We start from the raw sequence: 124,031 nt of genomic DNA on the forward strand, positions 1-124,031 counted from the left end.
TGCAGAGGCCTTGTTAAAAATGAAAGAAGCGATCTGATTGGTTGCCATGGGCAACTGGACAACTTTTCCTTTGCACAGGTTTTGATAAATCTCCTCCAATGTGTCCGTATATACATATAGAGGGAGATTTATCAAAACCCGTAGAGAGGAAAAGTTACTGAGTTGCCCATAGCAACCAATCAGATCGCTTCTTTCAGTTTTCATAGGCCTTGTTAAAAATGAAAGAAGCGATCTGATTGGTTGCTATGGGCAACTCAGCAACTTTTCCTCTGGACAGACTTTGATAAATCTCCCCCATAATAGTCATATACACGCCATACCGTCCAGGTCTATACAGATATATACAATGTCAAAACCTGTCCAGAGAAAAAGTTGCTGAGTTGCCCATAGCAACCAATCAGATCGCTTCTTTCATTTTTAACAAGGCCTATGAAAACTGAAAGAAGCGATCTGATTGGTTGCTATGGGTAACTCAGCAACTTTTTCTCTGGACAGGTCTATAGTTACTATAGTGCAGATATATACAATGTGTCCGTATATCAATATAGCAATATATAGGCTGCTATAGACAATAAAACTACTCAATAAAAAAAACTTCTAATACTATAAAAAAAAAAAAAGTCCTGTTGTTTCTCCTGAAAAAATCCGGCAGTTGTGGTTTCAATAATTCCAATAATTCTTTAAAAAGTATAGTAAAACAATTTTACAGCTATAAAGCTATTAACAGTAAATTTTACAGTATAAAACTATTGTAATTTTTGCCCCCCTCCCAAACAAAAAAATTGTCTAAAACTGGCAAATCCACAAATCGGCCCCTGCTAGGGTGGCCACCTTTCTTGCAAAAAAATACAGATTATGCTAATTAAATATATGTGTGACATCACAGGATACACATATGTCCTATTCTGACCCCTATAACTTTTTAATTTCTTCTTATACGGGCCTGTATGAGGGCTCATATTTTGCACCTCAATTTGTAGTTTTTAACAGTACTATTTTTGTTTTGATGTGACTTTTTGATCGCTTTTTTTTAATTAAATTTGGGAGTTGCAGTTAGTTACTAACTACAACTCCCAGCATGCCCGGATACAGCCTGTGGCTCAGCAGCTGCCCCAAACGAAAACTACAACTCCCAGCATGTTGGACTATATAGTAGTATTTAGTATAGGTCAGTGTTTCCAACCAGGGGGGCCTCCATCTGATGGAGAACTACAACTCCCAGCATTTTATATAGTAGTATATAGTATAGGTCAGTGTTTTCCAACACGGGGTGCTTCCAGGTGATACAGTACTACAACTCCCAGCATGTTGGACTATATAGTACAGGGGTCTCAAACTCAAATTATCTGGGGGCCACTGGAGGTAGCGGCTGGGTGAGACTGGGCTGCATGCGCCCCTCATATATAATGCCCCCCTCATATATAATGCCCCCATCATGCGCCCCTCATATATAATGCCCCCATCATGCGCCCCTCATATATACTGCCCCCATCATGCGCCCCTCATATATAATGCCCCCATTATGCGCCCCTCATATATAATGCCCCCATCATGCGCCCCTCACATATAATGCCCCCATCATGTGCCCATCACATATAATGCCCCCATCATGTGCCCATCACATATAATGGTCCCATCATGTGCCCCTCACATATAATGCCCCATCATGTATCCCATCACATATAATGCCCCCATCATCCACCCCTCACATATTATGCCTCCATCATGTGCCCCTCACATATAATGCCCCATCATGTGCCCATCACATATAATGCCCCCATCATGCGCCTCTCACATATTATGCCCCCATCATGCGCCCCTCACATATAATGCCCCCATCATGTGCCCATCACATATAATGCCTCCATCATGCGCACCTCACATATAATGCCCCCATCATGCGCCCCTCACATATAATGCCCCCATCATGCACCCCTCACATATAATGCCCCCATCATGCGCCCATCACATATAATGCCCCCATCATGCGCCCCTCACATATAATGCCCCCATCATGCGCCCCTCACATATAATGCCCCCATCATGCGCCCATCACATATAATGCCCCCATCATGTGCCCATCACATATAATGCCCCCATCATGCGCCCCTCACATATAATGCCCCCATCATGCCCACCTCACATATAATGCCCCCATCATGCGCCCCTCACATATAATGCCCTCATCATGCGCCCCTCACATATAATGCCCCCATCATGCCCACCTCACATATAATGCCCCCATCATGCGCACCTCACATATAATGCCCTTATCATGCGCTCCTCACATATAATGCCCCATCATGCGCACCTCACATATAATGCCCTTATCATGCGCTCCTCACATATAATGCCCCATCATGCGCACCTCACATATAATGCCCCCATCATGCGCCCCTCACATATAATGCCCCCATCATGTGCCCATCACATATAATGCCCCCATCATGCGCCCCTCACATATAATGCCCCTATCATGCGCCCATCACATATAATACCCCCATCATGCGCCCCTCACATATAATGCCCCCATCATGTGCCCCTCACATATAATGCCCCCATCATGCGCCCATCACATATAATACCCCCATCATGCGCACCTCACATATAATGCCCCCATCATGCGCCCCTCACATATAATGCCCCCATCATGCGCCCCTCACATATAATGCCCCTATCATGCGCCCATCACATATAATACCCCCATCATGCGCCCCTCACATATAATGCCCCCATCATGCGCCCATCACATATAATGCCTCCATCATGCGCCCCTCACATATAATGCCCCCATCATGCGCCCCTCACAAATAATGCCCCATCATGCGCCCCTCATATATAATGCCCCATCATGCGCCCCTCATATATAATGCCCCATCATGCGCCCCTCACAAATAATGCCCCATCATGCGCCCCTCACAAATAATGCCCCATCATGCGCCCCTCACATATAATGCCCCCATCATGCGCCCCTCACATATAATGCCCCCATCATGTGCCCCTCACATAGAATGCCCCATCATGCGCCCCTCACAAATAATGCCCCATCATGCGCCCCTCACAAATAATGCCCCATCATGCGCCCCTCACATATAATGCCCCCATCATGCGCCCCTCACATATAATGCCCCCATCATGCGCCCCTCACATATAATGCCCCCATCATGTGCCCCTCACATATAATGCCCCCATCATGCGCCTCTCATATATATAATGCCCCATCATGCGCCCCTCATATATAATGCCCCCATCATGCGCCCCTCACATATAATGCCCCCATCATGCGCCCCTCACATATAATGCCCCCATCATGCGCCCCTCACATATAATGCCCCCATCATGTGCCCATCACATATAATGCCCCCATCATGCGCCCCTCACATATAATGCCCCCATAATGCGCCCCTCACATATAATGCCCCTATCATGCGCCCATCACATATAATGCCCCATCATGTGCCCCTCACATATAATGCCCCCATCATGGGCCCCTCACATATAATGCCCCCATCATGCGCCCCTCACATATAATGCCCCCATAATGCGCCCCTCACATATAATGCCCCTATCATGTGCCCATCACATATAATGCCCCATCATGCGCCCCTCACATATAATGCCCCCATCATGTGCCCCTCACATATAATGCCCCCATCATGTGCCCATCACATATAATGCCCCCATCATGCGCCCCTCACATATAATGCCCCCATAATGCGCCCCTCACATATAATGCCCCTATCATGCGCCCATCACATATAATGCCCCATCATGCGCCCCTCACATATAATGCCCCCATCATGTGCCCCTCACATATAATGCCCCCATCATGCGCCCCTCACATATAATGCCCCCATCATGTGCCCCTCACATAGAATGCCCCATCATGCGCCCCTCACAAATAATGCCCCATCATGCGCCCCTCACAAATAATGCCCCATCATGCGCCCCTCACATATAATGCCCCCATCATGCACCCCTCACATATAATGCCCCCATCATGCGCCCCTCACATATAATGCCCCCATCATGTGCCCCTCACATATAATGCCCCCATCATGCGCCTCTCATATATATAATGCCCCATCATGCGCCCCTCACATATAATGCCCCCATCATGTGCCCCTCACATATAATGCCCCCATCATGCGCCCCTCACATATAATGCCCCCATCATGTGCCCCTCACATAGAATGCCCCATCATGCGCCCCTCACAAATAATGCCCCATCATGCGCCCCTCACAAATAATGCCCCATCATGCGCCCCTCACATATAATGCCCCCATCATGCGCCCCTCACATATAATGCCCCCATCATGCGCCCCTCACATATAATGCCCCCATCATGCGCCCCTCACATATAATGCCCCCATAATGCGCCCCTCACATATAATGCCCCTATCATGTGCCCATCACATATAATGCCCCATCATGCGCCCCTCACATATAATGCCCCCATCATGTGCCCCTCACATATAATGCCCCCATCATGTGCCCATCACATATAATGCCCCCATCATGCGCCCCTCACATATAATGCCCCCATAATGCGCCCCTCACATATAATGCCCCTATCATGCGCCCATCACATATAATGCCCCATCATGCGCCCCTCACATATAATGCCCCCATCATGTGCCCCTCACATATAATGCCCCCATCATGCGCCCCTCACATATAATGCCCCCATCATGTGCCCCTCACATAGAATGCCCCATCATGCGCCCCTCACAAATAATGCCCCATCATGCGCCCCTCACAAATAATGCCCCATCATGCGCCCCTCACATATAATGCCCCCATCATGCACCCCTCACATATAATGCCCCCATCATGCGCCCCTCACATATAATGCCCCCATCATGTGCCCCTCACATATAATGCCCCCATCATGCGCCTCTCATATATATAATGCCCCATCATGCGCCCCTCATATATAATGCCCCCATCATGCGCCCCTCACATATAATGCCCCCATCATGCGCCCCTCACATATAATGCCCCCATCATGCGCCCCTCACATATAATGCCCCCATCATGTGCCCATCACATATAATGCCCCCATCATGCGCCCCTCACATATAATGCCCCCATAATGCGCCCCTCACATATAATGCCCCTATCATGCGCCCATCACATATAATGCCCCATCATGTGCCCCTCACATATAATGCCCCCATCATTCACCCCTCATATATAATGCCCCCATCATCCACCCCTCATATATAATGCCCCCATCATGTGCCCCTCACATATAATGCCCCATCATGCACCCCTCAACATGCACCCCTCATATACAATGCCCCCATCATCCACCCCTCACATATAATGCCCCCATCATCCACCCCTCAAATATAATGCCCCCATCATGCGCCCCTCACATATAATGCCCCCATCATCCACCCCTCATATATAATGCCCCCACCATGCGCCCCTCACATATAATGCCCCCATCATGCGCCCCTCACATATAATGCCCCCATCATGTGCCCATCACATATAATGCCCCCATCATGCGCCCCTCACATATAATGCCCCATCATCCACCCCTCACATATAATGCCCCATCATGTGCCCCTCACATATAATGCCCCTATCATCCACCCCTCATATATAATGCCCCCATCATGCGCCCCTCATATATAATGCCCCATCATGTGCCCCTCACATATAATGCCCCTATCATCCACCCCTCATATATAATGCCCCCATCATGCGCCCCTCATATATAATGCCCCCATCATCCACCCCTCACATATAATGCCCCCATCATGCGCCCCTCACATATAATGCCCCCATCATGCGCCCCTCACATATAATGCCCCCATCATGTGCCCATCACATATAATGCCCCCATCATGTGCCCATCACATATAATGCCCCCATAATGCGCCCCTCACATATAATGCCCCTATCATGCGCCCATCACATATAATGCCCCATCATGTGCCCCTCACATATAATGCCCCCATCATGCACCCCTCACATATAATGCCCCCATCATCCACCCCTCATATATAATGCCCCCATCATCCACCCCTCATATATAATGCCCCCATCATGTGCCCCTCACATATAATGCCCCATCATGCACCCCTCAACATGCACCCCTCATATACAATGCCCCCATCATCCACCCCTCATATATAATGCCCCCATCATCCACCCCTCACATATAATGCCCCATCATGTGCCCCTCACATATAATGCCCCTATCATCCACCCCTCATATATAATGCCCCCATCATGCGCCCCTCATATATAATGCCCCATCATGTGCCCCTCACATATAATGCCCCTATCATCCACCCCTCATATATAATGCCCCCATCATGCGCCCCTCATATATAATGCCCCCATCATCCACCCCTCACATATAATGCCCCCATCATGCGCCCCTCACATATAATGCCCCCATCATGCGCCCCTCACATATAATGCCCCCATCATGTGCCCATCACATATAATGCCCCCATCATGTGCCCATCACATATAATGCCCCCATAATGCGCCCCTCACATATAATGCCCCTATCATGCGCCCATCACATATAATGCCCCATCATGTGCCCCTCACATATAATGCCCCCATCATGCACCCCTCACATATAATGCCCCCATCATCCACCCCTCATATATAATGCCCCCATCATCCACCCCTCACATATAATGCCCCCATCATGTGCCCATCACATATAATGCCCCCATCATGCGCCCCTCACATATAATGCCCCCATAATGCGCCCCTCACATATAATGCCCCTATCATGCGCCCATCACATATAATGCCCCATCATGCGCCCCTCACATATAATGCCCCCATCATGTGCCCCTCACATATAATGCCCCCATCATGCGCCCCTCACATATAATGCCCCCATCATGTGCCCCTCACATAGAATGCCCCATCATGCGCCCCTCACAAATAATGCCCCATCATGCGCCCCTCACAAATAATGCCCCATCATGCGCCCCTCACATATAATGCCCCCATCATGCACCCCTCACATATAATGCCCCCATCATGCGCCCCTCACATATAATGCCCCCATCATGTGCCCCTCACATATAATGCCCCCATCATGCGCCTCTCATATATATAATGCCCCATCATGCGCCCCTCATATATAATGCCCCCATCATGCGCCCCTCACATATAATGCCCCCATCATGCGCCCCTCACATATAATGCCCCCATCATGCGCCCCTCACATATAATGCCCCCATCATGTGCCCATCACATATAATGCCCCCATCATGCGCCCCTCACATATAATGCCCCCATAATGCGCCCCTCACATATAATGCCCCTATCATGCGCCCATCACATATAATGCCCCATCATGTGCCCCTCACATATAATGCCCCCATCATTCACCCCTCATATATAATGCCCCCATCATCCACCCCTCATATATAATGCCCCCATCATGTGCCCCTCACATATAATGCCCCATCATGCACCCCTCAACATGCACCCCTCATATACAATGCCCCCATCATCCACCCCTCACATATAATGCCCCCATCATCCACCCCTCAAATATAATGCCCCCATCATGCGCCCCTCACATATAATGCCCCCATCATCCACCCCTCATATATAATGCCCCCACCATGCGCCCCTCACATATAATGCCCCCATCATGCGCCCCTCACATATAATGCCCCCATCATGTGCCCATCACATATAATGCCCCCATCATGCGCCCCTCACATATAATGCCCCATCATCCACCCCTCACATATAATGCCCCATCATGTGCCCCTCACATATAATGCCCCTATCATCCACCCCTCATATATAATGCCCCCATCATGCGCCCCTCATATATAATGCCCCATCATGTGCCCCTCACATATAATGCCCCTATCATCCACCCCTCATATATAATGCCCCCATCATGCGCCCCTCATATATAATGCCCCCATCATCCACCCCTCACATATAATGCCCCCATCATGCGCCCCTCACATATAATGCCCCCATCATGCGCCCCTCACATATAATGCCCCCATCATGTGCCCATCACATATAATGCCCCCATCATGTGCCCATCACATATAATGCCCCCATAATGCGCCCCTCACATATAATGCCCCTATCATGCGCCCATCACATATAATGCCCCATCATGTGCCCCTCACATATAATGCCCCCATCATGCACCCCTCACATATAATGCCCCCATCATCCACCCCTCATATATAATGCCCCCATCATCCACCCCTCATATATAATGCCCCCATCATGTGCCCCTCACATATAATGCCCCATCATGCACCCCTCAACATGCACCCCTCATATACAATGCCCCCATCATCCACCCCTCATATATAATGCCCCCATCATCCACCCCTCATATATAATGCCCCCATCATGCGCCCCTCACATATAATGCCCCCATCATGCGCCCATCACATATAATGCCCCAATCATGCGCCCCTTATATATAATGCCCCCATCATGCGCCCATCACATATAATGCCCCCATCATGCGCCCCTCACATATAATGCCCCATCATCCACCCCTCACAAATAATGCCCCATCATCCACCCCTCATATATAATGCCCCCATCATGCGCCCCTCATATATAATGCCCCCATCATGCGCCCCTCACATATAATGCCCCCATCATCCACCCCTCACAAATAATGCCCCATCATCCACCCCTCATATATAATGCCCCCATCATGCGCCCCTCATATATAATGCCCCCATCATCCACCCCTCACATATAATGCCCCCATCATCCACCCCTCATATATAATGCCCCCATCATGCGCCCCTCATATATAATGCCCCCATCATGCGCCCATCACATATAATCCATCTTCTTAATGAATTTAGTCTCTATGGCCCCATAAAGCTGGATATTACCATCAATATTATTCCTTTGTTGGGTGACAGATCCTTGGGGGGGGGGGGGAGGCATTTGTTGATCACTTGACCTTGTCGTCCCAGATCATTAATTTTTATTTTATTTTCACATACTCACACGTGCGTCTTCCTTCGGGACAGGCCATGTGCATAGATCAGCACGGAAAGCTGAGCAGATTAGGAGTCCCGTGGACAGTGTCACTCAATGGTAGGACCGCCCACTGGACTCCTAAGCATTAAAAGATCAGATATTTCAATCAATAAGCATGATTTCATCCATTAGCATGATGCCGATGAATAAGATAGCATTTTAAAGGAGTACTCCTGTGGAAAACTATTTTTTTCTTCAAATCAACTGGTGCCAGAAATTTTTGTAAATTACTTCTATTTATTTAAAATTCTTGATCCTTCCAGTACTTATCAGCTGCTGTATGCTCCACAGTTTTCTTTTTGAATTTCTTTTCTTTCTGACCACAGTGCTCACTGCTGACACATCTGTCCATTTCAGGAACTGTCCAGAGTAGGAGCAAATCCCCATAGAAAACCTCTCCTGCTCCAGACAGTTCCTGACATGGACAGAGGTGTCAGCAGAGAGCACTGTGGTCAGACTGGAAAGAACTACACAACTTAATCTGGAGCATACAGCAGCTGATAAGTACTGGAAGGAATAAGATTTTTAAATAGAAGTAATTCACAATTCTGTTAAAATTTCTGGCACCAGTTGATTTGAAAATTTTTTTTTTCCACTGGAGTACCCCTTCAAGGCAAAGAGGTTCCCTTTAAGTGACAGTAATGCTAAAAAAGCGGTTACCCCGGAATCGTTTATAATGTGCGCACATAGAAAAGTAATTTGCTTTATATACATAGGCTATACATACACCGTGTTTTAAACAGGACAATCCAGTTTACTTTAGTTTTGTTTTTTATTTAATGTCTTTTTTTTTTTTTTTTATTAAACAAAACAGGACAAAATTGACATTTCTGGGACTTTTGTGGTGCACCAGCCGCTGGTCATTGTTCTAAGGCTAGGTTTCCACACAGGTTTTTTTCTGACATTTTTTTTGGAGACCTGCCACTGCAATTTCAGAGCCATAGCCAGAAGTGTATTCAAAAGGAAGGAATTACACTTCTTTTTACTGGATCCACTTCTGCCTTTGGCACAAAAACTGCAGTGGCAGTTTTTTAAAAAATGCTAGAAAAATCCTGTGTGGAAACCTAGCCTTAAAGTGGCAGCTGGTGCCGATACCTGTGACGAGTGACACCCCTGACGTTGTGTCCCGAGGAGCGGAGCAGAGAAGGAGGATAACACAAAGCTGGACCATGGTGTGGACCCTGGAGCGTGAGGACAGTATCTAAACTAACGCCTGCATTAGCTTCAGTACTTCACAGCTACTACTGCCTGGGGATTTACTACTATGGCCCAGCCCTATAAGTAGATCCCGACCCCAGACCGGGAAAGTATTGGAGCACTAAAAGCAGACTACAATATGTCTGTGGAGACCACCTACCTACTACTATATATGGGGGCGAAGAGGAGAAGGGGGTCTACAATCATAGGGGGCCACAGATGAGACCTATTACTAAATATTAGGGAAACATGGGGGACTACAACTATAGGGGGACAGTATAGGGGCCTACAACTATGTATGGGGGCAGTATAGGGGCCTACAACTATATATGGGGGCCTACAACTATATATGGGGGCCTACAACTATATATGGGGCAATATAGGGGCCTATAACTATATATGGGGGCAGTATAGGGGCCTACAACTATATATGGGGCAGTATAGAGGCCTACAATTATATATGGGGGCAGTATAGGGGCCTACAACTATATATGGGAGCAGTATAGGAGCCTACAACTATATATGGGGGCAGTATGGGGGACTGTATATGTGGGATGTATGGTGGTCTACAACTATATATGGGGCAGTATAGGGGCCTACAACTATATATGGGGGCAATATACAGTGGGGATCAAAAGTTTGGGCACCCCAGGTAAAAATTGGTATTAATGTGCATAATGAAGCCAAGGAAAGATGGAAAAAATCTCCAAAAGGCATCAAATTACAGATTAGACATTCTTATAATATGTCACCAAAAGTTAGATTTTATTTCCATCATTTACACTTTCAAAATAACAGAAAACTAAAAAATTGCATCTGCAAAAGTTTGGGCACCCTGCAGAGTTAATATCTTGTACTGCCCCCTTTGCCAAGTATCACAGCTTGTAAACGCTTTTTGTAGCCAGCCAAGAATCTTTCAATTCTTGTTTGAGGTATCTTTGCCCATTCTTCCTTACAAAAGTCTTCCAGTTCTTTGAGATTTCTGGGCTGTCTGTCACGCACTGCTCTTTTAAGGTCTATCTATAGATTTTCAATTATGTTGAGGTTAGGAGATTGTGAAGGCCATGGCAAAACCTTCAGTTTACGCCTCTTGATTTAATCCCCTGTGGATTTCGAGGTGTGTTTAGGATCATTATCCATTTGTAGAAGCCATCCTCTCTTTAACTTCAGCTTTTTCACAGATGGCATCAAGTTAGCATCCACAATTTGCTGACATTTTATTGAATCAATTTTTCCTTCTACTCGTGAGATGTTCCCTGTGCCACTGGCTGCAATACAACCCCAAAGCATGATTGATCCACCCCCATGCTTAACAGTTGGACAGAGGTTCTTTTCATTAAATTCTGTACCCCTTCTTCTCCAAACGTACCTTTGCTCATTCCTGCCAAAAAGTAAAATTTTAACCTCATCGGTCCACAGAACTTGTTTCCAAAATGCATCAGGCTTGTCTATATGTTCATTTGCAAACTTCAAACGCTGATTTTTGTGGTGAGGACGTAGAAGAGGGTTTCTTCTGATGACTTTTCCATGAAGACCATATTTGTACAAGTATCTCTTTATAGTGGAATAGTGTACCACAACTCCAGTGTCTGCCAGATCTTTCTGAAGAGATTGTGCAGTCAAACGTGGGTTTTGAGTTGTTTTTCTCACAATCCTGCGAGCTGTTCTGTCTGATATTTTTCTTGGTCTTCCAGATCTTGATTTAACTTCCACTGTTCCTGATGACTGCCATTTTTTAATTACATTCCAAACAGAGGATATTGACATCTGAAAACGTTTTGCTATCTTCTTATAGCCTTCTCCAGCTTTGTGAGCATCAACTATTTTCAGTTTAACATTTCTAGACAACTGCTTAGAACACGGGTGTCAAACACAAGGCCCGCGGGCCGAATCTGGCCCACCAGACCTCGTCATGTGGCCCGCATAGCCACCGCCGGCCGCCAGCCTTCACCAACGTCTGCCCTCTAGCGATCCTCCTTAGGTCCTCCTGGTCCTCCGCCTCTATGGTTGTACGCACGGGACGTCGTCAGTGACGTCCCGTGCGTACAACCATAGAGACGCGGGAGGACCAGGAGGACGGCAGGATCATCGCAGGAGGACGCTCTCCGGCCGGGGCCTGGTAAGTGACCGGCGGCGTGTTATCTTCTTCTCTTCAGCGTTCCAGTCACCGCTCGACTGGTCCTGGCACCTACTGCTATGGTCCATAGGCCATAGCAGTAGATTGTGACCCCGGGCCGGAGGAGCAGTGACTGGATCACAGTGGGGGCAGCACACAGACATACAGCCTCCAGCCATACACTGTATATGGCTGGAGGCTGTATGTCTGTGGGGAGGGAGGGAGGGGGGGGGTGCTGCCAACCTAATGTGGGGGGAACTATACTGCCAACTAATGTGGGGGAACATGCTGCCAACTAATGTGGGGGAACATGCTGCCTACCTAATGTGGAGGGAACTATACTGCCTACCTAATGTGGGGGGAACTATACTGCCTACCTAATGTGGGGGGAACTATACTGCCAACCTAATGTGGGGGAACATGCTGTCTACTAATGTGGGGGAACATGCTGCCTACCTAATGTGAGGGGAACTATACTGCCGACCTAATGTGGGGGAACATGCTGCCAACTAATGTGGGGGAACATGCTGCCTACCTAATGTGGGGGAAACTATACTGCCTACCAAATGTGGGGGGAACTATACTGCCAACCTAATGTGGGGGAACATGCTGCCTACTAATGTGGGGGAACATGCTGCCTACCTAATGTGAGGGGAACTACAAGGTACTGTACATTGCGGTAGGAGGGGTAGTCTTATATGGCGAGTATATCCCAAACTCTACATTTTAACTGTAAAAGTTGGGGGTCGTCTTATACACCCAATCGTCTTATACGCCGGCATATACGGTATGTGGGGGGAGGGTTCCTACAGATACAACCAGCCCTTTGAGGGTGAGCAAACTGCTGATGCGGCCCCCGATGAATTTGAGTTTGACACCCCTGACTTAGAAGAACCCATGGTGCTGATTGTTGGGGCAAGGTCAGATGAGTCTGGGCATTTAAAACCTTTGAGATTGACATCACCTCGTCTTCCCAGATGAATGAGAACAATCCATGACACTGGCAGGTCTCAGCTTTGCAAATGGGGCAGTGCATGCTATAAATTCTGCAAGGTGCCCAAACTTTTGCAGACAACATTTTTTTTTGTTTTCTGTTATTTTGAAAGTGTAAATGATGGAAATAAAATCTAACTTTTGTTGACATATTATAAGAATGTCTAATCTGTAATTTGATGCCTTTTGGAGATTTTTCCATCTTTCCTTGGCTTCTTTATGCACATTAATACACATTTTTACCTGGGGTGCCCAAACTTTTGATCCCCACTGTAGGGGCCTACAGCTATATATGGGGGCAATATAGAGGCCTATAACTATATATGGGGGCAGTATGTGGGCCTAAAACTATATATGGCGACATTAAAGGGGCTACAACTAAATAAAGGGGGCAGGATAGAGGGCTAAACAACTATAAATGGGGCAGTATAGGGGCCTACAGCTATATATGAGGCAGTATGGGGGGGCTTCAAATATATATGGGGCAGTATGGGGGCCTACAAATATATATATGGGGCAATATGGGGGCCTGCAACTATATAAGGGGCAGTATATAACCTTCAATTATATATGGGTGCAGAATTGGGGCCTACAAGTATAAATGGGACCGTTTTTGTCTCAAAGTAATATGGTCAGTTTATGTATATGTATTTTATATATATATGTATTATGTTATTTACTTTGCATTTAATATACATCTCTATGATCTTCCAATAATCCAGAACATTTTATAGTCCGATACCAATGACATATAAGACCGACAGTAACTGTATAGTAATGTTCTTTAACTTGGACCGGATATAGGACAGTGTTTCCCCACCAGGGTGCCTCCAGCTGTTGCAAAACTACAACTCCCAGCATGCCCAGACAGCCATTGGCTGTCTGGGCATGCCGGGAGTTGTAGTTTTGCAACAGCTGGTGGCGCGCAAGTTGGGAAACACTGTCCTATATCCGGTCCAAGTTAAAGAACATTACTATACAGTTACTGTCGGTCTTATATGCATGCAGCTGGCTGCACATTATAAGAGCTATCAGTCGCTCACTGTCAGGGAACCGGCCAACACCAGGTTCACTTATCATGCTATCAAGATGAAGAAAGGGAAGGAGGGAGAGCAGACCCCCAGGAGCCTGGAGCATAAAGGTTTATGACCTGGACCTAAGTCTTGTTGAGCCGACTGCTGAGAACTGGTTCTTCTCATTCCTCCGTATCTACAGAACATCATCCCCATTATCCAAGTTCAGAGTAAAAATGTCTTGAAACTGGAGTGCCATGTATGCAGTTGTGGCTGTTCCTGGTACTGCAGCTCTACGAACTGCAACTCCCATCATGCCCTGAAAGCTGGACAGCCCTCTTTTTCTTTGTCTAAACCCAACAGCTCCTACAGTCATGGCCGTAAATGTTGGCACCCCTGAAATTTTTCTAGAGAATTGAGTATTTTTCACAGAAAAGGATTGCAGTAACATGTTTTGCTATACACATGTTTATTCCCTTTGTGTGTATTGGAACTAAACAAAAAAAAAAGAGGAAAAAAAGCAAATTGGACATAATGTCACCAAACTCCAAACATGGGCTGGACAAAATTATTGGCACCCTTTTAAAATTGTGGATAAATAAGATTGTTTCAAGCATGTGATGCTGCTTTAAACTCACCTGGGGCAAGTAACAGGTGTGGGAAATATAAAAATCACATCTGAAAGCAGATGAAAAGGAGAGAAGTTCACTTAGTGTTAGCATTGTGTAAACATGGACATCAGAAAGAGGAGAAGAGAACTGTCTGAGGACTTGAGAACCAAAATTGGGGAAAAATATCAACAATCTCAAGGTTACAAGTCCATCTCCAGAGATCTAGCTTTGTCTTTGTCCACAGTGCGCAACATTATCAAGAAGTTTACAACCCATGGCACTGTAGATAATCTCCCTGGGCGTGGACGGAAGAGAAAAATTGATGAAAGGTTTCAATGCAGGATAGTCTGTATGGTGGATATGCAACCCCAAACAAGTTCCAAAGATATTTAAGTTGTCCTGCAGGCTCAGGGATCATCAGTGTCAGCGCAAACTATCCATCGACATTTTAAATGAAATGAAACGCTATGGCAGGAGACCCAGGAGGACCCCACTATGGAGGAGACCCAGGAGGACCCCACTATGGAGGAGACCCAGGACGACCCCACTATGGAGGAGACCCAGGAGGACCCCACTGCTGACACAGAGACATAAAAAAGCAAGACTACAGTTTGCCAAAATGAACTTGAGTAAGCCAAAATCTTTCTGGGAAAATGTCTTGTGGACAGATGAGGCCAAGATAGAGCTTTTTGGTAAAGCACATGATTCTACTGTTTACCGGAAATGGAATGAGGCCTACAAAGAAAAGAACACAGAACCTACAGTGAAATATGGTGGAGGTCAATGATGTTTTGGGGGTTGTTTGCTGCCTCTGGCACTGGGGGCCTTGAATGTGTACAAGACATCATGAAATCTGAGGATTACCAATGGATTTTGGGTCACACTGTACAGCCCAGTGTCAGAAAGCTGGGTTTGCGTCCGAGATCTTGGGTCTTCCAGCAGGACAATGACCCCAAACATACGTCAAAAAGCCCCCAGAAATGGATGGCAACAAAGCACTGGAGAGTTCTGAAGTGACAGCAATGAGTCCAGATCTAAATCCCATTGATCACCTGTGGAGAGATCCTAAAATTGCTGTTGGGAAAAGGCGCCTTCCAATAAGAGACCTGAAGCAGTTTGTAAAGGAAGAGTGGTCCAACATTCCGGCTGAGAGGTGTAAGAAGCTTATTGATGGTTATAGGAAGCGACTGATTTCAGTTATTTTTCCAAAGGGTGTGTAACCAAATATTAAGTTAAGGGTGCCAATAATTTTGTCCAGACCATTTTTGGAGTTTGGTGACATTATGTCCAATTTGCTCTTTTTCCTCCCTTTTTTGGTTTAGTTCCAATACACACAAAGGGAATAAACATGTGTATAGCAGAACATGTGTTACTGCAATCCTTTTCTGTGAGAAATACTTCATTTTCTAGAAGAATTTCAGGGGTGCCAACAATTATGTCAATGACTGTGTATGTCCCAATGGTAACAGACTACAAACAAACCCTGTGTAGTCTGAACCTGCGGTTATGTAACATTTCAGATAACCATCGGTCATTCTATCCCTTCTGATCTCCCCCATAAGCATGCATGCCCAGCTCAGCCAGGCGTGCCTGTGCTTTCTATACAAAAGATGATACAAAAAGGTCACTGCCAGACACCTACAATCAGGCAAGTGAAACTCAACGTAGCCGACCTTTCTCTCCCCCAACATCTGCTATGGGGGCAGAGTTGGGAGGCCTCGGTAAACATTAGGTGGTCAAATTTGTCCAAATTTAGTCTAATGTGCATGGCCACGTTTATTCTATTCCCTCTAACTACTGAATGTAGGATCAGATTACATGCAGTTTGTTTGTAGTCTGTAACCATGGGACACATAGTTCTGCATAAGAGCTGTATACACAAAACAGAAGGGGATTTTTAATTTAGACAATTTGCAAAGGTTAAAGGTTTTTGAAAAAGTCTACCTACCCTATTACAGTGGTCTACAAACTGTGGACCTTCAGCTGTTGCAAACTACAACTACTGGTTGTAGTTTTGCAACAGCTGAAGGTCCACAGTTTGGAGACCTAGACCCTATGAGGAAAGCTTAACCTTTCCTGAAGTGGAGGGTATTTGTCAAACTTATAAAATCTAATATTTTTTCCCAGCCAAGTGTCCTGGAGGCGGAGCTGAGCTGCTCTAGTGTCACAGCCTGGAACAGCCTGTTAGCCCCTCCTTAACTGATTTACAGAGCACTGAATGTGAATCAAATAGGGCCTAATAGATGAGAGCGAGCCAGGAGGCGTGCCATGTGGTGGCACTTGAGCAGCTCAGCCCCACCTCCAGGACACCCGGCTATGAAATAAAACGGTAATTTTACGAGTTAGGCCACCACCATTAGCTCCAGTAAAGGGTCTGTTTACTTTTATACCCTAAAAGCCATCCAACGCGTCTATAGATTCCCCTTACAGTGGTACTCCGGTGAAAAAGAAAAAAAATCAGCTGGTGCCAGAAAATTATACAGATTTGTAAATGACTTCTAGATGAAAATCTTAATCCTTCCAGTACTTACCAGCTGCTGTATGCTCCAGATGAAGTTGTGTAGTTCTTTCCAGTGTAGTTTTTTTCTACTCTGGACAGTTCCTGATATGGACAGAGGTGTCAGCAGAAAGTACTGTGGTCAGACTGGAAAGATCTACACAACTTCCTCCGGAGCATACAGCAGCTGGTAAGTACTGGAAGGATTAAGATTTTTAAACAAAACTAATTTACATATCTGTTTAACTTTCTGGCACCAGTTGATGTGAAAACATTTGTTTTCCACCGGAGTACCCCTTTAAGGAACATTCAACGTTAATCGTCCAATCAAATTTTTACTGTTTGTTACATAAATTTTTATTATGAAAATTTTACCCAAACCTCTCACCTGTCCACCTCACAAAGATTCCCCCTCCCTCTGACCTGCCCCCTACTGTACAGTCTGATAAGAACGAGAACAAGTTATGTTCCTAAAAAAAAGCCCCTGAGCACGAGTTAAAGAGTTATAGATATATTAAGCCAAGTCAATGATTACAACCCAGATATAATATTTTATAAACAGGGATTTTTTTCCCGTTCCGCTCCAGCTGCTGGTTATAGAGAAGTGCAAAGCTGTAAAAACACATAATTTTAGGTGACTGGCCTAACAGAACACTACCTCCAGAAAAATAGGTCAGCAAGTCTGCCGGAGGGGCGTCAGCAGGTAAGTGGCAAATACGATGGGAAAAGGGGCTTGTTACTCATGTCGCTGCCGATACGAAAACGAATCCAGACTCAACCTCATCTACATTATATCATTCCTCTCTGTTTCATTTCGTTGTCTTAATATTTCTATGGAAAAAAAACATGTTTGGCTTATAGATATTTGGGGGCTGAACAAGGTTATTCTGGTCTATAGAGACGCATGGGGCCACAACTGCTTATTGGGCCACTAGATCTGAAGTCATTGAATATGTAGGTATAGTCAGGAAGGTGAGATCTACACTCACTGGTCCCTTTATTAGGTACACCTTCATAGTCCCTGGTCGGGCAACCTTTTTCTTACATTCTTGGTGGTATACTTTCTACAAGGTGCTGGAAACATTCCTCAGAGATTTCCCTCCATGGACATGATGACATCACACAGTTCCTCTATATAGACATGATGACATCACACAGTTCCTCCATATAGACATGATGACATCACACAGTTCCTCAATATGGACATGATGACATCACACAGTTCCTCCATATGGACATGATGACATCACACAGTTCCTCTATATAGACATGATGACATCACACAGTTCCTCCATATAGACATGATGACATCACACAGTTCCTCCATATAGACATGATGACATCACACAGTTCCTCCATATGGACATGATGACATCACACAGTTCCTCCATATGGACATGATGACATCACACAGTCCCTCCATATGGACATGATGACATCACACAGTTCCTTCATATGGACATGATGACATCACACAGTTCCTCTATATAGACATGATGACATCACACAGTTCCTCCATATGGACATGATGACATCACACAGTTCCTCCATATGGACATGATGACATCACACAGTTCCTCCATATAGACATGATGACATCACACAGTTCCCCCATATGGACATGATGACATCACACAGTTCCTCCATATAGACATGATGACATCACACAGTTCCTCCATATGGACATAATGACATCACACAGTTCCTCCATATGGACATGATGACATCACACAGTTCCTCCATATGGACATGATGACATCACACAGTTCCTCCATATGGACATGATGACATCACACAGTTCCTCTATATAGACATGATGACATCACACAGTTCCTGGAACAAACAAATGCAGATGATCCAGCACATCAAAAAATGCAGCTTTAATTCAGGTTAGCAGCACACGTACAGGTAGACGTCAGACATGTTTCGAGCGCATGCGCTCTTCCTCGGTGATGTGAGGGTCGCATCACAGAGGAAGAGTGCATGCGCTCGAAACATGTCTGACGTCTACCTGTACGTGTGCTGTTAACCTGAATTAACGCTGCATTTTTTGATGTGCTGGATCATCTGCATTTGTTTGTTCCATGGAGTGTGCCTGACTGGGCACGGGTCCGAGCACCGAATTGGGAGAGGTGAGCTGAATCCTGCTTTTTTCACACAGTTCCTCCATATGGACATGATGACATCACACAGTTCCTCCATATGGACATGATGACATCACACAGTTCCTCCATATGGACATGATGACATCACACAGTTCCTCCATATGGACATGATGACATCACACAGTTGCTCTACATTTGTCGGATCCATGAGGAGAATCTCCGGTTCCCCCACATCCCAGCGGTGATCTATAGGATGAGATCTGGTGACTGTGGAGGCCATTGGAGTCATGTGACCTCATTGTCCTGTATGAGATGATGTCACGTGACCTCATTGTCCTGTATGAGATGATGTCATGTGACATGGGGCATTATCCTGCTGGAAGTATCATCAGAAGATGGGACCACTGTGGTCATAAAGGGATGGACAGGGTCAGTAACAATACTCAGGTAGGCTGTGGTGTTTATACCAGGATCAATTGGTACTAAGGGGTCCAAAGTGCCCAGAAAATGTCCCCCGCACCATTACACCCCCACCAGCCTGAACCTGATACAAGGCAGGAGGGATCCACGCTTTATGTTGTTTACACCAAATTCTGACCCTGTCATCTGATGTCACAGCTGGAATGGAGACTCATCTAACCAGACCTCGTTCTTCCTTCTTACATTGTTCAGTTTTGGGTCCTATGTGAATTGTAGCCTCAGTTTTCTGTTCTTAGCTGACAGGAGTGGCCCCCGATGTGGTCTTCTGCTGCTGTAGCCCATCTGCTTCACGGTTGGACATGTTGTGCGATCAGAGATGGCATTCTGCAGACTTTGGTTGTAACCAGTGGTTATTTGAGTTACATTTTTCTCCACACAACCTCCGCTCACTGGACATTTTCTCTTTTTAGGACCGTTCTCTGTAAACCCTAGAAATGGTTGTGTGTAAAAAATCACAGTGGATCAGCAGTTTCTGAAATCCTCAGACTAGCCCGTCTGGCCCCAACAACCTTGCCCTGCTCAGAGTCACTAAAATCCTCTTTCTTCCCTATTCTGATGCTAGATTGAACTTCATCAAATTGTCTTGACCACATCTACGTGCCTAAATGCTGCCATGTGATTGGCTGCCAGTCGAACAGGTAGGTGTACCTAAGGCTGTACCACGACTAATTACAGCATGCATTTTTTTTTTTGCCGCAATAAATACAAAAATTGAGCATTTTACACTGATTTACGTCATTTTTACAGCAATTTCGGCCATTCGTGGCGAAAACACGCTCTGTCAGTTGTTGCGGCGCGGCAATGTGTGAACGCGGCCTTAGGTTCAGGTTTTTAATTTCAATTATTGAATACAAAGATAGGAATGGATCCGAAAACAAGGGAATTCTCAGGGGGAGATGAGGAAGAGTGAAGCAGTTGCCCATAGCAACCACTCAGATCGTTGCTTTCATTTTTAACAAGGCCTCTGCAAAATGAAAGTAGCGACCTGATTGGTTGCTATGGGCAGCTGCCATTTTCTTCCTCTACACAGGTTTTAATGACTCTCCCCCTCAGTCTTTACTGTATACGTGTCCTCCATTTAGGATCTGTTCCTCAATTAAAAACCTGAACGTGTGAACACGGCCTTAATAAGGCGGCCATTAAGTGAATGCTGCTCTGATTATGCGCTTGCGTGACGTAGATGGGGGTAATAGTACTGGCTCCATCGTATGGGGTTGAAAGGCCTTTGCAAAACTACAACTCCCAGCATGCCCGGACAGCCAAAGGCTGTCCGGGCATGCTGGGAGTTGTAGTTTTGCAACAGCTGGAGGCACACTGGTTGGAAAACATTGGAAATCCGTATTGAGAAGTTCCTATTGTCAGTGCTGTAGTATATAGGGGGTGAAGAGCCGCCTCTTATAGGTAGAGAGTAGGGTCGGATTTGGCCAACCAGCAGCACAGAGGGAGGCTCCACACCGTCCGCACATACATTCCTACATGGAGAAAACAGCACATTTTTTCTAAGGGAGAGGAGCAGGGGAAGGTCTGCAACAGTGGACGCTGCCAGCACTGTAAGTACTTACTATATCGCCTTCTCCAGTCTTGGGAAATCGTAATATTAGTCGTATTAATATAGATCCGGAAAAATGTATATAAATCGATAAAGCAAAGTATGCGCATTATTCCGGAAGTATCACAGGTAGGGTATAGGGGGTGACAGAGGTAATATTGCTAAGTTTTATATTATTTGATAGCAGAATGTTCCGACTTTCCATGGAAATGTATCAACCTGTGACAGGAGTTCAGGCTTTATTGTGTATATGGACCAAATAGGTGAAGACATAAGGATGGTTAGAAATACAGTATTGCCTAAAAGTGAAACTAGATTAGACGTGAGATTAGAAAAAAAGATTACGGTGAAATAGAGAAAGATAAGAGTAATATACCAGAGAGAAAAAAAATAATAAAACTAATGAAAGAAAGAGAAATGTAATAGGAAAAGGAAAGAAAAAGAAAGAAGGAAGAAATTAGATAGATATGACGTGAGATTAGACAGAGGGATGGAGGTAACATTTATATACGAGATAGAAAAAACTAAAAATAATGAAAGAAAGAGAAAAGTAATAGGATAGGAAAGAAAGAAAGAAAGAAAGGAAGAAAGAAAGAAGGAAAAAAAAGAAAAGAGGAAGAAACTAGATAGAAAGGGGAAGAGAAATAAAGTAGGAATTTAAAAATTAAAAAAAGAAAGAGAAAAAGAAAAAGAAAGAAAGTTAATAAGATACTAGTTAGATAGATAGTTTACATAGATAGATGATAGCTAGATAGATAGATAGATAGATAGATAGATAGATAGATATACATGAGATTAGACAGAAAGATCAAGGTAAAATAGATAAAGATAAAAGTAATATACCAGAGAGAAAAAAACAAAAACTAATGAAAGAGAAAAGTAATAGGATAAGAAAGAAAGAAAGGAAGAAAGAAGGATGAAACTAGATAGATAGATACAACATGATACATAAATAAATAAATAGATAAATACATAGATAGATATGAGATAGATAGATACAAATAAGATAGATATGAGATAGATAGATATGAGATAGATAGATAGATAGATAGATAGATAGATAGATATGAGATAGATAGATATGAGGTAGATATGAGATAGATAGATACAAATGAGATAGATAGATAGATATGAGATAGATAGATAGATAGATATAAGATAGATAGATATGAGATAGATAGATATGAGATAGATATGAGATAGATAGATATAAGATAGATAGATATGAGATAGATAGATAGATAGATATGAGATAGATATGAGATAGGTAGATATGAGATAGATAGATAGATAGATAGATAGGTAGATATGAGATAGATAGATAGATAGATAGATAGATATGAGATAGATAGGTATGAGATAGATAGATAGATATGAGATAGATAGGTATGAGATAGATAGATAGATAGATAGATATGAGATAGATAGGTATGAGATAGATAGATAGATAGATAGATATGAGATAGATAGATATGAGATAGATAGATATGAGATAGATATGAGATAGATAGATAGATAGATAGATAGATAGATATGAGATAGATAGATAGATAGATAGATAGATAGATATGAGATAGATATATATAAGATAGATAGATATGAGATAGATATGAGATAGATAGATATAAGATAGATAGATATGAGATAGATAGGTAGATATGAGATAGATAGATATGAGATAGATAGATAGATAGATATAAGATAGATAGATATAAGATAGATAGATATGAGATAGATATGAGATAGATAGATAGATATAAGATAGATAGATATGAGATAGATAGATAGATAGATAGATAGATATGGGATAGATAGATAGATAGATATGAGATAGATAGATAGATAGATAGATAGATATGAGATAGATAGATAGATATGAGATAGATATGAGATAGATAGATAGATATGGGATAGATAGATAGATATGAGATAGATAGATAGATATGAGATAGATAGATAGATATGAGATAGATAGATAGATAGATAGATATGAGATAGATAGATATGAGATAGATAGATAGATATGAGATAGATATGAGATAGATAGATAGATATGGGATAGATAGATAGATAGATATGAGATAGATAGATAGATAGATAGATAGATATGAGATAGATAGATAGATATGAGATAGATAGATAGATAGATATGAGATAGATAGATAGATAGATAGATAGATAGATATGAATAGGAAACAATGAAAGAAAGTTGTATTTTTCCCCAATCTTTTGAAAACATTTCCTCCGCTCCTGTATCACGAATAAGATGAAGAATTTTGGGTCCACACATAGAATTACTGTCAGTATTTTATCGTAAACCAGAAGTGGGTCCAAAACACAGAAAAAGGAGGAAAATGTTTCCATGACTTTTTCTCTGTGCAGATTCCACTCCTGGTTTTGATAACATAGAGATGTACATACTATGTGTGACCCCAGCCTAAATGATGGTGGAGGCTGCGCTCCATCCCACAGGACGAGCCGTCGTCTTTATTTTCAGATTGGGATTCGCCATCTTATATATTGAAATATCAGTTAGTCAGACAAGAAGACTGCATGGCAGAAAGGGTTAACATCAGAAGAATGGGTTAATGTAGCTTATGGATATTGTATGACTCTTCTTATTGATGTTATTGGTGATCGGTCTCCACACACCCCACAAATCAGATTGGACAACCACATTGTACATGGAGGGTCATGGCTGCTGAGGGTTATAGATCAGAACCATCCTAGGAAATGCACTACAATAACCAGGAAACATCTCCTTCCTTAGTGGTCTGATCAATCATCATCTCACACTAAAGGATAAACAGTTGATGATCAGGAATGAAATAGTCAAATACGAATACTAGATATGAGAGTGATAGATAGAATGTTGGACTGATAAAGAGATTGATAATGGATGGATAGGAAAGAAAGAAAGAAAGAAAGAAAGAGAAAGAAAGAAAGATAGTTGGTAAATATAAGTTAGATAAAGGATCATTGGATGGATAGATCTTATGGAGATAGATAGATATATATGAGATAGATAGATAGATAGATAGATATGAGATAGATAGATATGAGAAATAGATATGAGATAGATAGATAGATATGAGATATATATATATATATATATATATGAGATAGATAGATATGAGATAGATAGATATATATATGAGATAGATAGATATGAGATAGATGATAAATATGAGATAGATATGAGATATATAGATAGATATGAGATAGATATGAGATAGATAGATATGAGATAGATAAATATGAGATAGATAGATAGATAGATATGAGATAGATATGAGATAGATAGATATGAGATAGATAGATAGATAGATAGATAGATATGAGATAGATAGATAGATAGATAGATAGATATGAGAGACAGATATGAGATAGATAGATAGATATGAGATAGATAGATATATATGAGATAGATATGAGATAGATATGAGATAGATAGATATGAGATAGATATGATATAGATATGAGATAGATAGATAGATAGATAGATATAGATATGAGATAGATATGAGATAGATAGATAGATATAGATATGAGATAGATATGATATAGATATGAGATAGATAGATAGATATAGATATGAGATAGATATGAGATAGATAGATAGATATGAGATAGATAGATATGAAATGGATAGATAGATAGATACTGTATGTGACATTAGATAAATAGGAGATGAACAGATAGATAATGTATGGTTAGATGAATAGATAGATATGATATAGATAGATATGAGATAGATATGAGATAGATAGATAGATAGATAGATATGAGATAGATAGATATGAGATAGATAGATATGAGATAGATAGATATGAGATAGATCGATAGATATGAGATAGATAGATAGATAAATATGAGATAGATATGAGATAGATAGATAGATAGATATGAGAAATAGATATGAGATAGATAGATATGAGATAGATAGATATGAGATAGATGATAAATATGAGATAGATATGAGATAGATAGATAGATATGAGATAGATAGATATGAGATAGATAGATAGATATGAGATAGATAGATATGAGATAGATAGATAGATATGAGATAGATAGATAGATATGAGATAGATAGATAGATAGATAGATATGAGATAGATAGATATGAGATAGATAGATAGATAGATAGATAGATAGATATGAGATAGATATGAGATAGATAGATATGAGATAGATATGATATAGATATGAGATAGATAGATATGAGATAGATAGATAGATATGAGATAGATAGATAGATAGATAGATATAGATATGAGATAGATAGATGTGAGATAGATAGATAGATATGAGATAGATAGATATGAAATGGATAGATAGATAGATATGAGATAGATAGATATGAGATAGATAGATAGATATGAGATAGATAGATATGAAATGGATAGATAGATAGATAGATACTGTATGTGACATTAGATAAATAGGAGATGAACAGATAGATAATGTATGGTTAGATGAATAGATAGATATGATATAGATAGATATGAGATAGATATGAGATAGATAGATAGATAGATATGAGATAGATAGATATGAGATAGATAGATATGAGATAGATAGATATGAGATAGATAGATAGATACTGTATGTGACATTAGATAAATAGGAGATTAACAGATAGATAATGTATGGTTAGATGAATAGATAGATATGATATAGATAGAAAAATAGCAAACAACAATGTGGCACTCCAATATGCAGAATGGTAGCAGCAATGTTTCCGTCCCACAATGGAACCATTTCCATATCTCTGCATATTGGAGTGTCGCATTGTTGTTCTGTTATATGGACTTTGGTCAGGTCTGGAGTGCTGGCACCAAACATTAGTGATGAGCGGCAGGGGCCATATTCAAATTCGCAATATTTCGCAAATATATGGATGAATATTTGTCCTATGTTTGCGAAATTCACATATTCGTTATGTTCATTCATTTTTTTTCCATGCGAAAATCATAATGAAATTCGTATAGTGCGCCTGCGCGATTATATCTCTAAACTAACTAACACTAAACCCAACACTAGAACCGATCTGCTACTAACCTACCCTATCTAAAGCCAAAAGGAGGGATCAGTGTCCTCTGGACATATACGAAATATATTCGCGCTCCACACCGACACAGTAAATAATATTGGAGCCTTCTTATAGCCCTAAATATTCACGAAGTGACGATATTTGCGGTAAAAACTCGCATTTCGTTTATTCACGCTCAACACTACCAAACATTGATATTGAAGTAGTGCTGCAAATATTTTTTGTAATATAGATAGATAAATAGATAGATAGATAGATAGATATGAGATAGATAGATATGAGATAGATAGATATGAGATAGATAGATATGAGATAGATGATAGATATGCGATAGATGGATAGATAGATATGAGATAGATAGATAGATAGATAGATATGAGATAGATAGATATGAGATAGATAGATATGAGATAGATAGATAGATAGATATGAGATAGATAGATATGAGATAGATAGATAGATAGATAGATATGAGAGAGATAGATAGATAGATAGATAGATAGATATGAGATAGATAGATAGATATAAGATAGATAGATAGCTATGAGATAGATGTGACCTAGATAGATAGATATGAGATAGATAGATATGAGATAGATAGATATGAGATAGATAGATAGAGAAATAGATATGAGATAGATAGATATGAGATAGATAGATATGAGATAGATAGATAGATAGATACAAACAAACAAATAATAAGTTGGCCAGCACTATTGATTCCAAACTATCATATGGACCTGGCTTACAGGTGCAGGCTGCTGGGCTAAATAGAAAGATAGATATGAGATAGATAGATAGATAGATAGATAGATAGATAGATAGATAGCTATCAGATAGATATGAGATAGAGAGATATGAGATAGATAGATAGATAGATAGATATGAGATAGATAGATATGAGATAGATATGAGATAGATAGATATGAGATAGATAGATAGATATGAGATAGATAGATATGAGATAGATATGAGATAGATAGATAGATATGAGATAGATAGATAGATATGAGATAGATAGATAGATAGATAGATATGAGATAGATAGATAGATAGATATGAGATAGATAGATAGATAGATATGAGATAGATAGATAGATAGATAGATAGATATGAGATAGATATTAGATAGATATAAGATATATATGAGATAGATAGATATGAGATAGATAGATAGATAGATAGATAGATAGATATGAGCCTTTAGAATTTGGTATATTGTAAGCTTCTGGGATCCGGACCCTCCCTCTTGTTTATGAGGAGACGTAATGTGTTATTCTGTAATGTCCCCTTCATATCTGTACGGCGGCTCCATATACATTATTTTCTTTACTCTCTTGTTTAATCTCACAAAAGAGATAAAGATAATAAAGTCCATTTCTCTCCCCCAGAATTATCTTTTGGCTGGGGATGAGGGTATGGCAGGGGTCGCTCTGTGGTTTAGCGGGGGTCCGCCATGTGGGCAGTAACTGGATCCCATTCATGTGACATGAAGTTGCACTGACCCTATGGAATTGATCATTTCCAATGTTTTATTAGTAACTGAGTAGATGCCATAGACTCCAGTGTAGAATGTTCTTGGAGCGTCTCTGGATATGAGGATCAGTAATTCCCGGCAGGGAGAGGGTTAGCAATGTTCTCCATTGGTGCTCAAGATGTAACCAGCAGTCTGTGCTCCCTCAGGGGTCTCTGTCTGGCCCTCAGGGGTCCCATACACAGGAGGCTGCACCATTTGGTTGTTGTTGGGAGCCGCCCGTAGCATTAAACTGTGGAATATGAAAAATGGGTCTGTACCAGGCTCTCTCACCAGCAGCTGCTGCGGGAAATGGGCATGTCCTCCCCCACCAACATGCGTGCCATCCCCCGGGGGGCAATCTGTGTGTACCAACACAACCAGGCTGCTCCCAGACTCCCTGCACCCACAACCCTTTCCTTCTAGTTCATACTCATCTACCTGTTTACTAGTCTCTGGCATTTACAAGTGTATCCAGGAGGTCCTATGTGGACACCTCATCTGGATCAGTCATCTGTTGTTAATCTTATGTGTATGGCCACCGCAGATCTCACCAAATACAGACAGATCTGCCAATGGTTTGTAGAGGAATGTCTGATGAGATGGGTCTAGAACAGTGGTCTTCAACCTGTGGACCTCCAGATGTTGCAAAACTACAACTCCCAGCATGCCCGGACAGCCTTCGGCTGTCCGGGCATGCTGGGAGTTGTAGTTTTGCATCATCTGGAGGTCCACAGGTTGGATTCCACTGGTCTACAATCTGACCCTTGAAATCTTGAAGAAGACAACGTGAGATGCAGAAGACATCAGCAACCGTGTTCTTCTAAGCTGCCCATCAGGGCGCGACTCCAACTATAGGCAAAATAGGCAGCCGCCTAGAGCATCCTCTTAATAGGGGCGCCATTCTGCCCTCCGCAAGAGAGTTATTTCTCCAGATCCTGACAGCCGCTAAGCTCTCACCCCAGTAGTAAGGAGATTACATGTGGAGGAGGTTTGTTACAGTGTGTCACCCCAGTAGTAAAGAGATTACATGAGGAGGAGGTATGTTACAGTGTGTCACCCCAGTAGTAAGGAGATTACATGTGGAGGAGGTTTGTTACAGTGTGTCACCCCAGTAGTAAAGAGATTACATGAGGAGGAGGTATGTTACAGTGTGTCACCCCAGTAGTAATGAGATTACATGAGGAAGAGATGTGTTACAGTGTGTCACCCCAGTAGTAAGGAGATTACACAAGGAGGAGATTTGTTACAGTGTGTCACCCCAGTAGTAAGGTAATTACATGAGGAGGAGGTTTGTTACAGTGTGTCACCCCAGTAGTAAGGAGATTACATGAGGAGGAGGTTTGTTACAGTGTGTCACCCCAGTAGTAAGGAGATTACACGAGGAGGAGGTTTGTTACAGTGTGTCACCCCATTAGTAAGGAGATTACACGAGGAGGAGGTTTGTTACAGTGTGTCACCCCAGTACTAAGGTGATTACATGAGGAGGAGGTTTGTTACAGTGTGTCACCCCAGTAGTACGGAGATTACATGAGGAGGAGGTTTGTTACTGTGTGTCACCCCAGTAGTAAGGAGATTACATGAGGAGGAGGTTTGTTACTGTGTGTCACCCCAGTAGTAAGGTGATTACATGAGGAGGAGGTCTGTTACAGTGTATCACCCCAGTATTAAGGAGATTACATGAGGAGGGGGTTTGTTACAGTGTATCACCCCAGTAGTAAGGAGATTACATGAGGAGGGGGTTTGTTACAGTGTATCACCCCAGTAGTAAGGAGATTACATGAAGAGGAGGTTTGTTACAGTGTGTCACCCCAGTAGTAAGGAGATTACATGAGGAGGAGGTTTGTTACAGTGTGTCACCCCAGTAGTAAGGAGATTAGATGAGGAGGAGGTTTGTTACAGTGTGTCACCCCAGTAGTAAGGAGATTAGATGATGAGGAGGTTTGTTACAGTGTGTCACCCCAGTAGTAAGGAGATTACATGAGGAGGAGGTTTGTTACAGTGTGTCACCCTAGTAGTAAGGTGATTAAATGAGGAGGAGGTTTGTTACAGTGTGTCACACCAGTAGTAAGGTGATTAAATAAGGAGGAGGTTTGTTACAGTGTGTCACACCAGTAGTAAGGTGGAGGGTGTCAATGGGAGGAGTCAAGGGGGCGGTAAAATTAGCTTTTGCCTAGGGTGGCAAAAATCCTTGCACCTGTCCTGTTGGCCATACACCTGAGGTCTATCTGTTAGCCAAATGTTTGATCCCTTTTATATACATGGATGCTCATTCATATGTTAAGAATGGGGAGAGGGACGGCTCATCTTTCCCAGATCTTTCCGAGAACAAAAGAATCGGGCAACATATGCGATCTTCTATCCTCCCAACATCTGCTATCAGGTGAGAGTCTGGAGGCCTCTATGTACACTAGATCACTGGTCACCTAACTGTGGCCATCCAGATGTTGCATGCTTGGAGTTGTAGCTTTGCAACATCTGGAGGAGCACATTTTGGAGACCACTAAGTTAGATGGTTGGCGAGTCCTCCCAGAAATCTGCAGACTTGGCGTACAAAGGTCTAATGTGTATGGCCACCTTAAGGTTTTCTGGATTAAGGGATCGGATAGGGAAAGTACGAACTTCAATTATGCTGATCCATATCTAAAATTGTCCTATTACTAGGATAGGATAGAATAGGGATAGGATAAGGATAGGTATAGAATAGGGATAGGATAGGTATATGATAGGGATAGGATAGGGATAGGTATAGGATAGGTATAGAATAGGTATAGGATAGGTATAGGATAGGTATAGAATAGGGATAGGATAGGTATAGGATAGGGATAGGATAGGGATAGGATAGGGATAGGATAGGGATAGGATAGGGATAGGATAGGGATAGGATAGGGATAGGATAGGTATAGAATAGGTATAAGATAAGAATAGGTATAGGATAGGTATAGGATAGGTATAGAATAGGGATAGGATAGTTATAGGGTAGGGATAGGATAGGGATAAGTATAGGATAGGTATAGAATAGGTATAGAATAGGGATAGGATAGGGATAGGAAAGGTATAGAATAGGGATAGGATAGGTATAGGATAGGGATAGAATAGGGATAGGATTGGTATAAGATAGGAATAGGTATAGGATAGGTATAGAATAGGGATAGGATAGGTATAAGATAGGAATAGGTATAGGATAGGTATAGAATAGGGATAGGATAGGTATAGAATAGGGATAGGATAGGTATAGGGTAGGGATAGGATAGGGATAGGTATAGGATAGGTATAGGATAGGGATAGGATAGGTAGGATAGGGATAGGATAGGTATAGAATAGGGATAGGATAGGTAGGATAGGGATAGGATAGGTATAGAATAGGTATAGGATAGGGATAGGATAGGTATAGAATAGGTATAGGATAGGGATAGGTATAGGATAGGGATAGGAGAGGGACAGCAAGAACTTCAAAAATGTAACCATATCCTTCTACACCAAACTAAATCTAAACTTGACCTTGTAGTCTTCCACCCTCAAGGAGATCAGCACCAACGTGTCCGTATTCTACAACCATAAGCGTCTTCCATGTATTTCCCCTGTGATTCTGACCTTTTTGGTTTCATCACATCTCCACCATGATTCCTTTACACCTCGTCCTATCTATTCCCGTAACTTTCTTTTGCGCCTCTCCACCTCTTCCAGCCTCTTCTGTCTCTCCTCTTTCCCATCACTCCACTCCATTTCTCCTCTCGCCTGTCTCTCCCCCCGGCTGGTTAGAGGCTGCCCTCAGTGTGAGACTGTGCAGTGATACAGTAATTCCCATGCACAGGTGCAGGGTCCCTGATGCTGTGTTACCCTCAGGCACGTCCCCCCGTGCCCTGCCTGACAGACCAGTGGAAGTAATGTCTTGTGGCAGGTAGAGGAATCCAACAGACCAAGAAGATATGTTAAGAAGTGTTTTCAGAAACCGCAGCTCAAACACCTGTCTCTTCTTCCCCTCCGTCTTTCATGTCTTCACTGTAGAGCTCCATCGGGTATATTCAAAGAAGTCGCACTATTGAAGAGTTTCATTCTTCCATGCAAAAGATTAAACTACATGGCCCCTTCCCTGACATTCATGACCTAAATCAGTGTCTGGAGTGACATAGTTGACTGCATAGACCCATGCAAAATTTCGAGCAAAATCCCATCAATCTCAATGGAATTCTGCTGCTTGGTGCCCACTACGGAAGTTCCATAGGAGAACTTGAATGGGCACTGTAGTTAAAACTAATTTTTGTTATTGCACTCCTTATGGCAAATAAGAAATCTTTCTAATGTACTTTAATAAAAAAAATAATTAAGTTTTCTAAGTCTTATTTGTGTTTAAAAAAGCTGCCACTAGGTGTCTCCCTACTTGTCCAGAGCACATTTCTTCCCATCTCTTTGGACTCCTGCTGGCCTGGCAGCAGTGCAAAATGAGGAAATGCAGTCTGGAGTGCTGAAGGGGGGGGGTGAAGCCTTAGCCAATCATAGCTCATCTCACATAGAAACTGCTCTGGGCTGTGTGCAGCAGAGTGAGGGAGGAAGTTCTCCCTGTATGGCTTCAGATGATGTCACGCCTGCTGGGGAACGCCCCTTCCTGGTCTGTGAATCTGACTGAGACTGAGCAGAAAATACAGAGCAATATCAATGTAGAAAACTGAAAAATAATAAAAATTAAGGCGGCGGGGGGGGGGGGGGGGGGGGGTATCATGATGGAGGCAGTGAACTGGGAGGATTATAAAATTTAACAAGATCATGAGAGGTACTCTTTAAGATACAGATACCATGTTAGTCAATGGGATTCTGCTGCTCGGTGTACACTATGGAAGTTCCACAGCAGAACTTAAAGGGGTATTCCGGACCTAAGACATCTTGTCCCCTATCCAAAGGCTAGGGGATAAGATGTCTGATCGCGGGGGTCCCACCGTCACGCCCCCTCCCATAGACTTGCATTGCAGGGGCGGGGCTTGACGTCACACGGGGGGCAGAGTCGTCATGATACTCCGACCCCTTAATCGTGACCCAGCAGACTTCGAGGCTGCAGCGCTGCGTGCAGCTCCCAGAGGTGGGTGCTGCATGCGAGATAGCGGGATTCCCCAGCGGCGGGACCCCCGCGATCAGACATCTTATCCCCTATCCTTTGGGGATTAAATGTCTTAGAGGCGGAGTACCCCTTTAAGATATGGATCCAGATGAACATGTTAGTCAATGGGACTTTTCTTTCCGACGGTAATATTGTATACTGAAAAGACGCAGGTTTTCGGGCAGCGTGGATCGGCTGAAGAAATCCCAGGCTGAATTTCCAGTGTGCATGGACCCTTAAGACATCTTATGGAAGTAAATGGTGACATGACGTTTCATTTCATTCAAGGGGGAAAGAGTTGTATGATTCCAATGGGATGTTTGTTCCTTCGACCATACCCAAGGCTGGAAATTTTACATTGTCCGACAGCCGGGGTTTTACAGAAATGATCAGATTTACAAAAACTCATTTCTATTAGGAAATTCTGAGTTCATAGAGGGAGGTCCATCATCTCTTGGCTACAGTGGAGAGAGGTTACAAAGAGTGTTTCTCTATCTGGAGGACCCATCCTGTCCGGCATTACATGGACAATTCATTCATTTCTATGGGCATTGGGTAATGCTTCATTTCTCCTGTGGTGGCGCTGTAGGGTAATCAAACACTGACTGCCAGGGTTCCTGTAAAGGATAGCTGGAGATCCCCACTGGGTTCTCACCTTATTGTTGAAGGGCCCTTCTAACTTAAAAGTGATGCACCTATTTAAGGCTTCATTTTTTATGGTCTTTTCTGTGATCCCTATTCACATCCATAGTTACATAGGGGGAGAATTATCAAAACCTGTCTAGAGGAAGAATGGGGCAGTTGCCCATGGCAGCCAATCAGATCGCTTCTTTCATTTTTAAAGAGACCTGTGAAAAATGTAAAAAGCAATCTGATTGGCTGTCATGGGCAACTGCAGCACTCTTCCTCTACAGTACAGCTCCCCCATAGTACGGCTGAAAAAAAGACATGTCCATGAAGTTCAACCAGTGGTTGTTTCTTTGTTTATACTGCTTACTTACTTTTTTTTTTTTTTTTTTAAACAGCATCACTCTTGTCCACAGGCCAGGTGTAGTACTGCAGCTCAGTCCCATCTACTTCCATAGAGCCAAGCTGCAATACCAGACACAACCTGTGGACAGGAGTGCTGCTGTTTTTGCAAGAAAGAAGCAGCATTTTTCTGAGCCTGGACAACCCCTTTAACACGCATTTCTCCATCTTTGTCTTCAAATCTACAATATATGGCCTAATTTACTAAGAGTGGAGTGTAGTTTTCTTTGTGGGTTTTTGTTTCCGACAGGTAGTTTTCCATGGTATTTACTATTGTATCTTAAATTTGCCAATTTTTCCTACACACATGCGCTGAGCAGGTTTTTTTTTTTTTTTTTTTTTTTTTTTAGACACGCCCCTTTTCTCTTATGACAACACCCCTTTGTAGGGTTGTACAGTAAAGTAGAGAGTTAGTAGGGTTTTTTGGATTTTTGGGGGGGAAATTCTTGCAATAAAATAGTAAATGAGGCCCATAGTCTCCATCTATCTCATTTTTACTTTTTTGTATCCTACATGGCCAGAATCTTATCTTCCATCCATTGTCTCTTGTGTGTTCTTGTCCATATAGGCCTACAATGCCGAAACATTGATAAATGTCCCTTCAGTTTTGGGTAAAATGGCTTAAAATGTGTCTACTTTCTCACTGCAGGTTGGTTTTAACTGGACCACCACAAAAAAAAACTTAATTTTGGTAAAGAAACTTGTGATTCATACTGTGATAGGTGACACTATCAGAAGCAATGTCGAAAGACGAAGAAGCAGGATGTAAATTGAACGCTACATGTAAACATAAAGAACGGAAGCCCAAAAAACCTCACTATATCCCAAGACCATGGGGGAAGCCGTATAACTACAAGTGCTTCCAGTGCCCCTTTACCTGTATGGAGAAATCCCACTTGTACAACCACATGAAATATAGTCTTTGTAAGAACTCCCTGTCGCTCCTCATAGAGTCTGACTGGCCCTACAAAAAGAACAGTTTCCTTGTCCCCGAAATGAACCTACAAGAAACACATACAGAAGGAAACCAAGACAAACAAGAAGCATGTGATTCTACTGGAGTACCAACCAAGGCTAGACAAGCTGGTGAGAAGACGAGTTCTGAAATTCAGAGATTCCTAGAAGAGGATGATGAAAGACCAGAAGAAGAAGAGGAGGAAGCGATGGGCCAAAGTCGGAAGGAGAAAAGCAAGAGCATCCCATCTTCACACACCACCAAAACTGAAAGTGGACTAAAGAGCAAAAGGGAGTGTGTGAACAAAGATGGAGAACCAGAGTTCATCATCACTGATGTGTTCTCCTTAGATGGACACTGTGAGAAGGAACGAGACGAACAAAGATTTGTCAAGGCTTCTCGAAAAACTTCAAGCAACCTTGGAGGAGCTCGGGTGGATCAGTGGAAGCTACTGACCAGCACACTTAAAAAAGCCGGAGCAGACACGCCAGTTGGGTGCAATGGAAACAACATAATTCCTTGTTACCCACCACCGACTTATTCAGATTACCAGGAACATCAGGGTCTCTCACTATTGGGCCTTAACTACCCACTAAACACCAACCTGTTCTCATATCTCAACCCCTCCATGACAAGTGGTACGGCCCAGCTTCCTTTCCTAGCTTCCACAGCTCAACTTATGCACACTCCACACTCCACTCACTTCCAGACTTTACAAAACACAGAAAGAACATCATTCCTTCCTCGCTTCTACTATCCCTTGTTGTTTGAGCATGCGTTTAACACGGATGCCAAAATACCAGAAAGCAAGCCAATGAACCAAGGTCAGTCAGCAAACACATTTATTGGTACCCCAAAACCAAAGACACCTGTGGACCCATTAAAGACCTGCTTGCTCAAATCTGAAGAAGGTAACACCACCATCGCTTGGGCCCCTGGAGACAAGTTGCAAAATCAAACGGTGGATCATAATAAACCAGAAGGAGAAGGAAAATGGGTTCCCCAGATGGTAAGAGACATCATTCGACAGCAGAAGGACATTTTAGGATCTTATGGGGTACAAACCTCCAGAAATAACGAAGTATCTGCACAAAAAAGTAATGTTGAGGTGTCTCCCTGGGAAAAAGGAAGTCCTTCAAGATGTGCGAAGAGGAAACCTTGGTTGGATAGAGATGCACCCAATGTAGCAAGTGAACAGACATCAACTTTGATGGAAGGAGAACGGAATCTTCATAATAGGTAAGATTTTATGACATATACAACATTATATTAGTTCACTTAGTACGCTCTTGTTTCACCAGGTCCAAGATGATGTTATTACATTTGCATCCTTAAAATATCCAATTTTTTGGTTCTCCTAAAAGTTTATAATTTGTTTCCCCAAAGCACCAGTTCTCCCATTACGTCTCCCGATATCTGGAGTGAGAAGAGGGCGATTTTAGAAGTGACTGCCTGCAAGAGGAGAAGACCATCTGAGGTTTCCAGTGAAAAGCCAGAACCTGTGGTTGTCAATGCATCTCTACTCATTGGGGACCTCTCAAGAACCCTGGAGGAATATGGAAAAGTGGAGAGGAAGTTGGCAAATCTAACGTCCGATGACAGTAGTCGACAAAAGACTCTGGGAGAGCAACTTGGTAAGATACGACTAGAACTCCTTCATATTCACCAGGCTCTTGAAAAGGCTTCAAGCACACACGATGGGCCCTTAGACCTCTCTATAAAGAGGGCTGATGATATGGATAAAGAAGATCGAGAAAAGATTCCACTGAGAGAAGATCCCCAAACACCTCCACTCACTGAATGCTCACCCAAAGAAGTGGTGAAAGTGGAACTGTTGCCCCCAGAGTTGGTGACTTGTTATGCCCGTCCCACCAAGTGTGAAGCAGACTCAAGTGTCCTTCTGTGCCCAGATGGAAGAGTAGGGAGCACTGGGATTGCCCAGACACACATAGCTCTTTAAGAGGAGGGGGGAGGTGTTGGGTTTGGAAGAAGCCGCCTGCAAATAGAGAACATTTGAAGTCAACAAATCTTCTATGGTCACCTTCACACTTACACCATGAAGCTTTCCCCCTATAGACTCGGCAGAGCCAGTTCTGCATGAATAAAGCGTTCAGCAGCCACCTCACTGTGACAGATTTGCAGAACACTGTGTCATTACTTGGCAAGCGTTCTGGAGATGATTCCTGTTTCCTAATGATAGTACCAGCCTCTAAAGACAAAAGGGCACATACACCAGTAGTGGCCTCTGCGGCTGCTATGGGCCTGATATGATGGAGGCCCAACCTCAGGTTAGCAACATCCCAATATCCCCATGGGCAAAGTGAACTTATGCAAGAATTTTCCACTTGGCCAATGGTCATGTTGCCATACATTCTTACAAGGGAGGGGACAAATAAACAGTTATTTTAGGAGGTGTGGTGGCATGACCCAACATCAGAAGAAAGGGCCCTATTTTTGTGTATGGAGCTGTTCGGAAAGTTTTGCAACCTTCTAGGGGCCTCCTCAGACTAACACATTTACAGAGTAATGTCCTCAATGACTGACATGGACACTTCACATCTTAAGGACACAAGAAGGACATTGAGGTCCATGAATGGTGAAGATCTTGCCAGTATTGTCTATTGATAACAGTGGGAATGTGAGGTCTTAATGCCACGAGTGTAAAAAGATATTTATGATAAGTTGTTCACAACTGAAAAGTACTTTGTTAATACTGATATTTAATATTTGTTAGTGATCTGATCTATTAAAGCAGTGACTGTGAAGGAGTCTCATTTATTCCAGTGACAAGTGACCACAGTGTATAGATAATCAGGAAGGAGAAAAGGAAGTTCCGGCTCCCAAGGCTTGGTAAAAAATCCAAATTTTATTTCTTCATGTTAAAATCCAGTGCATGAGCAAGAATAAAAGCATGGAAAAGGTAACACAAAACAAAACGCTCCGACGCGTTTCGACTTAACGCTAAGTCTTAATCATGGGCCATGATTAAGACTTAGCGTTAAGTCGAAACGCGTCGGTGCGTTTTGTTACCTTTTCGATGCTTTTATTCTTGCTCATGCACTGGATTTTAACATGAAGAAATAAAATTTGGATTTTTTACCAAGCCTTGGGAGCCGGAACTTCCTTTTCTCCTTCCTGATTGCCTCACCTGAGGACTTGGCCTCAGAGATTATTCGAAGCTCCCGCTGGTCTAGGTGTATTGTGCCACGTTCCATATACCTTGGAGATAACCGGGTGAGCTGATAAACTTTTTCTTTCCATTGTTATCAGTGTATAGATAAGGCTGCTTTCACACTATAAAATTCATCCGTTTTAAAGATCCGTTTGATGTTCCATTATGAAAACCCTGAAAATCGGCCATTAAACGGCCGTTACAAAATCCCATACGTCCGTTAGAAAATCCAATTATAGTCTATGGGATTTTTACATTATCCGTTTTCATCCGTTATAGTCCGTTATTAATAATGGACGTTATTTTGTGACGGGAGAATGAACGGAAGAAATAGTGCATGTAAAAATCCCATAGACTATAATTGGATTTTCTAACGGACGTATGGGATTTTGTAACAGCCGTTTAATGGCCGATTTCCAGGGTTTTCATAACGGAACATCGAACGGATCTTTAAAATGGATGAATTTTAAAGTGCAAAAGCAGCCTAACAGAGGAGCACACAGCAGCTATTGCTCACCGTGAATGAGACAGCTCCTGTCTATTGTTGTCTATGTCCATGAGGCTTGCCATATAGCTTATTACTAAATGCTGGTAAAAACAACTCAAGACAAGATGGCTGCCCCAGAATAATGGATGAAAAATTGAAATTAAAAAGAAGACAATTCAAAAGAAGAAAAACTACATTCTACATTAAAAGACAACATTCTACATTAACCCCTTAATGACTCAGCCCATTTTGGCCTTAAGGACACAGACAATTTAATTTTTACGTTTTAATTTTTTCCTCCTCGCCTTCTAAAAATCATAACTCTTTTATATTTTCATCCACAGACTAGTATGAGGGCTTGTTTTTTGCACGACCAGTTGTCCTTTGTAATGACATCACTCATTATATCATAAAATGTATAGCGCAACCAAAAAACACTATTTTTGTGGGGAAATTAAAACGAAAAACGCAATTTTGCTAATTTTGGAAGGTTTTGTTTTCACGCTGTACAATTTATGGTAAAAATGACGTGTGTTCTTTATTCTGAGGGTCAATACGATTAAAATGATACCCATTATTACGTACTTTTCTATTATTGTTGCGCTTAAAAAAAATCACAAACTTTTTAACCAAATTAGTACGTTTATAATCCCTTTATTTTGATGACCTATAACTTTTTTATTTTTCCGTATAAGTGGCGGTATGGGGGCTCATTTTTTGCGCCATGATCTGTACTTTTTTTGGATACCACATTTGCATATAAAAAACTTTTAATACATTTTTTATAAATTTTTTTTAATAAAATGGATTAAAAAAGTATGAATTTTGGAAATTTTTTTTTTTTCGTTCACGCCGTTCACCGTAGGGGATCATTAACATTTTATTTTAATAGTTCAGACATTTACACACGCGGCGATACCAAATATGTCTATAAAAAAAAATTTTTACGCTTTTTGGGGGTAAAATAGGAAAAAATGGACGTTTTACTTTTTTATTGCGGGAGGGGATTTTTCACTTTTTTTTTACTTTTACTTTTAAATTTTTTACATTTTTTTTTACACTTGAATAGTCCCCATAGGGGACTATTCATAGCAATACCATGATTGCTAATACTGATCTGTTCTATGTATAGGACATAGAACAGATCAGTATTATCGGTCATCTCCTGCTCTGGTCTGCTCGATCACAGACCAGAGCAGGAGACGCCGGGAGCCGGACGGAGGAAGGAGAGGGGACCTCCGTGCAGCGTTATGAATGATCGGATCCCCGCAGCAGCGATGCGGGCGATCCGATGATTCATTCAAATCGCGCACTGCCACAGATGCAGGGATCTGTATTGATCCCGGCACCTGAGGGGTTAATGGCGGACGCCCACGAGATCGCGGGCGTCGGCCATTGCCGGCGGGTCCCTGGCTGCGATCAGCAGCCGGGATCAGCCGCGCATGACACGGGCATCGCTCCAATGCCCGCGGTTATGCTTAGGACGTAAATGTACGTCCTGGTGCGTTAAGTACCACCGCACCAGGACGTACATTTACGTCCTGCGTCCTTAAGGGGTTAAAGGGGAATAGTTTCTGCAGTAATATCAGGAAGTATTACTTTACTGAGAGAGTAGTGGATGCATGGAATAGCCTTCCTGCAGAAGTGGTAGCTGCAAATATGGTGAAGGAGTTTTAGCATGCATGGGATAGGCATAAGGCTATCCTTCATATAAGATAGGGATAGGCATAAGGCTATCCTTCATATAAGATAGGGATAGGTATAAGGCTATCCTTCATATAAGATAGGGATAGACATAAGGATATTCTTCATCTAGAGATAGGCATAAGGCTATCCTTCATATAAGATAGGGATAGACATAAGGCTATCCTTCATATAAGATAGAGATAGGCATAAGAATATCCTTTATATAAGATAGAGATAGGTATAAGGTTATCCTTCATATAAGATAGAGATAGGCATAAGGATATCCTTTATATAAGATAGAGATATGTATAAGGCTATCCTTCATATAAGATAGGGAGAGGCATAAGACTATCCTTCATATAAGATAGGGATAGACATAAGGCTATCCTTTATATAAAGATAGAGATAGCATAACGCTATCCTTCATATAAGATAGAGATAGGCATAAGGCTATCCTTTATATAAAGATAGAGATAGGCATAACGCTATCCTTCATATAAGATAGAGATAGGCATAAGGCTATCCTTCATATAAGATAGAGATAGGTATAAGGCTATCCTTCATATAAGATAGAGATAGGCATAAGGCATCCTTTATATAAGATAGAGATAGGCATAAGGTTATCCTTCATATAAGATAGGGGTAGGTATAAGGCTATCCTTCATATAAGATAGAGAGAGAGAAAGGGATAAGGTTATCCTTCATATCAGATAGAAATAGATATAAGGCTATCCTTCATATCAGATAGAAATAGATATAAGGTTATCCTTCATATAAGATAGGGATAGGTATAAGGCTATCCTTCATATAACAAACGGCTAGGGACTATTGATAGTATTCACAATATTGGGTAGACTAGATAGGCTAAATGGTTCTTATCTGCCAACACAGTCTAACTTTTAGAAATAGTGCCAATGGTTGTATCTGGTATTGCAGCTTATCTCCACTTAAGCTGAGCAGCAATACCATACCCAGACAGGTGTGGCGCTGTTTTTGAAACAACACTTATTTTTCTAATTATATACAACAGAACTAATTGAATTTGGCGCTCCGATCCTCAGTTACCTCATTCTGCCTCTCTTTGGAAACAGTGGTATCTAAGGGTAAAATAAACTGCTTTGTATAAAGAATTGTCAGGGGCAAGAAGGCAGATTTATTTTTCAGAACAGTTTTAATACAGAAGTCCCAATGAGTTAAATACATGTCTGGCAGCATATTATTCTTCTCTACCCACTGACATAAGCATGCACATTCAGCAGAGTTGAGCGTGCATGTATATGGGACTATGTCTACAAGTTTAGGCAATAAGAGGACCGCTAACTTCTACAGCTGCTATCCAGCCAGTGGTAAAAGGGCCCCATCTCAGATTAGCCCCAAAGAGCCCCTAATACCAGTGGTCTTCAACCTGCGGACCTCCAGATGTTGCAAAACTACAACTCCCAGCATGACCGGACAGCCAACGGCTGTCCGGGCATGCTGGGAATTGTAGTTTTGCAACATCTGGAGGTCCGCAGGTTAGAGACCACTGCCCTAGACAGATACATTATGACTGTCCTGTTACAACATATAAATATATAAGCAGAAATTCAAAGATATATAAAAAAAAATAGTAGGTGATGATGTATTTAAAAAGTTTTTTTGTTTTATTTTTTACTGTTTTGAGCAGGTTTTTAGCCCTGGACAATTCCTTTAAAAAAAAAAATTTTTTTTAATTTTTGAAATTTTTTAAATAAAGATAATTAGGAATCAAAAATGTCTTAGGCTATGGACAGGAAACCCATTAAAGGGGTACTCCGATGGAAAACTTTTTTTTTTTTTTTTTTAAATGAACTGGGTCCAGAAGGTTAAACAGATTTGTAAATGACTTCTATTAAAAAAAAAAACTTAATCCCTTCAGTAATTATTAGCAGCTGTATATGCTTCAGAGGAAATTCTATTATTTTTGAATTTAGTTTTTGTCTTGTCCACAGTGCTCTCTGCTGACACCTCTGTCCGTGTCAGGAACTGTCCAGAGCAGCATAGGTTTGCTATGGGGATTTTCTCCTGCTCTGGGCAATTCCTGATACAGGCATCAGGTGTCAGCAGAGAGCACCGTGGACAAGATAAAAAGAGAAATAAAAAAAAAAAGAATTTCCTCTGTAGCATACAGCTGCTAATAAGTACTGAAAGGATAAAGATTTTTTAATAGAAGTAATTTACAAATCTGTTTAAAATTTCTGGCACCAGTTGATTAAAAAAAAAAAAAATGTTTTCCACCGGAGTACCCCTTTAAGGTCATACTCCCAATGTTAGCAACCAAGGGTGGGTGGGGGTAAACCACCTATATGAATTGTCCAGGATTATAAAAACATGGCTGCTTTCTTTTAAGAGCAGCACCACACTTGTCCAGGGGTTGTGTCTGGAATTGCATCTTGGTTCTATTTACCTGCATAGGTCTGGGCTATAATACCACACACAACAGTGTTTTTGTAATCTGGTACAACATCTTTAAAAGGGGTTAACCGGCCAAAGAGCAGCACCCGAATTCCATTCCCAAGTCTCGGAAAGCTCTTTGTTTCCGGGACTGGGGACGTGACCTCACGCCACGCCCCCTCCATTCATGTCTATGGAAGGGGGTGTGACAGCGGTCACACCCCCTTCCATGGACATGAATGGAGGGGGCGGGGCATGACATAACAAGGGGGGCATGGCGTGGCATTAGGTCACGTCCCCAATCCCGGAAACAAAGAGCTTTCTGAGACTGGAGACGCAGTCCCACATAGAATGCGGGTGCGGCATGGAGATGGCAGTGGGGTACCAGCAGCGGGCCCCCCGCGATCAGACATCTTATCCCCTATCCTTTGAATAGAGGATACGATGTCTATGGCCAGAATACCCCTCTAAGGGTCCTGTTTCCTAGACATGAGTTGCGGGTAGAATTAGCCCCATTGGAAGAGCAATATGAGGCCACCTCTATAATACCCTCAGGCAGCTTTGTACCAAATCTGGGCCCCTTTCTTAGGCTGGGTTCACACCACGTTTTGTTAAATATGGTTCCCGTATATGGCTGGGAGGAGGGGGGCGGGGCTTAATCGCGGCGCCCGCACTCAGCCGTATTCGGGAACCGCGACCGTGGTCGACTGCGTTTTTGCCTGCGGTCGGGAAACCACATACGGCCAAAAACGAAGCCGACCGGAGGCTGCGGTTCACTCCGGTCGACTCATAGACATACATTAAATACGGTTCCCGAATACGGCTGAGTGCGGGCGCCGTGATTAAGCCCCGCCCCCCTCCTCCCAGCCATATACGGGAACCGTATTTAACAAAACGTGGTGTGAACCCAACCTTACAAGGGTCTATGGTATATGTTTCCATTTTTAAGCCGTCATGTTCCAATACATATATTTTCAAGTGGTTGTTGAGCATTTAAAACAAAACAAAACATGGCAGCTCAATTTAAAAATGGTGACACACTTGTCCGCTGGTTGCGTGTGGTATTGCAGCTCAGCCCACTGAAACGAATGGAGTGGAGCTGCAAAACCACGCACAGCCTTTGTACACCGTTGGCGCTGTTTTAGGTAACAAGCATGTACAAGTTGATCCCTAATTTCCCCCGTTAGCCAGTTTTACCCTCCACGTGCTGATCAGAATCGTCTTAGCCCGGTTGTGCTCTCCGATTGTCTGCATTGTGAACCCCCTCCGGATCACCATGTTATCTGGAGAGATCCTGCCTCCCAGTAGGATGTGTGCTTACAGTGCTAGTCGTGGCAGAGCCTCGCACCAGCGGGCACCGCTGCCAGCCCATGCAGATGAGTAAATAAGTAAGCCAGCAGAGTTCACATAACCCTGGGGACAGCCATAGGACACTGTCACCACAGATCAGCGTCACTGTCACTGGACCTCACTGCTGCCCCATTAAACACAGCTCCGGGCTCATGTAATTGGCTCAGACTGAGGGTTACCCTTAAACACGAGAGCATGGCTACCAGCACTCATTTACAGCAAGTCCTAGACTCTTAACCCCCTTCATGCCAGTTGGTCTACAGCAGTACCCGGCTGGATCTGATAATACAGGGATAATGTCTAAGAAGGCTGATCACCCTGAACACAGATTAGACCTGCTCAGGGCCGGGCATAAACCATTACATCGATATGGGCATATGGACGGCATAAGAGGATGGAGCCCTCGCTCTGGTGGACCTGGTTCATTGCATTACATTAGGATAGACACATGTAATACTACACATCTCCTGTAGAGGTGCTGCAGGAAAAATTAGCAGTAATTGTCAACTTTTATAAAGGTAGCTCACATATGAGACATCCCCTCCTGGGCTTGTGTTTGTTAAGAATTGACAGCAAAAGGCTATTCCCTGCGTCCACTACTCTCTCAGTAAAGTAATACTTCCTGATATCGCTGCAGAAATCTTTCCCCTCTCATATAACACTGGGTCTTCTCGTGCTAGTTTTTCTTCTTATAAATCTCCTCTCCTCCTTTATCATATCCCCTCTGTCTTGTCTTTCTTCTATACATGTTAAGGACTGTTAACCTTTCCTGATAAGCTTTATCCTGCATTCCATAGAGTTACAGTCTACAGTACTGCGCAAAATACTGAGGTCTCACCAATGCTCTGTACAGCAGCATGAGCACTTCACTCCCTTACTGATAATACCTCTCCCTATACACCCATAAGCACTTATCTCTCTACTGATAATACCTCTCCCTATACACCCATAAGCACTTATCTCTCTACTGATAATACCTCTCCCTATACACCCATAAGCACTTATCTCTCTACTGCTAATACCTCTCCCTATACACCCATAAGCACTTATCTCTACTGCTAATACCTCTCTCCCTATACACCCATAAGCACTTATCTCTCTACTGCTAATACCTCTCCCTATACACCCATAAGCACTTATCTCTCTACTGCTAATACCTCTCTCCCTATACACCCAAGCATTATTCTAGCATTTCCTGCTGCCCTATTATACTGTCCACCTACATTCAAGTCCTCAAAAATTATTTTCCGAAATCCCTTTCTACATATAGATAATATACAGTATACAGTATTTGCATACATTTAGTACCAGTTGCAATCATGTGAAATGATGGCTAGTCTTCATCATTTAATTGTATATATGATATAGATGAGAGATTGATAGATATGAGATAGATAGATATTATTGAGATAGATAGATATGAGATAGATAAAAGATAGATAGATATATAGATAGATAGATATGAATAGATATGAGATAGATATGATTGAGATAATATGAGATAGATATGATTGAGATAGATATGAGATAGATAGACATGAAATAGATAGACATGAGATAGATAGATATGAGATAGATAGATATGAGATAGATAGATATGAGATAGATAGATATGAGATAGATAGATAGATATGAGATAGATAGATATGAGATAGATAGATATGAGATAGATAGACATGAGATAGACATGAGATAGATAGATATGAGATAGATAGATATGAGATAGATAGATATGAGACAGACATATAATAGATATGAGATAGATAGATAAATAGATATGAGATAGATAGATAAATAGATATGAGATGGATATTAGATAGATAGATAACCTATACAATGAAGAAGACTTTTCAGACTTTTTCCAGAACTTTTTTGCGCCCCCTTATATTTTCCAAGCTGGTATAACTCCAAAGACTTGTTATAATACGGACATATGGTGATGTGGGGGTCCTCTGGAGCCCTATAATTATCCCTTCTTCTCTTCCCCGTCCTCCTCACCTCTCTTTCTCCCTCCCGCTTTCTCTCGCCCTTTCCTTTAGCTGGATGGATTGGTTGTGTCAGACTCAAACAGCCGTGTCCCTTCATCCCCCCCAGCTTGGTGCTATCATTTATCCCGATCACAGGAGAGAGGGGACCTGTCAGATAGGGCTTCATGTCTTTCTCTGCAGGGCTGCACTGAGCGGCGGTGACAGAGCTGTGAGTGTGTGTTATTATGTACAATGTGCGTCAGTATGTCTACAAATTGCTCACCGCCTGACATCAAACCTAATGGAGCCGCTCTTATATACCTGCCGTGGACTCTCTGGGGTAGGGTCATGCCAGGATTGCGGGTGCCCAGGATACCAGGCTCAGAAAAGGAATAAAGGACTTTCTGGGCTCACGTGGGATTTTATTTTGTTTTTTTTCAGCATTTTTGCCGGAATTCAAACTTTGAAATTTCTGACGTTAATATTTTTTAATAATGCATCATATAAAAAGGTGAGATTGACCCCTTTTCCAACTGAGGCTCCTTCAGCTGTTGCGCAACTACAACTCCCAGTAAGGGATGGGAACAACAAGAGGTCCCACAAAATCCTCAATAGAAATCCTACAATGTAGCTTTTAAACTGTTGCAAACCTACAACTTCCATCAAGCATGATACAGAGGCCCAAGTGCTCTACTGAACACCATAAAGAGGCCAGAGTGCTCTACTGGACACCATAAAGAGGCCCGAGTGCTCTACTGGACACCATAAAGAGGCCCGAGTGCTCTACTACACCATAAAGAGGCCTGAGTGCTCTACTGGACACCTTAAAGAGGCCTGAGCACTCTACTGGACACCTTAAAGAGGCCAGAGCACTCTACTGAACACCATAAAGAGGCCTGAGTGCTCTACTGAACACCATAAAGAGGCCTGAGCACTCTACTGGACACCATAAAGAGGCCTGAGCACTCAACTTGACACCATAAATAGGCCAGAGTGCTCTACTGGACACCATAAAGAGGCCCGAGCACTCTACTGGACACCATAAAGAGGCTCGAGCACTCTACTGGACACCATAAAGAAGCCCGAGCACACTACTGGACACCATAAAGAGGCCTGAGCACTCTACTTGACACCATAAAGAGGCCAGAGTGCTCTACTGGACACCATAAAGAGGCCCAAGTGCTCTATTGGACACCATAAAGAGGCCCAAGCACTCTACTGGACACCATAAAGAGGCCTGAGCACTCTACTGGACACCATAAAGATGCCTGAGCACTCTACTTGACACCATAAAGAGGCCCAAGTGCTCTATTGGACACCATAAAGAGGCCTGAGTGCTCTACTGGACACCATAAAGAGGCCCAAGCACTCTACTGAACAACATAAAGAGACCTGAGTGCTCTACTGAACACCATAAAGAGGACCAAGCACTCTACTGGACACAATACAGAAGCCAGAGTGCTCTACTAAGCACTATACAGAGGCCAGAGCACTCTACTAAGCACTATACAGAGGCCAGAGCACTCTACTAAGCACTATACAGAGGCCAGAGCACTCTACTAAGCACTATACAGAAGCCAGAGCACTCTACTTTGCACTATACAGAGGCCAGAGCACTCTATTAAGCACTATACAGAGTCCAGAGCACTCTACTTTGCACTATACTGAGGCCAGAGCACTCTACTTTGCACTATACAATGGAGGGAGAGCTCTACTGTGCAACATACAGAGGCCAAAGCGCTCTACTACACACCATACATAGGCCCGACCGCCCTTCTGAGCACTATACGGGAGGGGGGCTGAGTGCTCTTCTTAACAATATACAGAGGCCTGAGTTCTCTTTTGAACACCAGAGGCCTGCGTGCTCTTCCGAGGCCCACACAACAGCGCAAGCACACTGCCGTGTACCATATAAAGGCCTGAATATTCTTTTGACCACCCGACAAAGGTCATGCTCATTGAAGCACCAAACAAAGATCAAAGCACTCTTCTGAGAGCCACAAAAAGCTCCTTTGAGCACCATTCAGGGGCACAAACACTCCTCTGAAAAAAAACATACAAAACGGCCCTATTTACTTATAATAGGGTATATTGGAGTTTCGGTGGTATCCATTATATTAACAAGAAAAATAGCACAGCATTATTTTTTCCCATTAAATAAAATGGAATCTGCTACACTACAGAACCTCCAAATAAAGAGCACGAAATCTCCATATCTTCCATAGAGATATATGGAGGGGGCATGTCAGCCTCTACTTCATGTGGGGGTCGACACGCTCCATTACCCGGGAGAACAGGGGTCCAGTGTAGGAGATCGCAGGGGGCCCAGCGGTCAGACCCATGCTATTTAAAACTGAGGAATTGAAAATTGTCCTCTATCCACATGATAGGGTAAAACTAGATGATTGGTGGGGGGGGGGGGGGGGTCTGACAACTGGGATCACTTCAATTACAGGAATGGGGGCCAAGAGCACCCAAAGGAATGGAGCAGCACTGCACTTGCTCAAACACTTTATTCTCTATGGGGCTTCCAAACACTGCTAAGAGCTGAAGTTGGCAATACTCGGAAGTCCTATAGACAGTAAATGAAGCAGGGGCTGAGCATGCACTCTGGTGACAGGGGACATTGGGACCTCCTGTTCTCGTGGTCGGAGGGGGTTGCAGTGGTCAGGGGGATAACTTAATTTTTTATAACATCTTTAATTGGGTATTTGTACGCACCATTTAGCTCAGTCCGAGTCCTCAGCTCTCTTGTTTACTGTCCACACAGCAGCTGCTGATCTGCTAATATGATATCAGTACAAGCCGCGATTCCCCAATGTGATCCAGGCCTGAGCCGCGGTTACTGGTTCTGGCAGGGCTGCGGTAGCAGAGTAAGACCCGATAGTCGCACAATAAAAGGGTTAATGACCCATGGCAGATGCCTCTTCTCTGCCAGGCCCCTAGGCCTGATCTACTAGATAGTGACTGATAGTCATCTGTATAGGTCACAGGTGAATTGCGGTGTGCGCCGTACACGATCGTTTTCCCATCATTATGAATGCTCATTACTGTGTGCGGATCACTGCTCGCTCCCTGGCTCCTGTCCACATGTACTCTCAACTATTATACAGCATTTTCCTCTAAGGTCAGAACATCACCAACGTTACCGAAAAATTCCATTCCTTCCCTCTACGATGTCTATAGAACAGTGGTTTCCAAACTGCGGACCTCTAGAGGTTGCAAAACTACAACTCCCAGCATGCCCGGACAGCCAACGGCTGTCCGGGCATGCTGTGAGTTGTAGTTTTGCAACCTCTAGAGGTCCGCAGTTTGGAGACCGCTACTATACTCTGATGCTATGTTCCCACTAAGTTCTTTTAGGCTGAATTTTTTTTTTCAAAATTCAGATTTTTTTTTTTTCTTTTTTATTTGGACCTTTTTTTATTCAAAAGTTTTATTTATTTATTTATTAACTTTTTTTGTCCAAATTTTCAACCCCTTTTTTTGTACTGCAGAAAAAGCAATAGCCCATACAAAAGGCTTTTTTGCAAATGAGGCATCCCAAAATAAGGACATTTTTTGGCATGTAAACAGGTCAAAAAGGTGTCCCTTTAGTACTCCAGAGGAAACAAAAATTTTCAAAGTTATACAGATTTGTAAATTACTTCTATGTAAAAATCTTAACCCTTCCAGTACTTATCAGCTGCTGTATGCTCCAGAGAAAGTTGTGTAGTTCTCTCCAGTCTGACCACAGTGCTCTCTGCTGACACCTCTGTCCATATCAGGGACTGTCCAGAGCAGGAAGGTATTCTATGGGGATTTGCTCATTCTCGGGACAGTTCCTGAAATGGACAGAGGTGTCAGCAGAGAGCACTGTGGTCAGACTGGAAAGAACTACACAACTTCCTCTGTAGTATACAGCAGCTGATAAGTAGAGATGAGCGAACTTACAGTAAATTCGATTCGTCACGAACTTCTCGGCTCGGCGGTTGATGACTTTTCCTGCATAAATGAGTTCAGCTTTCCGGTGCTCCCGTGGGCTGGAAAAGGTGGATACAGTCGTAGGAGACTCTTTCCTAGGACTGTATCCACCTTTTCCAGCCCACCGGAGCACCGGAAAGCTGAACTAATTTATGCAGGAAAAGTCATCAACTGCCGAGCCGAGAAGTTCGTGACGAATCGAATTTACTGTAAGTTCGCTCATCTCTACTGATAAGTACTGGAAGGATTAAGATTTTTAATAGAAGTAATTTACAGATCTGTATAACTTTCTGGCACCAGTTGATTTGAAAAATATTTTTTTGCCTCTGGAGTTCCCCTTTAAGGGCTCATTTACCCCACAGAATCTTTACCCGGAGATTTTCTGGGCATAGATTCCACGTGTAGTAGCAGGCGCCGTCAGAACAAGCTGGTGCTAGGACCGCTCGGAAATGTACCATCTCTATAGGCGCCAATGCATTTCTGATCGCATTCCGCCAAAAGAACGAACATGTCTGGGTTCTGAAATTTCTGCGCAGGAATAGAAAGCTGGTGCGCCATATTTTCCACAGCGGAACTCCGGAGTGGAATTGCACTCAGAAAATACTTAGCGTAAATGGACATAAAATGTAATTGTATGTGAACAAGAAGATGTTTCTTCATTGAATTCAATAGGATGCAACAAAGAAAAACGCTGCCTTTTTGGGAGTTTTTGAAAAAAAAAATTTCCGTCTGTTTAGGCGTGACGTCACGACTCCCGCCGCCCGCTCCAATCGTTCGGAACAAAATGCTCCAAACGCTGGGGCAGCGGAGTACCCCTTTAAAGGGGTACTCCGGTGGAAAACTTTTTTATTTTTTTTAAATCAACTGATGCCAGAAAGTTAAACAGATTTGAAAATTACTTCTATTAACAAATCTTAATCCTTCCAGTACTCATTAGCAGCTCTATGCTCCACAGGAAGTTCTTTTAGTTTTTTAATTTCTTTCCAGTCTGACCACAGTGCTCTCTGCTGACATCATGAACACAGTGCTCTCTGCTGACACCTCTGTCCATTTTAGGAACTGTCCAGAGCAGCATATGTTTGCTATGGGGATTTTCTCCTACTCTGGACAATTCCTAAAATGGACAGAGATGTCAGCAAAGAGCAATGTGGTCATGACAGAAAAGAAATCCCAAAAGAAAAGAATTTCCTCTGTAGTATACAGCAGCTGATAAGTACTGGAAGGATTAAGACTTTTTAATAGAAGTAATTTACAAATCTGTTTAACTTTCTGGCACTAGATGATTAAAAAAAAAAAATGTTTTCCACAGGGGTACCCCTTTAAGTGTGCAAATGTGTACATTTTTAGTGTGATTTAGGAAAATTTCAACATAAACTAACTAAATAAAGAAAAAAAACTATAAAAATGCAGTAAAAGTTCATAATGAAAGTCAACATTCAAACACAGCCTCAAGATTTCAGATCTTCATAAAACAAATCAATTATGTATTTTAGGTTAAAGGGGTACTCCACTGGAAAACATTTTTTTTTAAATCAACTGGTGCCAGAAAGTTAAACAGATTTGTAAATTACTTCTATTCAAAAATCTTAATCCTTTCACTACTTATCAGCTGCTGTATGCTCCAGAGGAAGTTCTTTTCTTTTTGAATTTCCTTTCTGTCTGACCACAGTTCTCTCTGCTGACACCTCTGTACATGTCAGGAACTGTCCAGAGTAGGAACAAATCCCTATAGCAAACCTCTCCTGCTCTGGACAGTTCCTGACATGGACAGAGGTGTCAGCAGAGAGCACTGTGGTCAGACTGGAAAGGAAATTCAAAAAGAAAAGAACTTCCTCTGGAGCATCCAGCAGCTGATAAGTACTGGAAGGATTAAGATTTTTAAATAGAAGTAATTTACAAATCTTTTTGTTATTTTTCTGGCCCCAGTTGATTTAAAAAAAAAATGTTTTCCAGGGGAGTACCCCCTTTAAATCACTTTAAAAATGCAAAAAAGAAAAAAAGTCAAAACTGCATGCGGTGTGAACTGACCCAACACAATTATAAGTCTAATGGGTTCTCCTGGGTGATCTCAAGCACTAGCAGCCTGATTAGATAACCAGGTGCAGTGATCAAACGCCAAGCCAAAGCCAGAGGATTCATGGGGAATGTAGACAGCTTAACAGGACCACGTCAGTGATGGATTTACATCTAAAATGGAGCCTTTACCATGCCTGCCACTTTAGCGATACCAGGTAAGCACAAGGAATACACAAGAACCTATACATTATTCTCTAGTAGCCTATGCTGTACAATATAGGAAACCTTTTTTTTTTCCAGGGGTGCTTCTTTAATTCCGAGACTACTCCATCTTAGAGAGTCTTCTGGGTTCATCTATTCCTATGTAAGGTTCCCACTTACATTGCCCTACATATCTCCAACCCTTGGTTCATTTAACCTCTGCTGAGCTGGAAGACGGGATTCCTTACAGGGCAAGAATGGGAACTGAGTGAGTGACAAGCGCATCCTCCTGGCCGAGGGAATCTCTGTAAAGGTCAATGGAGAGGGTGGAGTATGTGGCAAAATGAAGGAAAGCTGGGATATTGCCCATAGGGACAATCTGTTATTGTCTACAGAACCCTTTAACCTTTTCAGCGCAGAAGATGAGCTTTACAGTTGCGGGTGGTGAAAAATCGTGATGGGAGGCTGACGTGCCGGGCCATGTGGACTGGGATAACAATATACTGACTGTATTTAACAGTCTGGTATACCATAATCCAGTGTTTTCCAACCAGGGTGCCTCCAGCTGCTGCAAAACTACAACTCCCAGCATGCCCGGACAGCCTTCGGCTGTCCGGGCATGCTGGGAGCTGTAGTTTTGCAACAGCTGCAGGCACTCTGGTTGGAAAACACTCCCATAATCCAACATACAATAGTATAAACCTTTTTTTCTTGCATAGTACATTGCACTTTCCATGTACAATACCCAACACCAGTTAGGCCGGGGTCACACAACGGAATTTCTGCATTAAAATTCTGCATAGAAATTCCATTGCAGCAGAGTCCCATAGCTGCCAATGGGATTCCACTCCACAGTGCACATTATGGAATCTTGCTCATTCTTTTGGCAGAATCTGCACAGACTAAATTGTTGTCTATGGGGACGCCAATGTCCGCGCGGCCCCGTCCAGCCTCGGTATCTCTATCCGGAATATCTCAGCCAAGAGATTCGTGAATCCAGCATGATGTCATCTTTAGGGTCTATTCACATAGAGTATCTTGCGCATATTTGATGCGCAGGATTTAAAGCTGCAGCTTCCAATGTAAACTAAATTTAAACAATCTAAATTAAACTGAACACAGCTTTAACTCCTTAACGACCACGAGCATATATTTACGCTCGTGGACGGCTCCTGTTATGTGAAGCGCGTTCAGGAGCTGAGCGCGCTTCATACCCGGCAGGTCCCGGTTGCTATCAGCAGCCAGGACCCGCTGCTAATATCTTGACTTTACATACCCTAATTTTTTTTAAATAAAAAGCGATCAAACAGTCCAATCAAAACAAAAATGGTACCGATAAAAATTTCAAATCACGATGCAAAAAATGGGGCCTCATATGTCCCTGTACATGGAAAAATAAAAAAGCTACAGGGGTCAGAAAATGACAATTTTACACCTACAAATTTTGGTGCATGTAGTTATACAGTAACCCCCCCCCCGACATGTGATGGCCCCGACATATGATCAAATCGACATACGATGCTTTTATATGTCGGGGTCATCGCATTAACTGCTATCCGACAGCGCAAAATGCTAAAGCTACTGTCGGATAGCAGTTTAAGCATCCCGGGCAGGTTCACTTACCTATCCCCGCTGCTCCGGGTCCACTTCGGGATCCTCCGGGGTCTTTTGCATTTTCTCCGGGGTCCGGGCCTCGCTTTCCGGCGTCGTTATTACGTCGCTACGCACGCCGTGCCGGCGCTGCAACGTAATAATGTCACCAGAAAGCGAGGCCCGGACCCCGGAGAAGATGCGGAAGAAGCCAGAGGTTCGCGAAGAAGACACTGGAGCAGCGGGACAGCATCGGGAGCCCCTGGAACAGCATCGGGAGCGGTGAGGACGCGGTTCGGAGCGGCGGGGACAGGTGAGTAGAACTTCATATACTTTACATTGCACGGATCCCTCAACATACGATGGATTCGACAAACGATGGGTCGTTTGGAACAAATTACCATCCTATGTTGAGGGACCACTGTACATTTTTTTTAAGCAGTAAAATAAAATAAAACCTATATAAAATTAGGTATCCTTGTAACTGTATGGACCTACAGAATAAAAATATGGAGTAATTTTTACTGAAAGGTGCACTGCGTAGAATCGGAAGCCCCCGAAAGTAAAAAAAAAAATTTTTAATTTTTTTTCAAATTTGGCCCCACAAAAATTTTTTGTCTGGGTTTGCCATACATTTTGTGGTGAAATGATTGATGTCATTACAAAGTAAAATTGGTGGCGCAAAAAATAAGCCCTCATATGGGTCTATAGGTGCAAAATTGAAAACGCTATGATTTTTAGAAGGTGAAAGAGAGGGGGAGGAGGGGGTTTTGTAGTTTTTTTCAATTCCACTGTCACCATTTTGTTGGTGTCTGAATAGTGGTAAAGAACAGACTAGATGTCTCTTGATAGGTCACTGCTCCTCAGGGACTTCAAGAAAATGGTAATGGCTAGCCGGGCCTGTGCTATGCACATGTGCAGTAAGCAGCCCATGCTTTTCTATGAGACACTCTGGGGGAGATTTATCAAAACCTGTACAGAAAAGTTGCCCAGTTGCCCATAGCAACCAATCAGATCGCTTCTTTCATTTTTAACAAGGCTTCTACAAAATGAAAGAAGCGATCTGATTGGTTGCTATGGACAACTTTTCCTCTGGACAGGTTTTGATAATTCTCCCCCTCTCAGTCTTAACTTTCCTATGCCCTATGCCTGCCATAAAGCAACTGTGTAGGTGTTGTGAAGAGGCTACAGTAATGGCAGCCCCCACTACACACTTCATGAATAAATAACATTAAAACGACATTGTCCTAAAACTTAATACATAAATTAAATGCTTTATCTTGGTAAAATAATTTTATTTATTAAAAAAATTAAATGGTGACACATTCCCTTTAATGGCCTACTCACACGTACAGTATGCTGCGCAGATTTGATGCGCAGGATTTTCTGCTGCAGGTTTCAATGTAAACTGAATGACTGAGCACAGCTTCTAATCCTGCGCATCAAATCTGTGCAGAATACTGTATGTGTGAACAGACTCTAAAGGAGTTAAATCCGGTGCATTGAATGTGCATTGGATAATTTACATGTAAATACACCCTTGGACTGCATTTCCATTGTTTTTTTTTTTGTTTTTGTTTTTTTTTGGGGGGGGGGGGGGGGTTGGGGGTTTGGGGGAAGCAGTGGCCAGATGTTAGCTGGAAGTCAGTGAGGAAATATAAAAATAAATAAATAAACATGAAAACGCCACTACTTAAAAAAAAATTACAAAAAAACACAAAAACTATCTTTCAGATGCAAAATGACAGGGCAGTGGGATTTTTGTTTCATTTTTTTTCAGGTCACAAAATAAGTTGTGGAAATGTAGCTTTAGGGCAATTTTGATGGTGCCCATGAAACCCACTTGTACCCTATGCGTAGGATAGGGGATGAGTATCGTATCTGATCAGTGAGGGTCCAACCACTAGAAAGGGGGCCTGTGCCAACGCAACTGAAAGATGCAGTGGTCCAACATGCAGACTGCTAAAATGTGTAAAACAAATTCATCCCATGTGTATTTACCATGCTGGGCGTTGTAGCTTTGCAGCAGCTGGAGGTCCACAGTTTGGAGACCACTGTCCTAAGGCATGGAGAAAGGCTAAGTCTTGGTACTGTATCCTCTGAACTGACAGATCGGTAACCATGAGACTTGGTTTATATGGACAAGCTGCCTGACAACCCTATGCATAAGGATGGATGCATTTTTTTTGCAGACATGAAACAACTTTAATCGTCTCTTGGAACAATAAACATTAGATTGCAGCAATCCCTACCAATCAACCTTTCCAAGACACAATGTAGAATGGGAAACACTATGGAGAATGGCACCCTGGTTTAAAAGGGAATTCCAACCCTTAAAAACGTATCCCCTGGGGTCAGCTCGCACTCCATGCTTTGTCTTTACAGTGCTCGGGTATGTTATGAAAATTAAGGGAGGTCCCCTCCATGACCCTTATCCCTTATACTATGGATGGGGGATATGTTTTAGGGGCTGGAATACTGGAAAACATTTTTTTTTCTTAATTCATCTGGTGCCAGAAAGTTAAACAGATTTGTAAATTACTTCTATTTAAAAATCTTAATCCTTCCAGTACTTATCAGCTGCTGTATGCTCCACAGGAAGTTCTTATCTTTTTGGATTTATTTTCTATTTGAACACAGTGCTCTCTGCTGACACCTCTGTCCATCTCAGGAACTGTCCAGAGCAGTAAGGTTTGCTATGGGGATTTGCTCCTGCTCTGGACAATTCCTGAAATGGACAGAGGTGTCAGCAGAGAGCATTGTGGTCAGGCAGAAAAGAAATCCAAAAAGATAAGAACTTCCTGTGGAGCATACAGCAGCGGATGTACCAGAAGGATTTTTTAATAGAAGTAATTTACAGATCTGTAAATTTTCTGGCACCAGTTGATATTAAAAAAAATTTTTCCAGTGGAGTACCCCTTTAAATGAGGTCATCCGCACTGATATACTTCCTCGTCATGCCTTTATCCCACTGTGGTTGCTGGGTCTCCTCACAGACCCATGGGATGTGGTCAAGAATATTTGATGATGCCAGGATATCCCCCCAGGATTTAGGTTCTCAAATAAAAACTAGCAATGACCCCATGAATTAACAAGAGTCAAGTCCATCTGATATACTGGGAAGGCAAGGAGGCCTTCACTAGAACAACCTGTCCCCCTCAGGAGACCGAATGCCTGGTTAGTGGTCTTCTCCCATCTTGTATGGTCCAATGTATTCAGTGTAGCAGCAGAACATAGTCCTGTATGGATTTAGGAACAGGCAACTCAGTCACCACCTGAGACAACTGGCATCCACCGAGGCTGCCCCTCACCACCCGCCTCGCCAAAGCCTTTAAGGTGCCTGGGACCGAGCAGAGTTTTACAAGGCGTTCACAAAGCTGGGCATCACGTGCGACCTCGGGGGGGACCCCACCTTCCCTTCTCAACCTGAGGGTACCACAAGCTTTGTGCAGCAGTTCGAGGCATTCCTCCTCCCTCTCCCCACCAAGGCCTCTACCCATCAGAACCGCAAGTCGCCCAGCTGGGTACTGACCCTTGAGGTTGGCAGTGTCGGGCTGTGCCCCATATTCCAGGAGCAGACGCACGCTCTCTAGGTTGCCTTTCATAACTGCCCAGCTTAGTGGAGTGTCCTGGTTGTAGTCCCTGGCATTGACCCTTGCACCCCCCTCCAGTAATGACTGTACACAGACGTCCATATTTTTGAAAGCAGCCCAGTGTAGAGGGGTATCCTGGTTACCATCAAGAGCATTGGGGTCGGCACCATATTCCAGGAGGATCTCCACACAGGTCTCGTCTTTTTCTGCCGCATAGTGCAAAGCTGTGCGCTGGTAGCCATCGAGCGCATTCACCTGCAGCCCAGAGAAACACTGTCATCTAATGGATATAAGAATATTATTTGACCTCATCACAGCTGAGGATTTGCTTCAGTATCACAAACTTTACTGCTGAGTTTGCTACAATGTATCAGTGCAGGTAAAATAAGTCAGTCTGGGGTCTGTTAGGCTCACAGAAGGTTGTCTAGACTGAATACAACTGTAGCAAACCTACAGCTGTAAAATATTTTAGGTCTTTAATTCTAACAAAAAACGCTGAATAGTTAAAAACACAAAGTTGCAGAACGTTTCATCATATAATATTTAATGGGATTTTCCCATGATGGCAACCTACAACCTATCCACAGAGAAAGTGATGGGTGTCTGACGGCTGGGCGCCCCTGCAATTAGGAAAACGGGGGTCCCAATAGAGAGACTGTAGAGTATATGCACTAGTCTATAGAAACTCTATGTGACGGCCAATGATAGCCAAACACAGCACTTAGAAGTCCCTTAGAGTCTGAATGGAATGGGGGTGCACATACTTGACCACTGCTCCACTTACACAGGGACATTTGGGCCCCCATTCTTATGATTACTTGGGGTTCCAGTGATCAGACAATTATTGAAGCTTGAGGACAGATGATAACATACAGTTTTAAGCTTTATCTACATAATATTAGAATCCCTCTTTAAGACCATGTTCACACGCTGTGTTTCTTTTGTGTTTTTTTTTTTTTTTTTGCTCTACAAACATTTTCTTTATGGTGTGTGAACATAGCCTTAGAAGGTATAACCTACTGACATTAGCTCCATTCTCCAAGAGTAGCTCCACGCAGTCTGCGTCGCACACCATGCAGGCGCTGTGTAGAGGCATCAGGGTGTCATGCGGACTATTGACATCAGCCCCCTGTGGACAGAGTGAATAGAAAAGTTCAAAGTTTAAGTGGATTCATAATTCTGGGCCTATTCACATGACAGAATGTATAAGTGGAATTCAGCTTAAAATCAGCTTGGAAATTCTGCTACGTCCAGTGCAGCATACAGAATTCTGCTACGGCCGCCGCTACATACAAGATTCTGCTACGGCCGCCGCTACATACAGCATCCTGCTATGGCCGCTGCTGCATACAGAATCCTGCTATGGCTTGTGCTGCATACAGAATTCTGCTACGGCCACCGCTACATACAGGATTCTGCTACGGCCGCCGCTACATACAGGATTCTGCTACGGCCGCCGCTACATACAGGATTCTGCTACGGCCGCCGCTACATACAGGATTCTGCTACGGTTGCTGCTGCATACAGAATCCTGATACCGCTTGTGCTGCATCCAGAATTCTGCTACGGCCGCCGCTACATACAAGATTCTGCTACGGCCGCCGCTACATACAGCATCCTGCTATGGCCGCTGCTGCATACAGAATCCTGCTATGGCTTGTGCTGCATACAGAATTCTGCTACGGCCACCGCTACATACAGGATTCTGCTACGGCCGCCGCTACATACAGGATTCTGCTACGGCCGCCGCTACATACAGGATTCTGCTACGGCCGCCGCTACATACAGGATTCTGCTACGGTTGCTGCTGCATACAGAATCCTGATACCGCTTGTGCTGCATCCAGAATTCTGCTACGGCCGTCGCTACACACAGGATTCTGCTACAGCCGCCGCTACATACAGGATTTTGCTAAGGCCGCTGCTGCATATAGAATCCTGCTACGGACACTGCTGCATACAGGATTCTGCTACGACAGCTGCTGCATACAGGATTCTGCTACGGCCACTGCTGCATACAGGATTCTGCTATGGTCGCTGCTGCATACAGGATTCTGCTATGGTCGCTGCTGCATACAAAATTCTGCTACAGCTGCTGATACATACAGGATTCTGCTATGGCCGCTGCTACATACAGGATTCTTCTACGGCCGCTGCTGCATACAGGATTCTGCTACGGCCGCTGCTGCATATAGGATTCTGCTATGGTCGCTGCTGCATACGGAATCCTGCTAAGACTGCTGCTGCATACAAAATTCTGCTACAGCTGCTGATACATACAGGATTCTGCTACGGCCGCTGCTACATACAGGATTCTGCTATGGTCGCTGCTGCATACAGAATCCTGCTACGGCGGTTGCTGCATACAGAATTTCGCTGCACCCACTGCTTCGTACAGAATTCCCTAGCTGAATTTTTAAGGTGGACTGGGTCAGGGTGTGAATGGGTCCTAAATGTCCGAGGAGCAGCAAGCAATCTAATGTGTAAGGGCAGCCTCTCAACTCTGATGACAGATGTCAGAGGAGAGATGGGCCGGGCATACTGCCTTTCAAAATATCTGATTCTTTGGTTTTCCGGGAGAAAAGTCACCACGGGGGTGTCCGGCAGCAGCTTACCCCTCTTTTCTCCATTTAAAAGCATTAAGGTATGCTTTGTCGAGCCGAGCATGCATGTGTCTAGATGGGAGGGGTGGAGGAGATATCTGTTTGTTGAACAAGGGTTAAGCTGACAACTATCCAAAGTGTATGGCCAGGCTAAAAAAGATTTCAATGTCATTTTTAACCATTTTTTATCCCAGATCACACGCAGTTCCTTCGTCTCTCACTCACCTTGCGGATCAGCGACTCTACAGTGTCTCCAGGCAGAGAGCGGATGGAGGAGATGGTGCGAATCAGCCTCTCCGAGAGGGAGCTCTTCCTGTACATTTGGAGCATGGTCGTCAACCTACGAGAAAAACAAAACGCGTTTTGCAAAGGGTTAATTCACTGTGAAACTATTAGGGAACTGGTTTTAACTATTGAAAAACTCTGTTCTATCCATTCTCAGGAAAGTTGGATGACAGTTGGGGTGATTTATTAAAACCAGTGCAGAGGAAAAGTTGGCCAGTTGCCCATAGCAACCAATCAGATCGCTTCTTTCATTTTTAAAAAAGCCTTTGGAAAATGAAAGTAGTGATCTGATTGGTTGCTATGGGAAACTGGGCAACTTTTCCTCTGCACAAGTTATGATAAATCAATCTCCCCTATATATGTTTGCTATGCCAGCTTACACAGCTTTCTAAAGTCACTGAATGGCAAGTCTTGGACTCACCGCCATCTATCTTATCCGATCTCAGAAAGGCCGGGTGACAACCAATGTCAACTTCATTACGACTTACACAACTTTCTTAAACCCCGAACTGTAAAGTCGGTAGTAAATACGGTCCGCCATCTCTTCTTCATCTGATGCTAGGAAAGCTGGGTGACCTCCATTTCCGCTTCTTGAACCCTAAACCTCCTCAGGGGAGGCTCTATGCCCTCTTGGCAGTCAATGGGCACATGAGATGGACCAAGGTGATGCCCCCTAGTGCTGCTTTAATGAACAGCATGAAAAGCTTTCAGCTTCCCTTCGAAAATTCAGCCATTTAATACTGTTTTTCGCAACCAGTGTGCCTCCAGCTGTTGCAAAACTACAACTCCCAGCATGTCCGGACAGCCAACGGCTGTCCGGGCATGCTGGGAATTGTAGTTTGGCAACAGCTGTAGGCACACGGTTGGGTAACCCTTTAGGAGTATCTGGCAGCAGCTTACACCTCTTCTCCCCATTCACAATACAAGCATGCTTAGCCGAGCTGAGCGTGCATGTGCCTAAGGGAAGGGATGAGAGAAACTAGCTGGTTACCACCCAGCTTTTCTAAAAAAAAAGCTGAAAAAAATGGCTAAAATATTTTTTTTTAATCCGACTCCAGGAATGCAGAGTAGATGATGCAGAAAGGTTCCAGGTCTTGGCCTGGTCTCCCCTCTCCGCACGCTTTTCCTGGCTCCCGGGAGGGGGGATCGCTGAGGTGCTCTTTCCTGCCTGCACTCACCCTCGGGGGAGGCTCCCTGCCTCTGGCACTCAGCGGGCACATGAGACGGACCAAGGCGATGCCTCCTAGGGCTGCTTTTAATGGATGAAGAGCAGAGAGCGTCTCCTTCCATTATTTCTTCCTCAGATGGGATGAAATATTCAGCAGGAGCGGAGGGGGGTGGGGTGGGGGGGGGGGGGGGGCGGACGGAGTCGGGCTTCCTCGTAGGCAAAAAAAAGAGCGCTCTGCCAATTCCTCGCACACGGCGAATATTAGGGGAGATTTTAACCAGTTTGTTGCCGGGGGGACCAGCTGTAGATTACTAGTCCCACAGTACACGACATGACAGGGCTGGGAGCCACGCGTTAGCGTACGGCAGCTGGAATCTGTCAGCGACGTGACAGGGAAAAAAAAATGCCATTTACCGCGCGTTCCTAAACTTTTAGCCGCATTTAGCATCCCTTTGAAAATTCAGTACGTGTGACACATAAGGCCAACGTAAAAGCGCGCGCGATCTAACCTGACACGTACCAGACGCTACTCTGCAAAGTGCCGGGGAATCTATTCCGGCAGCGCCGACATTTCAAGCCAACGATAAAAAAAAAAAAAGACTAAATAAATACTGTATATATAATGTACTGGGCTTATATATAATGTATATAATGATTTGTTACCTTGTTACCGTTCCTATAGATTTAGGGGGGGGGGGGGGGGTAACACAGACTTTGGCCGAAATTCAAGCCTTATTGATTTCAATGGGAATCCGCAGCAAGACATAAGATTGCTGATATTTTTGCGGAATGTGGAATCCCATTGAAATGAATGTATGTTATATTAAAGCGGAATTCTGCATGGAAATTCCGTCGTGTGAACATGGCCTTAGTGTCTGTAGTATGAACTGGTCTAATCAAGGGCAGCAGGATCAACGTCGCCCCCTGCAGGCATCAAAAATATAAAAAAATTGTAATCAAGGTATACAAAAATAAATGTATATAGTATTATCTACATTAAGCAGAGAAGAGTTGACACAGCTCACCCTAGTGCCCTCGCCACCACGCGGACAGGACCGGACCCCAGTCCAACAATAGTAGTAGAAATTAAGAGAGAGTCCAGCGTGGAAATTCAAGCAATGCTCTATACTTTATTCAGCAATCAGCCAACATGGAAGACAGGTGACGCGTTTCGGCCACAGTGCGTTGCCTTAAAGGGGTACTCTGGTGAAAACCTTTTTTCTTTTAAATCAACTGGTGGCAGAAAGTTAAACATATTTGTAAATTACTTCTATTAAAAAATCTTAATCCTTCCAGTACTTATTAGCTGCTGAATGCTACAGAATAAATTCCTTTCTTTTTGGAACACTGATGACATCACGAGCACAGTGCTCTCTGCTGACATCTCTGTCCATTTTAGCAGCCATGCATAGCAGATGCATAGCAGATGTATGCTAAGGGCAGCATGGTGGCTCAGTGGTTAGCGCTACTGCCTTGCAGTGCTGGGGACTTGGGTTCAAATCCCACTAAGGACCACAATAAATAAAGCATTATTATTATAATAACGTCAGCAGAGAGAACTGTGCTCGTGATGTCAGCAGAGAGCATTCCAAAAAGAAAAGAATTTCGTCTGTAGTATTCAGCAGCTAATAAGTACAGGAAGGATTAAGATTTTTTTAATAGAAGTAATTTACAAATATGTTTAACTTTCTGCCACCAGTTGATTTAAAAGAAAAAAGGTTTTCACCGGAGTACCCCTTTAATCGTATGATTAAGGCTACGCACTGTGGCCGAAACGCGTCACCTGCCTTCCATGTTGGCTGATTGCTGAATAAAGTATCGAGTATTGCTAGAATTGCCACGCTGGACTCTCTCTTCATTTCTACTATTATCTACATTATATCAAAAGTTTTTGTTAACGACAGGTACACTTTAAGGGTATGTTCACGCGGCTGGGATCGTGGATTTCCACGGCGGACCGTCTGCTGCGGGAAATCTGTAGAGTTAATGTTGCAGCAGAATCCTATTTAAAACAATGGAAGGCTGCTGTACCGGAATTCTGTTTGGAAAATATGTTGCTTGAATGTTCCAAAAATAGCGCCAATCCTGTCCTCAGGTTGTGTGTGTTATTTTGCTTATTTAATTTTAACTTGGCTCTATCCATTTCAATAGAACTGAACTTCAATACCACAAACATCCCAAGGACAGGAGTGGTGCTGTTTTTTAAATGGTCACTCTCATTAAAACTAAGTTTTGCTATTGCACTCCTTATGGTAAATAAAAAATCTTTCTAATGTACTTTTTTTTTTTTTTTATGAAGTTTTCTGTTTTATTTGTGTTTTAAAAAGCTGCCACTAGGTGTCTCCCTACTTGTCCAGAGCACATTTCCCCCCCCCCCCCATCTCTTGCACAGACTTTGGACTCCTGCTGGCCTGGCAGAAGTCCAAAATCAGGAAATGCTACGGGTGTGTCTGTGCACACATTGAACTGCTCTGGGCTGTGTGTAGCAGAGTGAGGGAGGAAGTTCTCCCCTGTATAGCTTCAGATGATGTCACGCCTGCTGGGGAACGCCCCTTCCCAGTCTGTGAATCTGACTGCGACTGAGCAGAAAATACAGAGCGATATCAAGGTAGAAAACTAAAAAATAATAAAAATAAAGGCAGGGGGTGGTTTATCATGATGGGGGCAGGGAACTGGGAGGATTATAACATTTAACAAGATCATGGCAGGTACTCTAAAGAAATCAGCTCTGTTTTCTAATCCTGGATATCCCCTTTAAAGGGGTATTCAGATTGAGAACCCCATTGGGGACAATGACCAAAGTAATAAGCTCTGTAAGGCACCGCTGAATATATTGGTGCTATATAAATAAAGGAGTTATTATATGATGATGATGTATGGACTTTTTCTATTCCATCCTGCCCGGCTGCAAAAAAAGAGAAAACAAACTTTCACTTACCTGCCTATGTTCCCCCGGAGCTCCGCAACAGCTGATCGGTCAGCTGGGCTGTCTACTTCCTACTTCCCTTAGCCCGGTACGTCACATGGTGCTTCAGCCTATCACCGGCCGCAGCAATGTTCCGCCTCGGCCGGTGATAGGCTGAAGCGCCGTGTGACGTACCGGGCTAAGGGAAGTAGGAACTAGACAGCCCAGCTGACCGATCAGCTGTTGCGGAGCTCCGGGGGAACATAGGAAGGTAAGTGAAAGTTTGTTTCTCTTTTTTTTTGCAGCCCGGGCAGGACGGAATAGGAAAAGTCCGCACCAGACATCTCCTTTAAGGATTGAGGTGGGGTCTGACAGATTGTGAGAATGAAGAGATCACAGCACTGACCACTGCAGCACCTTTACAGTCTCCTCACTTCCGGCAGCGCAGCAATTGCATCTTAAAAAAGGGGTTAACCAAAGAATGTAGGTTAGGATAGGTCAGATCTCTTATCCTAAGCCTTTGGCTGTCCGGGCATGCTGGGATCTGTAGTTTTTTAACAGCTGGTTGCGAAACACTGGTCTATGGGCTTTTGCTGGTCACAGTATGTCAGTGTTTCCCAACCAGAGTGCCTCCAGCTGTTGCAAAACTACAACTCCCAGCATGCCCGGACAGCCGTTGGCTGTCCGGGCATGCTGGAAGTTGTAGTTTTGCAACAGCTGAAGGCACCCTGGTTGGGAAACACTGCAGTATGTCCTGCTGTTACACCCAACAATAGGGTGTAATGTGTAGGGAAATAAGGGAGCAAGTGCTCAATTCCCCCTACTGCGCCACCATAGGAGATATGAGGCATTACACAACACACCAGCCAGTTCTTCCAGTGTAAACAAGGTCCATAAACACTAGTGTTGCTCGCGAATATTCGCAATTCGAATTTTATTCGCGAATATCGCATATTCGCGAATTCACGAATATTCGCGAATATAGCGCTATATATTCGTAATTACGAATATTCGTTTTTTTTTTTCTTGTTTTTTTTTCACAGTACACATCACAGTGATCATCCCTCTCTGCTTCCAGCTTATGTGGTGTAAGAAGGCTCTAATACTACTGTGTGAGACTGGTGCGCGAATGTTCGCATATGCGGAAATGTGCATATGAGAATATTCGCATATGCGAATTTTCGTTTGTGTTAATTTTGTATATGCAAATTTTCGCGCACGTGAATATTCGCATATGTGAATATTCGTATATGCGAAAATAAAACGAGAACATTACGAATATGCGAATATTCGCGAATATGACGAATATTCGTCCATATATTCGCGAATATTCGCGAATTCGAATATGGCCTATGCCACTCAACACTAATAAACACAACAAATGACATTGATAATAGGGGTGTAAGAAAAAAAAAATCGATTCACTCGATTGTCACGATTTTTCATTTGGCGATACTGAATCGCTTAAAAATATTTTTGAATCGATCCTTTTAGGGATGTGGAATTTGTATCTCCGGACGCCCAGGACATGCAGTTCCGGGCGCCGGGAAGGTGAATTTTTCCGGCTCCAGCAAGCAGGGCAGGACCTGACGCGGCGTCGCTCTGGGTGTACATGCTCCCGACCCGTGCATGTTCCGTACTCTACAGCCCCCGGCTGATTTCAGTAGCCGGGGGCCGCTGTTGCATCACCGCAGCTAATATCCAGCATGCGCCGCGCTCAGCAGTATGTATGGAGGTGGCCGCCGCTAATAGCCAGCATGTGGCGATCGCTGCGGCTGGCTATTAACCCTTTAGATCGCTGCTGTCAAAGCTGACAGCGGCGTCTAAAAGGATCTGTGAATGCTCACTGGTGGGGTGGATCGCCCCCCCGCAGTGTGATCGCAGGGGGGGGGGGGGGTCGATCCACTGTGGAGGTAGCCGGAGGGCTTACCTCTGTTCCCTGCTGTCCCGTGGCTCTGTCATTGATAGATCCTGGCTTGACTAGGCTCTATCAATGGATCACAGATCAATGGAGTTCAATAGAACTCTATTCATCTGTCTGAGGAATCTAATGATTCCTCCTAAGAGTCTAATAAAGTGTATAAAAAAATTAAAAAAATGTTTTAACAAAAGTGTAAAAGAGACAGAATCTGGATATATCGCGATATATCGTCCCGTAAACAGAATCGGGATACATCGCGATATATATCGTATCGTCATACGTGTATTGCGATACGTATCGTATCGCCAAATTCTTGCCGATTCACACCCCTAATTGATAATTTGTTTTTCCATCTAGTTTTCCATTGATTGTAATGTAAAAACAAATCAGTGAATAACAGATGCGATGGGTGACAACTTTTATTATCTGCTCTAGCCACCTAAACAGAACCAATAAAAAACATTCTCCAAATGACAAGGTACCTACCGTAGTGGTCTCCAAACTGTCGACCTCCAGCTGTTGCAAGACTACAACTCCCAGCATGCTGGGAGTTGTACTTTCGCAACAGCTGGAGGCCCACAGTTTAGAAACCACTGAAATACAGCATAGTGGCCTATCGTCAGCAGTATTGTCTCTATAGTCAACAGTGACACCTGGTGGTGGGAAGAAGCACTGCACATTTATAAATACAACACAATTCTATCTACTAAACTGTACAAAGGTTCCAGTGTTAAATCTCTAATCATCTTAATGAGTTAATATGTACGGCCTATGCATAATCCCCTAAACAAGTAGGGATCATCTCCTGTAACACAATTTGTCAGTATTGAATAAAAAGCAGTATTTTTTTTTTTTTTTTTTTTAAAGGTAGGTTCACACATGCATATTTTGCTGCAGATTTTCCTTCCCATTGACTTCAATGGGTCCACAGGAAATCCACCATAGTGGCAGATTGGCTAATATTCCGCAAATTTTTTTAAATCAACTGGTGCCAGAAAGTTAAACAGATTTGTAAATTACTTCTATTAAAAAATCTTAATCCTTCCAGTACTTTTAGCTGCTGAATACTACAGAGGAAATTCCTTTCTTTTGGAACACAGAGCTCTCTGCTGACATCACGAGCACAGTGCTCTCTGCTGACATCTCTGTCCATTTTAAGAACTGACCAGAGCAGCATATGTTTGCTATGGGGATTTTCTCCTACTCTGGACAGTTCGAGCAGACCAGAGCAGAAGATAACTGATAACACTGATCTGTTCTATGTCCTATACATAGAACAGATCAGTATTAGCAATCATGGTATTGCTATGAATAGTCCCCTATGGAGACTATTCAAGTGTAAAAAAAAATTTTTAAAAATGTAAAAGTAAAAAAAAAAAGGTGAAAAATCCCCTCCCCCAATAAAAAAGTAAAACGTCCGTTTTTTCCTATTTTACCCCCAAAAAGCGTAAAAAAATAAATTTTATAGACATATTTGTTGTCACCGCGTGCGTAAATGTCTGAACTATTAAAATAAAATGTTAATGATCCCATACGGTGAACGGCGTGAAAAAAAAAAAGTCCAAAATTGCTACTTTTTTTTAATACATTTTAGTTAAAAAAAATTATAAAAAATGTATTAAAAGTTTTTTATATGCAAATGTGGTATCAAAAAAAAAAGTACAGATCATGGCGCAAAAAATGAGCCCCCATACCGCCGCTTATACGGAAAAATAAAAAAGTTAGAGGTCATCAAAATAAAGGGATTATAAATGTACTAATTTGGTTAAAAAGTTTGTGATTTTTTTTAAGCACAACAATAATATAAAAGTATGTAATAATGGGTATCATTGTAATCGTATTGACCCTCAGAATAAAGAACACACGTCATTTTTACCGTAAATTGTACGGCGTGAAAACGAAACCTTTCAAAATTAGCAAAATTCCGTTTTTCTTTTTAATTTCACCACAAAAATAGTGTTTTTTGGTTGCGCCATACATTTTATGATATAATGAGTGATGTCATTACAAAGGACAACTGGTCGCGCAAAAAACAAGCCCTCATACTAGTCTGTGGATGAATATATAAAAGAGTTATGATTTTTAGAAGGCGAGGAGGAAAAAATGAAAACGTAAAAATTTAATTGTCTGAGTCCTTAAGGCTAAAATGGGCTGAGTCCTTAAGGGGTTAAAGGGGTACTCCGCTGTAAACATCTTATCTCCTATCCAAAGCATAGGGAATAAGATGTTAGATCGTGGGGGTCCGGCCGCTGGGGACCCCCGCGATCTCTGTTGCAGCACCCTTGTCAATTGGTGCAGGGGACGAACTCCGCTCCATGCCAGCCACCACGCTATGTACTAGCCTCCATGCCCCATAGCATACACATGAATGGAGGAGGCGTGGTGTGACATCACCCCATGATCCTATCATTTGGATAGGCAATAAAATGTTTACCCCTTTACGGTTTTGCAAATACGCCCTAAATGCAGCACGGCACGCTGCGGCCAGAGACAAGCTCAAAGTCAATAGGGATTCAGAACACGTCAAACCCATTCGGCATTTTTTCTGTAATTTTAGGCTCAGTGGCAGTTTTCTGACCACAGTGCTCTCTGCTGACACCTCTGTCTGTGTCAGGAACTGTCCAGAGCAGGAGAGGTTTTCTATGGGGATATTATTCTACTCTGGACAGTTCCTGACATGAACAGAGGTGTCAGCAGAGAGCACTGTGGTCAGACAGAAAAGGAATTCACAAATGTCTCTGTTTTATACAGCAGCTAATAAGTACTGGAGGGATCAAGATTTTTTTAATAGAAGTAATTTACAAATCTGTTTAACTTTCAGGCACCAGTTGATTTGAAAAGATTTATTTTCTACTTGTTTCCACCGGAGATCCCCTTTAAGTTTTTCTCTCCCATAGAAGTCCATGGGAGCAAAAAAAAAAAAAAAAAAGGCATAAAATAAACGCCACGTGGCTTTAGCGTTTGTTTTTTATTGCATCCCCCCCCCATTTATTCAATAGAAAATCTTGAGTCACATGATGAAATAATCACATGACTTGTTATGATAAAAACGCAGAGGAAATAACACCAGAGGAATAAAATAACACAGAGACTTAAAGCCATTATTTTTCAAAAAAAAAAAAAATAACAAAAAATACATCTTGGGGGGAGTGCACAATATCAGGAAAGTTTTTTTTTCAGGAAGAAAAAAAAAAACAGGAAAATAACTAAGTGATGGCATGTTCTGTTGGCGTCCGCTGTTTGCGGAATGTCTGCCGGAAATTTCGCAAAAAAAATCCACTGTGTGAACATACCCTCAAAGGGGTTATCCAGTATTAGAAAAAAAAAAGGTAATTTCTTCCAAAAACAGAGCCCCTCCTGTCATCAGGTTGTGTGTGGTATTGCAGCTTATTTATGTTAACCTGTTAAGGTCACAGGGACATCCAGGACTTAATGCACCAGGGCGTAAATGTACGCCCTGGAGCACCAAGTAACTTTGAGCTCCGAACTATTAAAATATAATGTTTATGATCCCACATGGTAAATGGTGTAAGCATAAAAAAATACAAAATAAAAAAAAATAAAACAAACACCAAAAATAAAAGAGTTAAGGCTCTTAAAAGGAGCGGAGGAAAAACAAAAATGCAAAAAAGAAAATTGGCCCAGTCCTCAAGGCCAAAATGGGCTGTGTCCTTAAAGGAGATATCAAGTTTCAGATCGCGGGGGGTCCGACTGCTGGAGGCCCCCCGCAATCTCCTAAACGAGGCCCCGTCAGCCCGCAGAAAGGGGGCGTGTTGACCACCGCACGAAACGGCGGCTGACACGCCCCCTCAATACATCTCTATGGCAGAGCCGGAGCGCTGCCTTCTGCAATCTCCGGCTCTGCCATAGAGATGTATAGAGGGCGCGTGTCGGCTGCCGCTTCGTGGTCAACACGCCCCCTTTCTGTGGGCTGCCGCTTCGTGCGGTGCTTGACACCCGCTATCTGGCCAGCGAGCCGGGGCACCGTACAGGAGATTGCGGGGGGGGGGGGGGCAGCGGTCGGACCCCCTGCGATCTTAAACTTATCCCCTATCCTTAGGAAAGGGGATAAGTTTTTCAGCACTGGATATCTCCTTTAAGGGGTTAAAGTGCATGGAGCTGAGCTGTAATACCACACACAACCTAAGGATAGGGATGGCACTGTTTTAGAAGAAATTGCCTGTATTCTTTTTTTATTGCTGGATAACACCTAATAACTGAATATGCTCATCAAAGCGGAAAAAGAGAAAAAAAAACAAAAAACACTGCTTAGTCCTTGAGGCCAAAATTGACCTTGATATAAGAAGTTAACCCAGTGTTTTCCAACCAGGGTGCCTTCAGCTGTTGCAAAACTACAACTCCCAGCATGCCCGGACAGCCAAAAGGCCTTATGCTAGGAGTTGTATGGAGCCCATATGGCAGTGCTTCCCAACGAGGGTGCCTCCAGCTGTTGCAAAACTACAACTCCCAGCATGCCCGGACAGCCTTTGGCTGTCCGGGCATGCTGGGAGTTGTAGTTTTGAAACAGCTGCAGGCACCCTGGTTGGGAAACACTGGGTTAAACTATAAATTGCTTGGCGCTGGAAAAAAACGCAGCCTCACCATCTGCTGTGGAACTACAAATGCCTGCATGTCCACAGGCGGCCAGAGCATGCTGGGATCTAGGGAGACACAACAGCTGGTGAGTCAGATTCTGTGACCTAATGAGAAGACCCAGGACCATGTGTTACTGAAAAGTAAAAATCTAACTTACTACTCGGGTGACCATCAGCATGTAGTAAAAAGTGCGCTATTTATAAAAATAATAATATATATATATATATATATATATATATATATATATATATTTAGTGAATAGAATCTAAATAAAGCATGTGAACTGGACCAAGAATCTCATTTACAAGCTGCTGTCACATGACCAGGTCTGCACCGTCATCCAACCTTAAAGGGGTACTCCGGTGAAAACATTTTTTCTTTTAAATCAACTGGTGCCAGAAAGTTAAACATATTTGTAAATTACTTCTATTAAAAAATCTTAATCCTTCCAGTACTTATTAGCTGCTGAATGCTACAGAGGAAATTCCTTTCTTTTTGGAACACTGATGACATCACGAGCACAGCGCTCTCTGCTGACATCTCTGTCCATTTTAGCAACCGTGCATAGCAGATTTATGCTGAGAGCAGCATGGTGGCTCAGTGGTTAGCACTGCTGCCTTACAGTGCTGGGGACTTGGGTTCAAATCCCACTAAGGACAACAATAAATAAAGACTTATTATTATAATGACGTCAGCAGAGAGCATTCCAAAAAGAAAAGAATTTCCTCTGTAGTATTCAGCAGCTAATAAGTGCAGGAAGGATTAAGATTTTTTTAATAGAAGTAATTTACAAATCTGTTTAACTTTCTGGCACCAGTTGATTTAAAAGAAAGAAGGTTTTCACCGGAGTACCCCTTTAAAGGGGTATTCCCCTGGGGGAAAAAATTGTTTTTAAATCAACTGGTGCCAGAAAGTTAAACAGATTTGTAAATTACTTTTATTTAAAAATCCTAATCCTTCCAGTACTTAGCTGCTGTATGCTTCACAGAAAGTCATTTTCTTTTTGAATTTCACTGTGGACAAGACAGAAAGGAAATTCAAAAAGAAAAACTTCCTGTGGAGCATACAGCAGCTAATAAGTACTGGAAGGATTAAGATTTTTTAATAGAAGTAATTTACAAATCTGTTTAACTTTCTGGTACCAGTTGATTTTTTTTTTAATGTTTTCCAGGGGAGTACCTCTTTAATGCATTCCAATGAACTGCAAGGTTGCAGGAAGATTCCAATGGGAGGGAGGGGGGGGGGGGGTGTCTGCCATTATCTTTTGCTGTACTTGACACAATTATCAGAGAATGAAGAAATGTATTCTGCTATAGAATGCTGGGAGTTGTAGTTTTGCAACAGCTGGAGGCACCCTGGTTGGGAAACACTGGTCTGCACCATCATGCAACCTTAATGCAATTCCAATAGGAGCAAAGTTACAAAATGCCGCATAGAAAGGCTTTGAACACACATGTACATGCCTACTAAAAGTGTTCCCCACCCTACAGCTGTTACAAAACTACAACTCCCATCATGCACTGCCAGCAGGAGGCTGGAGGTCACCGCTATACAGCACAACTCCCACCACACAACTGCACAACCACCCCGTCCCTGACAACAACAACACAACACACACTCACCTAGACAGCACAGCACTAGTGAGCGCAGCGCCGTGACGTCGTGGATGCAGGGTCAGCCAATCAGGAGCCTGACAAATTTGACTGAAGTTGGGGAGAACCAATAGATGCAGACACCGGTTGAATGGGCGGGACCGGTGATGGGGAAGTCTCTTGATGTAGAACTTTGATGGACGTTTTCTTACTATTTTGGTCACTGCGGGACGCCGTACTTTGCCATATTTGGTGTTGGCAACTGATTTGCTTTGAAGTTGTGTTGTGTGTAATTTTAGCTGCAGGCTTCATACGGGAACTTCTTTATGACTGGCACATTGTTATGGGGGCATCTATGGCCATTGTTATAGGTGCATTGTTATGGGGGCATCTATGGCTAAAGCATTGTTATAGGGGCTTTTATGACTGGCACATTGTTATGGGGGCATCTATGGTCATTGTTATAGGGGTTTCTATGACTGGTACATTGTTATGGGGGCATCTATGGCCATTGTTATAGGGGCTTTTATGACTGGTGCATTGTTATAGGGGCTTCTATGGCTGGCACATTGTTATGGGGGCATCTATGGCTTAAGCATTGTTATAGGGGCTTCTGTGACTGGCACATTGTTATGGGGGCATCTATGGTCATTGTTATAGGGGTTTCTATGACTGGTACATTGTTATGGGGGCATCTATGGTCATTGTTATAGGGGTTTCTATGACTGGCACATTGTTATGGGGGCATCTATGGCCATTGTTATAGGGGCTTTTATGACTGGTGCATTGTTATAGGGGCTTCTATGGCTGGCACATTGTTATGGGGGCATCTATGGCTTAAGCATTGTTATAGGGGCTTCTGTGACTGGTACATTGTTATGGGGGCATCTATGGCTGAAACATTGTTATGGGGGCATCTATGGATGAAGCATTGTTATAGGGGTTTCTATGACTGGTACATTGTTATGGGGGCATCTATGGCCATTGTTATAGGGGCTTTTATGACTGGTGCATTGTTATAGGGGCTTCTATGGCTGGCACATTGTTATGGGGGCATCTATGGCTTAAGCATTGTTATAGGGGCTTCTGTGACTGGCACATTGTTATGGGGGCATCTATGGTCATTGTTATAGGGGTTTCTATGACTGGTACATTGTTATGGGGGCATCTATGGTCATTGTTATAGGGGTTTCTATGACTGGCACATTGTTATGGGGGCATCTATGGCCATTGTTATAGGGGCTTTTATGACTGGTGCATTGTTATAGGGGCTTCTATGGCTGGCACATTGTTATGGGGGCATCTATGGCTTAAGCATTGTTATAGGGGCTTCTGTGACTGGTACATTGTTATGGGGGCATCTATGGCTGAAACATTGTTATGGGGGCATCTATGGATGAAGCATTGTTATAGGGGTTTCTATGACTGGTACATTGTTATGGGGGCATCTATGGCTGAAACATTGTTATGGGGGCATCTATGGATGAAGCATTGTTATAGGGGTTTCTATGACTGGTACATTGTTATGGGGGCATCTATGGCTGAAACATTGTTATGGGGGCATCTATGGCTGAAACATTGTTATAGGGGCTTCTGTGACTGGCACATTGTTATGCGGGCATCTATGGCTGAAACATTGTTATAGGGGCTTCTGTGACTGGCACATTGTTATGGGGGCATCTATGGTCATTGTTATAGGGGTTTCTATGACTGGTACATTGTTATGAGGGCATCTATGGCTGAAACATTGTTATAGGGGCTTCTGTGACTGGCACATTGTTATGGGGGCATCTATGGCTGAAACATTGTTATAGGGGCTTCTATGACTGGCACATTGTTATGGGGGGAATCTATGGCTGAAACATTGTTATGGGGGCATCTATGACTGGAACATTGTTATGGGGCATCTATGGCTGAAACGTTGTTATAGGGATTCTATGGCTGGAACATTGTTATGGAGGCATCAACGACTGACAGACTTTTACGGGGATACTATGGCAGGCACATTATTATGGAGACCTCTGCGGCTGGAACATTGTTATAGGGATATGGTTGGCAGATTGTTATTGGGCTTTAATAGCTGGCATGTTATGGGGACTTCTATATCTGGCACATTGTTCTAGGGGCTTCTGTGTTTCTTGCATTGAAAAGCTGACATTTCTTTAAAAAAAAGAATTAAATATAATTAAGTGCGCTATTTTACCACAATTATGCAAATCGCTCTAAGATTGTGTTGTTTTACAGCGATTTGCATAATTATGGTAAAATATTGCCGTTTCTGCCGCCATTCCGGAGAAATCGCAGCAATAACTGAAGCAAAAATTTCAGCTGTAAAACCGCACAATGTGAAAACTGCCTTACAATGACTGATTATTATGAACAAGCATTCCTTGGGATGCTTATTGACACATGAAGGGGTTGTATAAGCTGGCCTTAAAGGGGTACTCCGGTGGAAAACTTTTTTTTATTTTTATTTTTTATATCAACTGGTGCCAGAAAGTTAAACAGATTTGTAAATCACTTCTATTAAAAAATCTTAATCCTTAATCCCAAAAAGAAATACATTTCCTCTGATGTCATGACCACAGTGCTCTCTGCTGACCTCTGCTGTCTATTTTAGGAACTGTCCAGAGCAGCATATGTTTGCTATGGGCATTTTCTCCTGCTCTGCACCGATCCTAAAATGGACAGCAGAGGTCAGCAGAGAGCACTGTGGTCATGACATCAGAGGAAATGCATTTCTTTTTTGGATTTCTCTTTAGTATACAGCCCCTAAAAAGTACTGGAAGGATTAAGATTTTTTAATAGAAGTGATTTACAAATCTGTTTAACTTTCTGGCACCAGTTGATTTAAAAAAAAAAAAAGAAAAAAGTTTTCCACGGGAGTACCCCTTAACCCCTTAAGGACCAAGGACGTACCGGTACGTCCTTGGTCCTGCTCTTCTGATATAACGCGGGGTTACACAGTAACCCCGCGTCATATCATGGCGGGCCCGGCGTCATAGTGAAGCCGGGACCCGCCTCTAATAGCGCGCAGCGCCGATCGCGGCGCCGCGCGCTATTAACCCTTTAGCCGCGCGCTCAAAGCTGAGCCGCGCGGCTAAAAGTGAAAGTGAAAGTTCCCGGCTAGCTCAGTCGGGCTGTTCGGGATAGCCGCGGCTAATCGCGGCATCCCGAACAGCTGACAGGACAGCGGGAGGGCCCCTACCTGCCTCCTCGCTGTCCGATCGCCGAATGACTGCTCAGTGCCTGAGATCCAGGCATGAGCAGTCATCCGGCAGATTCGTCGATCACTGGTTTCCTATGAGAAACCAGTGATCAACATAGAAGATCAGTGTGTGCAGTGTTATAGGTCCCTATGGGACCTATAACACTGCAAAAAAAAAGTGAAAAAAAAAAGTGAATAAAGATCATTTAACTCCTCCCCTATTAAAAGTTTGAATCACCCCCCTTTTCCAATAATAAAAAAAACACAGTGTAAATAAAAATAAAAATAAACATATGTGGTATCACCGCGTGCGGAAATGTCCGAATTAAAAAAATATATCATTAATTAAACCGCTCGGTCAATGGCGTGCGCGCAAAAAAATTCCAAAGTCCAAAATAGTGCATTTTTGGTCACTTTTTATATCATTTAAAAATGAATAAAAAGTGATCAATAAGTCCTATCAATACAAAAATGGTACCGTTAAAAACTTCAGATCACGGCGCAAAAAATGAGCGCTCATACCGCCCCATACACGGAAAAATAAAAAAGTTATAGGGGTCAGAAGATGACAATTTTAAACGTATTAATTTTCCTGCATGTAGTTATGATTTTTTCCAGAAGTCCGACAAAATCAAACCTATATAAGTAGGGTATCATTTTAATCGTATGGACCTACAGAATAAAGAGAAGGTGTCATTTTTACCGAAAAATGTACTACGTAGAAACGGAAGCCCCCAAAAGTTACAAAACAGCGTTTTTTTTTCAATTTTGTCGCACAATGATTTTTTTTCCCGCTTCACCATAGATTTTTGGGCAAAATGACTGACGTCATTACAAAGTAGAATTGGTGGCGCAAAAAATAAGCCATCATATGGATTTTTAGGTGTAAATTTGAAAGAGTTATGATTTTTTAAAGGCAAGGAGCAAAAAACGAAAATGCAAAAACGGAAAAACCTCCGGTCCTTAAGGGGTTAAGGACTCAGGGTTTTTCAGTTTTTGCACTTTCGTTTTTTCCTCCTTACCTTTTAAAAATCATAACCCTTTCAATTTTCCACCTAAAAATCCATATTATGACTTATTTTTTGTGTCACCAATTCTACTTTGCAGTGACATCAGTAATTTTACCCAAAAATTCACGGCGAAACGGAAAAAAAATCATTGTGCGACAAAATGGAAGAAAAAACGCCATTTTGTAACTTTTGGGGGCTTCCGTTTCTACACAGTACATTTTTCGGTAAAAATGACACCTTATCATTATTCTGTAGGTCCATACGGTTAAAATGATCCCCTACTTATATAGGTTTGATTTTGTCGCACTTCTGGAAAAAATCATAACTACATGCAGGAAAATGTATACGTTTAAAAATGTCATCTTCTGACCCGTATTACTTTTTTATTTTTCCACGTACAGGGCGGTATGAGGGCTCTTTTTTTGCGCTGTGATCTGAAGTTTTTATCAGTACCATTTTTGTTTTGAGCTGACTTTTTGATCACTTTTTATTCATTTTTAATGGTATAAAAAGTGACCAAAAATACACTTTTTTGGACTTTGGAATTTTTTGGCGCGTACGCCATTGACCGTGCGGTTTAATTAATGATATATTTTTACAGTTCGGACATTTGCGCACGCGGCGATACCACATATGTTTATTTCTTTTTTTATTTACACTGTTTTATTTTTTTTTATGGGAAAAGAGGGGTGATTCAAACTTTTATTAGGGAAGGGGTTAAATTACCTTTATTAACACTTTTTTTAAACTTTTTTTTTTGCAGTGTTATAGGTCCCATAGGGATCTATAACACTGCACACACTGATCTCTTATACTGATCATTGTTATCCCATAGGGACCTATAACACTGCACACACTGATCTCTTATACTGATCATTGTTATCCCATAGGGACCTATAACACTGCACACACTGATCTCTTATACTGATCATTGTTATCCCATAGGGACCTATAACACTGCACACACTGATCTCCTATGCTGATCACTGGTGTGTATTAATACGCCTGTGATCAGTGTTATCGGCGCTTGACTGCTCCTGCCTGGATCTCAGGCACGGAGCAGTCATTCGTCGATCGGACAACGAGGAGGCAGGTAAGGGCCCTCCCGGTGTCCTGTAAGCTGTTCGGGACGCCGCGATTTCACCGCGGCGGTCCCAAACAGCCCGACTGAGCAGCCGGCATACTTTCACTTTAGAAGCGGCGGTCAGCTTTGACCGCCGCTTCTAAAGGGTTAATACCGCACATTGCCGTGATCGGCGATGTGTGGTATTAGCCGCGGGTCCCAGCCGTTGATGAGCGCCGGGACCGACGCGATGTGATGCAGGGTCGCAGCGCAACCCCGCTTCATATCGCGGGAGCCGGCGCAGGACGTAAATATACGTCCTGCGTCGTTAAGGGGTTAAAGCGGTACTCCGCTGGAAAACATTTTTTTTTTTTTTTTTTTAAATCAACTGGTGCCAGAAAGTTATACAGATTTGTAAATGACTTCTATTTAAAAATCGTAATCCTTTCAGTACTTTTCAGCTGCTGTATGCTCCACAGGAAGTTACATTTTTTTTTATTTCCTTTCTATCTGACCACAGTGCTCTCTGCTGACACCTCTGTCCATTTTAGTAACTGTTCGGAGCAGGATAGGTTTCCTGTGTGGATTTGCTCCTACTCTGGGCAGTTCCTGACATGGACAGAGGTGTCACTGTGGTCAGATTGAAAGGAAATCAAAAAAGAAAAGAACTTCCTGTGGAGCATATAGCAGCTGATAGGTACTGGAAGGATTAAGATTTTTAAATAGAAATAATTTACAAATCTGTTTAACTTTCTGGTACCAGTTGATTAAAATGAAAAAAATATATATATATATTATTTTTATTTTATTTTTTTTCTAGCAGAGTACCCCTTTAACTGCTGGAAGTGATGCAGTGTCCCTATGACAGGGTTTCCCAACCAGGGTGCCTCCAGCTGTTGCAAAACTACAAGTCCCAGCATGCCCGGACAGCCTTCGGCTGTCCGGGCATGCTGGGACTTGTAGTTTTGCAACAGCTGGAGGCACCCTGGTTGGGAAACACTGCCCTATGATAACACTTAGCACCAGCGCATTAGGACAGGAAGTGTTGTTATGGATCAGACACACAGGAGCCTTTATCTCTACCTGCGATTACGTTACATTGACCTGTGAAGCATGTGACTCTTAGTAGTATTGTAATATATTGTATTTTTCTGCCTATATTTTACCCTTAACATGAAATGTAATCAATACTAAAGTGTTAAATCTCTATAATATCCTATAGGTGACAGAAGGAATGCTGGTTGGCCGCAGCTCATGGTTATCATGTTTATTCAGTGCCCTGTTAATAGGTGTTGCTTAATCTCGGTCTCTAACAACATAATATCCAGGGAAGTGAGTGTAGTAGATCTAATAGTATGAGACGGATTATCGCTCACTTTAATACTGCGCAGAAGTTTACGGACTCACCCGGGGACTGAATCATCTATCGCTTGTAAGTGCTAAACTGGAGTTTCTTTTATATGTCTCTAGTTAAAGGGGTTATCCAGGAAAAAAAAAACTTTTTTATCATTTATATATCAACTGGCTCCAGAAAGTTGAACAGATTTGTAAATTACTTCTATTAAAAAAAAAAATCTTAATCCTTTCAGTACTTATGAGCTGCTGAAGTTGAGTTGTTCTTTTCTGTCTAAGTGCTCTCTGATGACACCTGTCTCGGGAACGGTCCAGAGTAGAAACAAATCCCCATAGCAAACCTCTTCTACTCTGTGTAGTTCCCGAGACAAGCAGAGAGCACTGTTGCCAGACAGAAAACAACAACTCAACTTCAGCAGCTGATAATTATTGGAAGGATTAAGATTTTTTAATAGAAATAATTTTTTTTTTTTTTCCTGATACACCACTTTAATATATAGATAGATATCAGATGGGTCAGGAATTATAGGTGTAAGTTTTTTTTTTTTTCACAATAGATGTTTATGATATTATAATAAGGGTGACATTATATAATTTCTAGGAGCTGGGCCCCAGTGGTGCTCAAATGGGGGTGGTCCACAGGTCTGGACCCTTTCTGTCACCAATCCTTAGCATTCTGGTCCCTGCTATTGCCCTTGCATATAATCCAGGAGCCCAAAAAAGTGCCAGAATGGCGTATTCAGTGGCACAAGCTACAATCTAAACTTAGTACAGCAGGACATGGAAGAGAAAGTACTAAGTGGGCAATAAGTACAATGGGGGAGATCAAAAACTGTCCAACTGAAAAGTTTGAGTTGCCCATAGCAACCAATCAGATCGCTTCTTTCATTTTTCAGAGGCCATGTCAAGGTCCCAGGTGGGGGGGGGACGGGGGGAGACAGGGAGAGTGAGCCCTAAACTGACCCTAAAACATCTCTCCCTGCCTGCTTGCCCATCCATCCTAAATGATGGATCAAAAACTGGGCGCCGGTCCCTTCCTGCACTAAAGTGCAGTGGCGTAAAAACACATAATATACATAGTCGGTCACAGGCCAGAAACGGAAAACTACTAGACAACCAGATATACCAGACAGGATACAAATACTAACAGGGCAGAATATAAACAGGCAAACTGATAAAGGAAACATAAGACACTGTTCACACAACAAACAACCTGGACACCCCACTCCACAAAAGGATTAGCCATTAATAATAAAGCCAAATAGGCTACTAGCCAGCGGCCACACTCTACCGTGTGGACAAAATGCTGACCCAGTAGGAAACAGAAATATAATACAATACATGAAATACTAGACTAGAACCGGATGAGTCTGAATAGACTCCAGAATACCAAACAGGAATATAACATACATAGCACAGGGTAAAAGCAAGACTCAGACAGTGTGAACACAGACAGAGCAGAACGAACAAACATAATCCTAAAACCGACTAATTTAACACAGACTAAAATACAAGGAGCATGCTATATAACCATGGCTAAAAACCCAGATAAATACAAGATAAATGCTTAAGCAGATATAGTAGTATTGCACTCAATAACCAGCACCAGAATGCAGGAGAACACTGGTTAAATAACACCCGAGTTCTCATTCGTTCAGAGAATTAACTATTCCCCCTCCAGGTGAACAAACTAGTGTGTGAATACACACCTAGGGTACGTTCCCACCTGGCGTATTTTGCTGCGTATTTGCTGCTGCGTATTTTCTAACCCATTGACTTCAATGGGAAATAAAATATGCAGCAAAATACGCCAGGTGGGAATGCACCCCTAAACAGAAAAATACAAAAACAAATAAATGGACATTACAGGCCTTTTTAAAAATGAAAGAAGCGATCTGATTGGTTGCTATGGGCAACTCAGCAACTTTTCCTCTGGACAGGTTTTGATAAATCTCCCCATTATGTTTTCGACCCAAGAACTCAAAGTAAAATTGCTGGGTGTGCCCCTGTAGACTTCAATGGAAAACTAACTTTGTCTTAAAATCAATAGTAATCATGGAAGCCTACGAGAGACTTGGCTTGGGATTTATTTGCTCATTCATCACTGTGAACAGTACAAGACACCTACACTTCTGGGATTGGTGGAGTCTTAGTAGAGCCAGACTGGGGTTTCATGGTCCCCACTCTGAGGACATGTCTTGTACCTATACCATAATCTTTAAAGGAGTACTCCGGTGGAAATTTTTTTATTTTTTTTTATAAACTGGTGCCAGAAAGTTAAACAGATTTGTAAATAACTTCTATTAAAACAATCTTTACCCTTCCAGTACTTTTTAACAGCTGTATGCTACAGAGGAAATTATTTTCTTTTTGAATTTCTTTTTTGTCTTGTCCACAGTGCTCTCTGCTGACACCTGATGCCCGTATCAGGAACTGTCCAGAGCAGGAGAAAATCCCCATAGCAAACCTATGCTGCTCTGGACAGTTCCTGACATGGACAGAAGTGTCAGCAGAGAGCACTGTGGACAAGATAAAAAAGAAATTAAAAAAGAAAAGAATTTCCTCTATATCATACAGCTGCTAAAAAGTACTGGAAGGGTAAAGATTGTTTTAATAGAAGTAATTTACAAATCTGTTTAACTTTCTGGCACCAGTTGATTTAAAAAAAAAAAAAAAAAGTTTTCCACCAGAGTACCCCTTTAATATCTTTCAAATACCAAAACTATCTACATGAGCTTTCTAGCAAATTGAAGTACTGGGGGAAAAGTCAATCTGCATTTAGGACAGGGCTTCGTCTGATCTACGAGGGCTGGTGGGGAAGTAGTATGGTTTTGCACAATATTTGTAAACCTGTGGCACCAATTGATTTTAAAAAAAAATTGCTATTTTTTCGCTATTGAACTAGTTCTACAGAGCTAATCTCCTATACTATACTATGGCAGAATTATGCAAGTGCCCATGTTGTCAAGACTTTGAACTGAGTTCTGTACAATAAATGGGTTTTCATAAGGGTCAACTACCGTATATACTCGAGTATAAGCAGAGTTTTTCAGCACGATTTTTCGTGCTGAAAACTCTCCACCCGCAGTGGTCTTCAACCTGCAGACCTCCAGAGGTTTCAAAACTACAACTTCCAGCAAGCCCGGGCAGCCATCGGCTGTCCGGGCTTGCTGGGAGTTGTAGTTTTGAAACCTCCGGAGGTCCGCAGGTTGAAGACCACTGCGGCCTTCGACATCATCCAGCCCCCTCTCACCCCCTTTTAGTTCTGTACAGTACTCACCTCCGCTCGGCGCTGGTACGGTGCTGCAGGACTGTCCGGAGAGGAGGTGGTCCGGTGGGATAGTGGTTCCGGGCTGCTATCTTCACCGGGGAGGCCTCTTCTAAGCGCTTCGGGCCCGGCCTCAGAATAGTCACGTTGCCTTGACAACGACGCAGAGGTGCGTTCATTGCCAACGTACTTCTGCGTCATTGTCAAGGCAACGCCTCTATTCCGGGCCGGAAGCGCGGAGAAGAGGCGCCCCTGGTGAAGATAGCAGCCCGGAACCACTATCCCACCAGACCACCTCCTCTCCGGACAGCCCTGCAGGACCGGACCAGCGCCGAGCGGAGGTGAGTACTGTACAGAACTAAAGGGGGGTGAGAGGGGGCTGGATGATGTCGAAGGCCGCAGTGGTCTTCAACCTGCGGACCTCCGGAGGTTTCAAAACTACAACTCCCAGCAAGCCCGGACAGCCGATGGCTGCCCGGGCTTGCTGGGAGTTGTAGTTTTGAAACCTCTGGAGGTCCGCAGGTTGAAGACCACTGAGGGCGGATGATGAGAAGAGGATGATGAAGGGTGGGGGGGTGTGGGATGATGACAAGAGGATGATGAAGGGGGGGGGGGATGATGAAGGGGGGTGGGGATGATGACAAGGGGATGATGAAGGGGGGGGGATGATGAAGGGGGGTGTGTGGGATGATTACAAGGGGATGATGAAGGGGGGTGGGGATGATGACAAAGGGAAGATGAAGGGGGATGTGTGGGATGATGACAAGGGGATGATGACAGGCGGTGATGATGATGAGGATGTTAATGACGGGTCTGGATGATGATGGGGGTCTGGATGATGACAGGGGGGGATGATGTATTTCCCACCCTAGGCTTATACTCGAGTCAATAACTTTTCCTGGGATTTTGGGTTCAAATTAGGGGTCTCGGCTTATACTCGAGTATATACGGTACTTCCCTGATCCGTAAATATGCTTCGATCAGTTGTGACTGAAATTGACTTGCAAGTAGTTGATCTGCAGGATATTCTTGTGTCTTTTTCAGATGATGGACGGTTCCCTGGAATATTCACGTCAAAAAGAAGATCTGGTTCGCACAGTTCGGAGTCTTCAGGTGGCTTCACAGAACACTCTTCAAAAAGCCGTCCCTCTTCTTTCTTCTCAACCTGGACTTGGCCTCTTGAAGCCTTCGCATGTACAGCAGCTCTCCAAAAAGACCACCCAAGTCTGCCGAGACCTTGAAGATGTAGGGAACCTGCTCTTGTTCCGCCAGGATGAACTCGCTCAGAAATTGTCCGTACCTGGTAAAGGGGGTGCGTCTTCCCTCCACTGGTGTTCAGACGGCTCCATCTATGTCTGTGGAGACAATGGTCCTGATATCCATTTACTGAATAGTCATGGGAAACCCACCCAGACCTTCGTATGTCGTGATGATGTTCTCTTTCTTCCAGACTGCGTTACAGTGACTCGTTCCGGTGCTGTAGCAGTCACTGACATAGCCGAGGGCATAGTCCGAATTTATAGTCCAAATTCATATCCACCTTGGATTAGGGTGGGCGGTCATTTTAATTCTCCGAAGGGCATTGCAGTGGACTCCTCTGGACGAGTCCTGGTTGCAGAATATACCTCTGGGGAAGTGCAAGCTTTCCATGTGGACCGAGCACATCGTATTCATGGAGTCAAAAAAGCCTCAGGACTCCGTGGACCCCAATATATTTGCCCAACGCCAGATGGTGGCTTTGCAGTTAGTGAAGAATGTGGAGATGTCAAATTATTTACGGCAAATTTAAAATTATCTGGTTCCCTATCAGAATCCTACCAACATGAGTTTGGAAACCCTGCAGGAATATGCGCAGATCCCGAAGGAAATATTTTGATAGCAGATGTCCAGAAAAGAAATATCACCCTCTTTCCACCCAGCGGGTCACCCATTTGCATTGTTTCCCAGGGTCTTTGTAAACCGGCAGGAATAACATGTTCCCCTTTTGGGCTCCTGTATGTGGCCGACTCTGGTGATAACTGTGTAAAGGTTTACAAATATCGTGCAAAACCATACTACACCCCCACCAGCCCTCGTAGATCAGGTGAAGCCCCGTCCTAAATGCAGATTGACTTTTCCACCCAGTACTTCAATTTGCTAGAAAGCTCATGTAGATAGTCTTGGTATTTGAGAGATATTAAAGGGGTATTCCAGGATTTTTTTTTATTTGACTGTGCTACAGGGGCTGTAAAGTTAGTGTGGTTCATAATATAGTGTCTGTACCTGTGTGTGAGGGTTTTCTCACAATTTTTCTGTCATTTTCACCCCAATGTTTATTTTTAACAGCATACAAAATGACTGTTGTCTCAGATTTTTCCCAGGTTGCAATGTGGCCGAGACCTGACATTACTAGTCAGCTGATGACAGGGAGCCTGTCTGCTTCAATGGGTGGAGCGATCGCTTGGTGGGAGAGAGATCAATCTGCAACTAATGCAACAGCTGTAGGCACCCTGATTGAAAACCAAAGGTCTTTTGAATGGATGCAGCTCATTTTTGTTTCAATGGGTGGGGTGGCTGATGTGTGGGAGGGAGTAAATGGAATTGTGTGATTTGTAGTAAAAAAAAGAAAAGTCAAAAAGGAAATACCAGTGCACAAAAAGCTAGTCACAGTGTTATGGTAATCTCACAACATAAACAACATAGCCATTTATCTCCAAGACAAGCGCAGATCCTTCCTAAGCATGTCCATTACTGTCTGCCAGGTATGTACTAAAATCATCTTATGGTGGATAACCCCTTTAAGTTTGGGAACATTTGTCTGGCTATACATTTCCCTACATGACCATTGCAGGTGAAATGTGTGAATGAGCCTTAAATGTTCCGTTTCCCTGCAGTGCCCCCACAGGAGAAATGAAGCATTGCTAGTGTCCATTTACATCAATGGGTTGTCTGTGTAATACAGGAAAGGACATGTCCTCCAAATCGAGAGATGCTCTTTGTAACCTCTATTCACTCTGGCCAAGAGATTAAAGGGGTATTCCAGGAAAAAAATGTTTTATTTTTATCAACTGGCTCCCGAAAGTTAAACAGATTTGTAAATTACTTCTATTAAAAAATCTTAATCCTTCTGATAATTATCAGCTGCTGAAGTTGAGTTGTTCTTTTCTGTCTGGCAACAGTGCTCTCTGCTGACATCTCTGCTTGTCTCTGGACAGTTCCCGAGACAGGTGTCATCAGAGAGCACTTAGACAAAAAAAGAACAACTCAACTTCAGCAGCTCATAAGTACTGAAAGGATTAAGATTTTTTTAATAGAAGTAATTTACAAATCTGTTTAACTTTCTGGAGCCAGTTGATGTACATAAAAAAGTTTTTTCCTGGACAACTCGGCAGCGTGAAGCCTGTTATTTTAGGATCGAAAAAATTGTGCTTGCACCGTCTTTTTCTTTGGCTTTTCTCTCTGAAAATAACGGTGGCTATTGAATGTATTGAATACAATGGGGTCCATCAGGACCCGTTATTTGCCGGTATGCTCCGGCAAAATTACGGCTGGCAAACTGCGAAAAAAAAAAAAGTTTGACGACCGAATTTGCCGTAGCATACCAACAGTGTGAAAGGGGCCTAAGAGGGTTCTAAACAGCACAGCCCCTAAAAATTGATTTTCTATACGGGACAACCCTTTTAATTAGTTGGTTAGCTGTATTGATCCAGAGTAATTTCTTTATACTGTATATACCCAGTATATATATATATATATATATATATATATATATATATATATATATATATAATTACATTTTTGGAATTTATTTTTATATTTTAGACTGTGTGTTTTGTGTCTAAATCATCATATATAGTTGTATTTTTATACAGAGAATTTACTTCTAAAATAAATGACATTACATATATGTTTGTCTCCAGTCTTATGTTATTTGTGCTTGTGGTAAACCATTGGGAACACATACAGGTGATAGAGGAAGGAAATATTCTAGTGTTCAAATTAGTGGCCATCTTGATTTTCTTAAATACATTTTTAATAATCGATTTACTAAATTAATAAATCATGCTTGTCAGATAACCCCAATGATGAGGGTTCTCGAACATGGTCCCCCTCAGAATCCAAGCAGACTACTTACATGAAGAATGCCAGCAAGTGTGCCGCCATTATTGTGCCATGGAGTGTGGGGGGTGGTTGGCAGCTCTCCTGTCAGGCAGGCAGTGCTTGGCTTTCTAAGAGACTTATCTTTTCTGTCAGGAGGGTTGGCAAGTGCGGTAAAACAGCGTATACAGAGATGTTACATGGGACTATGTGGCATTATTACAGCATCAGCACATGCACAGCCCTGGGCGGGGGCTCAGTAGGCCTCAGAGGAGGGCGGACTCCATGTTATCAGTAGTAGTTCAGATCCTTTATGTCTTTACCTACATTCTCTGCGCTGGCTGTGAGTATATCATATATATACTGTATAATGACATTGTATTACTATAAGACACAGTCGTCCATGCAGAATACCGCTCTGTGTATCAGCGTAATGCTGGAAGGTGCATGACTAGTGTTCAGCATTGTGTAGAACAGTTTAGCTTTATTGGATTACTAAGCCGTCCATTATGAAATGCCTATAAAGTGTCATTATCTTGTTAGTCGTGTAATACAGTTACTGCACTATTACAATCCGCTGTTATAAGATTAGTGTGAGCGCCACTAGACGGCACTATTTATTATCAGCCCACACTTTCTATCTGCTTAATGTCTACTACTGTGCCACACATCAAACTTGTCAGTGCATTGCTGCATTAATGCACCATTACTTCTACTGAAGTTAACCCCTTAAGGACTCAGCCCATTTTGGCCTTAAGGACTCAGACAATTTAATTTTTACGTTTTCATTTTTTCCTCCTCGCCTTCTAAAAATCATAACTCTTTTATATTTTCATCCACAGACTAGTATGAGAGCTTGTTTTTTGCGCGACCAGTTGTCCTTTGTAATGACATCACTCATTATATCATAAAATGTATGGCGCAACCAAAAAACACTGTTTTTGTGGGGAAATTAAAACGAAAAACGCAATTTTGCTAATTTTGGAAGGTTTTGTTTTCACGCCGTACAATTTATGGTAAAAATGACATGTGTTCTTTATTCTGAGGGTCAATACGATTAAAATGATACCCATTATTACATACTTTTATATTATTGTTGCGCTTAAAAAAAATCACAAACTTTTTAACCAAATTAGTACGTTTATAATCCCTTTATTTTGATGACCTCTAACTTTTTTATTTTTCCGTATAAGTGGCGGTATGGGGGCTCATTTTTTGCGCCATGATCTGTACTTTTTTTTATACCACATTTGCATCTAAAAAACTTTTAATACATTTTATAATTTTTTTTTTAATAAAATGTATTAAAAAAGTAGGAATTTTGGACTTTTTTTTTTTTTTTCGTTCACGCCGTTCACCGTACGGGATTATTAACATTTTATTTTAATAGTTCGGACATTTACGCACGCGGCGATACCAAATATGTCTATAAAAATGTTTTTTACGCTTTTTGGGGGTAAAATAGGAAAAAACGGACGTTTTACTTTTTTATTGGGGGAGGGGATTTTTCACTTTTTTTTTACTTTTACATTTTTTTAAATTTTTTTTTTACACTTGAATAGTCCCCATAGGGGACTATTCATAGCAATACCATGATTGCTAATACTGATCTGTTCTATGTATAGGACATAGAACAGATCAGTGTTATCGGTCATCTCCTGCTCTGGTCTGCTCGATCACAGACCAGAGCAGGAGACGCCGGGAGCCGCACGGAGGAAGGAGAGGGGACCTCCGTCCGGCGTTCTGAATGATCGGATCCCCGCAGCAGCGCTGCGGGCGATCCGATCGTTCATTTAAATCGCGAACTGCCGCAGATGCCGGGATCTGTATTGATCCCGGCACCTGAGGGGTTAATGGCGGACGCCCGCGAGATCGCGGGCGTCGGCCATTGCCGGCGGGTCCCTGGCTGCGATCAGCAGCCGGGATCAGGCGCGCATGACACGGGCATCGCTCCGATGCCCGCGGTTATGCACAGGACGTAAATGTACGTCCTGGTGCGTTATGTACCACCTCACCAGGACGTACATTTACGTCCTGCGTCCTTAAGGGGTTAAAGGGGTACTCCTGCCCTAAGACATCTTATCCCCTATCCAAAGGATAGGGGATAAGATGTCTGATCGCGGGGGACCCCCGTACGCTAGCATGCAGCACCCACCTGTAAGCACTGCTGAAAGCTCTGTGTTATGCCTCCCTACCACGGGGACGGAGTATCGTGACGTCGCGACTCCGCCCCCGTGTGACATCACGCCACGCCCCCGCAATGCAAGTGTATGGGAGGGGGCGTGATGGCCGCCAAGCCCCCTCCCATAGACTTGCATTGAGTTGGCGGAGTTGTGACGTCACGATACTCCGTCCCTGTGGTCGGGAGGCATAACACTGAGAGCCTCCAGCGCTTACAGCAGTGCTTACAAGTGGGTGCTGCATGCATGCGGGACCCCTGCGATCAGACATCTTATCCTCTATCCTTTGAGTAGGGGATAGGATGTCTTGGGGCTGGAGTACCCCTTTAAGGCAAACTATCGGTGTATTGCATCAACAAACCCCCCCCCCCCCCCCCCCCAGTGTTAGAATACAGTGATCCCTCAACTTATAATGGCCTCAACATACAATAGTTTCAACATACAATGGTCTTTTCTGGACCATCGTAACTTGATACCAGACTCAACAGACAATGTACAAACAGTCTAGATCTGTGAAATGTGTCACAACTGGAGGAACTGACCAATCAGAATGGGCATTCACTGGTAAATCACCTCTATTACTGAAGTGCGTGCACTGACTGGCTGTCTGGTAGCGCCCCCTACAGTACAGGGAGGAACTACAAGTTCTGTACTACTCCTTACCTGTGCCAGGTTTAGCTGCTCCTTTGGACACCAGGTAAGGGCGGCTCCATTTGGGACACTGGGTGTACTGTATAGGACCCTGAAGAAGCTCCTGTCCCCTACATAAACCATTGTTCCCCAACCAGGGTGCCTCCAGCTGTTGCAAAACTACAACTCCCAGCATGCCCGGACAGCCGTTGGCTGTCCGGGCATGCTGGGAGTTGTAGTTTTGCAACAGCTGGAGGCACCCTGGTTGGGAAACACTGACCTAGACAGTGATTTACAGCTCCCAGCAGATCTTTCTTACTTTTATATGTAAGGATTTGCTTTATCTGTATTAGTTATCTACTTATTTTTGTTTAATCCTCACTTTTTCCTATTTTTGGATGACATTTTGGTGACTTCAGAACCAATTACCAGGTTTCCATAGAGTTCTGGTCTCAACATACAATGGTTTCAACATACAATGGTCGTCCTGGAACCAATTAATATTGTAACTTGAGGGACCACTGTATATTTGAGGGTCAAAAGGGGGTATTCTGACCATACATCATGGTTTTGTTTTTGTTTGTTTTTATTTTGAGACTGTCCTTTGTTAACAAAACAGGACAAAATTGACATTTCATGCATTTGTGCCGCATCAGCTGCTGGTCACTGTTCTTAACCCCTTAAGGACTCAGGGTTTTTCCGTTTTTGCACTTTCGTTTTTTCCTCCTTACCTTTTAAAAATCATAACCCTTTCAATTTTCCACCTAAAAATCCATATTATGGCTTATTTTTTGCGTCGCCAATTCTACTTTGCAGTGACATTAGTCATTTTACCATAAAATGCACAGCGAAACGGAAAAAAAAATCATTGTGCGACAAAATCGAAAAAAAAACCCCATTTTGTAACTTTTGGGGGCTTCCGTTTCTACGCAGTGCATATTTCGGTAAAAATTACACCTTATCATTATTCTGTAGGTCCATACGGTTAAAATGATCCCCTACTTATATAGGTTTGATTTTGTCGCACTTCTGGAAAAAATCATAACTACATGCAGGAAAATTTATACGTTTAAAAATGTAATCTTCTGACCCCTATAACTTTTTTATTTTTCCACGTACGGGGCGGTATGAGGACTCATTTTTTGCGCCGTGATCTGAAGTTTTTATCGGTATGATTTTTGTTTTGATCGGACTTTTTGATCACTTTTTATTCATTTTTTAATGTTATAAAAAGTGACCAAAATACGCTTTTTTGGACTTTGGAATTTTTTTGCGCGTACGCCATTGACCGTACAGCTTAATTAATGATATATTTTTATAGTTCGGACATTTACGCACGCGGCGATACCACATATGTTTATTTATTTATTTTTTTACACTGTTTTATTTTTTTTTATGGGAAAAGGGGGGTGATTCAAACTTTTATTAGGGAAGGGGTTAAATGACCTTTATTAACACTTTTTTTTTACTTTTTTTTTGCAGTGTTATAGGTCCCATAGGGACCTATAACACTGCACACACTGATCTCTCATCCTGATCACAGATGTGTATTAACACGCCTGTGATCAGCATTATCGGTGCTTGACTGCTCCTGCCTGGATCTCAGGCACGGAGCAGTCATTCGTCGATCGGACACCGAGGAGGCAGGTAAGAGCCCTCCCGGTGTCCGATCAGCTGTTCGGGACGCCGCGATTTCACCGCGGCGGTCCCGAACAGCCCGACTGAGCAGCCGGGATACTTTCAGTTTCACTTTAGAAGCGGCGGTCAGCTTTAACCGCCGCTTCTAAAGGGTTAATACCGCACATCGCCGCGATCGGCGATGTGTGGTATTAGCCGCGGATCCCGGCCGTTGATTAGCGCCAGGACCGACGCGATATGATGCGGGATCACGGCGCGATCCCGCTTCATATCGCGGGAGCCGGCGCAGGACGTAAATATACGTCCTGCGTCGTTAAGGGGTTAAAGGGGTTATCCAGGCAAAAAATTTTTTTTATATATCAACTGGCTCCAGAAAGTTAAACAGATTTGTAAATACTTCTATTAAAAAATCTTAATCCTTTCAGTACTCATGAGCTGATGAAGTTGAGTTGTTCTTTTCTGTCTAAGTCCTCTCTGATGACACCTGTCCCAGTTAAGAAGCAAATCCCCATAGCAAACCTCTTCTAAACTGGGCGGTTTTGCAAAGTTGCAACATGTTGAGCCTATGGCCTTTTTTTTCCATGAAATCGTGGCGTTTTTCTCCCATAGAAGTCTATGGGAGTTAAAAGACGCCAAGTAAAACGACATGTGGGTTTTAACTTTGGCGTTTTTGCAGGCATTTTTATGATTATTATCCAAATTTTATTATTATTATTCAAATTTGTATTATTATTATCCAAAAAGGGATTGAGATACCCTTTTTAATAAAATTTTGTAGGGTACCATTAAAAAAAAATTGTAAAAAAAGATACAGTAGTGATGGAAACTAACCGAAATGTATCTTTTTTTATAACAAAATTTTTATTCATTTTTAAACAGGGATCAATTTATTTGGCGGGCAGGGAAATAAAAATGTAGCCAACAATAATAAAAAATTTGAAAGGGGCCATTTAAATGTAAAAATAACTTTTTATTAATAATGTATTTTAATAATGTGTTGAATAAAGTGTGTGTGTGAGTTTAACTTTTTTTCTTTATTTTTTACATACTATTAAAATATAACATTAACTAAATCTATCAGCAACCAGGACCCGTGGCTAATACTGGACATCGCCGATTAGGCTGGTGTGTGGCATTAACCCTTTAAACACTGCAATCAAAGTTTATTGCGGTGTCTAAAACAGGAGAAAACTAATTCCGGCTAGCTCAGTGGGCTGATCGGGACTGCGCGGCAAAGTTGATCAACTGAGAGGACGGGGGGAGGATCCTTACCTTACTACCCGCTGTCTGATCAGTACTGATCAATGCTTTGCAATGGCATAGCATTGATCAGTGTATGCAATCTAAGGGTATGTTCACACTGCGGAATCTCCGCTCGCATAATTCTGAGAACGGAGATTCCAGAATTGCAGCCGCCGCCAAACATACTTCAGTGGTAGGATTTCGCAGCACTGCGCCGTCACCATTGACAGCTATGCAGTGCTCGTGGACTTCCACGCAAATAATGAAAATGTTCTTTATTTGCACGGAACAATTTCAGCGGCGGAGTTGGCTGCCGCTGAAATTCCTCAGTCTGAACGGGTCTCACAGAAGACCCATTCACACTGATGGTAATGTTCACGTAATTCCACTCGCAAAATTCTGCGGAAATTACGAAGGTGTGAACATACCCTAAATATAGCATGTTATAGTCCCCTATAGGGACTAGGAAATAGTAAGAAGAAAAAAAAGGTGAAAAAAAGTTAATAATAAATGTAAATTAACCCCTTCCCTAATAAAACTTTGAATCACCACCATTTTCCTATTTCTTTTTTAAAATAAAATAATGTCCCATACAAGTCAATGGGAAATATATGTTACTGCATAACTTCCAAACGGCTGGAGATATTTCGATAATACTTGGTCACATGTTACTTATATGTCCACTTAAGATATAGGATAGTTAGTTTGAGGGTCGGGTTTTTGTTTAAAGTCCCATGCAAATCTACGGGAAATGTATGTTCCCACATAACTTCTGTACGGCTGGAGATATTTCAATAATACCTGGTACACATATTACTTATATGTCATATAAAAAGATATGATAGTTAAATTAACCATTACCTACACCCTTATATAAAAGATGGGTTTTTGTTTCAAGTCCCATGCAAGTATATGGGACTTCCAGTACCTTACTCCACAAGCTCCGCTCTGCATCTCATGGTGAATGTGTAGGTCCGGCTTGCAAGCCACACCCCATCTCACAAAGACATGCCACCCCTTTTATTCTCTACACTTTTTGTACATTGGTCTGGCTTGCAAATCACGCCCACTTCCACAAAGCCACATCCCCTTCTATTTTCAGCTTACAATATCTTCATCACAAATCAGTCCCACCTGAGGACAGGATATGAGGATGGGACATAAGAATAGGATATGAAGACAGCATATGAGGACGGGATATTAGGTCGAGATAGGAGGACGGGATATAAAGAGGGGGATATGGGGACGGGCTATGAGGTTGAGATATGGGGATGGGATATGGCGACGGGATATTGGGTCGGGCTATGAGGACGGGATATGAGGTTGAGATAGGAGGACGCGATAGGAGGTTGGGATATGAGGACGGGATATAAGGTCGGGATAGGAGGTCGAGATAGGAGGACGGGATATAAAGACGGGATATGAGGTCGGGATATGAGGACCGGAAATGAGGTTAAGATATGAGGATTGGATATGGGGACAGGATATGGGGTTGGGATATGACAACAATAGGGATAGGATGGGAAATCAAAAGCTTCCTCCTTTGTTGATTTTCCTCCCCAACAAGGATTAGGAAGGAAAAAGGTACTCAGCTAATATATCTTAAAAAAATGAACTAAATGTAATCAAAAAGTCCCATTACGACACAAATGGTACCAATAAAAACTACAGATCATGGCGCAAAATAATTTGCCCACATACATCCCCAAATACGTGGAGGAATCAAAAAAGTTATAGGGGTCAGAAGAGGACAATTTTAAGCATATTCATTTCTGTACAAAAAGTTATAATTTTTTAGAAGTAGTAAAATAAAACAAACAATGATGTAGAAGCAAAGGCAATCAGGCACTGCTGCGCTCTGCTGGCTAAAGGGTTAAACTCCCTATACACTGGATACACAGAAGGAACCTCCTTGAGGGTGCAAACCAGGTTTAGGGTGCTTTCACACCACGTTTTCAGCCTACGGCTGCCGAATCCGGCTGGGGGAGGGAAAAACCGTGCGCTCCCGTACCCCAGCTGGATAGGCGCTGAAATCCACTGACTTTAATGAGCTGACTGGAGTAACCGTTTGACCCTGGTCGGCTCATTTCCCGTATCCCTTTTTGTGACCGGACCTAAAACAGTAGTATACTACGATTTAAGGTCCGGTCAGAAAATCGCATACGGGTCGAAAATGAGTTGACTGAAATCAAACGGTGACTCCGGTTGGCTCATTAAAGTCAAATTTAGCGCCGGTCTGGCTGGGGCACAGGAGCGCAGGCGGATCCGGCAGCCGTAGGCTGAAAACGTTGTGTGAAAGCACCCCAAGATAAGTAGTATAACTTCAATCCGAAAAAGAAATAAGTCGCATTCCCCCGATTGTAGTGAAGTTCAGATTCAATGCTTTATTCAAAGCATGCATGCAGATGTACAGTAAAGCACATGCGGGGAGGGAGAGGGGACACTCTCAGACACGGGGGTATACCACAGAAGGCTACTAGTTTCACGTCATGGAGACGCTTTTTCCGGCCCACGTACATGCCAGAACCTGGGTACCTGGGCCGGAAGAAGCGTCTCCATGATGTGAAACTAGTAGCCTTCTGTGGTATACCCCCGTGTCTGAGAGTGTCCCCTCTCCCTCCCCCCATGTGCTTTACTGTACATCTGCACGCATGCTTTGAAAAAAGCATTGAATCTGAACTTCACTACAATCGGGTGAGTGCGACTTATTTCTCTTTCGCATTAAATTTAAAACCCACACAAAAAACATTTTGATCGTATGGACCTGCAAAGTTTAGATAATGTGTCATTTTTACCGAAAAGTGCACTGCGTAGAAACCGGGAAGTCCCCAAATGTTGCAACATTTTATTTTTATTTTTTTATTTCTTCCCACAAATTTGTTTTACCGTAGATGATGTGGATAAATGAGTGATGTCATTACAAATTACAAGCGGTGGCGCAAACAAAAACCCTTGTATGGGTCTGTAAGGGGAAATTTGAAGCGATATGGCTATTAGATGGCGAGGAGGAAAAAAACGAAAACGCAAAAATGAAAATTGGTGTCCTCAGGGGCAAAATCCCCAGGGGGTTAAAAGCTGGATTTGCCTAAGGCTGGATTCACACTTCGTTTTTCAACTACGGTTCCCGCATACATTTTCATTAGTGAAAACGTATGGAACGGTATTGGAAACCGTATACATAGGCAAAGCATTGCAAACCGTATGCACCCTGATGCCTACCGGTTGCGTACGGTTTGCTTGCAATACGTTTTTAAACAGTACTCCAAACCGTGTTTGACCCCGCTTTTGACTCCAGTTTTAAAACCGTATTGCAACCGCATACCTTTTTTTTTTAACATGGACGTCAATGGGAAATGCACATGTATACGGTTCCATACGGCAAAACCGTATGCGTTTTTTCTTTGCACATGCGCATTTGCATCCTAAAGTCCCCACCCAAGACCCCTCCCATTAAAAATGGACAGAATTTTCAAAAACGTATGTTTTTTTTAAATAAAAACGGACGGAACAGTATGCACTTTTAAAAACAGTATACTGTTTATAAACGTATACGGTTTACTTTTTCCCATACTGTTCCATCCGTTTTTTTTTTCCCATACGATTTTTGATAGAAAACATATGCGGGAACCGTAGTTGAAAAACGTAGTGTGAACCCAGCCTAAGGAGTTCATATTATGTTGATAAGATATGAAACTGACTATGTAGACCAGTGTTGCAAAACTACAACTCCCAGCATGCCCGAAGGCTTTCCGGGCATGCTGGGAAGTTGTAGTTTTGCAACAGCTGGAAGCACCCTGGTTGGGTAATCCTGATACAGATGACAACAACACTGCTAGTTGGTAACACTGATAAACGCTGCGTCTTTATAGAGATCATTTAGCGTTAGGAACTATTGATTACGGTCACATGTTTCACCCGGCCGCGTCAACACGGGTGCACCGCGTCTCCTAGTAACGGAAGCGGGAAAACCGGAAGTGGATTACTGAATGACAGGTAGCGGGGAGCGTGACCTCTTGATGCGGGCAATTAACCCTTTGATGACAGTCATGTGACGGGGTTGATATCGGTGTATATCGGAGAGGCAGGTGAGCCGCTTATTATCGGGGATATTACTGCTTGCCCGGGAGCCATGTTGGACACTGATGTCTATCAGTCATTAGAGCAGTGTTTCCCAACCAGGGTGCCTTGAGCTGTTGCAAAACTACAACTCCCAGCATGCCCGGACAGCCTTCGGCTGTCCGGGCATGCTGGGAGTTGTAGTTTTGCAACAGCTGGAGTCACCCTGGTTGGGAAACACTGCTATGAGCAAAGAAGGACAACAAGTACTAGCATGTCCTGCAATATTGTTGTAACAATGCATGCTGTGACTTGTAGTGTTAACAGTAACTGGGGTCAGGGCGGGCATGACCCTCCTCAAATAAAGGGGGTGCCACATGGGATCAGCTAGATAATAGTATTGAGCATGAATATCTATTTTGCAAATTTTTTATCGCGAATATCATCACTTTGTGATTTCGCGAATATTTAGAATATAGTGCTAAATAGTCGTAATGGCGAACATTCGTTTTTTTTTTCACATGCAAATTTTTATGCGAATTTTCGCACGGGGAAAACAAAAGTGAACGAACATAGCGAATATGCGACTTTCGTAACCATAGGATGAATAATCGTCAATATATTTGCGAAATATCGCAAATTCGAATATGGCCCCTGCCGCTCATCACTACTAGACAACTCTGAACCTAGAGAAAACCCAGCCAAGTTACTGATGTTCAGGTGGGGTCCTCATAACCGTTGCAAATTTAAAGGAGAACTCCGACCGTCTGACATATGATCGATGGGGGTTTGACTGCCGCTGCCTTTTGCTTTGGCCAAACAGTAAAATCTCAATATTATAGGGGATAGAAAAGTGTATCTGATTTCCTCCAAAAACAGCTCCACCCCCTGTCCTCAGGTTGTGTGTGGTATTGCAGCTCAGCTCCATCGAAGTGAATGGAGAAGAGCGTGAGGACAGGTGTGGTGCTGTTTTTTTTGCCGCTGGAGTGTGATTGGAGTTAGACGATTCTCAATTTAAAGCAGACCTGCAGCCGCAGGATAGGGGATAAGGGTCTGATCGTAGGGGGGTCCGAATGCTGTGACCCCCCCCCCCCGTGATCTCCTGTATGGGGCCCCGGCTCTGCCTCGGAGACACGCCCCCTCAATGTATCTCTATAGGAGAGGCAGAGATGCAGCATTCGTGCATCCCCCACCTCTCCCATGGGGCGTGTTGTCGACCTCAGTGGGGACGAGGACACGCGCATTAGCCGCGCAGTGCAGGGTCCCCGTACAGGAGGTCGCCTGATAAGTGTCTAAGACTGCAATACTCCTTTAAAGGGGTACTCCGGTGGAAAACTGTTTTTTTTTAATTTATTTATTTTTATTTTTTTAAATCAACTGGTGCCAGAAAGTTAAACAGATTTGTAAATTACTTCTATTAAAAAAATCTTAATCCTTCCAGTACTTATTAGCTGCTGAATACTACAGAGGAAATTCTTTTCTTTTTGGAACACAGAGCTCTCTGCGGACATTATGACCACAGTGCTCTCTGCTGACCTCTCTGTCCATTTGAGAAACTGTCCAGAGCAGCATATGTTTGCTATGGGGATATTCTCCTACTCTGGACAGTTCCTAAAATGGACAGAGATGTCAGCAGAGAGCACTGTGCTCGTGATGTCAGCAGAGAGCACTGTGCTCCAAAAAGAAAAGAATTTCCTCTGTAGTATTCAGCAGCTAATAAGTACCAGAAGAATTAAGATTTTTTAATAGAAGTAATTTACAAATCTGTTTAACTTGTTGAACTGTTTAACTGATAAAAAAAAAGAATTTTCCACTGGAGTACCCCTTTAAGCTCAGACCCCGACTGATAGCTAGGACGAAGCACGTGGCTGAGCACAAGACAGGGGATGGGCTCATAGACTTTCTATTAAAGTCCTACACAGAAAAGAAAGAAAAAAGCAGATATACTAAAATGCTATGCACTCCTATCAGTAACAACAATATTATGTATAAAATATTAATCTTTATTAGCAAATAATAAATAACATTTTCATGGATATAAAAAGACACAATACAATTAAAAACAATTAAAATTGCTTTAACCAGAGCAGCCTCTTCCAAAGACATGAGGGACGGATATAACCACATGTATATAAATGGGAGGTAGATAATACTGCTCAGTCCGTCCAAAACCCCAACCTCATGTGTAAACCGTATATAAGGCAGAAAAAACTGTTACCCGGTGTACAGAATTAAATTCACAGTGTAGCATCATGGCAAAGTAATGCTGCCCGATACCCTATACACAGGCTGGACTGGCTGCCCTACAGAGCATAAGAATAACAATAAATAATAAGGAAAAACATGCAAACCAGTGCAGGGTACCAGACGGGATAAGCCGGACGCAGGTATAAACAGGTTACTACGTATGTTCCCGCAGAACCCCACACGTTCTGTCACTGTTAGGCAACTTCCCTGAGGAAGGGGGTGCAGGGGATCATTGGACAGGGGTTAGCTGCCACGTTTCTAATCCAGATACAGTGATCCCTCAACTTACAATGGCCTCAAAATACAAAAGTTTCAACATACAATGTTTTTTTTCTGGACCACTGTAACTTGAAACCAGACTCAACATACAATGGTACGGACAGTCCAGATCTGTGATACCTGTCACGACTGGAGGAACTGGCCAATCAGAATGGGCATTTTACTGGTAAATCACCTCTATTACTAAAGTGCGTGCACTGACTGGCTGTCTGGTAGCGCCCCCTACAGTACAGAGAGGAACTACAAGTTCTGTACGACTCTTTACCTGTATTACTGAAGTGTATGCACTGACTGGTGTCTGATAGCGCCCCCTACAGTACAGGGAGGTATTACATGTTCTGTACTCTTTACCTGTGCCAGGGTTAGCTGCTCCTTTGGACACCAAGCAGGTGGCTCCATTTGGGACACTGTGTGTACTGTATAGGACCCTGAAGAAGCTCCTGTCCTCTACATAAACCATTGTTTCCCAACCAGGGTGCCTCCAGCTGTTGCAAAACTACCACTCCCAGCATGCCCGGACAGCCAACGGCTGTCCGGGCATGCTGGGAGTGGTAGTTTTGCAACAGCTGGAGGCACCCTGGTTGGGAAACACTGACATAAACAGTGATTACAGCTCCCAGCAGATCTTTATTACTTTTATATTTAAGGATGTGCTTTATCTGTATTAGTTATCTACTTATTTTTCTTTAATCCTCACCTTTTCCCATTTTTTGGATGACATTTTGGCTTTAGAACAAATTACCAGGTTTCCATAGAGTTATGGTCTCAACATACAATGGTTTCAACATACAATGGTTGTCCTGGAACCAATTAATATTGTATCTTGAGGGACCACTCTACTGGTATTACATAGTAGGATGCGCAACGTACATGCAATTATCGGTACGGCAAGGGGTGTGTCGCCAAACTATGCTCGTCTAAAAGGATGTCACCAACATGAAAAGATTAGTAAGCTCTGTACTAGGACTGTGTTTTCCAAACAGGGTGCCTCCAGCTGTTGTAAAACTACAACTCCCAGCATGCCCAGACAGCTATTGCAGTGGCAGTCATGTGCAAAGTACAGCACTTGGCCATCTCCATTAGCCCCATAGCAGATAGCTGTCAGGGCATGATGGGAGTTTTAGTTTTACAACAGCTGGAGAGCCACAGGGTTGGGAAAACACTGTTACAGACCATTATTGTTATGTATATAATGGAGGCATCCTCATAGGAAAAACCCATTTATGGGGGGGGGGGGGAGGTATATTTATATATATTGTATAAATTCTCTTTTGTCTTATTTGCAGTCATGGCTATAAAGATCTTCTTCCCGACCTCCTGCTCGGCAGCAGAGAATGGACTCCTCATCGGACGCTGGATGGGAGAGCACAGGTCCGCCATCGTCCTGGCCATCCTGCACTTTCCGTTTATTCCTGCCAGCGTGCGGAGATACCTGAGTCAGCTGGAGCAAGCGACGGGCATGAGCCTCTCCGTCCTGGGCACCTGGAGCCATAGTAAAGGAGAGGCGGACGATAAGATGGAAAACTTTCTGGGAGAGCTGAGCAGCATCTTTAAGCACCAGCCCTGGCTGCGGATGGCAAGGGAGTCCTCCAGCAAGTTCTGGGACTGTCACATTGAAAGGCTGGAGGATGACTCCTCAGAGGATGTGGTCTTGGTCTACTACGACCAGAGGAAGGTCATGTTATCAGAGCTGCACTCCGCATCCGAACACTCGGAGATAGCTGCCATGTTTAACACGGTGGCCAAGAACCAGCCCCTCTTTGCCAATGATAAGTACGACGAGGGTCCACTGAGGTTAACGCACTGGCAGTCTGAGGGCAGGGAGGCCAGTATTATTGTGGAGCTGGGGAAGCAAGCATCTGTGCCTGTGTGTGCTGTTCTTTCATTTTGGGTCTCTATGATCACCAGCATCTGTAGTCTAAGGTACCAGTATAAAGCAAAACGTTCCATGTATTCCTCTAAACCAGTTTTTCCCAACCAGGCTGCCTCCAAGCTGTTGCAAAACTACAATTCCCAGCATTCCCGGACAGCCAAAGGCTGTCCGGGTATGCTGGGAATTGTAGTTTTGCAACAGCTGGAGGCAGCCTGGCTGGAAAACACTGCTGTACACCTCAGTTTATATATTGTGGTCAACACAGTGAACATAAGAAACTTTATAATGGGGGAGATTTATCAAAGTTGTCGATGTCCCACATCGATATAGACCAAACTACAGAGGGTTGGGCCGGTCTATTCTGCGCCTAATTTATCAAAATTTATCAATTCTGTGCACGGACTTCGGGATCTATGCTTTAGACTGTATTTAAACCTGCTCCATTATGGTCTGACATTTCGGCGTACTTTCAGCCGATGCGACTTGTCGCTGAAAAGTCGCTTTTGATAAATTCAGCACCAATGCATTTTTTCTGCCTAAAATAGACTAGAATGCATCATGTTCTAAAAATCCTCTAAAGCAAAAGTCGCACATATTTAGATAAATTTAGATGGGAAAAACCAGTCTAAATCCTTTGATAAATCTCCCCCATTGTATCTTAAACTGAATGTATCTAAAAAACTGGTAAGAGCTAGGCCAAGATGGATCCATTTACTGAGGGATCAGTTACAGCTGCGAATAGAAATCTATGGAGAGGGGAGGAGGAGTAGGATGCAGAGCTAAACTGAGGCATAGAGTGAAACATAGACAGAGCTTCTAAAAGCTTCAGTAAGAGTTAAAGGGGTAGTCCAGTGGTGAAAAACGTATCCCCTATCCTAAGGATAGGGGATACGTTTCAGATCGCGGGGGATCCGACCGCTGGGGCCCCCCCGCGATCTCTCTGTACGGGGGCCAGATAGCGGGTGTCGGCCACCGCACGAAGCGGCGGCCGACACGACCCCTCAATATAACTCTTTGGCAGAGCCGGAGATTGCCGAAGGCAGAGCTCCGGCTCTGCCATAGAGTTGTATTAAGGGGGCGTGTCAGCCGCCGCTTTGTGCGGTGGTCAACACGCCCCCTTCCCGCGGGCTGTCGGGGCCCCGTACAAGAGATCGCGGGGCCCCTATCCAGGGGATACGTTTTTCACCACTGGATATCTCCTTTAAATCGCACAGCTTGCAAGCTCAGTACTGCTCTATAATGTCCTTCATGCTGCTGCTTTTGAGAATGTGCTGTAGATACATAGGACAGCAGAATATCCTCTTCTGTGTGGGCAGTGTATTGGAGACATCACAGCAGCTTGTCTCCACCCACTAACTAATGGGAATCTAGAGGATAATAGGTCTGCGTTCAGAAGAACTGCGTTGCACCGGACAATAAGAACTTAGAGTTGAGCCAAAAAAAATAACTGCAGATAATTGTTTCTTCCCTGCTCAACTTCTGTAAAACGGTGGACACACGGCACAAACCAGATAGACGCGGTGCAAACTCAATGGAACGTGTTGGTCTCCATAGTGCAACAGACTGTGGGACGCAGCTCTGCCACAGATGTGAGCTTAGCCTAAAATGCATCTGCTAGGAGGAAGGCTTGTGTAAAACCTTACATGGATAACTTAAAGTCTCTCCTTGTTATAGGGTCCTTAGCGGGAAGCCTCTCTCCTTCCTATGGAACAAGCTGTCTACATGTGAACAACTGGGGAAGCGCCTGGAGAACCTCCGTATTATCAGCAGTTCTGAGAAGGCCCAGGACCACACAACGTTCATGAGGTATCAGCTGCTAGTTTCCCAGGACCAGAGACATATACAGCGTGTGAATAATGCCATCTTTTACATCATCACTCCTTGCTAAGCTCTAAGTTGGAGTTTCATGTTGTCATGTGACTTTTTGTTTTGTAGAAAGGCCAACATTGTCTTGTCGCTGCTTGTAGACATAGTGCTTGGGATCCTCCTTATGTCCTGGCTCTATCGGGGGAACCACATAGGACAGCTGGCCGATGCCCTTATACCTGTGGCTGATGTAAGTCATGTCTCTTCTTAACAAACATATATATATATTTTAATCAACTGGTGCCAGAAAGTTAAACAGATTTGTAAATTACTTCTATTAAAAAATCTTTATCCTTCCAGTACTTATTAGCGGCTGTATATTACAGAGAAATTTCCTTTCTTTTTGGATTTTTTTTTTATCTGTCCACAGTGCTCTCTGCTGACACCTCTGTCCGTATCAGGAACTGTCCAGAGCAGGAGAGGTTTGCTATGGGGATTTTCTCCTGCTCTGGACAGTTCCTGATACGGACAGAGGTGTCAGCAGAGAGCACCGTGGACAGAAAAAAAAAAGAAATCCAAAAAGAAAATAACTTTATCTGTTGTATATAGCAGCTAATAAGCACTGGAAGGATAAAGATTTTTTTTAATAGAAGTCATTTACAAATCTGTTTAACTTTCTGGCATCAGTTGATTAAAACATTTTTTTTCCACCGGAGTACCCCTTTAAGATGACTTGGAGGATCTTATTTCCGTACAATAATGTATTTTGTTTCTATCCTAGCGTGTTGCTTTGGAACTTCAAAGCCTTCTGCAGTGGCTGATGGGAGCTCCAGCTGGGCTGAAAATGAATCGGGCTTTGGATGAAGTTCTGGGGCGATTCTTCATGTATCACATCCACCTGTGGATCAGTAAGTTACATATCCAAAGGCTGTCCTGGCATGCTGGGAGTTGTAGTGTTGCAGCAGCTGGAGGGACACTGGTTGGGAAACACTGGGTTATACATTAATACAAATCACCCATTCACTCTTGTGTTTGTCTATTACCTACCCAGAGCCAGCATGTAATTCATTGCTCCTTCACTCACATACCTGACCCTAGTTCACTGCCCGCAGGTTACATCCGCCTGATGTCTCCATTCATTGAGGTTATCCTGTGGTACATCGGACTGTCGGCTTGTCTCGGGCTGTCCATGGCGCTCTCTATTTTGTCTGATATCATTGCACTCCTCACCTTCCACATATATTGCTTCTATGTGTATGGGGCCAGGTAAGAAAACCACCCACTAAAAACCTATCCCTTATATAAATACTGTTACAGAGCTTATCCAGGAAAATAATCTCTGAGTGGGTTCTACCAAAAGATGTTCACATGGCAGAATATCCGCAATTACGCACAAGGCTTACTTAAAGGGGTTCTCCAGGAAAAAACTTTCTTATACATATATCAACTGGCTCCAGAAAATTAAACAGATTTGTTAATTACTTCTATTAAAAAATCTTAATCCTTCCAATAATTATCAGCTGCTGAAGTTGAGTTGTTCTTTTCTGTCTAAGTGCTCTCTGATGATACCTGTCGTGGGAACTGTCCAGAGTAGAAGAAAATCCCCATAGCAAACCTCTTCTACTCTATGCAGTTCCCGAGACAAGCTGAGATGTCAGCAGAGAGCACTGTTGCCAGACAGAAAAGAACAACTCAACTTCAGCAGCTGATAATCATTGGAAGGATTAAGATTTTTTTTAATAGAAGTATTTACAAACTGTTTAACTTTCTGGAGCCAGTTTATATAAAAAATTTTTTTTTCCTGGAATACCCCTTTAATTTCACAGAAATTACCGTAAGTTAAAGCAGAAATTCAAAGCCCTTTTGAGTTCAGTGAGATTCCGTCCATAATTCTGCAAACTTTGAAGGCAGGTCTTTCAATTATGCGGATTATCCTCTGCGGAAATTCCGCATTCCACTGTGCGAATGGGATAGCAAAATTTTGCATGAAAAATCCGCCATGTGAACATAGCCGAAGAATGAACATGTTTATTCTTCAGCAAAGTCTGGGATCCGGACATTCTGCCACAGAAATTCTGTAGTGCGCATGGTGGAGCAAAATCCCATTAAAGGGGTACTCCGGTGGAGTACTTCTATTAAAAAATCTTTACCCTTCCAGTACTTTTTAGCAGCTGTATGCTACAGAGGAAATTCTTTTCTTTTGAATTTCTTTTTTGTCTTGTCCACAGTGCTCTCTGCTGACACCTGATGCCCGTATCGGGAACTGTCCAGAGCAGGAGAAAATCCCCATTGCAAACCTATGCTGCTCTGGGCAGTTCCTGACACGGACAAAAAAGAAATTCTAAAAGAAAAGCATTTCCTCTGTAGCATACAGCTGCTAAAAAGTACTGAAAGGGTAAAGATTTTTTAATAGAAGTAATTTACAAATCTGTTTAACTTTCTGACACCAGTTGATTAAAAAATAAATAAAATAAAAATTTCCACCGGAAGTACCACTTTATGAACAAGGGGAGGCTGCTGCACCGGAATTTCCGTGTGGAATTCCGGATCAGAATTCCACACGGAAAATATGTAATGTGAATGGGCCCTTAGCCCTGGGGAACGAGAAGTTACCCCAGGGCTGTTTATACACTGAGCCCTAATCAGAGCCTGTGTCATAGTGACACAGATCATAACGTATTAACATATACTAGTGCACATGTCCGTGTTTCCCAACCAGGGTGCCTCCAGCTGTTGCAAAACTACAACTCCCAGCATGCCCGGACAGCCAACGGCTGTCCGGGCATGCTGGGAGTTGTAGTTTTGCAACGGCTGGAGGCACCCTGGTTGGGAAACACTGGCATATGTATAAATGCATGTGTCATACAGTGGTTCCTTGTAATGGCCGATAGGCTAAGTGCCTTTCTTCTGACTGTTCCTTTCCTATCTGTCAGACTATATTGCCTGAAGATGCACGGGCTGTCTTCTCTCTGGCGTCTTTTTCGTGGTAAAAAGTGGAATGTTTTGCGACAGAGGGTGGACTCTTGCTCGTACGACTTGGATCAGGTATACGTTCTGTGCATACTTACTTTAATTCTCCTTGCTGAGGACATTGTAGCAGTGCATAGGTTTAGGATGAGGATTGCGATAGTCAGGCTGCATTCACACCACATTTTTGCAATACAGTCCCTGTATCAGGTTTTTGATGAAAACGGATTCCTCAAAACCTGACTAAACTTGTTTTTTATTTAAAGGGGTTATCCAGGAAAATGTTTTTCTTTTTATATATATCAACTGGCTCCAGAAAGTTAAACAGATTTGTAAATTACTTCTATTAAAAATCTTAATCCTTTCAGTACTTATGAGCTGCTGAAGTTGAGTTGTTCTTTTCTGTCTAAGTGCTCTCTGATGACACCTGTCTCGGGAACCGCCCAGTTTAGAAGCAAATCCCCATAGCAAACCTCTTCTTCTCTGTGCAGTACCCGAGACAAGCAGAGATGTCAGCAGAGAGCACTGTTGCCAGACAGAAAACAACAACTCAACTTCAGAAGCTGATAATTATTGAAAGGATTAAGATTTTTTAATAGAAGTAATTTACAAATCTGTTTAACTTTCTGGAGCCAGTTAAAAGGAGTTTTTTCTTGGAATACCCCTTTTAAGTTTTTCAATTTGTTTAAGCTTTACAATTTTCAATAACAAACATCGCCAACATGGTGTAATAGGAACAATACAGACAAATGCACTCCCGACAAAAGCACTCCTTCCATGTCATGACTACCACTTTATGGGTACAGAACAACAGAAATCGGATCAGCAACCGTCTATGTTTACTAGAGAGTAGGTCGTTAAAGGGGTACTCCGGTGAAAACCTTTTTTTTATTTTTTAAATCAACTGCTGCTAGAAAGTTAAACAGATTTGTAAATTACTTCTATTAAAAAATCTTAATCCTTCCTGTACTTATTAGCTGCTGAATACTACTGTGGAAATTCTTTTCCGTTTGAAACACAGAGCTGTCTGCTGACATCATGACCACAGTGCTCTCTGCCGACATCTCTGTCCATTTTTAGGAACTGTCCAGGGTAAAAGGAAATCCCCATAGCAAACATATGCTGTTCTGGACAGTTCATAAAATGGACAGAGATGTCAGCAGAGAGCACTGTGCTCGTGATGTCAGCAGACAGCTCTGTGTTTCAAAAAGAAAAGAATTTCCGCTGTAGTATTCAGCAGCTAATAAGTACAGGAAGGATTAAGATTTTTTAATAGAAGTAATTTACAAATCTGTTTAACTTTCTGGCACCAGTTGATTTAAAAAAAAAAAGTTTTTCACCGGAGTACCCCTTTATGAACCCCCAACAGACACAACACCGAGTCAATTATAAAAGGATATTCCAAATGCTCAGCCAAAAAAAACCCACCTCCATTCAGAAGACAGCAATGACAGGACACTCCCACACTGCATGCACGAAGGTACCAACCTCCGAGGAGCATCGAAAGCATAAATCAGAGGGGGAGAGCCCAATACGTTTGAGCCTAGAAGGGATGTAATACAACCGTAGAACATATCTGGATTGGATCAGCATATCCCTACTACTAACCACAGTTGCATAATAAGGGCCCTCAACCTCCTTCCATTGACCCTCGGAGAAACTCAGTGAGAAAGGGCTAGGCCCCAATGACTGGAGAAGGGCATAAGACTGAGTAAGAGTTTGGAGAGATCTGTGGTACCCAGGAGAAGCTCCACCTCCGAGAACACTGGGGGTAAACGTCAGGGAGCCAAACTGCGCCTGAGCCGCATGCTGCACCTGAAAATACTTAAACAGGGCATTTCCAGGGATGCCATAACGTTCTCTCATATCCAAGAAGGATAGGAAAACCTGATCCTCTCGGAACAAGTGGATCACAAATTTGACACCATGCGATCCCCAAAAACTGGCCTCCTGTAACCCATGCATGTGAGGTAGATGTACGTTCCCCACAAGGGTGCCCTAGGAGATACCAAGGATTGTGGAACCTTACTCGACACCACGGACCAAACCTTAGCAATAGTCAACAGAGGGAGAGGAAAGGTAGACCCAGAGTGATACCTGTACAGTGTATTCATCAGAGCCTCATAAGACCCCATAATCACACCAGCCAGGGCTGTTGCCGAGTTCGAGAGATCCAGGTCGATCCACCACGCCGCATAGACCAGCTGGGAGGCAAGAAAACAGAGACATCAGGTGCAGCTAAACCACCGTGCCGCTTAGGAGCCTGAAGAAGGGCTCGGCCGAGTCTGGGAGGTTTCCCCTGCCAATAAAAGGATCTCAGTGCACCACAAAGAAACCTGCCTAAACTGTATCAAAACATGTGTACACATTTTAACCCGTATATGGTTTGAAAAATGATATTCGGTTGCATCTGTTCTTTAACCTCTTCAGGACATAGGGCGTATGGATACGCCCTGCATCCCGAGTCCTTAAGGACCGAGGGTGTATCCATACGCCCGTGGGAATTCCGGCCCCCACCGCTAGCCGGTTGGGAACCGGAGCCGGATGCCTGCTGAAATCGTTCAGCAGGCATCCCGGCATATCGCCCAGGGGGGTCATTATGCCCCCCATGTCGGCGATCGCCGCAGATCGCTGGACAATTCAGTCCAGCGATCTGCGGCGATTCCGGGTCAATCGGGTCTCCAGTGACCCGGTGACCCGGAATTACTGGCTGTTCGGGGCCGTCTCTGACTGCCCCGAACAGCCAGAGCCTGTGCCACCTCACGATCGCCCTGATTCGTCGGCCGGATTACCGGCCGACCAATCAGGGCGCCTGCTGCGGGTGTCACTCCCGCACCCGCTCCGCCCCTCTTCCGGAGGACGTGAGCGGGTGCGGGACGTGCACCCTGGGTGCTGGGGACCCCGATCCCCGGCGTTAATGTTGGGATCGGGGCCCCAGGAGCAGCGGCGGCGGCGGCGGGACTGACCTGCAGCGTCTGGATCGTTGGAGGTGAGTGACAGCCTCCTGCTGATGCTTAGCAACAGCTCCCAGCATGCAAAAAGGGCATGCTGGGAGCTGTAGTTATGCAACAGCAGGAGGCAGACCACCACAACTCCCAGCATTCCCTTATGGGGATGCTGGGACTTATGGTTTTGCAACAGCTGGAGGCACATTCTTTCTATGGAAAAGTGTACCTTCAGCTGTTGTATAACTACAACTCCCAGCTTGCACAAACAGCTAAAGTGAATGCTGGGAGTTGTAGTGGTGCATCTGCTGGTTGCATAACTACAACTCCCAGCATGCCCGTTGGCTGTCGGTGACTGCTGAGAGTTGTAGTTTTGCAACAGCTGAAGGCACACTGGTTGTGAAACTCAGAGTTTTTTTTTACCTAACTCAGTGTTTCACGACCGGTGTGCCTCCAGCTGTTGCAAACTACAACTCTCAGCAGTCACCGTACACCATGCACCGTACATGCTGGGAGTTGTAGTTTTGCAACAGCTGGAGGCACACTGGTTGTGAAACACTGAGTTAGGTCACAAACTCAGTGATACATAACCAGTGTGCCTACAGTTGTTGCAAAACTGCAACTCTCAGCAGTCACCGACAGCCAACGGGCATGCTGGGAGTTGTAGTTATGCAACAGCTGGATGTCCCCCCCAATGTGAACGTACAGGGTACACTCACATGGGCGGAGGATTACAGTAAGTATCTGGCTGCAAATTTGAGCTGCCGCAAACTTTCTGCTGCAGCTCAAATTGCCAGCGAGAAACTACTGTGAACCCCCCGTCCGTGCGACTGTACCCTAAAAACACTACACTACACTAACACAAAATAAAATAAAAAGTAAAAAACACTACGTATACACATACCCCTATACAGCCCCCCTCCCCTCCCCAATAAAAATGAAAAACGTCTGGTACGCCACTGTTTCCAGAACGGAGCCTCCAGCTGTTGCAAAACAACTCCCAGTATTGTCGGACAGCCGTTGACTGTCCAGGCATGCTGGGAGTTTTGCAACAGCTGGAGGCACCCTGTTTGGGAATCACTGGCGTAGAATACCCCTATGTCCACCCCTATGCAAGTCCCTAATTTAGGCCTCAAATGCGCATGGCGCTCTCACTTTGGAGCCCTGTCGTATTTCAAGGCAACAGTTTAGGGCCACATATGGGGTATCGCCGTACTCGGGAGAAATTGTGTTACAAATTTTGGGGGGTATTTTCTGCTTTTACCCTTTTTAAAAATGTAAAATTTTTGGGAAAACAAGCATTTTAGGTAAAAAAAATAAAATTTTTTTTTACATATCCAAAACTCGTGAAACACCTGTGGGGTATAAAGGTTCACTTAACCTCTTGTTACGTTCCCCGAGGGGTCTAGTTTCCAAAATGGTATGCCATGTGGGTTTTTTTTTGCTGTCCTGGCACCATAGGGGCTTCCTAAATGCGGCATGCCCCCAGAGCAAAATTTGCTTTCAAAAAGCTAAATGTGACTCCTTCTCTTCCGAGACCTGTAGTGCGCCAGCAGAGCACTTTTCACCCCCATATGGGGTGTTTTCTGAATCGGGAGAAATTGGGCTTCAAACTTTTAGGGGTATTTTCTGCTATTACCCTTTTTAAAAATAAATTTTTTGGGGGAAAACAAGCATTTTAGGTAAAAAAAATGTATTTATTTTTTACATTTGCAAAAGTCGTGAAACACCTGTGGGGTATTAAGGTTCACTTTATCCCATGTTACATTCCCCGAGGGGTCTAGTTTCCAAAATGGTATGCCATGTGTTTTTTTTTTTGCTGTTCTGGCACCATAAGGGCTTCCTAAAGGTAACATGCCCCCCAAAAACCATTTCAGAAAAACGTACTCTCCAAAATCCCCTTGTCGCTCCTTCGCTTCTGAGCCCTCTACTGCGCCCGCCGAACACTTTACATAGACATATGAGGTATGTGCTTACTCGAGAGAAATTGGGCTACAAATACAAGTAAAAATTTTGTCCTTTTACCCCTTGTAAAAATTCAAAAATTGGGTCTACAAGAACATGAGTGTAAAAAATGAAGATTGTGAATTTTCTCCTTCACTTTGCTGCTATTCGTGTGAAACACCTAAAGGGTTAAAACGCTGACTGAATGTCATTTTGAATACTTTGGGGGGTGTAGTTTTTATAATGGGGTCATTTATGGGGTATTTCTAATATGAAGACCCTTCAAATCCACTTCAAACCTGAACTGGTCCCTGAAAAATACTGAGTTTGAAAATTTTGTGAAAAATCGGAAAATTGCTGCTGACCGTTGAAGCCCTCTGGTGTCTTCCAAAAGTAAAAATACGTCAATTTTATGATGCAATATATTGTATATGTGAACCAAAAAAAAATGTATTCGTAATATCCATTTTCCTTACAAGCAGAAAGCTTCAAAGTTAGAAAAATGCAAAATTTTCAAATTTTTCATCAAATTTACGGATTTTAAGGATGCAAGTATCGACAAAAATTTACCACTATGTTAAAGTAGAATATGTCACGAAAAAACAATCTCGGAATCAGAATGATAAGTAAAAGCATTCCAGAGTTATTAATGTTTAAAAATGTGCAAAAAACGCTCCGGTCCTTAAGGCCAAAATGGGCTCCGTCCTGAAGGGGTTAAGAAAAAAAGTATACATTTTTTACTTTTCATTCCATTATATATAAAGTTTCACTTGTTTGATTGAAATTCCAAGAAAAAAAACTGTGCAAAGTTAAAAACCGTATGGTGAAAACTGTATGGAACCGTATGCACATACAGGTCTGTATGGTTCCCATTGACTCCCATGTTTAAAAAAAAAAAAAAAAAAAAGCGTATGCGGTTTTTCACCCGGACCAATAACCGCGGTAGGCTATGTTTTTGGTACAGGGAAGAAAATGGTTAAAACCGGCATTCGGTTTTCAATGGAGAGTCAATGCATATGGTTTTCAATCCGGTTCTGTACGGTTTTCACATTGAAAATGTATACAGAAAATGTATTGCAAAAATTTGGTGTGACTGCACCCTTAGTCCTTATTTTCTCTGGTGGCTGTTTGCAGCTAAACAGCGACTGGACCCAAACTTTAGCACCAGAGCTCTACCATTTGTACTGGTCTAAAAAAAATCAAACGAGAGCGCTCCATAGTGTAACACTGAGTGTATGGCTCAAATCGCTTGATGTGAATGGGCACTTACCAATGCGGGTTGTGCGAGCACCAGCACAACAAAGGATAAGAGCATAAAGAGATGATCTCACTGCTGCCTTCCACAAAGGAAATACACAGAACCAGGAGCCTCCAAAGGTAGTGGATAACTTCGGGCGCTGAGAGACCACCAATTGGTACTGGTCTGGTACTAAGGCTTATATGTACATTATGTGGTATAATCAGGTCATACCCAAGCAGTGACTTAAAGGGGTACTCCGGAACAGTTTGTTCCAAACGCTGAGCAGCGAACGCTGGAGCCGGCGCCAGGAGCTCGTGACGTCATAGCCCCGCCCCCTTATGACGTCACTCCCCGCTCCCTCAATGCAAGTCTATGGGAAACCCGCTGCGAGTTACGCTACCATTCATTTGAATGGGTCCGCGGACAGTCCGCAAATCTGACACTGTTTTGGACTGTCTGTGGACCCATTTAAATCAATGGTAGCGTAACTCGCAGCAGGATTCCCGCAGCGGGAAACTCGCTGCTAGTAATAGCGTGTGAACGCACCCGGAAGTGAATAGTTGAGCTGCATTACCAGGTTCAGCCACTACTCCATGTTCTCATCTCTTGCTGTTGCCCCTTCCATGGTCTGATCAGCAGGAGTGCCAGAAGTCTGAACCCCACAGATCTGATACCGCCCTATCCTAAGAAGACATCATTAGTTATATCCTATTTTAATCAATATTATTTTTCTTCTGCAGCTGTTCCTGGGGACCCTGCTCTTCACAATCCTGCTGTTTCTACTGCCAACCACTGCCCTTTATTACCTCGTCTTTACCCTGGTACGTACTGAGCGCTGCTGCAACTTATTGTACATTGGCCTGTTATTTCAGTTATTACAGGCATTGTCCAGATAATTATTTTGGGAAGGGAAAAAAAACATACTGCGCTCCTGCTTGGGTCCCAAAAAGTAAAAAAGGCCCACTAAGCCATTCACTTTTCCCAGTGGTGACCCATCTTAGGCCCCTTTCACACTACAGGTATCATCCTGTAAAAAACCTCTGTTATTGCTCCCAGCAAAAAGTCCTGAAAACGGCCGTCAAAAAATCCCATCCTTTTGCATCAGGCATGTCCATTTTAACTAATGTCCGTTATTTTTGCCGGTGCAAAAATAATGTGGGAAAAAACAGCCGTTAAAATTTAACATTGAAGTCTATGGGAAACGGATGTAAAAAACAACAACAACAAAAAAAAAAACATCCGTTATCATCCGTTTTTTAACATCCTTTTTTGGTACTGAGCATGCTCAGTAAGGCTATACAAAAAAAGGGTTAAAGCACAACTGTCATGAAATCTTGGTGCAATGACCTGCACACAGCTTTTGTACAGGTGGTGTGTATAGCAATGTTTTTACCTGATATTTGCAGGCTTCATGACACCAAAAAATGCTGTTATTCAAAGCCACTGACAGTCGGATAGGCATGGTGCGAGGTACGCGATGCCCCGCCGCCACCCCCACACCTACCCCGTATGTCAGCGTTGGGACTGCTGTGTGGTTGACACACAGGTCCCAGCGCGTGCGCCCTTCAGTTAATTTAACCCCTTAATCAAACCTATATAAGTAGGGGATCATTTTAACTGTATGGACCTACAGAATAATGATAAGGTGTAATTTTTACCGAAATATGCACTGCGTAGAAACGGAAGCCCCCCAAAGTTACAAAATGGCGTTTTTTCTTCTATTTTGTCGCACAATGATTTTTTTTTCCGTTTCGCCGTGAATTTTGGGGTAAAATGACTGATGTCACTGCAAAGTAGACTTGGTGACACAAAAAATAAGCCATAATATGGATTTTTAGGTGGAAAATTGAAAGGGTTATGATTTTTAAAAGGTAAGGAGGAAAAAACGAAAGTGCAAAAACTGAAAAACCCTGAGACCTTAAGGGGGTTAATGTGTGCGCCGCTGTGTGTCATTCAGCAAGCGCTCGCTCCCGCCGCCGTCTTCCTCCTCAGTGCGCCTGCGCAGAGCAGCGCGCAATCAGGTTAGTTCTCGATACTAGGTGCAGAGAGGAAGCGTGCTCTCTGCACCTAGCACTGTGCAGGCGCACTGAGGAGGAAGATGGCGGCGGGAGCGAGCGCTTGCTGGATGACACACAGCGGGAATCCCAGCAGTTGGACCCTCACAAATCCAGTAGTCGATAATTACTTTAGCTGGAATACCCCTTTGGGGTCTATTCACACATACTTGCACATTTGATGCGCAGGATTTGAAGCTGCAGATTTCAGTGTAAACTAAATGACTGAACACAGCATCAATTCTGCAGCCTTAAAGGGGTACTCCGGTGGAAAACTTAAACCAACTGGTGCCAGAAAGATAAACAGATTTGTAAATTACTTCTATTAAAAATTCTTAAGTTCTTATTAGCGGCTGTATACTACAGAGGAAATTATTTTCTTTTGGGATTTCTTTTCTGTCAAGACCACAGTGCTCTCTGCTGACACCTCTGTCCATTTTAGGAACAGTCCAGAGCAGCATATGTTTGTTATGGGGATTTTCTCCTACTCTGGACAGTTCCTGACATGGACAGAGGTGTCAGCAGAGAGCACTGTGGTCGTGACAGAAAAGAAATCCAAAAAGAAAATAGCTTCCTCTGTAGCATACAGCTGCTATTAAGTACCGGAAGGATTAAGATTTAATAGAAGTTATTTACAAATCTGTTTAATCTGGCATCAGTTGAATAAAAAAAAATAAAAAAAAAGTTTGCCACCGGAGTACCCCTTTAAATCCTGGGCATCAAATATGCGCAGGATACTGTACGTGCAAATAAACCCTTAAAATGCTGCTTCTCCCCGTTGTCATTTAATATTGCTCCTTAGCGCACTGTGTGCCATTATTGACATCTAGTGATAAAAAAAGGGAAGCAACCTGACAATAGAACAGATAGGTAAATATTAGATTTGTAAAACCAGAATGTAGTTAATTAAAATATATATATATATATATATTTGTATCTAGTGCTGGCAGCAACGGCTGTGGCACTGAGCCTATCTACAAATATTTACACAGTGATGCCATCTTTTATGCCCAGACAGGAACTGAAGACTTATTTTATAAGAAACACCCGCTCGCTGGCCTATCTTTATTCTACTATTAGCAAATAAGCCTGGAGTAAATTTTCATATAAAAAATTCTCTTGTCTTAAAGAGTACCTTAGATTAAAAATAGATTTTTTTTTAATTATAGGACACTTTGCTATTTACTCGCTGTTAAAATTCTCAACCTTTTTATATGTTTTGAATGTGATTGAAAAAACAGCCACTAGGTGGCTCTCTTCTGTTCCCTGCCGCAAGTCAAACAGTTAGTTTGGTCTCCTCCCCACCTGGCAGGAGACCAAACTCAGGAAGTGCGTGCAGGGCATGGCGAGGCACGGCTCTCACAGGCTTCAGTGATGCCTGCTGGGGAAGGCCCACTTTCTCCTGCCGGGAGCTCACACAGCTTTTTAAAGCTCGGAATTTTTTTTAAGGGTAAGAGGGGTGTTAGGAGTAGGGAATATAATCTGAGTTAGTTTAGAAAATATGGTTTGATGACAGGGACTCTTTAAGTACTGTATTTTTCGCCATATAAGACGCTCCGGCATATAAGACGCACCCAATTTTAAAGGAGGAAAATCTAGAAAAAAAGATTCTGAACCAAATACAATGTAAAGTATAGGACAGTGATCTTCAAACTGCGGACCTCCAGATGTTGAAAAACTACAACTCCCAGCATGTCCGGGTATGCCAGGAGTTGTAGTTTTGCAACATCTGGAGGTCATTAACACCAAAAAGGAGAAGAACCAACCCGCTATAAAAAGTGGGTGGGAGTACACTTGCTAAATTAGAACGTCGAAAACGTGTACCAAACAGTGCACACAAAAACATGAAATCATTATAAATCCATAAACTTTATTAAATTCACAAAGTTAAAATATACATAGAAAAGTGCAGAATGCATAAAAGCACTGGATCACTATAGAAAGGCAGGTATAAGTCTGTGTAAGATATAATATACCAGAATAATCACATAAATAGATGGCAATAAGGGTTAGGAATACAGGAAAACCGCAGTATAGGACTATGACAAACATGTGTCAAATGAAGGAAAACAAAGCCCAATGCCCAACCAGATAATCAAGAATGCCAGACCATACCTACCAAACCCCAACGATCGTTTCGCTTCTAAAGTGCTTCCTCAGGGGGTGTGGAGGTTGAAGACCACTGGTATAGGAGGTAATACTCACGTGTCCCCGCCGCTCTGGACCCGTCACCGCTGCCCTGGATGTCACCATCCATCGCTGTCGCCGCGTCCCTGTTGCTCTGGAACGTCTCTGCTGCCCGGTATCCTCGCTCTCCATCGCTGCCATCACGTCGCTACGACGACGTGATGACGACGAAAGGAGAGCGCCGGCCATGCAGGGGATCCCGGCACAGAGCAGACACCGAGGAGGCAGGTAAGGTCCCTCCCCACATCCTGTAAGCTGTTCGGGACGCCGCGATTTCACCGCGGCGGTCCCGAACAGCCCGACTGAGCAGCCGGGTTAGTGTCACTTTCGCTTCAGACGCGGCGGTCAGCTTTGATTGCCGCGTCTGAAGGGTTAATACAGGGCATCACCGCGATCGGTGATGTCCTGTATTAGCCGTGGGTCCCGGACGTTGATGGCCGCAGGGACCGCCGCGGTAGGACAGGGTTTTAATGTGTATTTGCCGTATAAGACGCACCAACTCTCCCCCCCCCCCCCCCCCTCAGTTTTGGGGAAGAAAAAGTGCGTCTTATACGGCGAAACATACGGTAAGTATTTTCGTATAATACATTCTTGTATTTGGTATTGCGGTAGCAATTTTAGTCTTACATCTAACATTTTGTAGGGGATTTAATTTTTTTTATTTATATACAATTGTACTAAAATTGCTTTATATAAGTGGCTCTAAGGCAGTGTGTCTCAAGCTGTTGCGAAACTACAACTCCCAGCATGCCCGGACAGCCAACGGCTGTCCAGGCATGCTAAGAGTTGTAGTTTTGCAACAGCTGGAGGCACATTGTTTGGAAAAAAAACTGCCGTAAGGAGTTAGGATGGGTGTAATCTGGCCTTCATATTGGAAAGGGAGGCTCACTTGGGCACAGTACTTTTTTAATCTTATATAAAGACTATAATGTAAAGCGAACAAATGCTATACTGTCTGGTACATTATATTCCTTTCTTTATTCTCCTCTCCAATAGCTGCGGCTTGTCATGATCGTGGTGCAAGGTGTAATCCAGATGACCATAGACCTCCTGAGCACGCTCCCTTTCTACGCACTCTTACTGCGCCTATGTCGATCGTACAGACTGGCTGGTGAGTTTCTGCAATTTTTTTTTTTTTTACTGGCGCCCGTGTATAATGTGTATAGTGGTCCGCTCATTGTGGTAATGGCACTATCTTACCTCTTCCAGCGGGTGTCAAATTTCGGATGCTGGAGCAAAAGAGTGGAAAAGCACTTAGATTACTGATGCAGGTAAAGTATGAACTTTTATTTTGGGCACTACTTTTTCATCCATGGGTCTAAACTTCCCTGTATTTGCATTTTAAATGGGCACTCTCATCAAAACTAGTTTTTGCTATTGCACTCCTTATGGTAAATAAAAAATCTTTCTAATGTACTTTGTTTAAAAAAAATAAAAAATAAAAGTTTTCTATGTTTTGTATGTTTAAAAAAAGCTGCCACTAGGTGTCTCCCTACTTGTCCAGAGCACATTTTCCCCCTATCTTTTGCACAGACTTTGGACTCCTGCTGTTCTGGCAGAAGTCCAAAATCAGGAAATGCTTGGGGGGGGGGGGGTGCAGCCTTATGCAATCAGTGCTCATCTCACACTGAACTGCTCAGGGCTGTGTGTAGCAGAGTGAGGGAGGAAGTTCTCCCCTGTATGGCTTCAGATGATGTCACGCCTGCTGGGGAACGCCCCTTCCCAGTCTGTGAATCTGACTGAGACTGAGCAGAAAATACAAAAAGTAAAAATACGGCTCCCCTCGGAAACAGAGCACCCGCCATCCATTCATCATCTATAGGAGAGCCGGAGCACTATACTTGTGTATCTCCGGCTCTCCTAGGGGGGGGGGGGGATAAGGGTGAGGGGGTCGGTGGTAGGGAATTGGCCAGTCCCAGCAGTCGGACCCCCTCAATCAGACACTTATTTCCTACCCTTTGGATACGGGATACATGTTCCTATGTGGGCCGTCTCCTTTAACCAAAACTGCTGACTACTGCTGAGGCTCTGGCCGTGAATTATTCCTCATTGAGAACACATGCACTCTCTCCCGAAGTAAGCATGCATTTAGTCTACATTTTCTCTCTTTATGCCACAGATCAACCCCTTACCCTATGGACAGGTACTGCAAACCTACAGGCTGCCATCCCAGAGATGTTACCCCAAGGATTCCTGGGGTTCCCTATGCAAAAAATTGTTCATTGGAGAAGTGATCTACCCCTGGAAGCAGAAGAAGTCTAAAGAGCATTAAAGGAAAGTATCCACAACATCACTGCGGTCTGACAGACGAGACACTGGAGCATTCCTTACCCACCGAATAATGGGCATTATTTCTATTAACACGATCAGACACAATCTACAGTGACATGTGCCATCCCTCTTGCTGAATTTTATTGTGCACATTTATATGATTCTCATATTTAATTGGAAAAGTACTGACGGTAGACCGCACTAAACAGCACCACGTTCTGCATACCTCAATACCTGGCATCTCATTTCCCGAAACAGCGCCTTCCTTGGCCATACATGGTATTGCAGCATAGTCAATTTTACTTGAATGTGGGTGTGCTGTGATACAAGGCATTGCCTATGGATAACAGTGGCTCTGTTTCCGGAAGAGGTCCAGAATTTTTTTTTTCAGTTTTGATTCTCCTTTAAAAGGGGTTATCTATCAATTTTCAAAAATTCATCTCCTGCTGTGGCTGGATAAAAAGTAAAAAAAAATTCCAGACTAACCTAACGCTGATTCGGCTTTACCTGCTCTCCCAATCTCTTTCCTGCTTTCAAGACGAGTGTTCGTTGCAGGACTTGCTGGTTTAACCAACGCTGCGGCCAGAGATTGGGTCAGCAGGTCCTGTTGACAGCGCTCATCTCAGAAGAAGATTGTGGACTGGCTGAAGCTGAACACGAGCTGGAGGGGACCCAGCTAGGTAAGTATTGTTTTTTTTTTTTTTAGCATTATACAGTGGTCCCTCAACATACAATGGTAATCGTTTCCAAGTGATCCATCGTTTGTTGAAACCATCGTATGTTGAGGGATCCGTGCAATGTAAAGAATAGGAAGTTGTACTCACATGTCCCCGCCGCTCCGGACCCGTCACCACTGCCCCGGATGTTGCACTCCATCGCTGTCGCCGCGTCCCCGTGATGTCCCCGCCACTCCGGAACGTCTCTGTTGCCTGGGATAGTCGCTCTCACGTCGCCGCCATCACATCACTATGCACGCTGTTCCTATTGGATGACGGGACGGCGTGCGTGGCGACGTGATGACGATGATGCAGAGGATCCTGAAGAGGACGCTCCGGAGCCCCGAGGACAGGTAGGAGACCATCACCGGAGCGCACAGGGCACCGTAAATGGCTATCCGGTGGCAGCTGAAGCAGTCTGCGCTGCAGGATAGCCGTTTATGCGATGGCCCCGACATACAAAAGCATCATATGTTGATGCTGCCTTCAACATGCGATGGCCTCTGAAATGTTGAAATTATCGTATGTCGGGGCCATCGTAGGTTGGGGGATCACTGTATATATTTATGCTAAAGCTGAATAACCCCTTTAAATGATCGCTGGCCCGTCTGTAATTAATTGAGTCTGTAACGTAGCGGCATATGGCAGGCATGTGACCATACAACGTCACTCAAGCTCCTCTTCTTTCTAGCACACAGTGTGTTTCTATGGAGGAGGCTTATTGACAAAGGTCACATGCCCCTTCACATGCCGCCATGTTATGGATGGGATCATTGCACGGACGGGATAGTGATCAAGGGGGTAGAGCTTCAGAAAGGCTACATAATAGGACACTAAGTGTATATGACCTATTATAATCATATGTCTCATTTCCAGAGTGTGACCAACCCCTTTAGGTTGTGACTGATCCTCTGTAGAAGTCGCCGTCCGTTAAAGACTTTTTCTATATTAAATATTGGACCATGGCAGCTATGCACACGTTACACTGCAGCAAGAGAGGCCCAAGGGTTAACTAAGGGTAACGAAATCTGTACCACGTGCCACATAGAAACTTTACCACATACATGACAGATATTGTTGGCAGATGTTCAATCTCCAAATACTGAGAGGCCAAATCGTTAACAAAAGGAACAAAACTCTTTAGTGGTCATCTAGTTTTATGTAAATTATAACATGCAAATTTAGATTTTTCTGATATACTTTGTGTTAAAATTTTTCAACATTTCCAAGGTCACTGCTTGCTGTCAGGGAACGGAAACATTTATGTTCCAATCCCAGCGTTTCCCAACCAGGGTGCCTCCAGCTGTTTACAAAACTACAACTCCCAGCATGTCCTGGGAGTCGTGGTCTTGCAACAGCTGGAGGCACCCTGGTTGGGAAACATTGCCCTATCCAGTAGTTGAAAACATGTTCTGATCATTTAAAGGGGTACTTCACTCCCCAACGTCCGGAACATTTAGTTCCGAACACTGGGTGCGGGCTTCGGGGTTCGTCACGCCCCCTCTTGATGTCGCACCCTGCCCCTCATGACTTCACGTCCTGCCCCCTCAATGCAAGTCTATGGGAGGTGGTGTGACGGCTGTGATGTCACGAGGGGGGCGGGGCGACCCTGAAGCCCGCACCCAACTTTCGCAACTAAATGTTCCGAGTGGGGAGTGAAGTACCCCTTTAAAACAAGCACAGGTGCACCGCTTGTTACAGTGTGTCGGCGATTTCTCTTTATTAAAACGCTACATAACTTTTTTGGGTTAATTAACGCATTTTATTTATTTTCTTTAAAACTGGAGAACTGAAGGGCACTTGTTTCTATATTTTTTTTTCTTTTTTAGGATTAGGGTGGGACCAATAAAACTGAAGGTATATTTGGGGTTCGGGTGCACGCTGCGTCTTTTTTTTTTTTTTTTTTTTTAAATGCTTTATTTAAAAACAAAAAAAGAACAAAGAATGCAGCGCTTTCCAGGGTGATTATGGGTACATTTAACACATACATCCGTTTCCTGTTTGTGTGTATGTGTGTATATATATATATATATATATATATATATATATATATATATATATGCCATCTGTTTGGTTGCTATGGACAGCTGGACTACTTTTTCCTCTGCACATGTTTAGATAAATCGCCCCAATAGGGGCGATTTATCTAAACATGTGCAGAGAAAAAAGCAGGGCATATATATATATATATATATATATATATATATATATATATAAAACTGTGTTTGACGTACAGATCCGAGGTGCCATTTAACACTGGATAATGAGAGTATTTTTTTCTCCATTTATAATTGTCGTATAATTTGTTGGTCATTGTTTTCCTTTCTGATTGTCTATTATTCGATCCCGACTGTTTATTACACAATCCTTCTCTGTTAATTCTTATAAGACTAACCCTCCCGTTCCCATTCTGCCAGGTTACAGTCTAGCGTTCTCTTTGTATTTATATTCTCACCTGATCCCCCGGTACCTGGAGGCTGATTTATCTTTTAATTATATGATGATGTCTGTGAATAGTTTTTTTTTTGTACGATTTCTAATTATGGTAATTCCTAAAGAAAATATATAATTTTATCCTGGGCGGCTGTGAGTTAGTCTTTGTGGGATTCTATAGTAACTGTGTGTTCACATAGTAAGGGCAAATGGTGTTTAAGTGGAATTGTGCGGAAATCTCTGCAAAAACTGATTTGTATGTGAAGTGTAAACACAGTAATACCTTACACCAAATGCAGTGTATGTAATATCTCCACATTTGTAAATTATCTATATTTATCTCATAATTATCTATCTATCTCATATTTCATATCTATATCTCATTATAATTATATATCTCATATCTATCTATCTCATATATATCTATCTATCTATCTCATCTCTCTCATATCTATCTATCTCATATCTATCTCTCATATCTATCTATATCTTATATCTATCTTTCATATCTATTTATCTCATATCTATCTCATAATTATCTATCTATCTCATATCTATCTCTCATATCTATCTATATCTTATATCTATCATATCTATTTATCTCATATCTATCTATATCTTATATCTATTTCATATCTATCTTATTAAAATGATCTATCTCTATTTTTCTGTCTATCTTACATTATCGAATGTCTCTCTTATCTACCTTGTATCTATCTATATCATATCCTATATCTATCTCAGATGTATCTTTATCATATATCCATCTATCTATATCATATGTATCTCATTATAATGATCTCCTATTTATCTTTCTATCTTATGTATCTATTAGAGATGAGTGAACTTACAGTAAATTCGATTCGTCACGAACTTCTCGGCTCGGCAGTTGATGTCTTATCCTGCATAAATTAGTTCAGCTTTCAGGTGCTCCAGTGGGCTGGAAAAGGTGGATACAGTCCTAGGAGACTCTTTCCTAGGACTGTATCCACCTTTTCCAGCCCACCGGAGCACCTGAAAGCTGAACTAATTTATGCAGGAAAAGTCATCAACTGCCGAGCCGAGAAGTTCGTGACGAATCGAATTTACAGTAAGTTCGCTCATCTCTAATATATATATGTATCTCATATCTCTATCTCATGTATCTATATCATATCTATCTATTTCATTAAAAGTATCTATTTATCTCATATTCTATCTACCTATCTATCTATCTCATAATCTCATATCTATCTATCTATCTATCTCATAATCTCCTATCTATCTATCTCCTATCTCTCTATCTCATAAAAGTTACACCCACCAATAATGTTCCAGAACTCATGACAGCACCAGAAGTGGATCCATCCGCCAGGAAACCTGCAGGTATATGACGGTAGAACCTACATCAAAGAGAGAAGGAGATTTCCCTAGAGATGAGCCACTAATTAAAAGATCACATAGAGATTATTTGCAGCTTATAATGGCAGGAGAAAGTACAGTGAAACCTCTTGGAGAAGACAACCCCCTTAACCAGACCAGATTTTCAAGTTCTTGTTTATTATGCGTTCTTTGAGAAGACCACCTCCTAGAATACCATTTTGTGGTCATCTCAAAGAGGTTTCACTGTAGATGGAGAAGTACAATTGGAAGCTTTTGACTTCTCAGCTCAGGTGGTAGCTTCAGCCCTAGTGACCCTGGCCATACGGATAGGATCAGCCAAAACCACCAATTTAGGCTGGATTGGCCAACTATCTACTGTGTGTGGTGACCACCTAAATCTGTCCAAATCCCATGTTGGATTTCAATATGCAGCTGTTGGGGAAGAGAAGGATTGGATTTCAGTGGAAGCATTGGAGACGTAAAAAGTGAGTACAGTGGTCCCTCAACATATGATGGTAATCCGTTCCAAATGAACCATCGTTAGTTGAAACCATCGTATGTTGAGGGATCCGTGCAATGAAAAGTATAGGAAGCTGTACTCGCCTGTCCCCGCCGCTCCGGACCGTCACTGCTGCCCTGGATGTCGTCCTCCATCGCTGTCACCGCGTCCCTGAGATGACCATCTCTGCTGCCCGGGATCGTTGCTCTTCATCGCCGGCATCACGTCGCTGCGCACGCCGCTCCTATTGGATGACGGGACGGCGTGCACTTTGACGTGATGTCGATGACTGAGAGCGACGGCGATGCAGGGGATCCCGAAGAGGATGGTCCAGAACGTCAGGGACAGGTAGGAGACCATCACTGGAGCACACGGGGCACTGTAAACGGCTATCCGGTGGCAGCTGAAGCAGTCTGCGCTGCCGGATAGCCGTTTATGCGATGGCCCCGACATACAAAAGTATCGTATGTTGATGCTGCCTTCAACATGCGATGGCCTCTGAGAGACCATTGTATGTTGAAATTATCGTAGGTCGGGGTGGTCACTGTAATACATGAAAAGAATGACAGTACTGAAAAAGATGCTTAAAGGGGTACTCTGCCCCTAGACATCTTATCCCCTATCCAATGGATATGGGATAAGATGTCTGATCGCTGGGGACCCACCATCTGTGTCAGATGACTGGCATTGTGGGCCGGAGGCTCATGACATCACGGTCATGCCCCGCTCGTGACATC

The 124,031-nt window shown here is 43.2% G+C and overlaps 4 protein-coding genes across 11 annotated transcripts; 3 read left to right on the forward strand and 1 right to left on the reverse strand.

Moving 5' to 3' along the window:
• Window positions 1-18,110: 18,110 nt before the first annotated feature.
• PRR35 (proline rich 35) lies at window positions 18,111-38,005 on the forward strand. 4 transcript variants are annotated; one of them, XM_056534076.1, is made up of 3 exons: window positions 18,111-18,164; window positions 34,935-36,479; window positions 36,627-38,005. In XM_056534076.1, the coding sequence occupies exons 2-3, from the start codon at window positions 35,026-35,028 to the stop codon at window positions 37,198-37,200; spliced, it is 2,028 nt and encodes a 675-aa protein (XP_056390051.1). In that variant the 5' UTR covers window positions 18,111-18,164; window positions 34,935-35,025; the 3' UTR covers window positions 37,201-38,005. The 4 variants fall into 4 exon arrangements, with proteins under 4 accessions (XP_056390051.1, XP_056390052.1, XP_056390050.1 ...); XM_056534077.1 differs by lacking the exon at window positions 18,111-18,164 and adding an exon at window positions 19,977-19,995; XM_056534075.1 differs by lacking the exon at window positions 18,111-18,164 and adding an exon at window positions 20,010-20,684.
• Window positions 38,006-56,983: 18,978 nt separating this feature from the next.
• Window positions 56,984-96,419, reverse strand: ASB8 (ankyrin repeat and SOCS box containing 8). 4 transcript variants are annotated; one of them, XM_056534252.1, is made up of 4 exons: window positions 96,316-96,419; window positions 60,505-60,619; window positions 58,702-58,806; window positions 56,984-57,932 (listed from the first exon to the last, which is right to left on the reverse strand). In XM_056534252.1, the coding sequence occupies exons 2-4, from the start codon at window positions 60,607-60,609 to the stop codon at window positions 57,300-57,302; spliced, it is 843 nt and encodes a 280-aa protein (XP_056390227.1). In that variant the 5' UTR covers window positions 60,610-60,619; window positions 96,316-96,419; the 3' UTR covers window positions 56,984-57,299. The 4 variants fall into 4 exon arrangements, with proteins under 4 accessions (XP_056390227.1, XP_056390225.1, XP_056390226.1 ...); XM_056534250.1 differs by lacking the exon at window positions 96,316-96,419 and adding an exon at window positions 72,777-72,921; XM_056534251.1 differs by lacking the exon at window positions 96,316-96,419 and adding an exon at window positions 61,743-61,852.
• NHLRC4 (NHL repeat containing 4) lies at window positions 74,387-85,253 on the forward strand. Its single transcript, XM_056534248.1, has 3 exons — window positions 74,387-74,797; window positions 79,250-79,459; window positions 83,693-85,253. Exon 3 carries the CDS (start codon window positions 83,693-83,695, stop codon window positions 84,746-84,748), a length of 1,056 nt encoding a protein of 351 aa, XP_056390223.1. The 5' UTR covers window positions 74,387-74,797; window positions 79,250-79,459; the 3' UTR covers window positions 84,749-85,253.
• Window positions 96,359-121,580, forward strand: PIGQ (phosphatidylinositol glycan anchor biosynthesis class Q). Of its 2 annotated transcripts, none has more exons than XM_056534246.1 (11): window positions 96,359-96,500; window positions 100,284-100,920; window positions 102,545-102,676; window positions 102,806-102,926; window positions 103,458-103,584; window positions 103,789-103,942; window positions 105,610-105,721; window positions 112,513-112,593; window positions 117,010-117,124; window positions 117,223-117,284; window positions 118,133-121,580. In XM_056534246.1, exons 2-11 carry the CDS (start codon window positions 100,286-100,288, stop codon window positions 118,283-118,285), a joined length of 1,692 nt encoding a protein of 563 aa, XP_056390221.1. In that variant the 5' UTR covers window positions 96,359-96,500; window positions 100,284-100,285; the 3' UTR covers window positions 118,286-121,580. The 2 variants fall into 2 exon arrangements, with proteins under 2 accessions (XP_056390221.1, XP_056390222.1); XM_056534247.1 differs by having other exon boundaries at window positions 96,375-96,496.
• Window positions 121,581-124,031: the final 2,451 nt, after the last annotated feature.

Source organism: Hyla sarda, chromosome 8 (genome assembly GCF_029499605.1).
Source record: "Hyla sarda isolate aHylSar1 chromosome 8, aHylSar1.hap1, whole genome shotgun sequence".
NCBI classification, from domain to species: Eukaryota; Metazoa; Chordata; class Amphibia; order Anura; family Hylidae; genus Hyla; species Hyla sarda.

Bases quoted from the DNA above. Each gene is read 5' to 3' on its own strand.
- PRR35 (XM_056534076.1), top strand. From the start codon at position 35,026: ATGTCGAAAGACGAAGAAGCAGGATGTAAATTGAACGCTACATGTAAA. The intron at 36,480-36,626 runs GTAAGATTTTAT...GTTTCCCCAAAG, and splicing joins GAACGGAATCTTCATAATAG to CACCAGTTCTCCCATTACGT.
- ASB8 (XM_056534249.1), bottom strand. From the start codon at position 61,105: ATGGCGGACCGTATTTACTACCGACTTTACAGTTCGGGGTTTAAGAAA. The intron at 60,620-61,052 runs GTAAGTCGTAAT...TTTTTCTCGTAG, and splicing joins TCGGGGTTTAAGAAAGTTGT to GTTGACGACCATGCTCCAAA. The intron at 58,807-60,504 runs GTGAGTGAGAGA...CTCTGTCCACAG, and splicing joins TAGAGTCGCTGATCCGCAAG to GGGGCTGATGTCAATAGTCC.
- NHLRC4 (XM_056534248.1), top strand. From the start codon at position 83,693: ATGATGGACGGTTCCCTGGAATATTCACGTCAAAAAGAAGATCTGGTT.
- PIGQ (XM_056534246.1), top strand. From the start codon at position 100,286: ATGGCTATAAAGATCTTCTTCCCGACCTCCTGCTCGGCAGCAGAGAAT. The intron at 102,677-102,805 runs GTATCAGCTGCT...TTTGTTTTGTAG, and splicing joins GACCACACAACGTTCATGAG to AAAGGCCAACATTGTCTTGT. The intron at 112,594-117,009 runs GTACGTACTGAG...CCTCTCCAATAG, and splicing joins ATTACCTCGTCTTTACCCTG to CTGCGGCTTGTCATGATCGT.